Source organism: Artibeus jamaicensis, unplaced genomic scaffold (assembly GCF_021234435.1).
Source record: "Artibeus jamaicensis isolate MK-2021 breed Jamaican fruit bat unplaced genomic scaffold, CSHL_Jam_final scaffold_537, whole genome shotgun sequence".
Lineage (NCBI taxonomy): Eukaryota > Metazoa > Chordata > Mammalia > Chiroptera > Phyllostomidae > Artibeus > Artibeus jamaicensis.
The window spans coordinates 35,889,084-36,031,820 of record NW_026522047.1 but is presented as its reverse complement, the minus strand read 5'-3'; the positions used below and the strand labels follow the sequence as shown (position 1 = coordinate 36,031,820).

Genomic DNA, 142,737 nt, shown 5'->3' with positions numbered 1-142,737 from the left:
CACGTCATGGCATGCATCAGAACGTCATTCATTTCATCACTGAATGGTGTTCCATTGTGTGGTATAGACACACATCCTCGTTTGTCCCTACGTCTGTCCATCAAGGGGCATGTAGTTGCACTTTTTATTATGTAAATGCCATTGTGAATGTCTGTGTAGATAATTGGGTTTAGAAGCTCAGTTATTTCTTATTGTTCAGTTTGACAAACAGTCCTTAAACTCTCTTAATTTAGTCTCAGTTATCATGAAGGAACAGAAATTATCTTTTTTCCTTCCATGAGAAGGGAAGAAGTGTTTGATTTGAGTGACCCTTCAACTCTTCCAGTTTTTTTACTAAGTTCCTTGGGTGGCCTTGAAATTGGGACCCTTTGCAGGGATTGTTCTAGAATGGCTACAGAGTTTATAAATCTATAAATGCACCCCTAGGGGAACCACAGAGAAATATAAAACAATGATTCCTCTGAGTTACATGGATGATTCTTACTCACTGACATCTTTGCATTCTAATTAAGACCAAAATAGAGTCGCCCTTTCTATCAAAACACTTTCTATCTGGTGTACATCTTGGGATCCGGATGACTCCTTGTTTTGCTATAAAAAGCTGTTTTTTCTGTTGGGAGAACGGGTTTTTGTGGTTAATTTAGAAATGACCTGAAAAAGGTTATTAAGCCACAAATTTAGGTTCTACCAGCACCTGGTATCAGCATAGCTGAGGGTTGTTTGAAGCTAATCATATGTTTCCACAAACAGCATCCTATTCAAGTTATTCATAGTGCTTAGGGTGCTATAAAGGATGTTGTGATGGCTCATCTATAAGGTGAGCCCCTCTAAAGGATACTTTTGAAAAAAATTTTGCCTTATGTTGGGACATTGTGTGATGTATTTTCTATTGGTAAACTTGTTTGAAGTCCTCAGGGGAAAAAGTTCTCTTTTTTGATTTGTTAACAAAGGATAATTTAAAATTTTCATTTTGACTAGTTCTTTAAAAATTGCCCTGGCTGGTGTGGCTCAGTGGGTTGAGCACCAGCCCGTGAACTGAAAGGTCACCAGTTCAATTCCCAGTCAGGGCACATGCCTGGGTTGTGAGCCAGATCCCCAGTTGAGCGCATGTGAGAAACAGCCAATTGATGTTTTGCTCACAAATAGATGTTTCTCTCTTTCTCTCCCTTCTTCTCTCTCTAAAAATAAATGATTAAAATTTAAAAAAATAATGTCATTCGAATATACCATTATTTGCAACACCATTCTTTTTATGTTCTACTAAGAAAGAAAATCTTTTTAATTTAAGTCAATGGTTTCACACTACTTAGAATTTTTATTTTATGCCTTATGGAAGGACTTATTTAGACTTTAGTAGACATGGGTTTTTATCACTTTAGCATACATAAAAAGAAATACTCAGATGCTTGTTTGGTATAATACCCAAATCCTCAGATCTGACTTTTCTGAGCCACTTTTTATTTCACATGTTTCTTTTTATTCTACCCATTGTTATTCTCTGTGTTGATAAGGATGTTGGTGATAGAGCATTTCTTAAAAGAATTAATAGAAACCAAAAATTAACCCTGATCAGTGTGGCTCAGTTAGTTGGAGCACTGACCCACAAAGCAAAAGGTCACTGGTTCAGTTCCCAGTCAGGCCACATGCCTGGGTTGGACCATACCACATGCAGGTATGGTCCCTGGTCCCAAGTGCCTGGTTGGTGTGTATATGGAGGCAGCCAATCAATATTTCTCCCCATCTCTTTCTCCCTTACCCTCTTTCTAAAAATAAAATCTTTAAAAAATTATTTTAATTTTTTAAGATTGTGTTTATTTATTTTTAGAGAGAGGGGAAAAAAGGGAGAAAGAGGGGGAGAGAAACATCAATGTGTGGTTTCCTCTTGCACACCCTCAACCAGGGACCTGGCCCACAACCCAAGCATGTGCCCTGACTGGGAATTGAACCAGCGACCTTTGGATTCACAGACCCACACTCAATCCACTGAGCTATATCAGCCAGGTACATAAAACCTAAAAAGCAGCATTCAGCACATTCATATTAAAGCAAAACTGGTTGTCTTGCTGAGGACTTTATAAAGACTAATGTTGGATTTCTGTTCAGTGAAATAACTAGAACATATATATTGTAAAAGTTTGAAAATTCTTAGTTTTCTCCTTAAGATATAGAGTTGTTTGGGGTGGGGGAAATTTGCCAGCTATTTGTCATATGCTTTGGAACTAATTTTTCACTGTTTACTATATTCTGGAAATGAACTACTGTGCTGGCAGATTCATTCAGCATTGAAACAGATGGGATTGTGTCTGAAGGGGAGAAATGAATGATTTTTAAGAATCTTTCTGTTTTAATAAAATATTCACAATCTGTCCCTGTTAATATTGAATTTTGATCATGTGGCAGTTCATATGATTGTGCGGAAACTGTTTTCAACACTTCTGTTCAGTAAGGAGAATTTATGGTTCCTTGGAAAATTCTTTAGCACTAATAGACAATGTGCATTGTTTTATGTTTTAATACTTTTGTAAATGCTTCTGTTTTACCTTCATTTTCACAACATATATTAGAGAACCTAAAATTACCCATAATTTATTAAAAAGTGTCACTCATACCTCTCCTATACCCAATAGAAAATTTGAAACACCAGTTTTGGTGTTTTTCCCTCTTTCACCTAGGAGATGCACACACTCGCATTCTTGCTTCCTTTTCTTCACTCTGTTCAAGTGTGTGTAAGATGTTGTTATCAGCTCTAGTGAGGGTTAATGCATATTTTACTAGATCCCAACCTTTTAAAACATTTTCCACTAAAGTATAACATAATAGGTACACACATTTTTGTGTACAGATGGGTTCGTTTTGAAGATATGTACACCTGTGCAACCACCCTTTAGGATCAAGATATACAATATGTGTCAGCTGCTAGGACCTCTGTGCCCCCTTCCAGTCACTACCCAACCTGTCCTACAGGTAACCAACCCTCGCTTCTAACACTGTAGATAAGTTTTGCTGTTTTGAAATTACATATGATTAAATCAGAGTCCTCTTTTGGGGACATGGCTTCTTTGGCTCAACATCATATTTGTGAGCTTCATCTATGTGGTTGTGAGCAGCCATAGTTTGTTCATTTCCCTGCCGATTAGCATTCCAGTGAATGACAAAGCCAACATTTTTTTAAAGTCCATATTAATTTTGGTGAACATCTGGGTTGTTTCCAGTTTGGTGCTATTATGAATAGGGGTGCCATGAGCTTTTTTTTACACATCTTTTGTTGAATATAAGTTTGCATTTTTGTTGATTAAAGACTCAGAGTCTACAGCCTGTGCTGGCTCACGGTGTAAGTTCAGTGTTAGTATATCCTACCTAACACTCACCGAAGTGGCTGGGGCACCTCCTTAGACCCTGGCAAGGATGAAAGGCACTTGACGTTTGCTGGTGTGGGCATAGGGAGTCCACAGTTTGTTTTTTTCCTATAGTGTTCGATTGCACTACAGTGGTTATTTCCTAAAAACTTTCTCTCTTGTTAGGTTGCCTCTTTCTTGGTTATTTAGCTAGAGAGCACAGAGTTCAGGGACCTTCCCCTGCCATCAACAATCTGTTATTCCAGATTGCCAGCTTCTCCGGCACCCACCTGGGATGTATGAGGCAGAAAGAATATCTGGAGAACTCATCATTGTTTTTCTTCAAGTCCTGCCTTCTGCCCTGCCAGTCTGCCGTCTTGTCTTCACCTTTTAGTGTCTTTTTATATTTGTTTTCTATATCCAGGGGTTTTAGTACTTAGAGGGAGAGTTAGGGAAACAAGTCCTTTCTGTCTTCCTGGACATCTTGGACTGTTTTTTAAAGAATTAAAAACTCACCCCCTTCCACATCCTTTCCCACATCACAGGTGTTAATGTGTAGTGTAAAACAAACAAACAAAAAATCCCACCAAAATAATATGGAATAGCAAGACTCAACTACAGTTGGATCTAGAAAAATCACATTTTAAGTATAAAGACGCAAATAAGTTAAAAGAAAAAGAGTGATACACAGAAAAACCTCATAGAACATGGAAAGAAGTCCAGCCAGGTTGCAGGATAAAAGGTCAGTGTATAGGAATCAGTTGCTCTTCTATATGCTGGCAATGAGCATGCCAAGATCAAAATTTATGCTAGAACAGCATCTTAATAGATGCAGAAAAAGCATTTAAACCCAACGTTCTTTCTTCATAAAACTTTTCAATAATTAGAAACAGACAGGAACTTTCTCAACCTGATAAATGACGTATACTATTCCACACTGTACTGGAGGTTCTTATAGGGAACTGTTCCATGCAGCATGGGAATGTAGCCCAGCTCCCACTCGGAAAAGCCAGTGGAAGGCATGGTCTGGCACACAGGTGCCAGGCCCATGGGTAGGTTCTCCAGTGGGGAATCAGGCCTGCATCGTTCCCAGGCTGCTATGAGACTTGCTTTGCTAAAACTTCCTCACCCTGAATTGAGGCAGCAAACATTTACTGCATATCTTTAAAGTGACTTCCTAAAATCTATGCTCAACCTCCCAAGGATGAGTGTAATCAGTTCAATCACTTTTCCCTTTGCATTTGCAAATATCCTTCTTCTGTGGTGTGATTAGAAACATCCTCTCCTTTGTTTTCTGTAAAAGAACCACCTAAAGTGAACCTGTGCATAGTAAATGAGGACCATCCTTGATGTAATGTGCCCAGAAAAGCAATAAAAGCCTGTCTGGGCAAGGGTCGAGGCCCGCCCTCTCTCTCTCACTCAGAGAGTGGCCATTCCATCCCTTTTTCTCCACAGGACTTCTGTAGTCCGTGTGAATTTTTCTCTCGCAGCCACAACACACAGACCCTGTGGGCTAGGGTCCCCATCAGGTTCTGGCCAATGCAATAAAAGTACAAAAAAGAATAAAAGATATCTAGATTAGCAGACAATATGATGGGCTATGTAAAAAATTGTATAGAATGCAAAAGTAGCTTCTATTGCTAAATAAGTAATTTTAGCAAGGTTGCAGGATATGAGATTAATCAAGCTGCCTCCCTGGCCCCTCTGCTCCTAGTCTCACCTTCCTCTACTAAATGTTTTGAGCTGATAAATACACTAAGCCTCTGCCATACCCCTGGTCAGAACTCATCAGCTGACTTCTCACTGCCTGAAGCATAAAACATACTATCATTTGCATATGAGACCCTCCGTGTTTCAGCTCCTGCCTACTATCCAGCCTCATTTTTCCCCACTGACTGCCTTGCATTCATCTCAAGATATGCTGACCAAGTTGTTTCCAAACATTTCCTGTTCTTCTGCCTCAGAATCTTTATATTGACGTTTCCTTTTCCTGAAGCATCTTCCCCTACATTGCCATTCTTCTTCCATTATTAATAGTTTCTGCTTAGTCTTCTGCATCAATGCTTCATTGATTTTCCAAGAAATTCATGAATGTATTTATTTTTTTAAGATTTTATTTATTTATTTAGAGAGAGTGGAAGGGAGGGAGGAAGAGATGGAGAGAAACAATGACTCGTTGCCTCTTGCACATGCCCCCAACTGGGGACCTGGCCCATAACCCAGGCATGCGCCCTCAGTGGGAATCAAACTGGTGACCTTTCAATTCACAAGCCAATACTCAGTCCACTGAGCCACACCACCCGGGGCAATGAGTGTGTTTATTAACTAATTTATTTATGACTGAAGGTACATGGAGTTCATTACAGCCTTGGATCATTCCAACCTGATTCTGTGGCTTCCACCATATTCCTGCACAGATCCAGGATATCAGTATGGGATTATCAGGCATTTTATCAAACACTCAGGGAGATCCCAGAATGGTAGAACGGTGAATTGGCAACCCTATCTACCTTAATTGTTCCCTTGGCAAGGGCCTTTGCTGGGTGCTGGGGTCCTATACTAAGTAAAAAATAGTCCGTCTCCTAAGTGGCTGCGTCTAGTGCAGAGAAATAGAAAAATATATAAAAGCAATTACAATACACTATGATAGATGCTAAATAAAAAAATATCATCTGCTTTATGGGGAAGAGCTCATGGTTTTGTGGTGAGGAACGGCCCAGGGAGAGTTTGGTCAGAGTGTTTCCCTGAGGAGGTGAAACCTGAGTACTCATCCTCTGTATAACCACCTGAATTTTTAGCACCTCCAATTGGACAAGCAAAGTGCATCTCACACTCGACTTGTCCACAATAGATCTCTTGCTACTGTGCGGAAATTTTGTGAAGGAATTTGAAATGGGCAAAGATTATGAGCACACTCTTCTGGATTATCTGTGTCTGTCATTATTTTTCAGTTATTTCACAACTGTAACTTAACCAAAAGTAATCAAAATGATTCTTGTTCATAGAAATGCAAATGAATTTTGTGTGATGGAGGAACAACTAATCCCCTCTCTAAGAAGCAAGTTTTACATCTATTAACAAATTTAGGTTGGCACTCTTCATTGAGTGAACGTGTGTTTTATATGTTGACTTCTTTGAGTCACCTGTAACATCTTATTCCCTCATTCATTAGTGAGTTAAATACAACCTTAGTTTATTTTATGCTCTTATGAGGGTCATGATTTAACCCATTTCAAAGAAAATCTTTTAAGTGTTGGGAATCATCCTCTGAGCCTGCCCGTGGACCCACTTGGCACAGCAAGGTAAACTGTGAGGCCAGGGAAGGGCACCTTGTTTCCGACAGGGCCCAGACACGAGTCTTCCGGATTTCTGGGACAAGTGCGGGCAGCCACAGGACTTTAACGCTGCTGAATTTCTGTTTCCCTAGTTTATTTTTCTCCCTCTACGGATTGTGTGTTTTGTTTTTATTTCTGGTTCCCAAGGCTGTTTCCCGGGGGTAGCAGCAATGAGAAAATTTTGTGTTATGGGTTATTTAAATGTATTCTCCATTGAGTGAAAGACAACAGAGAATCTGGTTAGTTTATCTTTTGTTGTTTTTTCCAGTTGGTCTCTTTTTAGCTCAAGTCACATGAGAATTCTGTGACCACTGGGAAGAACAGCTCTTTAATATCCTATACAAGGTTAACTCATGACTCTTGCATTTCTGCAATTTGTTCTTGACTTGTAGATGAAATTGTGGAAACAAAAAAAAAATCTTATAAACTCTCTATGTGTCTGTTGTTGCATGAGTGCGATATGTTTATCTATCTCTAGAAAGTATTAATACATTAGATTACAATGTCCCTTAACTTAATGGAGCTCTCTTCTCATTGGCTTTAGAGATCAGTAAGCTCTTGTATAAATTGAATATTCCCGCGATCCCAGAAAATAAGGAATTTTAACATCTAATACCAATTCAGAAACATTTTACAATCCAAGTTTGTATAAGTAAAATTAATCTTGGGCAAATGAGAGTAATTTAACCAAGCTGACTTTGAACAACAGCATGTCACTTCCCTTATGTGTCAGTGTGTAACACAAGCACACATTTTCTTTTACTTACTTAATTTTTCCCAAGTATTGATAGGCTTAGTAATCAAATTAACTAATACCTAATGTTACATAAAATTTAGTATTACTAAATATGTAAATTTATGTTCAACTAAATTCAGTCATTATTCTGACACATTTTCTTTCCATGCTAATTATGATTTTGTGGCTGGAAGGTAACTTTCAAGATTTTAAGGTTATCTAAAACCTTGGACTGATATTGTGGGGTTAGTAAGTGGGAAATCATGGGATACCTAGATAATGTCTAAATATTGTAGAATACAAAAACGCTAATTATGAATATAATTTTAGGTTTATACACTATTGCTTCTTATTTGTATGCTGTGAAGAGGCTCTGTCTTGGGTCATGTGAATGACGGAGGTCATTTTTTGGCCACTTTAAGATGTAAAAGGAGGTGTGTGGCTGTAGAATGTTCTGTTCTGTGGGGTCATGAGCTTTGCTACGCTGCTGAAATGTCTGTGTACGACAGACAGTTCTCCCTTATCCACTCCCCCGGTTTTCACTGTGAAATAGAAGGAAGTCACATGGGTTAAAGCCATGCAGTTAACATGATGCTGGGAGCTGTACAGGAGAAATGGTGACAGAATTTTTCAAGGAAAGAGCATCCCCCCTGGCCCCCAAAGCAGTGATTCTCCCACATTTTGGGAGCTCCTGCAGGCCCCGCAACAGGAACGGCCCTCCCACGCTGCCCCATTTCCCATTTCCCTCTCGGGCACTTACTTTCCCCAGGTACTTCTCTAATCCCATCTTGGCATCCGGTGCTCAAAGGGCCCACAGTGGCATGGGCCCTTCTCCCTACACACTGTCATTGTCCTTACATCTGCCCCTCTCGCCCACTGGACCAGGAACTCTCTGATGGCTGAGTGTGCTCAGTCCAACCCAAACATCTGTGTGTGCTACTGAACTAGGTGTCAGGAAAACAAGCCTGCATATGCAAGTTGTGTCTGAGGGTATTTGAAAGGATTGCTTTGAGAAAGGCAGGAAACAGTATTGTGAAAGCACAGTGCCCGGAGGGGAGCAAAGTTTGTAAGTGTCACTTCTTTTGAAGTCTGGACACTCACCAGCCTCCCAGGATCCCAAAGTGGTATTTCACTTTTACCTCTCAAGGAACCTGATATGGCCAGGATGAAAAAGACAGACCCAGAGCCCAGGTGGGCGGGGGTGGGGGGCAGTGGCCGCAGAGACCGGAGACATTTGTTTCTGCCTGACCTCAGGGACAGGTTGCCTTTGTGTGCTCTTATATGTGCAGCTCCCTGGAAACAAGTGAGTCTGGTTACCAGTTCACAGAGAGCTTTTGTCCTACGCCACGTGCTGACACCCTATCCACCTCCAATGGTTGGAAACAGCAAACTTGTACTTCATGCTGCAGGAGTCAAGGTACCAGGATCCCTAAGAAAAGTGGAGAAACCTGCTCCCCCTCCCATAGCTTCCAGCATGGTGCACAGCCCAGGCTGCATCAGGTCATGGCCCAAAGCATTCGGCAACCAGAAGACTGGATTGCAGCCTTCGCCCTGTCATTTGTGACCTATAACCGAGCGAGTCACTTACGCAACCTGAGCTGCCTTTTATCGTCTGTCAACTCTCGTGGCCCCTGGAGAGTAGCCACCTAAGAAATGGTGGTTGAATATGAGAGTAGAAGTGTATCACTGAGGATTACACAAATGTTACCTTTGTGAAACAATGAATAAGACTTGCAGTCGGAAGTAAGGAGAAACCTGCAAAATCAGAGTTTTGGTAATTGGAAATCAGGTTGACACAAGTAATCCAAAGTTATGTAAAACCTCCCCAAATGAGTAGTTGCTCCGCTGGAACCGCTCAGATATTGCTGAAGCACCTGGGCAGGTTTGGCCAGGTCCGCTTTTGCAGCCATCAGTAATGACTGCACACCTCTTGTCTCTGTGTGGGTTCTTTTGAGGCTGGAGCAAATCTGAGTCCTCTGCAATCCAGATGGTGGCTCACAGGAACCGTTTTCAGGGACGAGGTTTAGATACAGGATGAGTTCACAGAATGAAAGGAATTCCTTTTCCAGCATACTGTCCACAACTTTAAAAATGCTCAGCCCAAAGAAAACGCAGTGACTCCTGAGACACAATGGAGCATTCACCATGTCCTGGCACCTCTCTACCTCTGTCCACCAACACAAACATTCCCAACCACCACAACACAGGTACAGAAAGCCTTGCAGCTACTTTCTTAGTCCATGGCTGTATTAGTTACCTACTGATGTGAAAAAAAAAACTTAGTGGCTTAAAACAACACACGTTAATTATCTCATAGTTTCTATGAATCAGGAGTCCGGGTAGAACTCTTAAGAAATCCTAAGTGTCCTCTGCTTAGAGTCTCACAGGAAGTAATCGCAGTGTCACCAGGGCTGGGATCTCATACAGAAGCTTGACTGGGGAGTGGTCAGCTTCTAAGCTCCCTCAGGTCCCTCGCAGAATTTATGTTCCTGTGGTTCTGTCACTGAGGGTCCTCGCTTTTTGTGTGGTGTTGGCTGGAGTTCGCCCTCAACCCCTAGAGGCCACTCCAAGCTCCTCGAATCTTCCAGAATTTTCTTGCCACATATGTTTTCCCAACATGTCCACTCATTTCATCTAGCCAGCAAAGACAATCCCTAGAGTGAGTCTACTAGCGAGACGTAACCTAATCCAGGAAGTGACATTCCATCACCTTTGCCATATTCTGTTGGTTAGAGGTAAGGCCTTGCTTACACCCAGGGAAAGGAGATTTCCCAAAGAAATTAAGATCACAGGGCAGGGATTGTGGGACTGCCCTAAGAGCCTGTCTATCACAATGGCCAAGTCTGACAGTTGCCCAGCAATCTCAAGGTCATGAGCAGAATTCATCATGGTGTGTTAAATTTATTTATCAAGACCCCAAAGAAAAGAGGCGCTTCCCATTTCCTGCCAAAGCCTTTCATGAGTTATGTTCTTGGGTCCCTCCTGGATACTTCCCTGGCTGGGTGATTATGTCAGGATCACCTGAAAATGCTGCGCTGGCACCCGACCCCCCATTTGGGGGTCTGGCACCCTTCCTTCGTCCCATAGGCCATCTCTGAGAGAGAGAGTGCTTCCCATCTTCCCTGTCGTCTCATGGTTTAACCGTGGTTGACACCTCTCCCTGCCCCACTCCCCTTCCTCCAGGGTCCCAGAGGCTTTTTGCCAGCTTCTCACCCAATCCTCCAAGTGGCTTTCCCATCCTCTGACTCTGTCTGGGCATTAGCCCGGTCTAGATGGACACAGAACCCAACCTCAGCTATATGCTACATGCTACACTTTTCAGGGTAGAAGGCTTGGGCTTTTATCAGATTCTCAGAGGGTCTCCTTTTACCCCAAAACCTAAGGAACCATGGTGTTAGGAGATTCTCACCTATATATTTAGAAGAACATGCAAGACATCTTGTGTTTGGGGGCATGGGCTGGCTTCTTCTCCCACCCTCTGCCCAGGGCACCAGACCTGAGCTGGGCAGTACTCCATAGCCCCTGCTGTGACCAGCCTGGAAAGCAGAGGGGTGGCGCGACGTGCCGGGAGCAGTTCCCAGGCCCCACGTAGCTTATCAGCCACTCCACCCCTACCTTGAAGCTGAGATCTGGAGAGCTGATAGCACCCTCCTCTCCTGCCCGAGTCAACCCTGTGGGGGACTGTGAAGCTGGCAGCAGCTCCTACAGATGGGTGTGTACTACATGCGTTCAGCAGGTGTTATGGGCCTTCAACTCCACAGGCCGTCATCAGCCCCCGCCAAGGCCAAGCGGCGGTAATTGAGGACAGAGGGTCCAAAGGCAGCATCTTCTCTCTGTCTGACGTGCTCTGGAATCTGTTGTTAAATAGATCCATCATTCTTCAAATCTTGTCCCCATGCACATTTGGTCTCACTTGGTAGGAACCCTTGTGGGAAATTATGTTCCCAAAGCCTTGTGCAGCATTAGCACCTGGGCAAGAAACTGCAAACCTTGATGGACTATGACGGGGGTAGGCTGCAAGATTGGATGGCGATCAGCTGAGCGTTGGCAGGCTCAGGAATTTTATGTGATGTCAGAGCCACAGAACCTCCGATGCTGGGCAAGCTCGAGTCACAGGATGGAGAGATGCGAGGACTCCATGCCAGGGTTCCTACTGTGCCCCACCAGGAGAAAGGAGTGAGTTCCACGTGTGGTGAAGGCTAAAAAGGCATCTGACAAAAGCGCAGACTGTGTATTCTGGAAAGCACATCAGGCGGATGGGCAAGTTACCACAGGAACTGTGGGGGAAACTTTGTGCACAAGTCCCCCCGTCCGCCACAGATGAAAATAAAACTACCAAAATATGATCTGCCTGGGGAGGGGAGGTCAAATCTCAAGGGAGAAAGACCAAGAAGCCCTTCCTCAACAGCTTTTATTAGGTTCAAAACACACAGGAATACAGGTAAAGCTCATCAGTCAATGTCAGGTGGCAAGGATCAAACAGTAGATAACACTTCAAAGAAATTTGAGGGCTTAATCTGATTCAGTATCTCTCAGGTAAGGGGATTGCAAAAACTTTGGGAGATACACTCATTTCCTGCTGGGACCCTTATCATATGAATGAAAGCACTCTTAGCAAAGCAGGCTTCATAGGACTTTATGAATTATTTCTTATGCCTGATCACCCTGAAACCCGCTCTAGCCAGCAAAGGGCTGCACCACCCTCCCCATCATAGGTTTTTAGGCTGAAGTGGATTAGGGCCAGAAAGGGCTTCTCCCAGACAGAAATGGGGACTCAGGCTATGTCAGAATAGCCAGGAGGCAAGAGTCCATCACCTCCTCTTTGCAGCAGCCTTTTGAGTCCTTCTTTGAGGGCCTCCCAAGAGATCGTGTCTGGTTTAGGTTGCACCACCCCCGAGGGGTCTTACCCATCGTTGACTAACTGACCAAGTGTTGGGGGCAGAGATGGATGAAGCAGAAACCAAGCTCCTGCCAGGGAGATAAGCTTTGTCTCCTTAGTGGCTCACAGTCCGAAGGTTGCTCATTCAGCCTTATCCATGGGGGGCGGTTACAACTCCTGAAACCAGGCAGAGCAGTTCCCAAAAGCACATCAGGCGGATGGGCAAGTTACCACAGGAATGATTTATGGGAAAATCATACCAAAGATCTCAGAGACCTGAGAGGCCCTGACTTCTCAGTCTCTGTGAAACTAATTTCATAAGAGAGAAAGAGGCCACTCTGATTGTTCTTGGCAAGTGAGACCAAACGACTAGGTTGAACTGGGTGGCACCAGTCTGAACTGTATGGAGATAATTGCAATGGGTGTGATTCAGTTCCCTGGGGTCAGATGGAACAGGCAGAGTCCCAGGGAGTGGAGGTCAATGGGTCCCCACCTCTAAACCCGGCACCAGTCTGTGCCTTTTGTGGATGGCTCTGCCTGCAAATGTGCCAGTGAGCAGAACAGGTGAGCAGCGACTGGCCCCTGGCATTGGCAGGTCCTGGTCCGTGGGGACAGGTTTAGAAGCAGGGGCTGCAGGAACCCTGAGGCATGCACCTCCACCTGTTACTGTGTCCGATCTCATGGTAAGTTGCACCACACAGAGAACATTCTCCTGGGCCTCAGGTCAGGGTACAGAGGTGCCAGAGTAATGAACAATTCTGGCAGAGAAAGAGAGAAGCCAGAGCTCGCCATTCCCCGTCAGAGGCTACAATCCTGGAGGAGGGCAAAAGCAGGCCGGGTACCCTCGTGGTGACATGGGGAGGGCTTGGGAGCCCAGCTCCGAATTCAAACCCCCTCCAGGTCACCTTAAACCCCTAATGGTTTCCCTCTGGATCACACTTGCCTGCTCGTAGTCTCCCCAGGCCATTCGTATGACTTCCACTGCTGCCATCTGTCTTTGCCACGAGGACAGATGGCATCATTAGAATGTGTTGGAAAGAGAGTCCCGAAGGGAAGCTTAAGAATCTCCACTGGGGGGGCTGGGAACGCGACACAAATGTGCAGCGACGATGATGCTCACCACCCTGGGGACACTTGGGGCCAGCATGCTGCCTCCTCGTCAGCTGCCAGCTCCTGTGCTTCCACAAGTGGTAGCCCCTCTCTCATTGCCTCTGTATACCACAGCTGGAAACGGTGGGGAGAAACTGGTACCAGCCTGAGCCGGGAAGCCACACCCCCACAGAGAACCCCACCAGATCCTTAGGAGAAGGACAACTAGCTGGAGAAAGCTGGGGAGTTCTAACTTGTGATTCCTCTTTTTCTCAGGCTGTTAGGAATAGTATTTACATGAAAAACAAACCAAAAAAAATTGTTTGAAGAGCTGCCAATATTTTGTTCATAGGAAGATGCAATGTGATGAAGCATGATTGATACCTGGTTAGGTTTCTCTCACAGAGAGAAACTTCTGGAGCAGGGACTTGACCACGCCCTGCAGGGGTCCACGTGTCCTGAGTGTGGCTTTCCGGGAGGGCTACAGAACTGTGAGGAGTTGGCTGGCCTGAGATGAGCTGGCTCCCGATTATCTCCTTGTGTCTGGAGTGAATATTCCAAGGTCTCAACTCTTGTGCACAGTAGTCAGAAGGCTGGACTCTGTGTCTGATGGGCGCAGGCAGAACTGAGGCAGCGGAGTGAGAGGACCTGCCAGCCGAGGACCACCTCCTGCTGAGGGGCATCACTAGTTCTCCTGACCATTAAGTCTGACTCCATCTAGGCTGTCGTAACAGACCATGCTAAACTGGGTGGCTTAAACAACAGACATTTGTTTCTTACAGTTCTGGAGGCTAGAAATCCAAGATCAAGGTGCCAGCAGATCCTGTGTCTGGTGAGAGCTCGTTTCCTGGTTCGTAGACCCATTGTGTCCTCATGAAGCAGAGGGCGAGGAGCTCTCCGGGGCTCTTCTACAAGGACATGGGTCTCAGCCTTAAGGGCTCCACTCTCATGACCTAATCACCTCCTAGGGCCCCACCTCCGAATACCATCATGTTTTCAGCTAGGCTTTCAACATATGAAATTGGGGGAACATAAACATTCGTCCATAGCACCTTAGCTGACCCAGCCTCCGGGGGGAAACCCCAGTGATTGGCTGGGTTGCATTTCTGCACATTCTTTCTCCTCTCCTGCCTTGCTGCTCAAAGGGAGGTCCACTGGCTGCAGCACCATCACCTCAGAGTGTGTCAGGAATGCACACTCTCAGGCCCTGCCCCAGACCTGCTGAGTCAGAATTAACAAGATCCCAGATGCTGTGCGTGCACTTCAGAGTTTTTGAGAAGCGCCGCTCTTCCACGCGCTGAGTTAGTGATGTGTGGGGAAGCATGGTCTTGGGAGGAAAAACATGGCCAAGGGGGCCACACAACTCTAGTTTCAAATCCTGACTCCATTACTTCCCATATAGGACCCACCGCAAGTTACTCACCTTCTCTGAGCCTCAGCTTCTCTGAGGCTTGCAAGAGGAGTCCCTGAGTCTTTGTCTGTCGGACAAAAAGCTTGGCAAATGGGTCTGGGGTCTGGCCTGTGCAGGATCACCAAATGAAAGATCTTCCATGGAGACCATGGAAAGCCCAGTGTAAAGGTGAAACTGCCCCCTCAGCGTCCCCAGTGGGACTGTTTGCGCAGGAAAATGCTTAGCTGGGTTGGCCTGAGGGCTTGAGCTAAGTTTCAAGTGAGATAAGACCTAAAAAAGTCAATGGTCAGTGGCAGGCCAAGGTGAACCCTGCCAGAAAAAGTTACTATTCTGAGGAGGTCATATGGCTGTTATGTAACCTTGAATTGGGGCATTTCAGCTTCTCCATCAGCAGCTGGGAGTTTCTAAGACCCATTTGTCCAGAGTTAGAGCCTCTTGTAAAGGATACGTGACAAGTGTCACGCCCACCCCTGCCCTCCATCCGCTCGGTTCCCACACCTTCCTAAGTAAACTTTAAGTGTCTGCCGCATCCCTTCAACGGTGCTTGTTTCTCTATGGGGGATGACCGTTACGTGGTGGTTGATATTTGCCCGTGTTTTTTTCACCTGCCTCCCCCTTTCTCCCTCCTCGCAGCCCCTGGCAACCACCAATCTTTCTGTCTCTGTGAAGTTGACTACTCTAGTAACCTCCTGCAAGGCTCTGATGGGCTTATTTCATTTAGCATAATGTCATCAAGGTTCATGCGTGTTCTAATATGTGACAAGATTGCCTTCATTTTTAGGGCTGAATAATACTCCATTGTGTGTATATACCACACCTTATTTATCCATCCCTCCTCTCAGTAGATACCTGGCTGGCTTCCATGCTGTAGTTATTATGAATAACGCTACTATTGCTACAGAGAGATCTGTTCGGATCCCTGGGGAGAAATAGGCAGGGGCCGTAGGAGGAGTTTGCCGAGGCGATGGTAAGCGCTCTGGAACGGAATTGGCTGAGAAGCTGAGTGCCTCCAGAGCTCATGGAAATAAAACAAGGGCAGGCTCTCGGGCTCTCCCTGGCTCTCTTACTCCTGGACGCCTGGATGATCATGCTGCAGCTGCCCGCGTTTCCCAGCAGACGGTATTTTGGATGGGAAGGAACTCCCGGCGTAGCTTTAGGATCGGGCCGGCCTGGCAAAGAGCGGCAGGGCTTCTTCGAGGGTCCTAGAGGGGCCAGGCTCCACGGCGGAAGCCTGCCATTCTTCCAAAATTGTGTAGCTTTTGTATCTTACGTTGTTTTAGTTTGTAAACTAACCCCGTAGAAATAAGATAATTAGGAAACAATAGGGGGACTGATAGGAGAACTCAGGTACTAAAGGGTTCAGCTTTAATTGATAGGCCTAAGTGACTAGTCCACGTAGAAGCTGTTATTCCAAAATCGTGAAGCTTTTGAATAAAGATTCCTTTCCTTATCACCAGACCTTTGCCTCTAGAAGTTTGCCCAGAGGGTGGCGGTGGACAGTGGGACTCCAGATGCTGTTTGGCAACACTGTGAACAGGGCTGTATAAATGCCTGTTTGAGTGCCTCTTTTCTTAGAGATATCTCCTGACCAGTTTAGAGACTCATTTTATATGTGAAAAACCTGGGTCCCAGAGAGGGGAAACTGTTGAAACTAGAACTTTACTCCCAGACCAGTATGTAGTTTTTCTAATATGCTACTTTTTCACAGTGTTTTTTATTTATATTAAAATTAATGCTAGCTCTGGGACTAAAAATACCATGGTACGGACACATGGAAATGAGGAAGTTGGACATGTGGTTTCCACCCCAGAGCTGCCTTCACTTTAGCGGCTCGCACACTCCCAGCAATGCCGCTCCGCTGGCTGGAAGGGGCTGGAAGTTCACTGTTATCTCCCAATATTGCTTCTTTGGGGGAAGGCCCTCCCATTTCAAGGAGGGCACATCCTCATAGACCGCACCTTTGTCATAGGGATGCCATGTGACCAAATACAATGGCCCAATCACCTTGGCAACACTGGTGTTCAATAAGGTCGGTAATGGGTTGATTTCTATCCCCCCAAATTATTCACATGTTGGAGTCCTAATCCCCATTACCTCAGAATGTGGTCATCACCTCACATCCTAACAGTGGTCGGCTATGCTCTGTCTTCACGCCCTCGCCCCAAAGTAGGTCCTCACCTCTCAGCCACCTGACCCAGGAGCGGAAGGTCACCAACAGCCCCTGGTCATGCTCATTTAGGGGAGAAATGTCATTCTACTGATAAGGAGACCAGAAACATTGTTCCCACTTGTCTGAGGAACATTCTAGACCAGGCCTGGGACTGGAGGGAGGCAAACCAGGCATTCTTTTCAGGCACAGAATTTAAGGAGGTACCACAGAAAACTCAGCAATCAAGATGACCTCACCATTAACAGGAAGCTAAACAACAAAACAAACAAGCAAGCAAAATAAAAACAACGACACTGAAATCAAGAACAGGGGGACAGCGACCGGAGGGGAGAGGGGAGGGAATTTCAGGGGAAAAAGGGGAGGGATTTACAGGAACAAGTATAAAGGACACAGGGACAACAACTAAGGGGGGTGGAAAGGGGAGGGAGGTGGGGGCAGGGGGGTGGGCTGGGAAGGGAGTAAAAGAAAGAATACTGTAGTTGAAAAATAATTTAAAAAATAAATTAATTAATTTAAAAAAACAAAGATAAACAATATTTTAATGCAATATTTTAAAAACTGTGGTAAAGATATACATGACATAAAATTTACCATTTTAATGAGTCTAAGGGAATTAAGTAAATTTCACATCGTTGTGCAGTCATCACCACCGTCCATCTGCATAACTGTTTCATCTTCCCAAACTAAAACTCTCTGCCCATGAAACTTCCCATTTCCTCTTCCGCTCGGCCCCAGCAACCACCCTTCTAAGTTGTCTTCGTGAATTTACTATGCAAACAACCTCGTAAGTGAAATCATACGGTATTTGTCTTTTCTTTTTTTAAGATTTTATTTATTTATTTTTACGGAAAGGAGAAGGGAAGGAGAAAGAGAGGGAGAGAAACATTAATGTGTGGTTGCCTCCCATTCACCCCAGCACTGAGGGCCTGGCCTGCAACCCCAGCATGTGCCCTGACTGGGAATCGAACTAGAGACCCTTCGCTTTGCAGTCCGTTGCTCAATCCACTGAGCTACAGCAGCCGAGACAGTATTTGTCTTTTCATTTCTGGCTTATTTCATGTAGTCCAATGTCCTCAAGTCACACCCATGCTGTAGCCAGTGTCAGGATTTCCTTTCTTTTTAAGGCTGAAGAATACTCATTTGTATGGACGTACCACATTGTGTTTATTCTATATGGATGTACCACATTGTGTTTATCCTGCATCTTTCAGTGAGTCGCTTCCACCACTGAGTTGCTTCCACCTTTTGGCTATTGGAAAGAGTACTCCTGTGAATATGGGTGTACAAACACCCAAGTCCCTGCTTTCAGTTCTTTTGACTTTACACCCAAAAGTGGAATTGCTGGATCATATGGTAGTTCTATTATTTTTTTGAGGAATCACCATATTGTTTTCCATAGCAGCTGTACCATTTCACTTTCCTACCAGCAATACACAAATTTCAATCTCTCTACATCCTCTCCAACACTTCTTACATTCTGACTATCCATGATAGACATTCTAGTGAATGTGAAGTGGTACCTCACTGTGGTTTTCATTTGCAGTTCCCTAGTAATTAGTGCTATGGAGCATCATTTCACATACTTGTTGGCCACTTGTGTGTCTCTTTCGAAAAATGTCTATCCAAGTCCTTTGTTCATTTTTTGAGTTATTTGGTTTGTTGTTGTTGTTGTTATTGAGTTTGGGAGCTCTTGATATATCCTGGGTGTTAATTTTTCACATATATTTAATTTGCAGATATTTTGGCCCATTCTCCTCTCCTTTTTACTCCATTGATAGTGTCCTTTGATGCACCAAAGTTTTTCATTTTGATGAAGTCTAAATTTATTTTATTTTGTTATCTGTGGTTTTGGTGTCACGATCAAGACATCATCACCAAATGCAGAGTCACCAAGCTTTCAAAAATATCAAAATTAATGCCCCCAAAAGTATGAGAACAAACTACCAAAATCTAAACAAGGCAGGATCTGATCTGCACTTGCATGACTCGCCTTGTTCACCTCACCCTGTTCTCAGCCCCACGGAATCCTGTCTTTACTTCAGATTTTCATGTTTTGTTCACATGGGATTTGGGAGGCACTCACTTTGATCTTTTAAAATGTTGCATTAAAATATGGGTCATCTTGATGACTGAGGTTTTGGATGCTCTCCCAAAATTTTACACCTAGAGAGAGTTCCTCTTTCTCCTCCCCAGTGCCACCCCTGCTGTGAAGAGAGGCGGCAGCTAGCCAACTTTCTCTAGGGCCACACCAGGGCCTGTTCTTTACACTGGGCCAGTTCTCCTTAAGACCAGGTGGGGCAAGCTGGAACCCACATCTGCAGAGAAGACCAAACTCAATTGTTGATGCTAAGAGAAATTTACTTGTGACAAATTTCATCTACCAAGTAGCAACATGATGAAGAAGTTGTTGAAAGAGTTTGCTGTCATTCCCTAAGTCAAATTGTGGCTCAGGCAAGCAAAGGTATCATCTAGCAAGTGATAGCTAACCAAAAAAAACAAAACAAAACAAAGCAAAACAGAAATCAATACATGATTTAGAAAGTACTAGAGTGATTTGATGATTTATTTACACAATGATTTATGTCACTTGATAGACCATTGTAGTGTCCATATAATTCAGTTTATTTGGATAGGAAATAGAATATATTTTGCTGATTTAATTTGCATATGATTTACATTACCATTCCTGCTGTTAAAAATTTTCAAATCACAGCTGCACAGGGAGCTCATTACAAGGAGGAGAGGCCGGAGCTGAGTTTCAACTGTTAAGTTCGGAGAGAGGCTTCAATTATGTGTTGCACGTGAACATGAGCAAAGGCACGTGAAAGAGCCTGATGCATCGGGCTCATTAGACAGCCAAGCGTGGGCAGGGAAAGAGTACTTGTTTCAGCGGGACTTCTGGCCAAGATGGAGGCATAGGTGGAAACACTGTACCTCCTCGCACAACCAAGTTTAAAGACAACAAAGTTTTAGTAACAAAAATGCAGCCAAAACACAGAAAATTTGAGAGGCTCCCAGGCTCACAGAGAGTTTGTTGGAGAGACCCACAGAGTCTTGGAGGGTGCGCAGGCCCACACACCCAGGAGCCGGCGCCAGGGGGGCCCGGTTTGCTTGCGGGAAGCAGCAGAAGGGACCAAAATCTGAGAGAGAGTGGAACAAATGCCATTGCCCCTCTCTGACTCCACCCCCACATACAGCATCACAAACCAGAGATTGGGTCACCCCGCCCTGTTGAACACCTAAGGCTCCGTCCCTCATACGTAACAGGCACAAACAGACCAAAACATTATGACTCAAGAACAGCTCAGAGCCCCAGAGCCAATAATTCTAAGTGACCAAGAGATAGCCAACCTATCTGATGAACAGTTCAAAACACTGGAGATCAGGACGCTCACAGAACTGGCTGATTTTAGTCACAAATTTAGGAACAAATGAAGGCTAAACTAATTGAAATGAAGGGAAATGCACAGGAAACCAATAGTGATGGAAAGGAAACTGGGATTCAGATCAAGGGAGTGGACCAGAAGGAAGAAAAAAATGACCAAATAGAAAAAGATGAAGAAACAAGAATTCAAAAAAATGAGGAGAGGCTTAGGAACCTCCAAGACATCTTTAAATGTCCTGACATCTAAATTATAGGGTCATCGGAAGGGGAAGAGGAACAGCCACGAGTGGAAAACTTATTTGAACAAATAATAAAGGAGAACTTCCCCAATCTGGCAAAGGCAATAGACTTCCAGGAAGTCCAGGAAGCTCACAGAGTCCCAAAGAAGTTGGACCCAAGAAGGAACACACTAAGGCACATCATAATTATATTAGCCAAGATTAAAATTAAGGAGATAATCCTAGAAGCAGCAAGAGATAAAGAGACAGTAACCTACAAAGGAGCTCCTATCAGACTGTCAGCTGATTTCTCAAAAGAGACCTTACAGGCAAGAAGGGGCTGGAAAGAAGTATTTCAAGTCATGAAAGACAAGAACCTACATCCAAGATTGCTCTATCCAGCAAAGCTTTCATTTAGAATGGAAGGACAGATAAAGTGCTTCTCGGATAAGGTCAAATTCAAGGAGTTCATCATCACCAAGCCCTTATTATATGAAATGTTAAGAAGACTTATCTAAGAAAAAGAAGATAAAAAATATGAACAGTGAAAGGACAGTAAACGCACAGTTATTAACAACCACACCTAAAATAAAAGCAAACTAAGAGGACAGCTAGATCAGGAGCAGAACCATAGAAATGAAGATCACATGGAGGGTTAGCAACAGGGGAGTGGGAGAAGGAGAGATGGGGAGAAGGTACAGAGAATAAGTAGCATAGATGGTAGGTAGAAAATAGATAAGGGGGAGGGCAAGAATAGTATGGGAAATATATAATCTAAAGAACTTGTGACACATGAACATAAACGAAAGGGAGGGGAGTGGTGGGGGAGGAGTGGACATAAACAAAAGGGTGGAAAGGAATTAAGCGGGAAATAGGACAACTGTAATGGCACAATCAATAAAATATATCTAAAATAAATAAATAAATAATTTAATTAATTTAAAAAAAAGAGTACTCGTTTCAGTCATTCATTCAACAAATATCTGTAAGATACCTACTGTGTGTTAGGCACTGTTTTAACTGCTAGGGATACTACAGAAAGATAAAAATACTAAGATTTCATGTTTCATGGACCTTACACCATGGGGGAAGACATAATCAGGTACAGAGCGATTTTGTAAAAATCGAACAATTTTGGTGTCTGAAAATTATACAAATCTCTGCCACTAGGGGGCACCCCAGTGACAGATTGGTTGACGCAATTGCAAAAAGCACTTCACAGGTCGGTGTTTGCCGAACCTGATGGTGACACCGCTGACGACAGTTGCTCTGGGTGCCAGGGTGCACCTGTAGGGAGCCACGTGTGTCTGAGGAAGTGAAGAATCACGTTTGTGCCACCCCTTCTGCTCCACAAGTGTTGCACATAAACCACATATAATGGGAGTATTAATCCTTCATGTTATGACGTGAAGAAAGTTTAGGGGTGTATGAGAATGACATAGGAGTACGTCAAAACTTTAAAAAGGATTGAGACGCACAAATCCAAGGGGTGTCCATCCAGTCCTTCATGTGTCTGCCTCTTGGTCCCCGAGTCTGTCATCTGGGAAAACAGGAATCGCTGCCTCTTCCCTTCCCCTGCCCTCTGGACGAAGGAAGGGAGCGGCGCTCGTCCCAGAGTGCCCCTCCTGACAGCACCCTCTCTCACAGAGAACTGCTTGTGATTTGAGGTATACGTGCTAAGGTGTGAAAGAGGTCTTTTCAAACTCCTCAGGAAAGACCAAGGGAGACCTGTCTTGTCCTGGGACCGTCCTTGCGTGACCTGTCAGATTTAGCAGTTATGTCCAAACAACCCAAAACTCAAAGATGGCATTATCAGTTCTCAAGTAGCCTGGAGACTGACAACTCTACACAGAACTTCACTATGTTAAATTAAATTATGACAGGGTACTCCAACTAGAGATTTTGGTTTTCGAGTGGTGAAAATAGCATCTGAATTTTTAATTTTCCAACAAACATGCAAAATGATGACAATTAGAAATGCTAAGGAAATGTAAATATCAAGAATATCAAGGGCTGGTCCTGCCTGGTGTGGCTCAGTTGGTCAGATATCATCCTGCAAAGTGAAAGATTGTTGGTTCAATTCCCAGTCAGGGCACACGCCTGGGTTGTGGGTTTGGTCCCCAGTCAGGGCACGTACAAGAGGCAACTGATAGATGTTTCTTTCTCACACTGATGTTTCTCTTCCTCTCTTTCACCCACCCTTACCCGCTCTCTAAAAGGCAATAAATTTTTTTAATTTTTTGGAAAAAAAGAGTATCAAGGTATAAATTATTGGTGTTGCTGAACTATTCAACAAAAACCTACATGTGAAGAGATTTCTCTATTTTTCCAGCAGGGGGCACTTTAGGATTGCCTAAACACAATCAATCGGTCTATGAGAAGTCTGAAAATACCATTTATTTAGAGGGGGAAGAACTTCAAAGATTTGTTTTCTTAGGCCTCCTGCTCTCCCTTGCGCTGGAGAGAAGAACGAGGCTGCAGAAAGAAGGCACTGAGAAGTGCCAGAATGAGGAGCAAGAAGGCCACGGGCTTTGCCAGCTCTGCACCAACTAGACAGTGACCTTGGCTGGCCACTCCAGCTCTTGGACCTGCTTCTTTGTAGTAGGAAAAAATCATACTCTGATTGCTAAAGCCCTCTGACTCTGACAGCATATGCTATGTGTCACCTCAGCAGCTTGGGGTCAATATGAGGCCATGGCTCCCTTCATATTTTATATGATTTAAATCTGAGCCTCATTTTATAGTGGCAGGTCTGTCTATCTCCTCTCCTCCTTCCCTGAGACTCATCACGATCCCTGGCTGCACGGTGCACTCTGCTTTGCCCCTTGCAGTGGAGGCTGTCACCTGCCTGCAGCCGGGGCCCCTGGTGTCACTGTCCCGCATATCTGTGTTAGCATTCCTCCTCCCCGTGCAGGAGTCAGGCATCCCAGCATAAGAAGTGCTTCTGAGTTGCTTTACTAGCTCTGAACCTGTAAAGGAGTTGAGATCTCCTCCTTCTGAAAGCTGCTTGGCCCAGACCCAATTAGTCTACTTTGCCTAGCAATCACAGCAGGGGTGCGGGGGTGGTCTTTGCCAAGGCCAGGGGGAACAGTTGTTGACTTGCCCTTCATTTACTTTCCTGTAAGGGATCATCACTCCAGCGAGTTCTCCCAGGGAGACACACTGTCTCCTTTCCTAGACATAAAAGTAGCTGGACACTTTTAACAAAAGTGCAGGAGGAGGCCTACCAAGGGCAGGGCAGAAGGAATGAGCAGGCCCTGAGACCCAGCGGCTTTGCGCCAGCTGGCTTGGGATTCACACAGAATGTGGGGTGACTGGCGGTCCTGTGGCTGCTAGGCTTTGGGTCTTCTCCTGCCCCCTGAGTCTCTGACGCAGAATCTGTGACTTCTGGGTCCTGTTCTAAGAGCTGAGCAGGATATTATTAAAAAGGTGGTGGGGTATACTTTCTCTGATTTGATGCCAACTCTGCACTTAAAGAAAAAACCAACTCACAGCGACCAGAGGGGAGAGTGGAGGGAATTTCAGGGGGAAAAGGGGAAGGATTTACAGGAACTAGTATAAAGGACACATGGACAAAAACTAAGGGGTTGGAAATGGGAGCGAGGTGGGGAGGACTGGGGGGTGGGCTGGGATGGGAGTAAAAGACAGAAAACTGTACTTGAAAAGTAGTTTTTAAAAAAAACAACTCCTCTCCCTTTTGCTCTTTCTTGCACCTCCGTCTTTCTTGGCTTCCTCCTCCGTTCCTGTCTCCTTCCTCTCCCGCCTTCTGTTTTCTGCTCTGGGGTTGAGGGGAGCAGAGCCAGGGCAGCCGGCAGGAATGCCGTGCCTTTTATTAAAAGACTCAGGTGCTGTGACAGACCTCTGGTGGCCACAATAGGGGCAGCGGGACGTCTGGCTTAGGAAGTGTCTCATCTCAGCAGAAGCATCCAACCCTCTGTGTGGCCCAGCCTTGGGTCTAGCAGCAGTCGGATCGGGCCAGCGTCTCTGCGGGCGAAGGTCGCTCTCCTACGTGATTCATGCTGTTCTCCATCGGCAAAGAGGCTTGCGTGTGTTCCCCGAAAGGATTTGCACATTTAAAGCATATGAAAAGTAGAAAGGAAGAAATTAAAAATAGTGATATAAGTTCTCTTTCCTTCTCACACGCACTGCATCATCTTGGACACTCCCAGGTGCCCATCACAGTCTGCTGGCCTAGGTGTCCCTAGGGCCACAGGCCGACGAGGTTCTGCAGGCTGCTCTGGGTGAGGCGGGGAAGAGCCGCAGGTGGTCATTAGTGTCCTGTTGATGAACACTCCCATTCTCCCCCGCTCCTGGGCACATGGCCGGCGTGCACTTCCTTAGCCTTGGAGGTTCAGATTGACTATGTGACTTCTTTTGGCCAAAGACATGTGCGTAGAAGTGACAGAAGTCACTTCCAGGTGGATGCTTTAAGATTAAGGGGTAGAGGGAGAGGAGGATTAAAGAGGAAAAGCGAGTGTCTTAGTCTGCTCAGGCTGCCACGAGGTTCCACAGACTAGGGGCTCCAATAGCAGATGCATTTTCTCACACTTCTGGGGAGTGGATGTCCGACATCAAGGTGTCAGCTGGGCCGGTTTCTCCCAGGGTCTCCCTCCTTGGCTTCTCCCTGTGTCTTCACTTGTTCTCTCCTCTGTGTGTGTCTATGTCCTAATCTATTCTTAGAAGGACATCGTTCATACCAGATTAGGGCCCACCCACGTGACTTTATTCTACCTTACCTCCTTCGAGGACCAATCTCTGAAGTCACATTCTGAAATACTGGGGGCTAGAGCTTCAAGATACAAATTTTGAAGGGACACAATTCTGTCCATGACAGTGAGTGAAGCTGTTATTTCCCAGCAGCGGTGGCAGGCACAGGAGCAGACAAGGGGCAGACAGGACATCTTGATGTCCTGAGAGTCACCCACTTAGGTGCCGCAGGAGGCTCTAAGAGGCGCCTGCTGAGTTTGCTGGAATCCAGGTGGTTTCAGCATGAGTTCTGTGAGTCACCGCTTCCCACATCCACTTCCCTGATTCTTCAGATTGTTCTGTAGACCCCTAACCCCCTGTGACAGATTCTTCCCCTCTTAGAACACTGAAAGCCACTTCTGCTTTCTGGAACTGATACTGACCTGATGCAGGTGGGGCAGGATTGAGAGTGTTTGTCCTCTGTTGCCCCAGATGTGGCACCCCTTCCAGGCAGAGAGTCTGAGTACAGTGGGTGGGGTCCCTCCCTTCGGTGCCTGGCCAGCCATCCTGGGGAAGCTGGCTCGTCTTTTTCTAACACAGAGTCAACTTTGGAACTCTGGGTGCTCTTTGGAAAGTTGTCCTTTCCTAGTGCTTTGGTTGTCCCTGTGTGAGAAGCAGGTGAGGGAAAAAGCATTCTCGGGGTTGGCTTGAAACGGTGTAGGAAATCTACTACAGTCAGGCAAATCGGGACCACACCCTGGGGATCAGTCCCTGGGGAATTTCCACACCCTCCCGCTGCCTGTCCCTGCTGGTCCCGGGAGTGTCCACAGAGAACTTATCTCTGCCGGGAGCAGTGGATGACTGCTTTCCAGAGCCCGCAAACGTTGGAGGTTTCTCTTCCTGAATCAATTTCCTTTGGAGACCGCCTAGCTGTCTCCATCGCTGTTTGCTTTGAGCCAGTGAGAGGGTATTTAAAAATAGCCAAGTCTGAAAGCTTCCGTGTGCCTGAGTGGTTCCCATCAGATAGGGTCTCCGGTCGTGCTAGGCCTGTTTGTGCTGGCAGGCCCCCTCTGCCTCACCACTGGCTTCTCCTCCAGCCCACCCACCACACCCTTCTTCCCCAGGCAGCAAGACCACAGGCTTCAGGCTCCGACACAGAGAATCAGGAAGGGGCGATGCTTCTGCCCCTGCTGAGAAGCCCAAGAGGATGTTGTCAACAGAGTTCGAAACCCCCATTTTATTTCATTTTTTTACTTATTGATTTTAGAAAGGGATGGAGAGAGAGAGAGAAGGAGAAACATCTATTTTTGTCGTTCTGCTTATTTTTGCATTTGTTGGTTGCTTCCTGTATGAGCCCTAACCAGAGACGGAACCCACAACCTTAGCGTATCCGGACATCATTCCCACCAACTGAGCTACCCAGCCGGGGCCAAACCCCCATGTCAGATAAGATAGATAAGATCTGCATAGGCTCCAAGGCTGCAGTTTTGACTGACGTCACCAGTCCAGGAGGCATGCACTTAGCTGGGGCCACGGGGCAGCTAATGTAGCGTCAGCTAACAGAGTGTCTCTGAAGAAGCAGCCGCGCCCTCCCGGATCTGTTGCGTTCATTCTCCCCACACTCTGATCACCACCTTCTACACAGTGCCCTTTTCTCCACCAGTACCCTCACCCCAGCAATTCCCCGATGCCTCTGGGACCTCCATCCAGGGATCCCACCACTAGCCCTACTGTCACCCCAGCCCCATGTCCCTATGTCCCCTCTTCCCCCGTTACTTGGTTTGGGTTCCTTGGTCCAACACTATGACTGCTCCTTTGCAGACACTTCAGCCCCTGCCTTCCCCGCCTTCAGCGTACCTGCCTGGAACCTCCCCCCTCTGCTGTCTGCCTGGCCTGTGTCTGCACTGGGACAGCGAGCTAGGGCTGGAGAGGAAAATCGCTCCGCCACATTCACGGGGTGGGCTTCACAGGGGGGACCACAAGCCTCAAGTGGGCAGCCAACACCGGAGGAGGAGGATTCAATTACCTTTTCCTAAGAAATTAGCATATTCATTTTCTGAGATAATTATCACAGACTTCTTTCTCTTCAAACCTCTGACATTCCACCTGCTCCAGTCACTCTCCTAGTTGATGGAGGAAATAAGAAGGATCCTTTTATATCAAACTGATTGGAAACACTGGGCTCTCTTTGCTCCCTCCATTTCTTCCCCTCCCATTTTCTCCTCGATCTACACAACTGGACATCTGTGCTCGCCCCTGTAATAAGTGACTAAATAGCTCCTGTTTGCCTAGAGCGTTGTTTATCTCTGTCTGCTTCTTCCTCGATTTCTCAGCATCATTTGGTATTGATGACTCTCCATGAAACATTATCTTTAAGGCTCCCGGGTGCCCCCTTCATCTGGATTTTCTTCTACTTGGCCAGCTCTTCTTTCTAAGTCTCCTGACTATGACTCCTTCTCTATCAGGTCTCAAGAAAGGCCCTGGGATGCTTTCCTTAGCCCCCTTTTCTTACGTTTACATTCTCTTTACAGAGTTTATCCAGGTATGGTGCTTTTAATAGTATCCAAATACCCAAAGCTGGATTCCCAAATTTATGTCTCCAACATTGGCCTTTCCCTGAAGTCCATGCCTTACATCCAAGCAGCCACTCGCCCCCGACTTGGATGTGTAATCAACATTTAAATATAACACGGCTGAGACAGAACTACTGATGCTGCCCACCTACCCCTGGTCACGGCCCCCTCACACTTTCTCCGTCTCAGTGAACGGCAGCCCCTCTCCATCCAGCTGCTGTTTCCTTCGTATTCCACATCAGGTTCTCAGGGGCTCCTGTGGACTTTCCCTCCAAAACGTGTCCCAAAGTGAATCCCAAATGAGAGCATTTGTCGCCCCGCCCACAGCCGCTGTCTGGGTCCCAGTCACTGCCACATCTACTGTAACTGCTTCCTAATTCTTCTGCACTCCCCTTTGCCCCACTCCCCCTTACTTTCAACATAGATCTTGCTAACATTTAAATCAGATCATGTAGCACTTCCCTGCTCAAAAACCTTGAAAACATTTCTTGTGCAACCCAAATAAAATGCAGGCTCCTCACTGACAACATGAGGCTGACGCGATCCGCAGCTCACCTCCCGCTACGGCTCCGCACTCCAGCTGCCTGGCAGACCACTGGCTCCCCCAACGCTCCCGCCTCCGGCCTCAGAATCTGCTCCCTGTTTTTCTACCCAGAACCCTCTCTTTCCTCACTTTGCACGGTGGCCTTTGCAGCCGAAGTAGCACCTTCTCAGAGAAGCCTGCCCTGACCATGCAGTAAAGCAGCCCCTCCCACCCGATGACGCCGACATTTTATCTTCTCTGTGGCACTTAAAAAATTAATTTACCTGGAGGCCAAACTCAAGGACTTTCCCTTTGAGGTGAAAAAGTGTATGTGTGGTCCCATGGGGGTGGAAAGGCCCAGTGGCTTCTTGAGTGCCCTTCGAACCACACGGCCAGCGGTACCTGCTCCACCCCTCACCCCCTAACCCGTACTGGGCACACTTTTCAGGGAGTGACAGATCTAGTCACTCATGGTCTTGTCGTAGGCAGGTGACATAATCATAAGGGTCTACAGAGAACTTCTTTTCAGCTGTTCTTGTCACAAAGTGGGATTGTAATGTGTGTGGACCTCCAGGATAGGCCTCTCCTGAGACCCCTGGGATGAGAGCAATTCCAGCAGTAGCCCCCCCACCCAGTCTGTCCTTCGGAAGGTTTCTCGAAGGTCTGTGGGCTGCCTGTGTCAGTCTCCAGGGGTGTCTGTTAAAAACAGGTTCCTAGGCCCCATGCCAGAGGTGAACAGCTGCGCCCCTGCGGTGGAGCCCAGGGATTTTCCCGGGAATGTGTGTCGGCAACAGGCGCCCCAGGCGATCCTCATCCATGTTCATTCAGAGGACTGCTACTTCCAGGAGGCTGAGAAAGTCCAAGGCACAAGTGCCCAGAGCATGGCAATGCTGAGCACCACGCTTCCACAACGGAATTGTGCCTGGACATGTAATCCTGTGGTTCCACTGTCCAGGCATTGCCATGAGCCGGACCCAAATGCTCTGGACTCCACCAGCCACCTTCGGGAGGGACCACGGTGGGAGAGCTCGGCGCCGGCCTTGGTGAAGTCCAGGATGATGGCTGCACCTTTTAGTTCCACACCTTGAGCTCACTAGGCTCACACTGGCAAGCCCACGGGCAGCCCCTTGGAGGGAGGCGCCATAGAGGGAGAAGAGTGACTGGGGTGAACCTTTCTCTCCATTCACTGGCTGACTGCTCAAATCTTTCCTTCCTTTCTCTCTCTCTTTCATTCTTTTTTTTTTTTTTTTTAGGTAATTGCTCGGCCCTGTGCTGCAATAGAAACAATTTAAAAGGAAGTAAATTTCTCCTATTGAGATAAGTATCTTCTTTTGAAATACTTTTATTTCACTTTTTCTAACATCAGTATAGAAACCAATAATTGTAAAAAATAAAATTAGCAATTGCCCATCAATTGTGTAATAGCACTTGGTATTGCTAGGAGGAGGAGTCCTGGGGCCGGCTCTCCGGGCCTCTGTGACTACGGTGGGGCCCATAAAGGCATCAGACATCGCTACACACGGAAGTGTCAATGGAGACTTTGAGACTGACACCCAGGGGTCCTTGGGGAGGGCAGGGAGACAGGTAGTGAGTAAATCTGAGGACAGTGTAGTATACACGTGGTAAGCCATAAGGTTGTTCTGGGAGCTGGCATCTCTTGCCCCACACAGAGCAGGGACTTTACAAGCTGAACTGACTTGGGTAATTATTTGTGATGACTTGTGGAGACAAAAGAAGTAACAGACACCGGACAGCGAGTAGGAGAACACACCTGTCTTTCCCCCTCAACCTCTCTTCTCTGATCCCCTCCTCGTTCTCCTTCTTCCTTATCTCAAAATAAAGTTCTCTAAGCAAAATAGCTATTTCACCTATTCGGAAAAAAAAAAAAGTGTGCCTTGAACTCAGTTTACTCTCACAAAACTAAAAAAAAAAAAAAAAAAAAGGCGGGGGGAAAAGTAAGCATTAAGCTAACTGAGCAACTAAATTGCCCAGCTGACTCCAATTCAATTGGGTTGATGAAATTCAACTAAATCATTCAACTGTAGTTGATTCCAACTTTTTTTGTTACTGAGATGACTGATTTCTAGAAAGAAGCAAAATCAGGTTGGCCTTTTTTCCCCCTGAATATGGAATGAGCTTTCCTATGTACGTGTACATGTGTGTGTGTCTGCGGCGGGTGTGGTGAGCGTGCGTAGGCCCCCCTGACACCACATGATCTCGGGGTCTGGAAGAAGGCTGGCAGGAACGCTTGCCTCCGTGAGCCCTGGCAGTGCTTGTACGGATTCCTAAGGTGAGAAATCACCAAGCAGAGAAAATCCCCCATTTCCAGCCCCCGAGGGGGCTGGCCTTCCTCCGAGGTCTCCATAAATGAGTGCTCTGGGGCTCAGCCCTCTGTCACTGCTCAGCGTTGGGCCAAAACAAACTTGGCCTTGTGGTTAAAACTTCTTTGAAGGGAGCATACCCCCTCCAGCTCTTTGAAATCACAAGGAACAGACCAACTTATTTTCTGTCAAACTAGAGACTATTCATTTGCATCTTTCCACTCCCAGGCCATAGGAAAAAAAAACACCTTTTCCCAGTGTGGGTCCTGGGGTGTGTTTGTGTGTGTGTGTTTGTGCGCACGTGCACACACACATGGGCCCCGGGGAGGTTATATGGGAAGACGAAACAGGCACGCCAGGGCAGCAGGACACTTTACCTTGACGATTGATGATTGGTAATGTGTGTTCTGTGGGTCTGCTGTCCAGACATTGCTCCGAGTGAGACCCAAATATTCTGAATTGCAAAATGGGAGGTGCTAGTCAGGACCGAATGAGGTGGAGAGTAGAGGCTGGCAGTTTGTAGAGTTTGGCAAAGCATTTAGGACCATCTTTGGAGTTCAAGTTCATTGATATGGGATCTGTCCGGGCATTATCAATAATGATTTAACACATCAATATTCTATGGCCACTAAGGAGCTGTGTAGCTGGAGGGAAGTCATTCTCTTTTTCCTTGGCCTCACTGTACTTCTTTGTGAAGGAGAGGCCTCGACCAACTGAATGACACCAAAGGTCAGAGACTCCCAGCTGGCGGGAACACGGACTCGTGGCCCTCTCCCAGGCTAACTTCCCTAACCCGATCAGGCCGCAGTCCTCACCTTCTTGATCCTCATGCTTGGCATTAGGAAGAACCTTTTAAAATAAAATCCTGAACCTCTATACTTTACCTACCCATCTGGCTTTGCCATTAGGACAAAAATCAAACAGTTATCAACAGGTTAGTGACAGATTAGTAACAGTCTGATTCAGTTAAAATTAGTCATTTAAACTAGGCACAGAATCTCGGAAGAGCTCAGGGCAAGCGTCTGGGCTCCCTCGAGTTTTTCTGGGGAGGGCAATAAGGTGACGTAGGTGGCATTGTCAGAATCCACCGGGAGGCCTTGGCTGGCCCCGGGGAGAATTCAGTTACGGGAAACTCACTGACAGAGCTGCCTGGTCAGGCACCAGTGGTCTCCTAGGCACTCCCCCAGGGAGGTGGGGCGATGGCAAAGGGACTGACTCTTTGGAGGTTGGGACTGGTGCTTGTGGCCAGGCAGGCAACAGGGGCTTCTGTGCTTGCTCCGCCGAAATGACTCTGGCACAACATGGATACAACTTACATTGCATCCTTTTGGTTTTCATCCTCTGGTGGGTCCCTGTCAAGGTTGTTGAGTCACCTATTTAAGGGAGAATTCGAGCCGGTACTTAAAGGACAGCCACAGCGAGGTGGGCACATCTGACACATCTAGTCACCTCTCCCTGGTGGCTCAGGGCCTGTGGGGAAGCCTTTGGCAAGAATCACGGCTTTGGGGCCCCCCATTTGGGATCCCAGGTCTCATAGCACCAGTGATTCCATGAAACAAGAATATGGGTCACTGAGGGGAGGACTGAGATGTGACATGCTGGCAACCCAGGTCTCATTGGACATCTGGGTGGAGTGGCCCTTCTGCAAGACTCTTTGGGTATTAGGTGAGAACTGGTCATGGGGATGTTGGGCTCTGAAACTGGGGCGATCACCTGCTGACAGATCCTGGGGGTCCAGGGTTCACCGGTCTCAGGGAAGTCCTGCCTGTGGGGTAACTCGGCCTCAACCCCCTTCTCATCCCTCCTCCCTGCCTCCAAAACCCCCAGTTCTGGCTCCTCTGTCCAGTTCCGGGGCTTCTCAGCAGAGGGAGAACCTCCGGGAGTTGATGTTCATCTTGGTGACTCCGATGAGTTTGAGTGGCGTCGAGAGACTGAAGGACGAGGCCAGCGGGGAGTCGCAGAAGAGGTCTGACAGCTCGTCGCGCTCCTCCAGCTCATAGGTGGCATCATTGAGCATCCTCCTGTGGAGGTCGCAGGTCTGCTCGATCTTCAGCTTGTTGATGTCACTGCGCAGACGCATGAGCTGTCTGGCTAGCTGCTGGTCCTGTAGCCGCATCTCCATCTGGAAGGGAGGAGGGGACATCAGCAATAAGCCAGGGCACTGGCTGCTAATAGGAGACCTAAGTCACGGTATACATCATCAGTTGGTCCACTTGGAGATATGAGCACGTTCCCAGTTCAGAGAAGTGAGAGGGCACACATAGTGAGCTGACGAATGAGGACATGCTTGCTAAACAGTACTTAGTGCTAAGTTAGAGGCTATGTCTGAATCCTTCCAGAAGAAGTGCATGTCAGTCCTGGCTTAATGGTATTTCCAGCCCATTCTTATTGCTTACAGATATGTACAGATGCAGTTGGAGTATAAAGAAATGCATGGGAATGACAAATAGCAAGTTCAGGAGCACGGTTACCTCTGGGCAGGAAGGAGAGAATGTGATTAGAGAAGGTACACCAGGGCTTCAACATGTGTTGGTAGTGTTTCACACCTCATGTCGGGTGGTGGGTGTGCTGTTATATTATTCTTGAGACATTTTAGAATGTCTGCAATATTTCTTAGTAAAGTTTCCAAAGAGTGAAACATAAATATACACTAAATTTATACTCAGTTCTGTGCTTAGGGACCTAGGTGGAGGTTCGTAATATTTCTAGTGCATCAGCGTTTTCTGTTAGGGAGGATGTGATAATAACTTCTCACCTGGCCTAGCAGGTGCCGTTTCTGTAACTTGTCTGCGTGCTAACCTTGTTGGAACTGTGCAGCCAGTCCTGAGGCACCAGCAGGATGGCTGAAGTGTTTTGCAAGTTCCGGGGAGTTTCAGTGACTTGCTCAGTTCCACACTGTGCGGCGGCAGAGGTGGGGCTGGAGCTCACGGGCCATCCAGGCTCCTAGTGCAGAGCGTTCCCCATTAGCGACCCTCTGTCACTAAGGTCACAGCTGCTCCTGCTTGACACAGGATCTGACTCCTTCTCACCCTTTGCTCTGCCTGTGTTTGCAAGTGGTTATTGCTTTAGTGTTTCTGTGCCTTTTTTGCATCTCAGCTGTGTCATTCACCTGCTGCTTGGAGTCAAACCAATGGAGAAAATCAACCGTGAGGCCCAGAGGGGCCTTCCCTGTGGTTACGTAAATAAATCCAAATGCTCTCACTTTTCCCACACTTTTGAGATTTGAAATCAAGTGCATTGCAGTGTAGAAAAATAAACGACTTCACCAGTGAGCATTTCATTTTTTCCCCTCTTTCACTTTCATGTACTTTTATAGATCTCTTCCAATGATAGATGAGAAAAATCAAGGCAGAAAGTTTTATCTGGTGATAGCAAAGTATTTAATGGAAGAGTTGGGATTAGAGTTTATAGCCTCCACTTCAATCTTCAGACATGACAACCTAAGTTTATTGACAGCAGGAATCTGTGCTCTAGATGAGCACCAAACTGATGATGGCAGGCTTGCCACCAGGCCGCTGGCCATTCATCCGTTTGTCTGGGGGCCCTCTCCCTGCCTGGAACTGCACTGGGTGCCGCCTAAACCCTCTGACGGAGAGAAACAAGTTTGTGTGAAAGACGGGGCCAGCTCACACACATTGTTTTATTTGGTAAGGTCTTCTGGGGGCTTTACTCAAATCACTCCTCTTTGGCAGTGTTTAATTTAAAGATAGATCTCCTTGAAAAGCTAGGAACTCTATGATTTATATTTGAACTTTGGCCTCAGGAATTGGATCTTTGGTCTGAAAAGATCCTTTAGAGTGGGTGACTTTCAAGTTGAGCATGTGTCTGGGGATATCTGCGAGATGCAGCCTGCCAGTGGGTGCTTGTTGGGGAGAAGGGGCCATTTTTCTATGGCCGATAGATCTGGTCAAAGGTCAGAGGACAATGCAGGGTTTAAAACCCATCAGAGTCAACTGAGCAGAGAGGTGATAGTAAGACATGTGCCCAGCTTCCTTTGACTGGACAAGGGCCACCTGGGTGGAGCCACCTCACGTACTCATGCAGCTTGGATGCACTTGTCTCTGCACCAGAGGAAGGATAGAAAGAAAACCACACTTGCAACAAACAGGGCTGGAGACTGGCCACTCTGCTCTCCTCTGCTCCAGCATGAGAAGGGGCCTGATTCTGAAGGCTCCTCCAGGTAAGTGTCCCAGCCGAGGAGTCTCTTAGAATGTATATTCTGTTATGACCCCTGAACATAAATCAACTATTTCATTTGATGCTCAAAGAAAGTGTTTTTTCTAACACTGCAAGAAAAAATAGCAATGTTAGCCCTGTCCTCATCCACTCAGCAGACACATGGGGGTTTTCCAAGGGTGACTTTACACCTTAAACACTTACTGAGTCTCCACTTAAGAGGTAACCCGACTATAAGCATGCAGAATAAAGTTCCTACCACCTCCCAAGAAGCCTAAGCAAAAGACAAAAGGCTAGGAGGCCTTTCTATTTTCCTGGGAACTTTTTCAACTGTGGTTAAATACATATAACATAAAACTTGCCATCTTAGCCATTTTCAAGTGTACGGTTCAGGGGCATTGATTGCACTTACATTGTTATGTGACTGTCGCCGTCATCCAGCTCCAAAACACTTTTCATCTTGTAAAACTGACACCCCGTCCCCATTAACCAACCGCCTCGCGTTCCCCCTCCTTCCAGCCCCTGCTCCAGGTAAGTCTGTATGAATTTGACTGCTTTAGGGATCTCATGTGAGTCAAATCTATTGTATTGGTCCTAAGTGGTTAATTCCATTTAGTACTGTGTCCTCACGGCTCATGCAACTGAGAGGCTTTTTATAAAGTAAGCGTGTTCAGGAAGTTATAGTTGAATGCATGTCTTTGCCGACCCTGTGCAGAGGACAGGGGTTTCCGACGGTGGTCATGGAGAGCCAAGTCTGGGGGTGGACCACTCCTGCCTTTTCCTCTCCTTTCCGCATGGAGACACTTGGACAGTGCTGCCTTCTGCCAAATCATGTCACAGGCAGTTTCCATACTTTATTTATGGCGTCTTCCCACAGCTGTGGAGGAGAGGTTGTTTTGATCTGCTTCGTGGTTGGAGAGGCCAACTCGGAGAAGTTAAGGAGCTGTGCACAGTGGCACTAAGGTCACAAGGGGGCCATCAGAGCCCAGAGCTGTGGGCTGTCCATGACTTCTGTCCACCTGGAGCGGGCTGAGTCCCAGAGGCAGCAGACATGGGAAATCCATTGCTCTGGGGTTAGAATCTAGGTTCGGGCTAAACCTTACTCCTCAGCAACCATGTACCTTTGGGCAAGTTGCTAACGTTCCTTGAATTTCTGTCTCTACATCTACAGAAAAGGCATAATGCTTATTCCAAGAACTTTGAGAGAAGCAAAACTAGGTGGTAAGTAACATGCCAAGTAAGCTGAACACCAGTCAGATAAAGGTAAGTGGTTCACAGCTTAAGTCTTTTCTTCCCAGACCAAGGTGCAGGATATGGCAACCAGCCAGGGCCTCCCAGTTTTAAGACTTTATTTTTAAAAACCTGAGAAGCCAGCCCCAGTGACTCAACTCTCAGCGTGGATTCAGCGCGTTCCCTGGCAGAGGTTCAACAGCAGGACGTGCCGACTTCTAATCCCCTCCCCGGGATAAGGGTGCTGGTTGGATTCTCAGAGGTGCAGCCCGTAGGTAATGCCAGCAGTCCTGTAATTAGGGTATCGAGCTTGGTGAGAGGGGAGGCAATGTCAGTGTATCACTGACAGCACACAGGGCTGGCTCCCCTCAGCGGAGAAAGCACGTGAAGGGGTGGGGGGGTGGGGGGCAGGGGCGGCACAGAGGACCAGTGGCCTCTTGCGATAACTGTGTTTTGGTGGTCTCTGCTGGGCTGTAGCCAACTCAGGTTTGTGTCCTTCTCAGGCTGCTTCTTCAGATATAAGGTGAATCCCCCAGGGCAGGATTAAGTAGTTAAAGGCAGTAATTACACTGTTCTGCAACAGGATACATCCTTGGCTTGGCTTGGTGGCTGAGGGGGATGGTGGTGAGAGGCTGGGGAGAGAGGAGACACCCAGGAGGGGGCCCAGCAAGGAAATTCAGAGGATAGGCTGATCCAGTCTGAGTGTGTAAGGGGTTTGCTGTGAGGTCTCTTTAGTCCAGTCTCGTGGGTCACTAGTGATTTCCTGGGGCGTTAGGAGAGGGGCTCTTCTGCCTCTGAGCAGGGTGAAATAAAGACAAAGCCTGCAGTAAAATGATGTGGATTACATATGGTGGTTCCTCAATAAATTAAACATAGAATTACCAGAGGATCCAGCAACTCCACTTCCGGGTATGCACCCAAAAGAACTGAAAGCAGGGACTCGGGCAGGTACTTGCACACCCTTGTTCACAGCAGCACTACTCACAGCTGCTGCTAAAAGGTGGAAGCAACCCAAGTGTTCACTGATGGATGACTGGATACACAATATGTGGTATGTCCATATAAATAAATATTATTCAGCCATAAAAAGAAAGAAAATTCTGACACATGCTACAACATGGATGAACCTTGAGGACAATATATAAATTTAAAAATTCAGACTTCCGGCCAAGATGGAGGTGTAGGTGGAAACACTGTGCCTCCTCACACAACCAAGTTTAAAGACAAGAAAGTTTTAGTAACAAAAACACAACCAAAACAGAGAAATTGAACTGTACGGAAATCTGACAACAATGAACCATTCAGCCAAACCGGTAAGAGGAGCAGGGCTGGTGGCTGGCGGAGCGGGGTTCCGCAGGAAAAAACGGCCTGACCGACCCAGGAGTGCAGGCAGCGGTTGGCAGATCCCAGGTGTGGGGTGGCAACAGGTGGACCCAGTGGGGGTGCAAGGAGGCTGGCTGACCACGGTCACACATTCACACTCAGATAAACCAGGCAAAGAAGTGAGCAGTGAGACAGACCACTCAGGCTAGGGCCCCAGTGATGGGAATTAAAGCCTAAAAGCACCAATTGGAAAAACTTTCAGGGTTGAGGTGCCAGGAGAAGCTCCCAGGCTCACAGAAGAGTTTGTTGGAGAGACCCACAGGGTCCTGGAGGGTGCACAGGCCCACACACTCGGGAGCCAGAACCAGGGGGGCTTGGTTTGCTTGCAAGAAGCAGTAGAGGGGACCAAAATCCAAAAGAGAACAGAACAGACACCTCTCTGACCCTGCCCCCACATACAGCATCACAAACCAGAGACTAGGTGGCCCTGCCCTGGTGAACACCTAAGGCTCCGCCCCTCATACATAACAGATGTGACCAGACCAAAACATTATGGCTCAAACAAAACAGATCAAAGCCCCAGAGCCAATACTTCTAAGTGACCAAGAGATAGCCAACCTATCAGATGCACAGTTCAAAACACTGGTGATCAGGATGCTCACAGAACTGGCTGATTTTAGTCACAAATTAGAGGAACAAATGAAGATTAAACTAATTGAAATGAAGGGAAATGCACAGAAAACCAATAGTGATGGAAAGGAAACTGGGATTCAAATCAAGGGAGTGGACCAGAAGGAAGAAAAAAAATGACCAAATAGAAAAAAATGAAGAAACAAGAATTCAAAAAATGAGGAGAGGCTTAGGAACCTCCAGGACATCTTTAAAATTTCCAACATCCAAATTATAGGGGTAGCAGAAGGGGAAGAGGAACAGCCATGAGTGGAAAACTTATTTGAACAAATAATAAAGGAGAATTTCCCCAATCTTGCAAAGGAAATAGACTTCCAGGAAATCCAGGAAGCTCAGAGAGTCCCAAAGAAGTTGGACCCAAGAAGGAACACACCAAGGCACATCATAATCATATTAGCCAAGATTAAAATGAAGGAGAGAATCCTAGAAGCAGCAAGAGATAAGGGGACAGTCAACTACAAAGGAATTCTCATCAGACTGTCAGCTGATTTCTCAAAAGAGACCTTACAGGCAAGAAGGGGCTGGAAAGAAGTATTCCAAGTCATGAAATCCAAAGACCTACAACCAAGATTTCTCTATCCAGTGACGCTTTCATTTAGAATGGAAGGGCAGATAAAGTGCTTCTCAGATAAGGTCAAATTCAAGGAGTTCATCATCACCAAGCCCTTATTATATGAAATGTTAAAGGGGCTCATCTAAGAAAAAGAAGATAAAAACATGAACAGTGAGAGGACAGCAAACTCACAGTTATCAACAACCATACCTAAAACAAAAGCAAACTAAGAGGACAGCTAGATCAGGAGTGGACCACAGAAATGGAGATCACATGGAGGGTTAGCAACAGGGGAATGAGAGGAGAGATGGGGAGAAGATACAGAGAATAAGTAGCATAGAAGGTAGGTAGAAAATAGACAGGGGGAGGGCAAGAATAGTAGAGGAAATATATAATCTAAAGCACTTGTGACACATGGACATGAACTAAATGGGGGAATGGTGTGGGAGGGGATATGCAGGGTGGAGGGGAATGAAGGGGGGAATGGGACAACTGTAATGACATAATCAATAAAATATATTTAAAAAATAAAGAAAAAATCCGTACACAAAATGACAAATGCTACACAATCCACTTACATGAAGTACCTACAGCAGCAGTCAAATTCATAGAGACAGAGGAGAGGATGGAGGTTGCCAGGGGCCAGGGAGAGGGGGATGGACATAGCGTTTCAGTCTGGGGAGATGAAAAGGTTCTGGAGGTGGATGGTGGCCACCGTTGCACAACACTGAGAATGCACTTAATGAACTGTGCACTTAAAAGGGTTGACATGGTAAATTTTATGTCTCATATATATTACTGCAACTAAAAACAAGAAAAGCCATAAACCGACCTGGTTTGCCCAGGACCTTCCTGGTTTTTGCCCCCAAAGTCCCATAGCCTGGAAACCTCCGTGGCCCTGGGCCAACAGGAGTGGTTGGTCATCCTGCCTGCAGCAAGTGTGGCTGCAAGTGCCAGCAGCCGGGGACCGTCCTGGCCAGCTGGACGCATGGACTGTGTGATGCAGTCTTTAACTTGCACAGCAGTGGGTGCTGACCAAATCCCCCTCAGACTGAGGGGCCAAGAGGCTGACAGCCTCTCTGGATGCATTAGAGGCTTGGGGGCCACAGAGGGAAGGAGAGCATTTTGTTCTTTGGGAACAGCCCCTCAAGCATTTGGAAGAAGCAGCATTTTTGTGGAAATCTGGAGAATTTGCTTCCTTTCCCAGCACCCCTTGCCCACTTCCTACTCAGTCACTCTGCCTGAAAGACTACCTCACCTCTTGGCATCGTAGAGAAGCAAACACCTTTATTCCTAGTGGCCAATGGGAGCTACTCGAATGCTTTCTTGGATCTGATATCCATAGGTCTAAAGTGTCCTAAAGATTTTAGGAGATTAAAAAGACAAGAAAGGACAGAAATATCAGACTGTCAGCAGCAGAAGCAATTCTTCAACCCAGTACAGCTTCTGCTTCCTGAAACCGGTGCAAATGTGCGGATCATCATCACTCAGATCTGCCTCTTTCCAACAAAAGGCGTTCATGCAACCCTATTCATGATCTGCTTTGTCTCTATCCGCTAGTCCTTTGTCTTCTGGAGAATTATGCACTTTTGTTTTTGAAAGCCTCTGTTCTCTCAGTTTGGAAAAACAAGAAGGGAGTGACAATAGCTTGACACATGGTCCTGAGCAAATCTGAAAGCACAGTGGGGGCAGAGATTTCTGAATGCATCTCTAAGGCCTGCCCCAGAGAAATCCCAGCACCCCGGGGGCCAACCCGAGGTGAATGAATAGGCCGGGTTGGAGAGCATGGTAATTAGCACAGATCTGGGCAGACAGAAACCGATGGCAAGGTGATCTAGGGCATTTAGTTTAATCCCTATTTCTAAGGTTTCTACCTAAGCTGTCCCAGCCCGACAGCTGCAATTAGCCCCTGATTGATGTTGGAGAGAGACTGGGAATAGACTCCAGGCCATTTTCTCAGCCACGCATAAGGGAACAGAACATTCTCTGTTCTCTTACGAGATTTAATTCTTGAAGCTTGAAGAGACTGTGTAACCTGTCCTGAAATGTCCAGCTTATTCTTTCAATCAGTGCTGTGTAGGAATGTGTTTAGAAGCCTGGATAAAATATTATGCATTACCTGACCTTGGGCTTGGCCTCTGAGAAAGAGCCAGAATAATGCTGTTAAGAAAGAAGGTGAGTGCGGGTCTTTGAAGTGTGCTGCTAGATGGTGATTTAGATTCTGGGGAAAATGTAACATTTTCCACCCCACACCTAAAAACCAGACTGAGCTTGTGAATTTATTCCCAGGGGAAGCTGTTGGCTCCGGGGAGAGTGGGCACCTGTTCTCGAAGGTCTGCACTCCAGAGGGAGCAGACCACCGCCCCCGGCACGCAGGGGCCGTGCATGCAGCTGCCACGAGCACTGTAGCTGCTGGTCTCCCAGCCAAGGCAGGTGCCAGGCTGGTTCTGGGTTCCTATAACAGAGACCCTAGAAAGTTCCCTCGGCCCTTCCACCGCGTGAGGACACAGTGAGAAGCCTGTGACCCAGAAGAGGGCCCTCTCCTGCTCCTGCTGGGGCCCTGACCCTGGACTCACAGCCTCCAGGCTGGAGCATGAGCAGTCGGAAGGGACCAGACACAGTCCTAGGTCGGCCCCTAATGAGATGAGTGGCTCTGGGCAGGTGATGTGACTCCTTTATGGAAAGAGGATGCTGACCCCCTTCCCTGACCTCATAACACTGCTTCCTGGAATGAGGGGGGCCTAGACACTGTACACAGAAAGAAACTGTGTGCCCAAAGGCGAGAGTGGGAAAGACGGGCTCCGGTTAGCATGCCCACTGCCACCTCTCATCTGCACTGAGGCCCCGGTCACGCTCTCCTCCTCGCTTCCTGCAATGGGCAAGTCTCTCCCCTTCTTCAAATCTTTCAAAGGTACAACCAGCTCTCCTGCTGCCCTGCTCTCTCCAGCCTCAACTCCCCCATGCGGAGCCCCTTGGCCCCCCACAGCAGCCACACTGGGTCTTCGTCCCTGCCCTGGAACCACTCCCTTCCACCCCATCATCCTTCAGGTCCTGCTCAGCCTTCACCGTCACCTCCCCATCTCTGCAGGCTGGTGGCACATCCCACCGCAGGCAACTCCTACCGCAGCACCTACTCGTGCCATTGACTGTGTCAGCCTGCAGGGAGGGTGCGGCAGTGTTAGCATCTCCGTCATCAACTGGCTCATCCTGTGTCACAGAGCTCGTGATGCCAAAGCACTACAGGATTAAAAATGGGGGCAGGGGACCCCCCCAGGTATGGATATCCTTCACTGGGACATGAGAAGGTCCAGGCTCATCTGTGTGGACCTTCCCCAACTTGCTGACCCCTGCCCAGGACAGCAAGTGGGGGCCATCTGGAACCGGCAGCCAGTCCCAGGACTGTGCCACTCAGGCCAGGCTGCTGGAGTGGGGCCCACAGCATGGCTATCCCCACTGGGCCCTCAGACAGACCACAGGAAAGGCTGGCCCCCTCGCCTCTCTAAACCAACATGCCCTTCGAGAAGATGGAGAGGAGAGGCCCCAGGTGGGAACTGCCTCCCTGCTCTTCCCGGGGCTCCTGGCAGTGCCTCCTGAGCTCCTGCCTGTAGGAAGTGCCACCTGGCGCAGGCAGGATTTCACTTCATTGAGCGGTTGACCGGAGCTCGGCTTTGGCCAGAGCAGTTGTCAAATGGGAATGCAGGTGGCGAGGTGCCCTGGCATCCTGAGAGAGCCCTCAGGAGAGCTCTGACGCACCAGGGTTGGGGCTTCTAGACTTTTCTTGAGTTCTGGGCTTCCCTGCTTGGAAACTAGTGGAGTGGGAGCTTCACGTCTGGTGCTGGGTGAAGAACAGATGGTCTGGGCTTCACCTGCTGTGGAGCGTGGGGGGCGGGGGGGGGTGCTCATAGCAACCTACAGGACTGGGGCAAACTCAGAACCCATTTCAGGGGTGGGGCCTCTGCGACCTTGAGGGAAACTCTGGTTTCCCTCAAGTGCCAGAGTTAGGGGACACATCAAAGCTGTGTGCACACCCCCCACCCCCTCCCCCGGCAACACCACACACCCTGGGTGCTCAGGAAGGTCTCTGGAACTGCCAGGTGCTGCGAAACGTGGCCAGCGCTGACTGTGGGGTGGCGTGCGTGTGAGACTGGGAGGGCCGTGGGGTGGAGGGGCTGGGCTGGAGCCCGTGAACAGCAGTCCTACGGGCCCTCACAGGGTCTCTGCACATCTCCCGCCCTCACTGAAAACTGAGGGTTGATCATCCCTTTGGTTGCTTCCTGCTCAAGGATTTGATGGCTGGGCTCATAATTCTAACTGGCACCAGGGTAGGGTGGAGGGTAATGAAGGGGGGGAACAAAACAACTGTAATGGCATAATCAATAAAAATAAATTAATTAATTAAAAAATATAGAATTAGCGCTATCAGAAAGGGGAGGCTTTGCCCGTCTGTCACAGGTGCTGGTGGGCTGCCTGCCCTGGGTGGGAGCTGGAAGGGGAGATTCTTGACTCGCCCGGGACCCGCCTTCTTCCCTGGCTCTTGAGCGGCCTTCTGGCCACGACTCGTGGCTCCTGAGTGCCAGGCTCTCAGTGCACACTTGGAAACCGTCTCCATGCCATCAAGGACTGAACCATCTTGCGTGGGCCTCTCTGGGACCTTCCCCTGGCTTGTGTCCCCTCCCTGGCTGCGTCTGGCTCAGGCTCGCACCCAGGGACATGACCATCACCCACTGGGCAGTGCTCAGTTTTTCAGACCCTGGCAGCTGCCCAGGAGGGGAAAGGGAATGTCCACAAGCTTATAAAACAATACACCCCTGAGAAAGGAATTGTCCAGCCACAGAGAACACCTCAGGCTTGGACTGTCCCTTCTGAACCTATCTGCTGCCAGACCTGGACTTTGTTTTATAATAATGAGCACCCTTCTTTGCAAATAGCCCCTGCAACATCTGGGAGAAGCACCATTTTCGTAGAAATCTGGAGAATTTGCAGAGAAATAGGGGACTTCTTGGAAAGAGGGCAACATTGAGTAACCTTTGGAGAGTAACAGCCCAAAGTTCTAGAAATTGAGAGGACATGTTGAATGAGCACAAAACTTCATGAAATGCAAAGTGTATTCCCACCCATTTGATCACAGGAGTGACTGGCTGTGTAGCAGCCATTCAGGCAGGGGCTCTGAGGTCCGGCAGATCTGGGTTCAAATTGCCGCTCCGCTGGTTGGCCTTGGGCAAGTTACTTCACCTCAGTTTTTTCTTCTGTACAATGGGGATAGTGGCAGTGCCCATTAAGTGCTGTAATGCGTACCGATGAGCATAACCTGGTACCTGACTGTTCCGGGAGCTCAGCAGGCACTCAGTGCCCCTCTCCAGCTGCCTCCAGGTCCCTCCACAACACCCTGCCAGGCAGGTACTCATTACCCCCGTTCCACAGTGACAAAACCCAGGGCTAGACTAACTAGTTTCCCAGAGTCTCACCGCTGCGATGCGGTCGAGCCTGACTGGAAGTCTAATCTAGTTGGAAAGCTTGCGCTCTTCCCACTCTGCCTGTGACCAGGTAATGGGCCGGCGGCCTGAGAGCCCCCGGCAGGCGCCCGTCACCCTCCTGACACCACTCGTGGCACGGAGCCCGCGTTTCCACGGAGAGCAGGGGAGGGGCTGAATTCTAACAAACGTCCCGGTGCCTCATCCCCACTACGAATTACACACTGGCTGTTGTTTAGTTTTTAGACCAGGAGAATGGCCGTCAGAGGAACTGGGTTTTAATTTATTTTAATCACACCAGAGAATATGTTTACTGATTTCAGAGAGAAAGAGGAGGGGGGTGGCAAGAGAGAGGGAAGGAAACATCTATGTGAGAGACAAACATTAACGGGTTGCCATACATACCCTGACCGAGAATTGAACGTACACCCTTTTGGTGTGCGGGATGGTGCTCCAACCAACTGAGCCACCCAGCCAGACCTGGGCCTTAGCTATTACAGGAGAAATAAGGAGAAGCTTAATGCCAGTTATACGTAAAGCTGTGGATTTGGTTGCTGAGGAAGTTGGGGGTTTGTGTGTTTCCCTTCAGTTAGTGTCAAAGTCCACTGTGCCTGGCACATGGTGACCACTCACCGTGGGCCTCAGCTCCCCCGGGCATTTTGGAACTATGTTTATTGTACCTCTGGTATAGCTCCTGTCACACGTGTCACTGTGCTCACTCGTCTGTCTCCTCCACAAAGCAGGGAACCGGTAAAGACAGGAACCCTGTCTCCTTCGCCTGGCCTCCGTCCACACCAGCGCCTAGACCCAGGCACTTGGGGAACGTGGGTTGTCCTGACTAGACAGGGACCTGGACCAGAGGGCCCCCGCCTGCCTCTCACAGCCCGGGCCTGCCTCGCACTGTTATTCCCGTTGAATATGGCCACCAGGCCTCTTCCCCTTCCCCGCCCCTCTCCTTTGCACTGTGAGACAGCCAAGAAAAGGAAAAGAGGTAAGACCACCCGATTCTTAGTCCTCTTCCTCTCACTGGTCGACAGTCCCCACATCATCAACTGTCACACTGAGTCAGGAGCTTCTGAGGATCACAGGCCTCATTTTTCTTACGTGATTCTGGGAGAATCTAGGATCAGAATCTTTGTTTTAACAAGAGACCCTCGTCATCTGCGTGCACACTGGAGTCTGGGAGCCACTGCTCTGAGAGATGCTCCACCCCCCCGCAGGGACCGCCTCTCCAGCCTCGCCTCCTGCCTCTCTCCCCAAAGCTCCTGACTCCCAGGCATGAAGGCTGAGTTCAAGCTCTGGCTCTGCCACTTACTAGCCGTATAACTCTAGGCGGGTCCTCTGATTGCTGTGAGCCTCGATTTGCTCCTCTGTAAGACGGGGACAGTCACTGCAGTGGCACCGGTTTGTTGTGAGAACCGAAGAGGTGATGGAGTGAGGGCGGACTCCCTCGTTCCATCTTGTGTCTCCCTTTGCCCACACCTCCATATTCTGTTGACTGCTGATGACTCTGTGAATTTACATTTTTAGGAATCACACAGCAAAGACCTTGCAATCAAATCAAATGTCCTTGAAAGATACTATGTGGTATGGTGCCTAAGAAGAGCATAGGTGATCCAACCAGAGGGGCCACTGTTTGAATTTCTCCTCTCTCACTCATTGCTACATTCCTCCCTGGGCCTCAAGTTCTTCTTTAGTAAAATGTGGGTAACAGGAAGGTGAGGTGACAATCAGAAGAGGTAAGCAACGCATCAATGTACCTAGCACACGGTGAGCACTCAATTAGTGACAAATCTCTTAGTATTATTACTCTAATTACCCACCCATGGACACACAGAGAAGTAGAGGGGGGGGTGGGAACACTGCAAATATAAAGCATTAGTAATAATGCTGATGTTCCCTGTACTTATTTAGGACAACCTTTGGCAGCCGAGTTAGTCCTGGCAATGAACGCCCCTCTCTCCACCTGTGGGTAACTCTACCCGTTACCCATGGTTGTCCTGGACCCGTCTCACCTTCCTCATCTCAGCCGGTGTACTCCGGCCAGGCACCTTGTTCTGCTTGGCCAGAAAAGTGAGCGTGGCCTGCAGGTTCACACCTAGGTTGACTCTTAAAGTACCTGGTGAGCTTTAAAAACTACTGCTGCCAAGGACTCACCCCCTGACCTCAGATGTTCATTTGGTCTGGGGTGTGGTCTGGGGTGTGGGAAGTTTCAGAAATTTCGGGGTGATCCCCGTATGTGGCCTGGGTTGAGAGGCACCTCTCTCACCTACAGAGTGAGGAGGACATGCTCTAGAGAACTCCCCAGTGGCTCACACACAGGGGATTCCACTCTGACCTCGGCCGAAAAGGGGAGCACAGGGGGATGCTCACTTAGGAAGAAGTAAAAGCCTCTGGTCCCAAAAGCAACAGAACCTCAGATGAACCTTCAACAAACAAACTGAATCCTTGATTAATGGAAATATTTTTTGTTCCTCTTTGTGAAAATAAATGAAAGCAGTTCATCCTCAGGAATCTAAAGGGCAGCATCCAGGGTCTGTCCTAGCTGCCAAGAGTCCACCTCCCCTCCCCTCTTACACCCTCCTGAGTGCCCAGCGGTGGTGCAATGTCTGGTAACACAGCGAGAAGCCACAGGTGCCCCGTCTTTTATGCAAACCAAGTTATACCCCAGTTACTAAAGACAGACACAGTAGAATGATGTTTTTTAAGAAGCAGTCTCAATGACAAAGATTAAAACCAAAAAAATGATTTCCAATTAATCAGATGCCCGAGTCTCTGAACACCCCCTACCCCAGTCCCAGTTATTTATTTCAACTCACGGGGAACTCCAGGCCCTGATGGGGAGGTATTTTTTAGGATTATGCAGAACAAACCAAACAGGCCTCTGCCTACGAGGTTGACTCAGAAGTTCCCAGTGGTTCTGGGAGGCAGTTGGCCCTTGATGACTTGCTCACCTGGGGTGAGAGTGGCCTGACTGGGCAGGTGTGACCTGGGCCACAGGTGACAGGGTGGGTGGGGAGGGTTAGCATCACACCTCTGCTGAGCTCTGGCGGGCTCTGCTGAGAAGCCACTGGGCCTGGGACCAGAGATTCTCCCTGGGCGAAGGGCACACAGCTCTGTGCGCCCACCACCTTTGGGAGCCTGCTGTGCCTGTGGGCAGAAAAAAGGTTGAACTGCTGGCCCCAGCTCCCAAACCCATGCTTGTCACTTGCACACAGTTTACCTAGATGCTGCCGAGCCCTGATATCCAGGCTGAGCCTCAGGCTCAGCCCGAAGCCTTCACCGCAGGCCTGCCCAGCCACACTGGCCTCTGTGCGGCTCTGTGTGCACCACTCAGTGTCAGCAGAGCGCTGCTGGGCTGAGCCTGTGCTGCTTCCAGCGGCCCCGCCACAGCTCTGTGCCCTGATGGCTCTGCCCTGAGCTCACCCCGCTGTCCAGCAAAACACTACAAGGACAGGGACAGCTCCACTTGCTGAATGAATGGTCACAGGAGCCAGGTGGCAGTGTTGGTTCAGAGAGAAGAGGGGCAGTCCTTCTCCAGGACCCTCCGGCCAGGGATGAGAGTAGGAGACTGTGCTGTCGGGGGTGGCACTGGGAAAGGCTGGGGACACCTTTCCCGGGCTCGGGTTCTCATGGGCAACACTTGGCTTCAGAAGTACCTGCCATTAGGGGCTTATCGATGCACGGATGTCATGCAACCACATAGCAGTGAAGTCAGCTCCTGACTTCATAGAAAGATGACAGATTGCAGTTGGGAGAGGCAGAGATGGGGGCAGAAACAGAGAGAGACAGGCACAGAAATACACACAGAGAACAGCATTTTCTCGGGAGATCCTTGGAGGGGCAGCCACTCACCAGTTCCTTCCTGAGCCAGGCTATGGCTTCGTCGATGTTTTCAAAGCCCTCCAGCTTGCCTGTGGGCCGGGTCCCGTCGTCCTGGCTGGCACTGTCATGAGGCGGGGGATGCTGCCTGGGCTCTCTCGGTGGGGAGGGCTCTTCCTCCCCGCGTGCCCCCTGCTCAGCAGCTGCCCTGGGGAAGGGCCATGCCTGCTCCTCCAGCCTGGCCTGCCATTCTAGGTAGGAGGGCCTGCGGGTCTCCAGCCTCAGTTTCTCAGTGAGGGCTTTCAGGCTCCGGAGGTGGTCATCAGGAGGTGGGGCAGCCCCTGCCAGCCCCTCTTCTTCTTCCACTTGGATCTGGGGTACAGACATTCTAGAGTCTGCAGAAGCCGTCAGACATGGGAGGTGGTGGAGGTGATAAGGGAGTCCCAGCGGGTTAGGCAAGGTTGGTGCCCGCTCTGGAGTGATGTCACCCAGCTGGGGCCAAGGCTCCTAAGGGCATCGCTGGGATGTGAGCAGCTCCCGGAGCCAAGAGGGACTGGGGATGAGCCGCACAGAGCACCCTCCGGAGCCACTGTCGAGCTGCTCTTTCCGGAGTTTAAGATTCTTTCCAAAATCCTGTGGGCGCCATGCTTCGCAAAAGGCAGGAACAGACAAGCGTTAGCAGGAATCTTTGGGGGCAGCTTTGCCAAGAAGATCTATCAGTCCCGGAGATGCAGACGGATCAGAGATGGGTGGGGAAGCAGCTCCTCCTCGTGGGGAAGGGCAGGTGGCGAGAAGCCAGAAGCCGCTGGCCAGTAAGGGCCCTGCAAGAAGGGTGAGAACGGTGTCAGCAGAGGGTGTGAACAAGGCCTGTGTGCTCCTGGGCTCCCCGGGAGGGGACACTGAGGCTCAGAGAGGCTCACTGACAAGGCTGCTAATTGCTACTTCAGGACTAGAAGTGAGACAGAGAAGTGAATAATAAATCAATACTTTGTACAGCGTTTCACGATTTATGAAATGATTCCATCTTTATAATCTCATAATCCTCACTACAAGTATAATTATTTGCTTTTGTCCCCATTTCACATGTGAGACACCTGAGTCTCTGACTCACCCAAGAGCTCCAAGCAATTAGCAAGCATGAGGCCAGGTCATTTGATTCTGAGGACTCAGGCCTCTCTGAGAGGCAGCCGCCTGTGGGTCCCCATGCAGAACACAGGTGTGCCGCTGGGTCCACTGACCCCGCCCACCACAGCACCTGTCCTCGGGCCCCAGCTCTCCAGGCCAGTCTTACAGCACACTCTCAGCTTCTTCCTCCAAGAACAACACCTTACCTCACCTCTTCAGAGGAGGAAGCAAATAAACCAGCAGCCAACGAAGAGCCGACGGCACTCATGGTCAATTGTTATACCAAGTGACTCACCATTCTAGGAAGGTGGTTATCACATTCATGCCCACACTGCAGTGCCTCCTGGGCAAGGGCTTCTGCTCTCTCATCTGATTCAGCCTCCTGGCCTCTGGGAGAAGGCTGAGCCAAGGGGCTTGCCCGATAAAGTTGGGGCCCAGGGTAGAGAAGTAACTCACAGTTAGAGTTTGGCCCCGGCCCCCCAACCTCCATGTCCTTGCATCCACAGGGTCCCTCAGAGCAGGATCATTTGATCTGGCCTATGGAGAGAAGTTCTTGGCTTTCAGGGTGTTTTAAAAATCTGGGCTGAGGGCAAGCTGTGAAAAGGAAGGAAGTGGTGTGGAGCAACGTCCAAGCTAAAGCTTACTTGAAAAAAACAAGACATTCACAGCCTGGAGAGGATGCCACCCTCGGTGTGAAAAGGACAGGAAGGAAGAGAGATTTTTATTGACTTGTATGTGCCTAAAAAGATCTCTGCAAAGAGGAAAACTGGAACTAAGAGTCGCGAGTGCTCATCTGGGGTGATGGGGACTTGGCATTGGGTGACGGTGGGCAGGCAGAGGAGGAGGCAGAACTGGTGGGGTGGGGGGCAAAATCAAAATACAGGCTGGGCCGCCCGGGGAGCCTTCTCTCCAAACATGGTTTCTCTCCAGTGAGGGCATGGAGATGCTCAAGAAGAGCAGAGCTTGCTGTCTGTCCCAGACATTCCTGCAACTCCCACTGTGGTACAGTCTGACCAGAGGAAGATTGACCGCCCGCCCCCATGCTCTGGTGCCGTCTGCTTTGGGGCACCCCCGAGGAATGACGAGGGATATCCCGCCCCACCTGATGGCAGAGAAACCCCGATTTCACCTCCAGCCATGCAGGTGAGGATCCCCTGCCTGGTGAAGTTCCCAAGGGATTTCCACAAATGTGGATTATTGCAGGGCCACGCTCCTGGAGGCTGTAATCCAGTGCACCTGGGTGGACTCAGGGGTCAGCATATCATTAAAGATCCCCGGGGTGTCCAAGTGAGACATCAGGACTGAGAACCACTGGTCTTGGGATATGAACCTTAGACGTGGAGTCAGACGGCCTTAGCTGTAGGAGTTGTCAGGCTAATTTAGCCTCAGTTTACTCGCCTGTCAAACAGGGCCATAATACCAGACTCTTAGGCTTGGGGCATTGGCAGGACTAAGGTTGGCCCGGGCGCTCTGTAGGCTTAGCATGCTCCCAAATGGTGGAGTGTTGGCATGGATGTCTTTCTGTGCATCTCGCGGTCACATGGGTGTCTTTAGAATCTTTCCTAATCTAAAGACTGGTTAACAATTTTCTTGGGCCCCTTCCAGGCACCTCTACCTCTTCGTGGGGGTGCCAGCATCTGTTTTGAGTGTGCCTCCGGGTGGCTTTACCCCACGGGGCTCCTTCCCACTGACACGGGAGCTGTGATTATTTCCAGCAAAGCTTTTCAGAGAGGATGTAATGGCAGACAACCATGAGCAGATGAAACTGATGGGAAGTGCCATGTCCCTTCCATCTCTGCCAGCTGCACATCCACCCAAAAGGGCAGGACCACCTACAGCCAGAGCAAGAACCTGTTAGAGAAAGGTCTCCCTTTGGGGCGGACGACAGCCATGACTGGATCACTTTATGTGGCTGCCTCCTCGGGAAGGGGGAGGTTATTTTAATGAGCGGTTTCTAAGTCAATTTGGAGGTCTGTGAAGATGGTGTCAGGGTGACTTGGAGGCATGGACAGAGCACCAGTGAGCTGTGAGTCAGCTACTGGTGATCCTTTAATCAACAGAGCTTTGGGGATGTATAAGAGCATCCATGTTCACATGGCTGCTCCTCCCAGTAGCCCCGGGCAGCAGGAGGGGTCACCCCATTTCACAGGTGGAAAGATCAAGGCTGGGAGGGTCAAAGGGACCTGCCCATGGCCACAGGCAGGTGCACAGAGTGGGACTTAGGCACAGAGTCTTCAGACTCTGGTCAGCTCTTTCCACTCCAGAAGGTGTGGGCCCTTGGGTTGGGCCCTTGGTTCAGACCCCTGGGGCACCCTGTCTCTGATCGTGGGCTCAGTGCATTGTGACCACTCTGCTGCTGCATGATCTTCTGAGAAGCAGGGGGTCACCAGGACTGGCTATGTCATTTGCCAGGCTCAGTGCAAAAGGAGAATGCAGGGCTCCTTGTTAAAAGAAAGGAACTAAGGATTTCAAGATGGCAACAGCAGAGTGTTAAGCCCAGTTCAGGGCCCCACAGGACTGCCTGGGTCCCTCACTCGTGAAGCTGCCCCCTGGGGGTAAAATTACGGACTTAATGGGTCGTTGTGAGGAGGATTAAAGTAACAGATAGAGAGCCCTTAAAAGAAAAAAAACAAAAACAAATAGAGAGCCCTTAATGTTGTGCCTGCTCCACTTTTAAAAAATATACCTTTAAAGTCACACTGTAAAAAATGTTCTGTATTTTCTTTATAATAATATTCTATATAACTTTATTAACCATCGCCCCAATATATTTAATTTTTAAAATATTATTTTTAGATGGTAAGAATTGTCAGTGCTGTGCATAAGTCACTGTACCAGCCGGCCCTCTGCTGCACTGAGCAGCCGTCCTGTCCGGCCCTGGCCTGCTGGGCGGCCTGTGCCCACCTCCGTACCCTACCGTCCTGCTCAGAGAGCCAGCTGAGAGAGGAAGCTGGTTACCTCACCTTCCCCAGATTTTCAGGACTCAGGTGCATTTGCATCCTGCCAGAATACGAGGTCTGCCATGGGAAGGAAGAAAAAAGCCCAGCCTGTAAAACCACCGCACTAGACCCCACTCCCTTCCCTCCCTGCCTACATCTGAGACACGCCTGCTCCTGGCCCAGGGTCCCAGGTGACCCAGGTTTGACTGTGGTATCCACGTGGCTAGAGCAAGGGCTGGGGCGACTTTCTTTACGCCTAACCCAACTTCTTCCTACTCCGGGGAGCACACTGTCTCTCGCTCTGGGCTTTGCAAAGGTGGAGAGCCTGAGGAGGAAAGCCAGACCTGGGGCTGGGTGTCCGGAAAAACAAGGTCGGGCCGTAACCCCACCAGGCCGAGGTGAGCCCCGCCAGGCAGTTCTCCACCCCAACCCCTGCAACCAGCCTTCGGGGCTTGTCAGCCTTTGTGCCTCAGGGACACGCCAGCTCCAGGGGACCTAATCTGCACACAGGGACTGCTGTTCAAATGCCTGGCTCACTCCGGACCGTGGAACACGGTGGTGGCTGGGAAGGGAGGAGGCTGTGCCAGCCATGAGCTCATTCCTCTGGCTGCTGGAGGGGACATGTGGGTGCAGCTCAGTCATTCAGTCAGCACCCCAGCTCATGATGACCTAATCTGTCCACCTGGACAACTTTCAAACCCACTTCCTAGATGGGTTCCGAGGGCAGGGGATGATGCAGGGGGCTGCCGACTCTCTCTCTCTCTCTCTGGTAAAGGTGGCATAAGCTCATTCGCTGGCCACACTCAGAGTCCCTGTCACCCTAAGGCTTCCAGAGGAAGTAGAAAGCCGCCCCCCCTCTGGTTGGATCTGTGGCCTCATGCCTGCTCTTTCCAGTCGTAGGTTCTTTCCTAGGACCATTTCATTCCTTTTCCCCAATACACAGTCTTTCCAACACTCTCGTCCCACTGAATTCCATGCTCTCTCATGTCCTGTGACTTTGTACAAGCTGTTCCCGAAGCCTGCAATGCCTTTCCCTCCCTTCTACGCCTCAGTTCTCAGGAATCTCCTCCTTCGGGAAGTTTTCCCTGACTTGCCCGAGCTGTGTGTGCCTGGGATGCAGCGAGAGCACAGCAGAGAAACAGTGATGTCATCGCAGCAAAGTTAGCCAGTGCTTACTCAGGGCAAACCACGCCAGGCACCATGCGAAGAGTCTCACGTGTACTAGCACACTTACTCCCCACAACAGCCGCATGAGTATTATCATTCTCTCCACTGTACAGGTGAGGAGACTGAGGCACAGAATGATTGGGTAGCTTGCCCAAGGTCATAGGACTAAGTGGTAAGGCTAGGATTTGAACCCCTGAAGCCTGGCTCCAGCCTGGCTTATAACCACTAGGCTAGCTAGCCCTTTCAAGCCCTAGCATTTCTATCAGGGACTTTCTTGATGGTGTCCTCTATGCAAACTGAGCTCCATGAGGGTGAGAACCAGGCTTTATGTCCTGAAACCTCCAGTACTTAGTGCCATGCTGCTCTCTCTAAATGTTCATGGGCTAAATGAGCAAATAGAACAAATCCCCCCCCCCACACACACACACACACAGAGCTGTGGCCCGCACTGATGCAAGTCTGAGCCGGGCTGGACAGGCTCAGAGAGGCAGCGCAGACCTGGACTTCCTGGGATGGCACCTTCACCACCGCTCTCAAAAGACCTGACTTGACCTCACAGGCTGTCAGGCCCAGGGAGACGGGAGTGGCCTCACCCTGCATCAAGTGCCAGGACCAGGAGCTGCCACGCAGAGAGGGCAATTCAGTGTCACAGGTACAGCTGGACACCTCCTCCCTGTTCAGCACTGTGTGGTAATTCCCACTCAGCATCTCTTCCTTCCTTCTGGGAAGAGCATTTTTTTTCCTGTGGGGAACCCCTTTACATGCTTCCTGGGGACTGACAGTCTCCCTCTTGCCTCAGGGCAGCCACATGACTCAAGCTGAGCCAATCAGAGCCTCCCAGGTTTCTGTGCCAGCCTGGGCAGAAGCCGCGTGTTCCATGCTGGCCTGGGGCTGTGGCTCGCTGGCAGGCTCACCAGGGTCTGCCTGACCAGAAAGGCAAGCGAATGAGATAGTTAGAGGTCTTCAGGCATGCCCTGTTGGGAGCCGTCCCACTTGACCTTGACTGTATAGCTTATACATCCTCTGTTGCTTAAGCTTCTTTGGAAAAAATGGATTTTGACATTTGCAACCCACATAAACATGTGTTGGACAAAGAATATAGAATAACATGGGGGATACTTGTTGATATTTGGTTTTTGTTTGTTTGCCATTTGCTGTTTTTAGGGAGCTCCCCGTTTTGTGCGGAACAGCAGACGGGCTGGGCACCGCTCCTCTGAAGCCAGAGGATCATGTCCTCCCTTCTCCTCGGCCACCAGGTGCCTGGCAACCAGGTACAAACATGCAACTTGAGCTTGACCAATCAGATGCCCAGGTGCAGGCCTCTAAATCTGGTGTGTGAGGCCAGAATGGAGGGACAAGTGGGGTTCATTGTGGCCATGTCCAGCCCTGGAGGCAGATATGACATGCAGGGGAGGTGGAATTAGCTAAGCCATCCCCCTGGTAAAGGACTGTCAGAGGGTTTGATGCTGTGATATAGTAAGAAATATATATTTGGTCTCCATCAGACCTGCAACAGAACCCTAAAACCCTTTCAGTCTTCTAGGTGATGAGATGGATACAAGTACTTCCTGTGGTAATGTCTGCTTTTGGTCCCCAGCTCTAGAGATAGCTCGAGTGATAAAAATGAAAGGAGCATCTTTGTTACTCACAGCAGGGCCCTCTCAACCCCACCCGAGTTTCTACTGATGAGCTGGCTTTCAGAAAGCCCCTCGAGATGGGGGCCAGTGGCCAGGGGATCTACCCATGTGATTAGAGAGTTGGAACTTTCAACCCCACTTCCAATGTCTGGGAGGGGACAGGAGCTAGAGGTTGAGTTAAAGAGCAATGGCCAATGATTTCATCAGTCATGCCTATATAATGAAGTCTCCAAGAAAACCCTAACTAAAGGGGTTCAGAGAGCTTCCAGGCTGGTGAAAACACGGGGTGCTTGGAGGGCAGCATGCCTGGAGAGGGCATGGGAGCCCTGCCCCCCTTCCTTCCCCACACCTGTCCTAGGCACCGCTTCACTTGGCCAGTGAATACGAGGTAGTGTTTCCCAAGTTGTCTGAGCCATTCTCACAAACTAACCTGAATCTGAGGAGGGGGCTGTGGGCAATTCCTGATTTATAGCCAGTCATTCTGAAATACAGGTGACGACATGGAGCTTGCAATTGGTGTGTGGAGTGGGGGACAGTGTTGTGGGACTGAGCCCTTAACCAGCAGAATCTGATGCTAGCTTCAGGTAGACAGTGTCAAACTGAGTTACATCACAGGACACCCAGTTGGTGGTTGCGGAGAACTGAGAATTGTTTGGTGTGGGAAATTCGCACATGTGGTATCAGAAGTGTTCTGGGGACAGTACGGGTAAAAACCTAGTACCCTCCGAGCTGATCTCAGACGGACCCTTTCATTTCCAGGGCCTCTCGCCTCTGTTTTCCAAGCTGCGCCCGGTTCTGCCTGTTTTCTCCCTGGGGTCTTCACCTCCTGCCAGTTGTGCGAACGCCTTACAGTAACATTATTTTTTGTTGCTCACAACCAACAGCCCTGGCTGACATGAGGGGGGATGTACAATTCATTTGGGAAGGCAAAATGTATAACTGAGGGCTAAGCAGTGGCATAACAATGTCACTTCCCTCCCTACGTTTCCATGCGTCCCTTGGAGGGGGGGGCTGATGCCACCTCCAGTGAGAACCATAGGGTGGGTCCTCAGTGAAGAGGACAATAGTCAAGAAGCTTTTCACTGAGAGTCCATCTGCATTCATAGTTGACATGTTTCCAAACTTACACTCTACTACAGGCACCGCTGGGCGGGGGGATAGCAACAATTTCCATAGGTGTGAATTTATACTTAACACTCTTCCTCCTAGTGGAAGCGCCGCCCATGGGTCCTTGTGCATAAACTGGCACGCTCTGCTTTCAGGCTTGGTGACACATTCAGCATGCTCAACAGAGGAGCCACAGACGGCTGCACGCAGACTGTGAGGCCCTGCCTGCCAGCCCTGGCGTCCCGCAGCAGAGCAGCGGGTAGCAGGAAATGGTAGGGACATGAGCGCTGGAAGGGACACTTAAAATATCACTCCCCACTCTGGCCTGCCTTGCTGAGGAAATTCAGATCCTGCAGGATCCTTTACCACAGTGAAGCTTCATTGTAGAAATGTCCCCACAGGAGACAGACCGTAGCAGGGGAACCCACTTCTGGGGGACAGTGCCTCTGGCCCTGTAACTACTGCTGAGCCTTCTGCCACCTCCGCACATTCAGCTTCTCCTTCTGTGGGCTGCCCTCCTCCTGAAACAGTTCACAGGGCGCACTCCTAAAAGCCAGCACCTCTGTTGAGCATGTTGCACATGCCACCAAGCCTAAAACCCTCACTAGACAGAGTCACTCCCTGAGGTCAGGAGTGGCTTCAGGACAGCCAGCACCTTCCCCATCCGCAGCCACTGCGTGGGAGGGGCAGGGGGCAGGGGGCTGCAGAGAAGGGGGCTGAAGCACCTACTCTGGCTTCCAGCCTCAGTCAGGCCTGGCGCACCCCCCACCTCCCAGCAGAGCTGCCTGTTCCCATTTTCTACCTGAGACCAAAGCAGGGCCCGCAGGCTGCAACTGAGAGGGGGTCGGAGGCTGATGGGGCTGCCACCAGAGGGGGACCCCAGGTCCCCAGGCTGTAGACCTGCATTCTGAGCCTGGGCCACCTGTAGCGGAAGCTGTCAGACTTTGGGGCAGTCACTCTGCCTCACCTGCATGGATCTCTGCCCCTCTGTTTTCCCTAAGATTTCTTTATTTACTTACTTATTTACTTAATTACAGTATTTGTTTATTTTTAGAGGGGAAAAGAGGGAGAAAGAGAAGAAGAGGAACATCAATGTGAAAGAGAAACATGAATCGGTTGCCTCTTGTATCAGCCATGGCTGGGACGGAACTGGCAACCCAGGCACGTACTGTGACTGGGAATCAAACCAGCAACCTTTCACTTTGTGGGACGATGCCCAACCCACTGAGCCGCACCAGTCAGGGCTCTGCCTCTCTTTCAAAAATGGGGTTGATGCAGTGTCTGCCCTGCAGAGTCACAGTGAGGATGAAATGTGAGAGTGAGGGGAAGGGCTTGGGGGACTGTAATGTTTATAAACTGAAAGAGACTCAGGGCTCAGGCCACACCGCCAGAACCTTTTTCTTTCCTTATCTAAAGCAGATAATCCCTTTCTCTCCGCAGGTGGATGTGAGGTCAGTAGGTCTGGGACTGGACACGGAGCTGTGACTAGGCAGGCTTTTTGGTCTGGGCATCCTCGTGAACCCTGATGCTCATCTAAAAGAGGGAGCTCGGGGCCAGGACTCCAGACTGATCTCCGGCAGCGCCTGAGGGAGCCTGGGAAACCCTGTGTGTGCTCTGCAGACTTGCAGGAGAACTAATGGCAAGGGCTGAGAAACGGGGGGACAGAGGCCTGCGTCCCCACAGAGCTGCCCATAGGAGCCAGGGAGCTTTCAGGAGCTGCCAGAAATTGTGTTTTCTCTCCTCATCAGAGGTTGCCATGGTGACCGAAGCAGGAGGAGACACCCGCTGGTCTGGCTCTACATAGATCATCCATCCTGGCTCATCTTTATTCCAGGTCTTGGTCAGAGCTGGTACTGGGAGCATCTGAGATGGGGAAATGGCATCCTCCAGAGACCAGACCCTTGGCTCCTATTACATGTGCATGATGGGAGGAAACTGCGTCGGGACTGTGCGTGCATGTGTATAGGAGAGGTGGGCAGGGGTGGTTACACTGTTGCATGTGTGTTCCGATGTACAGGGGGGATGCTGGTAAGGGAAGTGGGGTGGTATCAAGGGCGCATGTGACAGCGGGGTCTTTCTCAGATGCACCCTTGAACTACACCTTAGAGGAGAGCATGCTGCAGGGGCTGTGAGCTTCCCACACAGGAGAACCCTCCACAGTCCACTTTCTGGAGGCTATGCGTTTGCTTCCTAGATTGTTCTGCCTGTCTTCCCAGCAGCAAACCAGAATCCAGCCATTTCTTCTAAGAGTCTGAGGCTATGTTCCCTGACCTTAGCCTTGGCTCTATCACCTGACTTCTCCCTGATGTCACGCCCACTTCACTCATGTTCGCTCAGACAGAGGGATAGAGGCCTGATGTCACCACCTTTTACACAGAGGCCAGATGTTGACTTGTTTGCTTGTTTATGGCGTCTCACTCACCAGCATGTAAGCTTCCTGAGAGCAGTGACCTTCTCCTATTTACTGCAATGACCCTAGCACTCAGAACAGTGCCTGGCACATAGTAGGTGCTCAGTAAACTTGTCGACTGAATGAGTGAGTGATTGAATGGATCAGTGGATGAATGAATGATGGGGAACTTTCTGGGCAGTCTCTTTCATCCCTTTGTTTGTCATTAGCCCGTCTGGGAACTCCCTGCTCCTCACAGATTCTAAAGGTCTGCTTTAGGGCTCAACTGAGGGCTTGTCTCCTCCCCTCAGCCCTCAAGGACACCCCCCCCTTCTAGGCCATTCTTTGACTGAATTCTGGCACTGGTTTCTGCTATGCTCACAGCACACTGGCCTGTATGACCTTGAACTCTGAGAGCGTCCTGTCTCCTTAACAAGACATCAAGCTCCTCAATGGGAATAGCATTACTTTCTCTTTGGTGTCCTGAGCACAGGGCTCTGCAAACAGCAGATGTCCAACAAATGCTGAAGGCTGCAATGCCGTGAATCAGGGAGCAAATTCTGGCCTGAGTATTTCACACCTCCAGTAGTTTCCTGCCCAGCACACCTCCTGCAGGTTCATGGGTAAGACTTTCAAGGTCAAGATGTTGTTAGTGAGTCTGAATTAGAGGATGGGGGTTGTTTGGGAAGCCGGTCTCAACTCTGTTCTATGCTTTCCCCACAACCTCACGGTTGAATTTGGCTAAGCCTTCCAGCCTGGTGCACCACCTCTTTTTATAGTCCTTGTTCTTTCTGAGTGGAACTGATCACTTCCTTCCCTCACAAAATTTTTTAGCACTTGTCTATACCAGTCTTAGGTACTGACCACTCGTCTTCTTGAATGGTATGACATGGTAACGTTTCCGATGTGCCTGTCAGGTGGTCAGCCGTGTCTTTGCTCAGCACCCCTCCTGTGAGACCCCAGAGGGCACCACCTGTCTCCAGTTCTTTCCCACACAACTCACAGCTGCTTGCTCGACATAACCAGTTCAACTTTAATGTATGTTTTCTGTATAAGTGAATAAAATAAATACATAAATGGTCGTTGCGTCTCTGTCTGAACAGAGTGACCAATAAAACTTCTCAGCATCAAGAGGAGGAGGGGGAGAGAATCCTTACCCAGTGCTACTATGTGCCAGGCCCTGTGCAAATGTCCAGCTGAACCCTCGACCCCGATGTAGGACTAGTCTTATCCCTTCTTTGCAGGCCACAGGCAGGCAAGCGAAGGAGCCACCATTTCAGCCCAACTCCACTGTTGTGACCGTGCCTGCAAGTGGCTTCACACGTAATGAAGTAACAGGAACACAGACCTTATAGACATTCAGTATTTTAAAGCCCAGGGTCTCTAGGAATCCCAGGAGCAGATGATAACATTTAAATATTCTGATGGCACCGATTTGTTTTCCGTGAAAGTCACCTGGGAAGGCGTGGAGGCTCAAGCACCTAGAGGGAAGTGCCTCCCTGCTGGCGGAGCTGCCGGAGCTGCCCAGCCTGAGGGTCCGCCCTCTCCCAGGCTGCAGCCCTCCTGGGAGGGCAGGGCCTGGCTGCGAGGAGACCAACCTAAGGGACGTTCTGCCACTCCCGGATGTGAAACCCTTCTGGGGACGTGAGCAAAGTGCCTTCTACAAGGCAGAACTCATTTGATTTGTCCACTTTGCTTCTGTTGGTGCAGGGGGAGGGGTGGGGAGAGGGGGGCAAGCTGACTCCCAGCCAGGCTGAGGGGTGGCTGTGGTGCCTAGACCTGAGGCTGCCAGGATGAGGGGGGCAGGGGATGAGCAGGTGGGTGTGAGGCCCAGGCCAGGACCAGAAGGGGTCAGGGAGGCCTGGAGGCCTGTGCTCCTCGCTGCTCCCCTTGACTCTCCTGCTCCCGGCAGCCCCAGGTGCCCTTTCACCCAGGGTCCTGGCACCACTGCTGGGAGAGGAGAGTGAGACACCCACTGTGGACACGGAGCCTAGGGCAGGAGAGAAAAGGGCCCTGGCCTGGGAGTCAGGGGCCCTGACCCACTCCGAGTGACTATCGCGACTCACTTCCCCTCTCAGTCTCCTGCTTCTCTCCCTCAGAAATGCAACTTGATGCAATGGCCTTTACATTTCCTTGTACCCCAACATGCACAGAGTCTAAACCACAGCAGCCTACGGGGCTGTCACCAGGTCACGAGGCCACAGCCGCAGGGAGCAGAGGCAGAAGAGCCGACTTACCCGGGTGCACCTCTCAGCGCAGGGCAGTCTGCAATGTCCTGTGCTACACCTCAGTGTGTTACCCAAAGCTTCTGCTTCCACACCTGGAATAACAAGGGCCCTCACAGACATTTTGAAATCACACTGCAGTTTACAAATTTTTTTCCCCCCACACACGATGGCCTGGGCCAGAGAGACCTTCCTGAGACTTACACCATGGAACAACCGCAAACCAGAGAAGTCGCCAGACTTGCCCCGGTCACACGGTACTGTCAGTGGGTGGGCTGGCTGGGATTGGTCTTGATTCCAGGCTGAGCTTCTGTTTTCTAAAATACAGGGAAACCTTGCTTTGTCTTGCTGAGATATCGTGAGGCAAGAATCTATAAAAATACTTGTTAAGACCTTTGCAAATTCAGAGTGATCGGTCTGTGCTGAATAATTGATGGGCTCACTCCTGGATGCTTTGAGCAGACTCACAGGCCTCTGTCATAGGCTGGGACTGTGGAGACCTTTCCTATCATTTTGCCCAGTGAAGGAATTTGCCGAGAAAATCACCAAGAAAGAGTTGCGCTTCCCTATTGGGAGGGGCAGACCCTGGTTCCTGGGAGCCATAGATCTAATTTATTGCCTCACTGAAAGGAGAGGAGAAAGTGCAGGGCTGCTACAGGGAGGGGCTTCTGGGCCGCCACCGTGTCCCTTCCAAGGCTGCAAGGCCCTGGGAAAGGGCTGCTCCTCTCTGACAGGCAGGGAGAAAGGTGCCTGGGAATCTGAGAGTCTGGAGGGGAGGCGCAGGATTAGCCATGGGAAAGACAGAATCTGAAGCAGAGATTTTCCTCCATGAAAACGCCTGACAAGGCAGAGACGCCCAGGGAGGGCTGAGGTCACCTGTGGCCACCCCAGCCAACGGCTGCATGTGACCACAGAAATTTTCTGGCCAAGGCCATGGCAGCAGGGATTAGGTGCCAGAGAGTAGAGACAGAGTGGCCTTTAAGGCAATTTGTAGAGATCAAAGTAGAACAGTCTGACCAGTGTCTGGCTATGAGAAGCTATGAGAACAGGGAACATATCACAGCTGACTGAAACTCAGGGTACCACTCACAGCCGAAGACGTGCATCCTCCCCCTGCGAGGTGCGGCCCCACAAAGTGGCCCCGAACTGGCATTGGTTCAGCCCTCCGAACGAGGTGGACTCAGGACTATCCAAATCCATGAGGTCATCGGCTCTAACTTCAAATGAGCAGAATCAACAAACTCCAGCTCAAGTGGGATTTGTTCTGATGACTGGATTTCCATCTTCCTCTGCATTGCAAGTTCCAAAACCCGAACGGTGTCACAGGGATTTCCTAGGGAGTTTCATGGTGTGCTCCATATTGATGTGAGTCCCTTCGCTTTCATACTTCGTCTGGACCCACTGACCTCCCAGGGGGTGGAAGGGCTTTTAGAGTTTCCCTTTGTGTGGTCAGGGGCCTTCCTAATGACTCTGGGGTGGGGAGGTAAGGGTGGTTCCAGAGTGGCCTCAGCCTGGCTAGCAACATGTGGTGCTGCCTGCAACGGACCCAAGGTGCAGAATGCGCCCTACCCTGGGGCTTGGAGGAGACATTTGGCTCAGGCACTACACAGGCAGAACAGAAAACAGGATGTGTGACCTCAGTCCACACTCGTGTCAACTTGAGCTGAACTTAACTGGGCTTCTGAGCTACCTGCACTCACACCTAACAGAGGGAAGGAATTGGGAGCAGGAGAAAGAAATGGGGCAGGCTAGGGATGGGGCGGTACTGGGCAGGGTGATAGCCAGCTAATTCTATGAACTCAGCTCATCGATTTAACCTGTAGCCCTCAGGTTCCTCATCCACAAAATGGGGATCATGATGGAACCTACCTCAAAGTCTTGGAAGGATCCAATGAGATAGACTTGGAGGGAGTGTATGCAGATTCTTAGTTTGGCCTCTAGTAAAACTCACCCTCTTGCCATGACAGCACTTGGCTGGACTTCTCCTGGGCCTATCAAAAGGGGGGACGGCCGCCGATCCATTCCAGTTTGCTCGAGCTGTGTGCTCCAGAATGTGCGAAACATCATTTTTTTATCAGCCCAGCAATCTGGGCCTCACAAATTGTCTTTCTCATCTGGCACCTTGGCCAGACTCCATGCTCCTTGAAGGCAGGGCTGTTGTCTTGTGTTTCCTTGGGAGGACATCTGTTACTGATCATGGTCTGAGACATTCTCTGTGGTATTGTTTGGCTAGTTGCAACGAGTGGCATTTCAGAAGTGTGCGTTCAAATCGGGCCTCACCACACCTGGCTGGCAGCCTCAGGCAGAATCCTCACTCCGGAGGAGCAATGGCAAGCACTTCGGCTGTCTTTCTGTCTGCTCAACACTAGGCATTTGGTAGTTAGCAGAGTAAACATTACAAACACATTCTCCTTGGTGAAAGCAGAGGTATTCAGGATATGAGTGTTGGCCAAATGAATTTCGAGATGCACTTGACTCTTATGAGAGCCGGTGAAAGAATGCAGTGAGACCTCAAGAGAGGTGCGGTCAGGGCAGCTAGAGACACAGATGGCTGCAACCGGCCCAGAGAACAAGCTGTGTGATGGTTGCCGGGCCCATTTACAAATAAATAGTTGCTCGAAAATTATCTACACGTGTGGCAGAATGTGGTCGGAGGCCTGCTTTTATTCAACCTGATAATGAGGTCTGCCTTCACTCCCTCAAAGTTTTCAGTGGCTGCTGTCAAATAAATAGGCCAAACAGCAAACAACAAAACCTGAGATTTATGACCAGTTGGACTTAGGTTAGTTTGCAGTACGGTGATGCCTCCAGGGTGTAGCCCATGGAAATGCTCTTTGGAGAGGGGGGTAGTATCATGTTTAACTTGGTGGTGGTCAGGGGCACCAGGGCCCTCAGTGGTCTCCAGTCCAGGATCCCGATCCCGAGCCCTCCTGGGGACTCATCCCCCGAGCCTTCCCCAGCTGGCCCTCTGGGGCTGAAGTGCCAGGTCACACTCACAGGCCCTGCTGGTTTTCTGGAATGAGGAAATGCTGCTCAGTCTTCAAGAAACCCTGAAACTGTGGCTACGATGGAGATCACTGTCTGGGCCCATTGCGTACCTAGAAAATCAGCTCTGCCCTCTGAGGTCCTACAGGGCAAGCCCTAAGAGGAAGTCTTTGGGGACCTATTACCAGCTCCCACATTTGGGTCAGAATATTGGAGGAGAATTTCTGGCCTTATTGGAAATGTTGCCTTGGAAAAAGGGGGGCTCAGTCTGCACCCTGGGGGAAGCTGAACTTCCATGCCTTCCTTGGGTTCTGTGAAGGCTGCTGGGCAGGGACCCAGGTATGAGGAGGCCCCTGAAACTGGAGAGCTCACTACCCCTTACCTCTGGAGACAAAAGAGCCCTTCCTTGATGGGTGGTGCCCACTGGGAGATGGGCTGCTGCTCACAGCACACCCTTCTCTACGGAGTTTCTCACGGGTGAGCACTGTTGCAGGGTGGGGTGGGGAGGTCAGGTGGCATTCCAAAGGAAAGAAGTTGGGCACAGGGCAGTGCAAGCCTCTAAGTTCTCCTCTTGCCCACCTTATTTCTCCCTTTTTTCCCTCCCTCTCCAGAGAGAAGTTATGTGCACACAGGGACAGGATGAAGGTCAGAGAGGGAAGTGCTGGGCTTTTCCAGGGCCACTGTCCTAACCATGGAGAAGCTGGTATCTGTAACCTTCCCAACTCTTACTGGCAACTTGACCCTCAGTGGCAGCTCAAACTCTGCAGGCGGATTGCAAAGTTAGCCAGGCCTACATGCCACCCCTTCTAAACCCCTTTTCTGCCCCCAGTCTCACCCTGCTCCCAGGCCCACTGCTCTCAGGTAGCACATCCTCACCCCTTCAAGGGCTGCTTCAGAATTTGCCTCGCCTTCCTTACCCCTCTCCCCTATCCAAACCCCAGGTGACATGTGCCTTTTGAGAGCCATCCTGATTAATCCTAAAGGATTTCCAATTCACGAGAACTTCCCCAGCCCTAGTCTGTAAACCAGGGAGTGAGCTGCTCAGACGATCATTCATCTTACACCTCTGCAAGTAACTCAACATCCCAGCCAAGCAAAGAGCCATTAGCAGGGGATGGTGGGAATTCCAGATGCTGTTGTAGAGCCAAGAGAGGTCCCCCTAGCAAAATTTGCCTAGAGAAAGCCACCAGAGTGTGTAAGCAGCCTAACAAGCAGGTTCTTCCTCATTGATCTGGGGCTCTGTGGATCCATCTCGGGAAATACTTAGGCACTGCCTTAATTTACTTCCCAACCAGAGTTCCTCTCGGAGGGAGGCTGAGCTGGTGAGTATGGAAGCCAGACTGATAATTCAGTGGAAATCCATGCATGTAATTGGGAGAACAAGATGAGATGAGAACAAGTGCATGGAAAATTGGGGGTCTTTGGATAGGCAAGGGGGAAGAGAGGGAGAGAAAGGACCCTGCTCTCCGCTTTCAGGCCAGTGGACTAAAGCAAGCTAGGCCCAATTACAGAGACTTTCCAACTTTTGCTGCAAAAAACAAAAATGGTTTTCCTGGCTCCACAGGTTCTCTTGAGATGGCAAAGGACCTTCCCAGGTTATAAGAGGAGCCAGTCACGCAGCTCTGGGTGAGACTGGTTTCTTCCCCACTCTGGGTCTCTCTCCTTGGATCTTCTAAAGCAGCCATCCTCTGAGAGCACTGTCTTAGGAGTCAGGCATGTGAGGCTGAATCTGTCTGCTCTTTCACCAGCCATATGAGCTGCGCCAAGTTACTAAATCTCTTGGAGCTGATCAGCAAAATGGGGATATTATGTCCTCCAGAAGGGCAATTGTGAAGATAAAATGACCAGCAGATGTGAAGGCTTCTCAAGCAGTGCCTGGTTGGTAAATGCACTCAAGACAGAAGAGCTGTCATTTTTTTCCACTCCAAATGCAGCTTGTGGCTGCTTGGACAAGCTCCTTAACAGTGTACTGGCAGCGGCTCCCATCCTGTGGATGTGGTCAGGCTGGGGGCGCCCTGGCCACCTCTCCTCTCCCAGGACCTTGCCTAGCACTGTCCACTCTTGATCTGGGCAGCAGGACTGTCTATCAGAAGGGAAGCTGCTTCAGAGCCTCACCCCCTTGGGCACTATCGGTAGCCCTACTGATGGGGACCTGGGCGCATTCCACGTGGGACTCACCAGGAATGGCTGGGAGTTCCTGGAAATCAACCTGCCTTCTCAGGAGAAACCATACAATACGGGGAATGAAAACCAGATACAAGCAATAGGGTTTGGTTTTGCTTTTTTAAAGCAGAACATCCTACCTGACTTGGTGGACCAACATACCTGCCCACCTTCCAGGGACCACAGAACTTCCTGCCCTCTCCTAGTGACCCAACCTCATGGCTGATCTACTCATTCCTGAGGGCCCTTCCAGCTGTGCACTTCCCCGAATCACTTGAGCCTCAGCCCTACCGAGCACCCTTGGGCCCAAGTGCCCTCAGTCACTTCTCCTGAGTTACAAATGCCATCCTTGGGGCAGGAACTTCCGTGTTACTGAGTCTGAAGTAGACAGAAAGGACAGGATGGACTTGCAGATGACCCCCGGTCTGGGAATAGACCTAGAAAGACTGAATGGGGCTCCCCCCTCTGAGACCTGGTACCCCAATTCTCCACCCAGATCTTAACCTGGAAGGGGCTAGCTGAGACATGGGCCATGGTGTCCAGCCACGTGTCCCACGCCCCCACCCCCCAGGGAAGAGCCCCAGGAGTGGGGTGTCCACTCCAGGGTGCTCTGAAATGGGAGCTCCCGAAGACCCAGGCAGGCTGCTCCTTGCCACTGCCCGCCCAGGAGACCTGCGCGCCTGAGCCCCCTCCCCAGCCAGCATCGCCCGCAACAGCCGCATCACCACCAGTCCGATTCCCAGCGCAGAAAACCTCCCGCCCCTGCCGCAAACCCACCTTCCAGGGTGCTCAGAGGCTCCTTCCCGGGGTGTCACCAAGGTCCCCGCCTCCTCCACAGGACACGAGCTCCCCGTTCCGCAGCTTCTAGCCCCGGCCTCGGGGTCTAAGCCGGCTGCTGCCTCCTCTCTCGTGCTCCCGTGAATTCTCAGCACTATTCTTTTTTTAAGGGACTTTTTTTTTTTTTTTTTTTGCGTTGCGTCAGGACGGTTGCCTGGCGACAGCAGAGCTATTCCGCCGCCAGCCCTTTCAGCCGCGAACCCCTCCAGCCTCTCATTCATGCCTCTCCTCCCGCGGCTCCGGGACCTGGACTCGCCGGTCCGGCAGACGCGCTCCGGGTCCTAACGCCCGGCTAGTTGCATGTTCCCGGACCCCGATCCCAGCGGCCGCCCAGCCACACGCATTTGCCAAACCCTAGACTAAACCGAACCCAAGTATCTTTTTCCTTTTAAATGCGAAACCAAAGCAGTTTCCCCATAAACATGGCAACGTGGCTTTGCCACTGTCAGCAATTTGCTTACGTGGAGGGGGCAGAAGAACCCTCTTCAGGCGTCGCCAAACCCAGAGCTTACACTCCACACCCACAAGTGGCTTGACTTCAGACTACCAGCAGCAACTCCCATTACCCAGTGCCTAAAGTGTGTCCCACTGTCAGAGCGACTCAGCTGGCACAGGGGGTCGTCTCCAGGTTACAGATGAGGAAACTGAGACTCAGAGTGGCTAAGGAGAAACCAGAAGTGAAGCAGAAAGCAGATGTTCTTCCGGCTCTGTCTCCCAGACCAGCTGGGAGTAGTTGGAGGGACCTGCCCCAAAGCATGTGTTTCTCCCACAAACCACGAGGGTGCCTCATGGCATAAAATACTATGTGCTCTGTCAACCACTAGAGATGGTTACAGTCTAAATCTAGCTGCTGCTCCACCAGAGCCTAGAGCTCCAGGCGCCTAAGACACACACAGGACAGCAGCCAGGGCTGCCCCATCTTGGCCTTTAGAATCAATCCTGACTGCAGACACGGGTCTCCAGTCCAGCTCCCTGGGCTCCACCTTCTCCCTGGACCCCAGGTCCCAGGGTGGATTACTGGAAGTTGGCCTCATTCTCAGGGCAGCCTGAGACATGGTCAAGTGCCTTTCCTAGATGCTTTGGGTTGGCAGGTCCCTCAAAGTTATCCAATCTGCCATGCTCACAGTAGCACTGGGTGTGCAGCACAGGTGTCCTTACCTCCACGGACAGAAGCACACGCTTGAACAAGAAGCTGCAAAGTGACTTGACCCCAGGCTCAGTAGGAAGTGGCTAATCTTATTTTCTGTAGGGACTGGGTACCAAGATTCTTGTGCTGCCCCCTGGCGCCTGTGTCCTTCACTTCATCTGCCCATGCAGCCCTTCACCCACTTCCTTCTTTGCCCCCTTCACTAGCACCTCTGGTAATGGACTTAGTGTAAAGAGACATCCTGCTAATGTGGGCACCTCTTCACGCTAACACGTTAATGCTTCTCGGCTAGCAAGTGTACTTAAACAGGGGTCTTTGGGGGAGTCACAGTATTCACTCAACCTCTTGATTCCAGCTCCTAAATATCGACCCCATCCTCCCCTTCTTCCATCCCTTCTGCCTCTGCCCAGGCCCAAGTCACCATCGGGTTGGCCCACCTCCAGCAACAGCCTCTTGTGGATGCCCAGCACCCACTCTTGGCTCCCCACCTGCCTCCCCCTGAGCCGGTTACTCCTTCAGCCAGAGCAAACTCTTCAAAATGGAAATCCAGTCCTGGCTTGTCGGCACATAAAGCCCTCTACCAGCTCCCATTCTTCCCAGGATTAAACCCCGGGTGTGGCTGACCGGGCCTACATGGTCCAGCTCTGTCCACCTCTTGGGCCTCGCCTTGTGCTGATGCTCAGCTTTCCAGACAGACGCTCTTCCAGGGCCTTTTATACACCTGCTCCTCCTCAGGGCTGGCTGCACTTTTGCCTCCTGAGAGGACCCAGGTTACATGTCCTTGCAGCCTCACCTCCCTCTCCCTCACGAACCAGCTGTTGTTTTATCTTTATTTGCGTGGTCACTTGATTAGTATAGATCCTTCCAGGGGCTGTAGACTCTGGATGGCAGGAACCATGTTTGCAGGTTGAACGCTCTGTCCAGACTTGGGGACTGGGCATCCTCCTGTAAAATGTAAAAAAAAGAGCATTTTACATTTCTTTCATAGACTTGCATTAATTCCCTATGCTTTCTACAATGAATAGTTTCTGTAACTAGCAACTTAAAGAAACACTACCACAAAGAAAAGATGGCCCCATGGTTGGGGTGCCTGGTATCTCCTGCTTTGTATGGAGCTGCCTTTTATGTATGCGTCTGGGTAGGACCCCAGTGATGGGTGGGGGGATCCCCATGACCCAGAGCAGCAAGGCCACCTGGGGACTCTTCCGCTCGAGTTGGCCGTTTGGACCAGGGGACACTAGGCCAAGCCTGTGAGTCTGGACTTGGCAACAACACACTGACTTTAGAGCCGCCTTTTAAATCAGTCCTGGTCAAACTGATCCACTTTGACTTTTAAGACATAAGATCAAATGTTGTGTGCGATGGCCGACCCGGGGGTCTGGACCTCCTTAGTGAGTGCATGTCTCTGCAGGCAGCCCCCTCACTGTTGTTAGCACAGCACTTTACAGGTTACAGAGTGGTTTCCCTTCCAGAGGTCCCAAGATGAGTGAGACATCGTCTGTTTTGGACCTATAGAAATCCTGTGAAATAAGGGAGTCAAGAAACATTTTCCCTTTCTTACCTACGAGGACTCCAAGCTTGGGGGGACTCGGGGGCTTACTCAAAGTCACACACCTGGTAGTGGCAGGGTGCTGGGACTGTCCAACTCTGAGTCTAAGGCACTTGAGACTGGACCACGCTGACCCTGCTGTCCCTCCAAGCAATGGGCAGGGCAGCCTCAGTAACCACAGTGGTCTTGACCCCAGCATGGTGGGCAGAGATGGCCTGATTAATAAGGTGACATTTGAGCAAAGACTTGAAGATGTGGGAGTTGGTCATGAGGTATCTGGGGGAAGGGTGTCCTAGGCAGAGGGAACAGCCAGTGCAAAACACACCTGCCACAATCAAGGGAGAGTGAGGGGCCTCGCTGGGGTGCAGTGAGCAGGGGAGCGAGGAGAACTATGGGAGATGATGCCAGAGGTGACAGGGTGGGTGCCAGGGCACATCCCACACACCCAGGAGACCGTTGTAAGGATTCGTCTTTCCCCCGAAGGAGCACAGAGAAGGCACCACAGCTGAGTGGGGTCTCTGCCTTCTTGGCACACCCACAGCACAAAACACTCTCTAAATTAGTCTTACCTGTTCCCACTGGAGTCTTTACCTTACTCAAGGGCAAACGCCACTGTCTAAGGCTCCTGGGTATCCTCCATGGTGATTCAAATGTGGACCTATTGATTGAATGAGAGAAGAAAGGAACAAATTTCTGTTTGGCTCCGTTGTATGGAGGACAGGAAGATGGTCCCCCCTCCCCTGCTCCAGGAAGCAATTACAGCTCACAGTCCTGGGCCGGAGTTCACTAGCTTCTACCCTCTGCCTTCTAGAGGGATTTTTCTATCCGGGGGACCAGCATTTCAAGAGGATCCACAAAATGTTTGTCATTTAGTATCGATGCTGATATCAGGAATGGCTTTCCTTTGCCCTTATTATCACAGGGGTGGGAGTCAGGTGGAGGTACTGAATCATAGGAGATTCCCATTGTATAGGGAGCCCATTAGTTCAATGAGCAGTGTGCGTGGCTTGCCCTGTGCTACCTGATGCTAGGCATGGGGACACTGTACCTACAGCTTATCAGAGTAGGAAAGATAATGTAAGAAGCAGCCACCTTAGAACTGGAGGTGGGGAGGGGCAGCTGCCATCTGAGCCCAGATGCGGAAGATGAGTGGGAGCTGGCTAGGAGAGTGGTGGGGAGGCCTGAGGTACATACATCGTGGCAAGAGAAGAAATAGCATTTGCAACGGCATGTTGAAGACAGAGAGGGATTCAGTGTGTCTGAGGAGAAGAGTGTGAGAGAGTGTGATGGGCCAAGGTAAGGTCTGTGGACATGACCCTGAAGGTGAAGGGTTAAGAAGGGAGCCTGCCAGGGCTTTTATAACTCAGAGAATCTGGGGGCACAAGGCAGTAGGCAAGGAGACCAATCAAGAGAATGTATCCATTCCACCAGTGGTGGGAGGCAAGGGAAGTCCGGACCCATAGCAAGACATGGCTCACGGCATGTCCCAGCTGCCGGCGGTCAGTGGGAAAAGCAGCACTGGGAAGGGGAGCAGCAGGGGATTCACGGGCAGACAGACCTAGGTCTGAGTCCTGACTCTTCCGGTTACTGGTGTGTGCCTGTGAGAAGTAACTCAAGTTTTCTGAGCTGCAGCGACTTCATCTATAAAATAGAAATAATTTTAATAATACTGTTCATATACAAGAGAGAACCCCTCAAGAAAGGAAATTATCTTCTGGAGGGTGGGCCTCCTATAGTACAGGCTTCCCCCACTATGTGAGTGTTCTAGGAACCCATCTGTATCAGTGTACCAGCTGGCATTGTTGTGAGAGGCTGCGTCAGCTTCAGCGAATTTTTTTTAAGACCCTTTCAATGTGTTTGCCCATCGTGATGGGTGATACATGAGTGCCTCTGCTATACCACACTGAGTGTTTAGCAGTTTTTGACCAACAAACAGCATGACATGCCTGCTCTCCCTATTTGCCAATCTCACCCTAAGTGACTTCATTTTTGTTTTCCAGGATGAAAAAAGTCCTCAAAGGAGAACGTTTTGCTGATGTGGCTTGAGGTGAAACAAAAATCGGCAGAAGCACTAAAAGGCATAAAAATCAATGAGTTCAAAAACTGTTTAGAGCAGTGGAAAAAAGGTCTCGACAGGTGTTTACATCAAATGGAGAGTACTTCGAAGGTGATTGAAGTTTAAACATGTACAAGTAAGTACAGTTTTTTATCAATGAATTCCTTTTGGGGGGCTCCTCCCCTCATACATAGGTAAAGAGACCTGCCTTGGACCCTATGCTTCAGAAAGCCCAGCTCTGGGCTTATTAAGGGAGGGTGGCTGTGGGGCCGGGGGACCTGTCCACCCACAGCTACATCCTTCTCTTCTACTCCAGGCTCCAACAATCAGGACTCAGAAATTTTTTGGCCAAATGGCCCACATTCAGGCCCATACTGGCCTCTTTCCTGATCTGTGGAGGGTGGGGTAAAGGTTGGACTCTCGGTCTAGGGTGGTCCTGCCTCAGCACAAGGGTCCTCAGGTGGGAATAGAAAGAAGGAGGGCCACTGTTAGGGCTGAGGCCTCACATCCCCCACCCTGCATGGGCCAGGGTCCAAGGATGCAGATTTATAACCTGCCTTTGAGGTTGTTATAAAGGTTATGTGTTAAGGCAAAAGGAAAGAACCAACATTGTCTAACAGTTTGTCAGCTTGGTTTACAACACTCAAATATTTAGACACGTGGCCTGTGGGCCTCCGTGTGTTCATTTGCTTAGACCTGTCCAGTGTTAGGGGTGGGCCTGATTCTGGGCCTGCCTGGCTGGTTTGTTTAAGAGGCAAAGACACTCCGTGCTGCACACAGACACGAGCCGTTGTCATTGGAATCACTCTCCTCTTCATCGTGGCATCTCGGCACCTGCTGCAGTTTGCTCTCGTATCTTGTGGATGCCTGTGGGAATCGTCATCCAGACCAGAATGTCCAGGTCCAGACCCACCCCATCCCTGTGACCACCGGAAGGAGGTCTCCTAGGGCATGTACGTGTGAAGGAAGTCGGAAATGATGCCACTAATGACTGCAGTGGCGCAGTCCTGATGGGTGAGGCAGAGGCTTCTAGGTTGTTCTAAGCACCATCTCACCCAAGGAGCCAGGCTCCTCTGAACGATGGGAAGAGCCCTGGGTAGGACACGGGAGACCCAGGTTCTAGACCAGGCTCTGTTACTAATTAGACCTTCATTGAATCACTTTCCCTGTTGGATGGTTTTCTCATCGCTGACACAAGGAAGTCAAGCTCTGGCATCTTCTGATCCACGATTCCGTGATACTGCCCCCCACCCCCACCCCACTGAATAGAATCTTTCATTCTGGGCAGTGGCAGAAGGCAGGGCAGGAAACTGCAAAGTGGGAGGGTCTGGAAGATACTGAATCTCTGGGGTAGCAAGAGGTCAAGGCCAGCTGGACAGAGTGAGTCTGGTGAGCTTGTCACAAGGCTGGGATGAGAAGGTGCAAGTGAGACGCTTGGAACAAGGCTGTACCCCCTATCCTTGGGGAGAGTCTGCTTATTCTCTGCCCTGCTTTAACTTTAGTGAGTGGTGGGGGTGGAAGGGGAGGTGGTCCTAGACTTGAAAGTAGGAGGAGGAAGTCTAGGGCCTCCAACAGAACTCTGCTAGTGATGGAAGCAAACCCAGAGAAGCCCATTGCTTCACAAACTCAACAGTGCTCCTAGTGGCTGAGCCAACAGCTGCTGCTAACGAGTTTATTCTTTTCATTTCGACCAGCCAATCTGGGATGATACTTTAGGGTGTCAAGAGGGGAAATTGTCACAAACAGGAATGAAGTTGAACTTAATTATTCTATCACTAAGGAACCTAAACCATAATCATGGGCTTTAGGGGCGGGATCAAGGCTAAGTCACAGAAGATAACGAGCGCTTGTCATTCATCCCACAGAGCACTGGGAAAAGATTCTAGGGGAAGCTGGTCTGCAGATCCTTGTATTCAGCCCCTTTCTAGGAACTCTACTGCAAGTACGCAACTCCCTAACTGGAAGCAGAATCTTCCTTATACTTAGCTGCTCTCCTAAAATCAACTCAACCCGACCTCCACTGATGTTAAAAACAAATGGGATACACACTTTCTCCCCCATCCCATCCTGATCAATGATCAAGGTGGGGAGGAAATACCAGTAACTTGAACAACACGAGGGTCAGGGGCACTGGCTCTCCTCTCAGTCAAAAACCTGAGTGTGACTTTTGATTCATCCAAAACTTAATGTTAATATCCTGCTGTTGACTGGAAGCCTTACTGATAACGAACAGTTGATTAATGCATGTTTTGTATGTTTGTGTATTATACACTGTATTCTTACAATAAAATGAGCTTAAAGAAAAGAAAATCATAAGGAGGATAAAATACATTTACAGTATTTATTGGGAAAAAAACCCACCTATAAGTGCACCCGTGCAGTTCAAACTCGTTCAAAGGTCAACTGTGTTCTTACACTACACAGTTCAGGTTTCTGAAAGTTTGGGTCTGTCCCTGGCTCTGTCCTTGTTATGAGGCTTGTTTGGGCAAATATCTAACCCTCCTGAGTGTCAGTTTTCTCACCCACACACCTACCACTCTGCATTGTTGTGAGGATTAGAATGAATGCCTACATAATGCCTGAAATAATGTTTGGCACCGAGCAGGCACCGATAAATGTTTCTTATCGTGTCTGTGAGCCAACTGAGTCTTCGATTGTGCACCACCCGAAACGGAGCGTGCCTGTACCTCATTCTAGTCTAATGCATGGTGTGAGAAGATATTAAGCAATCAAGCTGGCAGGATTTCCAAAGATCTCAGCTGCCTTATTTGTCTTCTTTGAACATGAGGTAGCTCTGCTGGGAATCTGACACCGGGAAAACAGGATGGAGCACGGAGCAGACAAACATGCCCCGTGGCTCGGCCACAGGTTTCAGGCACAGACTCAGGGCACGTCCCAGCAGGGATGCAGCCAGCCACTTCGGCAGGGTCGGCTACCATTCAACTGACTAACATCTTATGACTATGACTGTTTCTGGTTCACAGAGAGAACTGGCAGCAGACAGGGAGAGAAAAATAAATACAGGCACACAGAGGGACCTGTCGAATGCACTCTGGGATGAGAGAAACCAAGGGGCAGACAACAGAGTGATGAATGCACAGCGAAATTGCGTCGGCAGGACCCCCGATGAATCACTTTCGGGTTAATGTTTCCTGATCAGGTCAACGTGTTTAGCAAGCAGCATCCCCTTGTTACAAATGGTAGTTGGGGGTGATGCCATAGGCTCATGAGAAGGAAAGAGAGAGGGAGGGAGAGGGAGGGAGGAGGGAGGAAGAAAGTGAGGGGAGAAGAAGGAGGAGTAGAAGGAGGAGAGAAAGAAAAGAGAAGGGAAGAAAATTGTTCACAATGGGTGCTATGGTTTGAATGTGTCCCCCCCAAATTCATATCTTGAAATCCTCACCCCCACAGGGTGCTCTTAGGAGGCAAGGCCTTTGGGAGTTGATTAGGTCTTGAGACTGAAGCCCACATGAGTGGAATCAGTGTCCTTATAAAGAGCTCCCGTACAGCCCCCTCTCCCCTTCTGCCACGTGAGGGCACATGGAGTAGGCACCAGCTATGAACCGGGAAGCAGGCTCCAACCAGACACAAAGTCTGCTGGTGCCTTGATCTTGGACTCCAGCCTTCAGCACTGTGAGCAATAAACTTCTGCTGTGTGTATACCATCCAGACTGTAGTATTTGGTTAGAGCAGCCCCAGTGGACTAAGACAGTGGGACTAGGACGTTCTTCTCTGGTGTCCTAGTGTCCTGGAGCCCAGAGCCTCTGACGTGAACAGGAAGTGACCAGAAAGAACTAATAGCCTGACTCTTCCTGCTGCCCAGTCATGAAGGCCTTGGTCCATGCAGCCCTGGGCAGCCTACCTGTTGCAGGAAGAGCCAGGTCAGCCCTGGGCTAAGAGTTCTGCAGCCAAACCGCTCCTGTGGCAAACCCCCACCTCAGGGCGGCCTCATCGCACCTTCTCTCTGTAGGATCCACTCTCTCCTCCTTGGACCTGACCTCAGTTTTCTGAGCTGGGGGCACTTCTTCATCTTTACAAGTTAGGGCTTATGGTACTGAAGGGGTTAAAATATCTTTGGAGTTTTCCAGTTGGGAAAAATGACCTGTTGGCAGTTGGGAGGGAACAGCTCCTTAGAATGTATAAAATCCGCTCAACTTTACCCCATCCTCAACTGACCTTTCTTACCCTGAAGTCCAGCCATGCAAACTACTCAGGCCTGTGGGATCTCAGAGTATAAGAGAAATCAGATGGAGGCAAAAAGAAGTCAGGCAGAGGCTGAGTTTAAATACAGTTAAGACCCAAACATCACAGTCCTTCTGAACTGTGTTTTTACAAAAGGCTTTTTGCCATCAGGAGAATCATCGATTTTTGAAACCCATTCACATTCAACACGACCACACAATACACTCAGCACCTGCAAAATACTAGGTTCCAGGCCAGATTATTGTTCTTGTGTGATCTGACTTACATGTTGGAAACAGTAGAGAAATGTTTAATACATGTGGTCAAGTGTACCTATTTGCAGGTCCTGGAACACATAGATCCTCTAATCTTTCCCTAAGTATATGAATTCTATTTCCCTCTCCCTTCCCCCCAATATCTACCCCTCTAACTAAAATTGGTGCCCTCATCCAGGCTTCCCTGTCACCAGGGGCAAAGCGCAACCCTAACACTCCACCCTGATGTCACCAATCTCTTGTTCGTCTCTGCTAATAGATTCCAAGGCCTGTAAGGTCAGGGATGGCATCTCACTCACTTTATTCCTGGAAATGTTGCTAGTGCCCCACACTAACCCAGCTATGTATGCACCAGGGAACAAAAGAAGGGCTGAATGAGCACACCTTCTTACAAACCCTTGTGCTCAGTGTTTTCTGCTAAACAATGAATGGAAGGGGAGCAAGTTGAACCTAGGATCCCAGGAATGTTCTGGATGGGCAGCTGGCGATGGGGTCGGAGGGTTGAGGGCTCAGTCATTGGTTCTCCCGTCCTAGGAAGGAGCTTGATGGGGCTCCCTTAGTTCACCCACGATGTGATCTGGCCACCACCGGTCCTCCCGCACTGACTTCACAGAAAGACAGAAAGGATCTCTCCCCATTATTAACAGGCCCGTGTGATTGGGTCCTCTTTTCTAAGGTGATAAAAAGGGTAGTTGATTACTCACTTCACTTTCTTTTTCAGCAAGGGACAAACTTCATGTGCTTTCTGCTGATGAAGAGGCTGAGGCGAGAGAGGGTCTCTTCCCCCAGAGCCTCCACAACTGGCTGCCAGTCTAGGACTTCTTCCCCCTCCAGCCCTGAGCTGGGGAGTGAGGCGCATTAAAATGCTTTCCATTCATTAAATGCCACTTGGGGAAATTCCACTACTTGCCCCACCTTCCCCCAAGGCCCAGGCAGCTGAGGTGTTTGCACCTGGATGTCTGGAATGCGTGTGCACCCAGTGGGGGCAGAACAAGCGGGGGTGGGGTGGGTCTTAGGACATTTCTTAGCCTTGAGTTCATTTCTGTGGCTGGTGGGTCCCTTCTGATGGCTTGAGCAAGGCGGTGAGAATTTAGCCCCCGCCCTGGCTGTAGGCCCTTCATAGGCTAGACACTCTCCCGTGAGTCCTGTTTGGGGAACCATTTGGGCTAGAGTGGGGGCCAGGGTCTGGGCAGGGCTTGTCTGTGGGAAATTACCTGAGCGAAGAGGGAGGGGGCTGGGAGGCTAAAGCTGTAGGGGCGGGCGGGCCGCCTGGGAGGTCTGAGACGTGGAGGGGTGAGGTACAAAAGGCCAAGGCGGCCCCAGGTCCTCTCACTGCTGACTCTGGGCCTGGCGCTGCCGGACCCTGGCCTGCGTGCTCATCACGGAGCCCGGTTCCTGGCATTGTCCCAGAACAAAGGTTTTGGTGCCTTCAGCGTTGGTTTTTGGTCCCATTTCTTTGCAGATATGGTACATTTGAAAAATAAAAAAAATCAACTGGTTTAAAAAGAAAAGGATAATCATTCATATTCATCACCCATAATGAACTTTTATTAATATTCAGTATATTTGCTTCTAAGTTTTCTCACACTGTATATTGTCTTAAAAAGTATAACTAACTCCAAGTAAATTGATTCTTCTTTTAAAATGATTAGGTATTACAGGTAAAGCTAAGTCCCTCTGACCAGCCCCTGCCGCTCACCCCTCCCCAGAAATAATCGCTGCTGTGAGTTTAGAATGTATTTTCCTTAGTGATGGTTTCACTTTCATGCACATGAGTATATGAAACGCATGCACACACACGTTTCATTTTGTTCGTTTGTATTTTTTTCCTAGTGGCATAACCCTGCACGTGTGACTTTGCAATTTGCCTTTTCCTCCCCAGTGGGTGCTTGATGTTGATTCACATGAATCTGGGCCTCTTCAAAGACCCTTCCCGATTGACACTTTCACTGTTCCAGTCACATGGTACTGTGTCATCCTCGTCTACCTGTGCTTCTCCGGCGTGGGTTCCTGGAGGTGATGTTGACAGGCCTTTTCCCTTTTTCTAGATTTCCCTCCTCCTAGTGAGGCAGCCACTTACATCTCAACCAGTAGGACCTGTTGGCCCACTAACCAAGCCCAGTGGAGAGGACTTCACGGCAGGCTTGGGCCTACTCTCCTCATTCCTGGCTTTCCTACTCTTATTCTCCCCTTTGACTCATTTCCCCACATCTACTTAAAAATGTTTTATTTAAATGTCTTGTAGATGTGAATCGTTTTAGTGTAACAACAGTCCTTTTGGAACAAGGTAGTGAAGCAATCTGTAAAGGAGAGTACTTCAGGTAGTGGGGGAGCTCTTCCAGGCCTGATCCGTGAGGCCTCCCCCCATCCCGCTGGAGAGAATTCTCCAGGTCCCAGTCCTTGTAGCCACTGGGCTACCCTAGCCCCAAGCCCAGCCCTGGCCTATTTCCTCATGCTCTTGGGGCTTGGTCTGTGTCCCACTGAGTGACTAGGACCCTCCTGGGCACTCAGCTCTGAAAGAGCTTCCATTGACTCTGCCTTGACTTACCAGTGGGAGCTCCAGCTGGCGCCCCCCAGGGGGCCTGGAGAGGGCCTTGGGCTGCCAAGCTGCAGGCATTGCTGACCTCTCTTTAAGTGATTGAGAAGGTCTGATTTGTGGCAGCTCGGCCTTCAGGGTTTGAAGCTCCCAGGACATCTGCTCTCAACTGAAACCGGTCATTAGTGGGATTGTGGAATGCAAGTCTGGGAAGAGTTTTCTAAGAGGCCAAGTGTTGGAGAAAAGGAGGCCCGGACTGCGGGTCAGGAGACCTGGCAGTTAGTCCTGGTGTTGCTGCTCGCCAGCTTGCAGCCTTGAGCAAATCCTTCTCTTAACCCTGTCCAATGGGGACAATATGACCCAGTGAAAGTTTTTTCCATCATTCAAGTAACTATGACTGGGCGCTTTCAATGTGCTAAGCACTGTTTGAGGGGCTGGAGACAGAGTGATGTTGGACAGGAGCAATAAAACCTCTTTTGTGGAGGCTACCTTCATTCTAGTGAGCAAAGACAGGGAGTAATGTTCAAATTAACCAACCAACAAGGTAACTTGAGCTACTATTAAGTACCATCAAGAAAATAAAATTAGGTAACTAAAGGGAGATTCCTGAGGAGAAGGCCATTGTCTAGGCCCATGATGCCTTATAATGGGGTGATAGTACTGGGTGTGGACGTAAATAGGAAGCTTAGTGTCCTCAGCAGATTGTGAAGGCAGCTGGGGACAGACTCTCCGGGTATCTATCCATTGGGCTCAGCATATAGAGAACATTCCACCCAACAGCAATCATTGGGGGGAGTGGTCAGGGGGTAGGGACAGAGCAGCTCTGGCCCTGGGCACAGCTAGTTCTCAAGGCAGGGAGCACAGCAGTGGTTCATCGGAGTGTGGGAGAGGGCATAGCCATGGCTTCTTTGGGTGGGGGGCACAGTAGCATGGGCTCTGGCAGCTCTGTTAGCTGGGGCAGTGTCTGCGAACACTGTGGGAGTCATCCGTGGTGAAACCTTCTGGGTGTCTACAGCAGCTGCTGGGGTCCTCCTGATCTCCTTTCCTCATGTAGGAAGGTCATACTGATGGGGTCCCTCTTGGCACCTAGCTGTGCCAACGGGCTGAGGTGATCCAGGTAAGACACTCCCTCTGCTTCTCTGGGCAGCCTCTCCTAGTTTTCTTTTCTTGTTTTTGGGTGTTTTTTTTTTTTTTGCAAGTTCTTCATTGCATTCCAAAGCTCTTCTAGAGCTATTTTCATCTGTTTGTTGTTCTTTATTCATTATTTTTGTTTTTGTCTTTTTGTGGGTGGGGGGAGGAACAAGCATCAGGACCTCCTAGTGTGCTAACTTGCTGAGATCACTTTTCCTCTTTACTTTTGAACTACATCTTCAATCCATCACAATGTACTTTAAATGAATACTGACTTTGGTGAAAAAAGAAACTTTGCTCCATTTCTCTTGCTTCTCTGTGTTATGACTGTCAAATGTATTTATGTGTTATAACCTTACAGTGTGATATTATAATTTGTGCTTTGAACAATCATATGTTTTTTAAAAGTTAAGAGAAGACAAGATAATATACTTATGTTATTATATATAGTTTTATTTATCTACATCGTTGCCATTCCCAGTGCTTTTTATTCCTTTCTGTGAACTGGTTGCCATCTGGCATCATTTTCCATCAGTCAGAAGGACTTCCTTCAGTTTTTCTTGTACTGTAAGTCAGATAGAAACAAATTCTCTCCAGTTTTGTTTAACTGGAAAAGTATTTATATCAACTCCATTTTTTTCAAGGATAGTTTTATTGGATAGTGAATTCTTAGGTGATAGTTCTTTTGTTCTTTTAGCATTTGAATACATCATTCTACAGCCTTCCATCACTATTGTTTCCGATGAGATATCAACCGTTAATCGTATTGTTGCCATAAATATGTTGCATTATTTTTTTCTCTTGCTGCTTGCAAGATTATATCTTTTCTTTGATTTTCAACATTTGGCCCTTGATGTCAAAGTGTGGTTCTCTTTGTGCTTATGTTATACTGGGTTCATGCAGTTTCATGCCTGTCCTGGTTGGTTTTGGCTGTTGTAGCAAAATAGCATAGATGGGTGGCTTACAAACAACAGAGATTATTTCCCACTGTTCTGGAGACTGGGAAGTCCAAGGTCAAGGTGCCAGCAGACTTGGTGTCTGGTGAGGAACTGCTTCATCGATGGCTATCTTTTTGCTTTAACCTCACATGGTAGAAGGGAGGAAGAAACTCTCTCAGGACTGTTTTATAATGGTACTAACACTAATTCTTTTCCAGATAAATAAAACTGAGAGATTGTATTTCTTTCCAACTTACATGAGGCTTCACACTTATGACCTAATCTCTACTCTAAGGTTCTTCCTTCTAATATAATCACTTTGGGACTTAGGTTTCAGCATATGAGTTTGGGGGAGGACACAACATTCAGACCACAACGCTGACTCTTGAAATCAGTGTTATTCACAAACACTGGAGAATTTTCAATTAGTTTCTCCTCAAATAATTTTTCTATGCCTTTTTTGCTCTCTGCTCCTTTGGGACTCCTATTACATTTATTTTGAACATTTTACACTGTATGGCCTTAACTTTTATTGCTGTATCTTCAAATTCACAGCTTCTTCTTCTGCCATCTCAAATCTGCTGTTGAACATATCTATCGAATTTTTAATGTTAGTGTTTGTAGTTTGCAGCTCTAGAAATTCCATTTGATTCCTTTTATAAGTTCCATTTCTCTCTTGAGGTTCCCTTTCTGTTGATTCACTGTTAACATTAATTGTTATAATTCTTTAAGCATATTTTCCTTTTATTCCTTGAACCAAACTGTAGGGGTGACTTTCCTCACAAGTCCCCCCGGCTGCCACGGATGAGAGTAAATATGACTAAGACATGATGTGATCTGCTTAGGGAGGAGAAGCGGCCATTTTCCCAGAGGAAAAAGGCCATGAGCAGTGGCCTGTTTCTCTGAGGAGAAAAAGGCCTCGAGCCCCCTCCTCCAGGGCCTTTTATTGGGTTCTAATACACAGGAATAGACAGGATCCAACAGTAGATAACATTTCAAAGAAATCTGAGGGCTTAGTATTAGTCAAAGTCTGTCAGAAAAAAAGTTTTAGGGTTTCCTGCTCGAACCCTTAACATATGAATAAAAGCACTCTTAGCAGAACAGATTTCACAGGTTTATCAGGAAGTCTTTGTGATGCCAGATTTTTTCCCCAGGACATAGCTCTAGCAAGGTAAGGAGCTACACCTCTCCCCAACAAGTATTCAGGCTTAAGGGGATTAGAGCCAGGAAGCGCTTCTCCCAGAGAACATAGGGACTCAGGCTATGTCAAAGCCAGGGGGTGAGTCCATTGCTCCCTCTTTGTTGCAGCCCCCTGAGTCCTTCTATTATGGCCTCCCAAGTGATCGAGTCTGGCTTAGGTTGCCCCCTGCTGTGAGGGATCTTACTCATCATTGACTTCCGACCAAGCTTTGAGGGCAGGGAGAGGAAACTGAGGCTGTGTTTGCTACCAGAGACAAGCTTTGTTTCCTGTGGCTCACATTCCAAAGGTCATCTCTCACCCTTAGCCACAAGGGGTAGAGATACAATTCCTAGAACCAGGCAGAGCGGTCTACAACACCAAACTATAACAGTTCAGAGTCAGCATCTATTGGCTTTTTTTTTTCTGGTCACAGTTTTCTGTTTCTTTGCATGTCTAGTAATTTCTGGTTAAAAACTGGACAGTGTAGTGTAACCCTGATTTCTGATTTATTTTCCTGAAAGTGTTTGGTTGGTTGTTTTAGGAACTTATATGCATTTGAACTGCAGTGTTGGTCTCCTCCATTACATGTAGCCACTGAAGTCACTGTGTAGTTTTTATTTTTAGTATTTTACTTTATTTTTTAGTCTGACTCTCTAAAGGTGTCCCCTGTTTTTGCATTGTTTAATGGTCAGACAATCATTTAGACAGAGGTTACGTTCAGGCACCTTGAACATACAAACCTCCCACTTTCTGTTACCCAAGCTGTTTTTAGTTGGAGTGACAAATTCACATCTACAGGAAGTCCTCAGGTCTCCCCTGACGTCCAACTTCTGCTGCACCACCAGGTCTCCCTGGTTCATGCATATTCTAGCAGTCAGTCAGGGATGTGTGGGGAGTTTATAATATTCGCCTTTTCATGGCTGTCTAACTTCCAGGATTTCCCCCATCACATTTTGGGGTGATCTACCCACTCTGAACAGAGGTTATAACTATTAAGAGGCTAAACCAATAAAGCTGCAGATTTTCACTTCCTGCCTAAAACTGATTCCTTGACTGCTGACTTATAAAACTGTAGGTTTTCATTTCCCCATCCCAGACCAAATCTGTCACCTCCATCTGAGAAAGCTGCTGGTTTTCACTAATACTCTTAAAAAAACATGCTCACTGTTCCCACCTATAAAGCTGTGATTCTTGTTACCCAAGGGATTGAGGGAGGGGGAGGAGGTGTAGCTCCCCTAAGCAAGAAGATCACAGACTCATGACCATTTGGATGCAGTAGCAGTTTTTAAAGATTAAATGCTTTTCAATTTGTTGTGTGCCTTTGGTCATTTTTCAGTGTCCCGAAATGGTTGGTTTTGTCAAGTTTGTCTAATTTCATACTTGTTTTCTTCGGAAGGAAATTGCCCAACCTCTCACACCACTGTTCCTGAAGTGAATCTTGGACTGGATTATTTTAATGTTTCTTCCACTCAAATATTCTACTGCCCACAACTTTTGGCCTGAATCAGAAATGTACTGGTGTTCAGAGGCTGGTGAAGACACAAGGAAGCAGAGCTCTGAATTTTGCATAAGTTACCTCAAATGTTACAAAAATAAATGATAAAGCCAGTGAAGCTGAACACTGAACTGGGGGTTTCAGAGCCTGGGTGGAGGCTTAGTGTAGCCCTGTGAGGTCTCTCTGTGAGGTTCCCCAACAGAAGTGTCTAAAAAGGACTCCCCTAGCCTCACATATCCCATCTTGGTGCCTCGCATCCTCTTCTCTGGCTCTTTCCCCCGCCTCCCATCAGCCAGTCTCATGGATGCTGTGACTCCATCAGAGCTGAAACGGCTGAAATTAACTTTCACTTCAACTTAGACACCTGAAACCCAAGAGCAAGGTCATTTCCTTGTTCTTTTCTGAGTGACTGAGGGAATCATTTTTAGGTTTTTCTTTTTCCAACCCCCCTCTGGAGATACACAGAAAGGTGAAGTTTCTTTTTGCCAGACCACAATAAGCCAGCTAATGTGAAACCTCCCTCCCTGCAAACTGAACTCTCACATCCCCTCACACTCTGACCTTAATTAAATAGATGAGCCAGAGTCAGAGGAAAAAGGGATTTTTCCCTTATGAATGTGGATTTTTCTGCTTCCCACTATATTCTTGGTATCCTCAGGTCCTAGTATGTAAAAGTTGTCTAGAAGTCACTTGTTTAGTCTCCACTGATAAAAACAGCAGATATAATTAGGCAACATCACTGGATCCTTGTTCAGAAAAAGGTTCAATCAAGTTAGGCATCTGCCTCTAAGCGTTTGCAGGATTCTTAGTCACAAATCAAGTTCAAAGCCATCTCCTTGGTAACTTCCCCCAATAGTCCTGATGGAGTTATTGCTCCTGCCTCTGGTTAAACACTGTGCTTTGTGGAGGCTTCTGTGGCTGCACTTAGACCATAACCATCATAACTGTTACTTATATCTCTACCCCCAGCTGGGTATGTGCTTATCACAGACTGTCCCAGAATTTCTTGTGCTAATTGCCTTGGTATAGCAGGACTGAATAATCCTATCTCAAATCGGTAAAATTTAAATTATAAGTTTAAGCAGTTCAAGAGTCTCTCAACTTGTATTTAATGCTTAGGTCACACTCTCAGGTGTCAGGAGATGAAGACTGTAAAAAATTAGTAGCTACAATTCACTGAGCACAGCCAGCTCTGGACACTGCTCTGGGCCCTTTGCTGCCAAGAGCAGAAGAGGACAAAGCTGTTTTACAGATCAGATTTGGGACTTCGATTAGGCACATCACAGTATCTACCAGTCCTTTGGAGCTTACTAAGTTCTAAATACTATAATAAACACTTTCCCTGCATTGATCTATTTATTTTCACAAAAATCTCTCAGGGAAATGAAGCAAAATTTTCCAAGGAGACTTAGAACCCAAGAACTCTATGTTGCTATGAACATCTGTCAAAAGGCACTTGTTTTTTTTTAAACCAGGAACTCACAGTGAAATATTGTCTTAGTCCTAAAATCCAAGGAAAGAAATCCCATGGGGAAACTGAGATTGTGGATTGTGGTCTCAGGCCAGAGGTAGAAGCAGGTCTATTTGAACTCCATCCCCCCAATCTCCCCAGACATAAAGGCAGGAGAGGAGCCCACCCACTGGCTCTCTTTGGTACATGTATCAGAAAGCAATGACCCCCCAAATTTTTAATTTAATTTAAAAAAAAAGAAAGTGGGTAACTGGTGGCTCACCTGTCTGGCTGGACCAGCAAGTCTCCTGAGGTCATCTGAGCAACGTTGCTGGTCCCATTGGTCCCTCAGCTGGTGGAGTCCAGGACAGCTCCTCTCCGCTCTAGATTGTAAGGCCCTTCCTCTGTGGCCTCCTTCAGTCTCTTCCCCTCTGAGTTTTCATAGCCAAGTGAAGCAACACTTTGAACAGGCTCTGAGAGCAGAATCAACGGCTGGCTAGAGTGCTATAAAATAACAAACAAACAAAAACAGATACTAGCTATTGAGAGCTAATTCTGTGCCCTTCTCTCACACCCATGCTATCACTTGTGCTCACAGTATCTCGCAGGCCAGGTATTATCAACAGCATTTGGAAAGCCAAACCAACAAGACTGAGATACTGGAAAGAGGCCCTGGCTCACACAGAAGGCACCAGGCAGTGGATCCCAAGGTTTTTTTGCTGTACTGCAGACAAATGCTGCAAAGCAAAATACCTGATAGAGTTAGCTTGAAGGTTTACTAACTCTGCCAGGCTCATGTAGGAAAAACACCACCCGTGTTGGTAAACCAAACCCCCCTGAGAAAACTTTCTGGTGGCACAGGGTATTCTGACCAATGTGGCCAGGGCCAGAGAAAGACCAGCTGCTCATGGGCTGCTCTGGGGCAGCAGTGCCCATTGGACCCAGGGAACCCATGGAAGCTTTCAAAGCTTGGGAGGGGCGGGGCTCTTCGGGAGGGGTGGGGCTCCTGGGGGGCAGCTGGTGCAGCTCTGACCACAGACTGGAGATCCTGCCACCTCTGCCTGGTGCTTGCGGTGGGCAGGAAGCCACGAGCTACATGAACTGATTGAGAGAGCTGAGATGGGCTTTTCCTTTAGGATTGCATCAGCAGTTGCTGGTTACAAGTAGGAGGCCACCATACCACGAGGATGCTGGGATTTGAAGAGCTATGGTGAAAAGCCACTGAGTGTTGCCAAGGTAAGACTGCATGTTCTGCCTTCTAGGCCATCGCCTTTCCTTAAACTGTGCAAAGAGTGCTGTAAGGCCCGTAGCTGGGAAAGCAGTCAGGAACGTTGCTATGGATGTTATAGACAGAAAGAGAAGACATTAATATGCTCTGAGCCACAGCTACGAATAGATTGTCCTATCATTGGTTCATTTCAGTTTTAGAGAGGTTGTTTTTTCTTTAATTATATTTAATTGATTGTGCTATTATAGTTGTCCTGATTTTCCCCCTTTATCCCCCTCCACCCAGCACCCCCCACTCCCTCAGGCAATCCCCCTACCATTGTTCATGTTTGTGGGTCGTATGTGTAAGTTCTTTGGCCTCTCCATTGCCTTTGCTGTACTTTCCATCCCCATGGCTGTTCTGTGACTACCAATTTGTACTTCTTAATCCCCTCACTTCTTCATCCATTCTCCCATACCCCCTCTGCCAACCATCTGGTAACAAACTTCTTTTTCCTTGCTGCTTTTAAGAGTCTCTCTTTATCTGAAACATTTGGCATTTTAATTATGATGTATCTTGGAGTGGGCCTCTTTGCATCCGTCGTGTTTGGGACTTTCTGTGCTTCCTGGACTTACCTGTCTATTTCCTTCACCAAATTAGGGGAGATTTTTCCCACTATTTCTTCAGATGGATTCCCAGTTTCTTGCTCTGCCTCTTCTCCTACTGGCACCTATGATGTGCCGTGACTGTTGGACCTCTTGAAGTTGTCCCAGAGGCTGCTTATACTATCCTCATTTTTTTTATTCTTTTTTCTTCTTGCTGTTCTGTAAGATTTGCTTGGGGTTTCTGTTTGTTTGTTTAAGTTTTTTGTTTTTTTTTTTTTTTTTTTGCTTCCCTATGATCCAAAGCATTGATTTGATTCTCAGCTTCATCCACTCTACTGTTCTTTCCCTGGGAATTGTTCTTTATTTCAGTTAGTGAATCCGTCATTTCTTACTGGACCTTCTTTATGCTGTTGAGGTCCTCACTAAGTTCCTTGAGCATCCTTATAACCAGTGTTTTGAACCCTGCATCTGATAGGTTGCTTATCTCCATTTCATTTAGCTCTTTTTCTAGAGTTTTGATCTGTTCTTTCATTTGGGCCATGTTTCTTTGTCTCCTCATTTTGGCAGCCTCCCTGTGTTTGTTTCTATGTATTAGGTAGAGCTGTTTTGACTCTGTGTCTTGGTAGTATGGCCTAATGTAGTGAATGTGCTATAGGGTCCAGTGGCATATCTTCCCCTATCACCCAAGCTGGGTACTCACGGTGGGCCCTTTGTGCGGGCTCAGTACACTGTCCTTTTGTAGTTGGTCCTTGGTTGCTGTTGGCAGATCGATGGGAGGGATGTACCCAGGCCGGTCAGCTTCAAGGATTGACTGTGATTACGTGCCACCAACTTCCACCCTCTGTGGAGGACCAGCTGTTTAGGGGCAGGGTGGTGGTACTCCTACATGGTCTGTAGCTCTCCACTGGGTATACTGGCCCTGGGAACTTCCCAGGTGGTACAGGCCAAGATCAGCCTCCATCTGTGTTTTGCCTGGGGCACCCAGTCTGAGCTGTAAAGCAATCTGAGGTGGCTGCAACTTGTGCTGGGTTTAGAGATTCCCAAGCAAAGCCAAGTTGTGATTCTAATCTGTCTCTGTGAGTGCTGGGTCTGGGCTCACTGAAGCCAGCTCTTTCTTAGTTGATAGGATTTAGGAAGTTGTGAAGCCTGCCTCAAGACTAGTCATTCCTATGAAAAATCACCTTGGGTGGGACCATAAGGTGGGTGGGGCAGAGTCTCTGTGGATCTCCAAGGTAGGTCAAACAGTGATAGCCAGGTTGATAGAGCCTCAGATATGGCACCAGCCTACGGGCTGTGTGGGGGGAGGGCTTATCAAAGGGACCATGGCCTCTGCTCGCCCTGATGCCAGACACTCAGTTTCTCCCTGTTTACCACTGGTGCTTTTCAAGCTGCTACCTTAGTGCTGGAGCTCAGAAAGAGTGAGTCTGAGTAAGTGAGTCTGTGTGGGTGTTCTTTAAGAGGAACTGCTTAAGGCTCCAGCAGTTTCTCCCACTGACTCAATCCCCACTGGTTTTTGTAGCCAGAAGTTGTGGGGACTTACCTTCCTGGCACTGGAACCCTGGGCTGGGGGATGGGCCTGGTATGGGGCTGGGACTCTTTGCTCCTGGGATATCCCTTCCTAATTTTTATCCACCCAGACCAGCTCTTCTGTGTCTGTGCCCTTCCTACCAGTCTAGATAGGTGTGGTTTCCTTAACTCTGTAGTTGTCATACTTCAGTTCAACTCGATTTTGGGATTGTCAAGACTTCCATTCAGCTTAACTTCTGATGTTCCTAAGTGATAGTTGTTTTGTATCTTAGTTGTAATTTTGATGTGGTTGTGCAAAGAGGCAAACCATGTCTGCCTGTGCTACCATGTTGTAGTGAATGTTCTCTTTTGACTTGTGAAGTTTATCCATTCAAGGTAGATCCCGCTATAGAGGAAGACAGACAAATCTGTGGGCTGGGAATATGGCTGGGCACACACATACCAGCCAGGGGGGCTCCAAAAGTTATTCAGCCTCTTGATGACAGAGGGTATTGCTAGCTACAGGGCAGAGCTGACAGAGGCTAGCTGTGATACATGGGAGTGTCTGGCTCAAGGTAAATGATGGGTTGTTGCTTTTGTTTCATTTTGTTTGTTTTTGAAAATGTTTTTCATTTTTCAGGTATTCAGGGGCAGAGTGATGGAATAGGTTTAATGGTGATCTTTTTGTTTAAGAGATCTATTTGTCCATCTGTGGAAAGGAAAGGACAATTGGTAGCATATTTGTATTTTTTTAAATTCTAGGGCTTTGACAACTTTTCCAGTCATTTTCTACCTGGCCACTGCTTTTACCCTCAACTCTCCACATTGCCAAGCAACTAAACAATTGCTATATCATTGTGCTTCCATAGTTATAGGGGAGAATTCTGCATAATATATATGGAGATACTCCTCTTTCCCGGATGGGAGCTGGATCCCTCTCCCCTTGAGTGAGGACTGGACATGCAGGTGGAAAGGGAAAAGCAGAAACTCCACAGTGGAGAATCCTGGCAGATAAAATACTTCACCTCTGTGCTATTCCTTCCCCAAATGCATTAACCCCAGTCTAGTCATGAAAAACATCGGACAAACCCAAATTGAGGGACAGCCTACAGGCCGTTTGACCTTCAAATTTGTCAAGGTCGTGAAAAATGAGGAAAGCTGGGCAAATGGTCCTACGTCAGAGACATGACAACTAAATCCAGAATTTACACCCTGGACTGAACTGAATCCTGGAACAACAACAGCAACAAAAAATCATTAGTGACAAACAGGTGAAACTTAAAGAAAGCCTAGTATTTTAATTGATAGTATTGTACCAATGTGAATTTCTTAGTTCCGGCAACTGCCTCATGGCGAGGTGAGATGTTAATACTAGGGGGAGCTGAGTAAAGGCTATACGCCAAGTCTCTATACTATCTTTGTAATTTTTTCATAAACCTAAAGTCACTCTAAATTAAAGCGTGAAAAAAAATTTATACGTATCTGACCTTAGAGCAGAAGTGATCAAAATCCAAGTATGCTTGGGAAAACGTGTCCACAGCTCAGGGGTCCGTGCTAAGTGTCTGAATGTTCTAGAACCTAGACGACCTTCTGCATTTTTTACCATTCTCTCTCCCAACCCCCATCTTATTCCAAGAAAGCCCTAACTTTCCCTCCCTTGATGATGTTTCTCATTGGTCATTTATTTTCTCATTCAGCGCGCATTTTTTTGAGACCTCTCTCTGTGTCATGGATTCTAGAGTCAAGCACCCCATCCTTTATCGGCCCAGCAGAGCTCACTAGGCTGGATCACACCCTCAGGCCTCCAAGTGCATGCCCAGTACCCAACCCTGACCCCTCCCCGGCTAGGAAGCAGAAGGCCAATAATTGAGGCAAGTGGGGGCCTAACCCTGCATAGACTACCTGGTGGAATCTGCTGTCCTCTGGGCTCAGTCCCCGCCGTGGAGTTTGTGTCCAGCCGAGCACTGTGAGCTGTGCTGAAAAACAATGTCCCCTGACTAAAGCTGTGGCCTTAGGGACCTGGAATGGAACCCAAGGGCCAGTTCCTGCTTGAGTGACCACTGGTCCTTGGAGCCCACTCTGCTGCCCTAGAAGCTGCCGCAGCCAGATGAGGCCAGCATCCTTGCTTGTGAGGTTCAGGTGTGCGGGGAGGTGAGGAGGAAGCAGAGAAGCCTGACATCCTACTCACACTCCCCTCCGCCCCCAGCCCCAGACACAGCAGAGCAGGTGTGCCCTTATTCAAAGGTGAAGTTTGAAACAGATTACAGACACGTTTCGGAAGCAGGAGAGAAACAAGAAAGAATTACGAAGCTACAGGAAGACAGCACTTAGATGAAAATCACGACCCTTAGATGAAGATCAAAACTAATCAGATCAAAACTGATTACCACTGGGCCTAAACTACCGTTCCTGTCGCATCTCCCGCTCCCCACGCTGCCAGCCCAGAAGCTTGGACAGCACCAGCCACCCGCTGCTTCTGAATGCAGCAGCCCGTGCCCCACCGCCCCCTCTACCTAGGGTCCCCTCCACCCGGGGTCCCCTCCCCACATTCTCACCCAGGCAAGTCCCATTCACTCTAGTTCTCAGGATTAGCACCAATGTCTTCTCTTCTGTCACCAGTGCCCAAGTCTATCCCTGTGTCCCCGAAAACCTGCCGCGCATGCTCAGGGCTCTTTGTTTTCAGACCTGCTGCCCCTTGGACCAGAGCTGCTCCAGGACGGGGATCAGGTCCTCCCTCCATTCTCCTCTGGGTCCCATCACCCAGACAGTGTCTGGCACGGGGTGGGCACCCTACAAAATGGTTCTTGACTGAAAGAAACTAAGACAAGACCTCAAATGCAAGTGAATGAGGAAAGAAGTTTAAAGGAGCAAAGGCATATAAGATTCAGTGATCACCCTTAGCCACAGTGAGCTGCTGGAGCCCTTGCAGAAGGGTGTCACCAGGCCTCTGGCATGATCTGCTCCCTGCAAGGCCATGTGGGCCAGAGGAAGGTGCTGGGTCTTGGGGCCTGCCAGTCCCACATGAGGACCTGGCTCTGCCTCTTGCCATGTGGGGGAGTGTGAGTGACCTGCTCTCTATGAAATGGGCATGGTCGCATCCAGCTCCAAGCTCCGATGTGAGAACTAAATTGAGCAAGATGATCAGAGCATGTGACCTGAGACATAGGACAGGATCGGCCTGGGCACTGTGATTCCCGAGTGACCTCTGCTCCCTGTGGGCCACGATGTGGTTCACGCTTTCTCACAAAGGGCTGATGCTTCCAAAGTCATGGAGGTTCTCTCGGGTGTCTTGACATCTCTGGCCTCGGCACACCTTGGTGCCTGGGCTGCCAGGCCAGCACTCAGTTGAGGCCAGCAAGACACTAGAGGCACAAATTGAAGAAGGTCCTGACCCTCAGTGTCACTCAAGTGCAGGGAATGTTCGTGTATGTGCACGAGGTACCTACAAGGGTGGGAGATGGTCTGTACTTAATGAATTATGTCAGGGGTTCTGACCTCTGGCCCAGGGACCCCTGGTGAGTTGCATGGGCCCTGTGAGCCCTCTGAACTTGTATGAAGCTTTTGAGGACATGCACATCTTTAGCAAAGAATGTTTATGGCTTTCATCAGATTCCCAAAACGACTCACCAATCCCAAAGTATTTGGAATATTTACCAAGTCCAATATTTACCAAGGATGGTTTAATGTCATCTCTCAGTGTGTTGTGGATACAAGAAAGGGGAAAGAACTTGGCCATAGGAGTAAAACAAGGCAGCCATGCCTGAGAAGTCATGTAGCATAAAGGTCGGACACCCAGCCCTGGGACCAGAGGGCCTGAGTTCAAGTTCCAGTCCTGCCACTTCCTGGGCAAACCACCCAATGTCTTTATGAAATACCAATAGTTAAACCTCACTCTATACTGAAAGCCTTTCCTACCTCAGGTGGGTTACTCATACCCTCAGGTTTGGTTTCTTTAGTTGTTGATGACAGCACATTGCAGGGTTATAAGAACTAAAGCCCTGATTCTTAGGTGAGTAGAAACTAAAGAGTCCACAGTATTTCCACCTAGATTCTACTCAGTCCTCCCTGTGAGAATCAGCCAGTGGAGTCCTTGTGATTTGAAAAGGCACAGGCCACATCATAACTTCTGTGACATTTTTATGCACAATATTTATTTTGAAATCTCAAACAAGAGAGTGTGATTTTTAAGTTTCTCGAAAGTGGAAATGAGTTTAATAAGATTGAGAAACCTGAATCAGGCTGTGTTGGGCATGGCCAGTGTATGCAGCTGGTCAGTGTGAGAGACGTACTTCTGGACCCTGGTGCTCAGGTGTTCAGGCAACCACGTTCCAGAACCCGGCTGTGGCACCCTTTCTTGACTTTCTGACCTCAATGCTCAAGAGCAAAGCCCAGGGCTCCGGGGCCAGACAGCCTGGGTCTCCTCTCCCAGCTTCTCTCGGATGCCCTTCTCCCGGCAGGTGGGCCCTGCAGTCCAGCCCCTGAGGACCCTGGTGCCCATCACATCTCAGAGCTTTTGCCAAACCCTCCTCTTTGCCTAAAACGCCTGTCTCTGTGGGGAGCGCTCCAGTGTCTGCTTGAAAGTCCGGTGCCAAAGTCTCACCCTGCCAAGTTTTCCTGTAGCTGTTCCTCCCGTTCTGGCCTGGCCACCACCAGGCATGACGTATGTCTTCTCCTGCTGGGCCTGGAGGCAGCTGAAGTAGAACAGGGTTTGAACTTCATGCCATGTGGACACGGCTCTCCACCCCGGCTCCGCATTTACACCCGGTTGTGTCACCAGTTCCCAGTCACATAACCAGAGAGCAGAGTGCTTTCCTGAGCCCACACAGACCACCGGAGGCCAACTTGACCCTCGGGTCAGGCCTCCTCGAGCCTCGTCTCTGCCTGTCCAGCCACACACCAGGAGGCGTGCCTCTTGAATCTGCCCTTAAGTTCTCCCACCTAAACTTGGCAAACCTAAGGGGACAACAACGCAATGCTGAATTTGTCTCCTTGCTTTATTCCTTTCATCTTCCCAAGGTCTCGCATATTCTTGGGACACTCAGGAATATGTATTTGGTTCATTCGTCATTTAAAAAATAATGTACTGTTTTTGAGAACAGTGATGCTACGGAGACCTTTGAAATTGTTGACAACAATACCAGCTTCCTGGAAGGGAGGAGAGTGGGTTGAGCGAGTTTCGCGTGAATGTGTCCCCACCTCTGGAAGACCACCTGGTGGGCTCAGGGAGGTTGCAGCAGAGAGCAGATCCCTGCAGGGCGGGTAGGACTCTCCGTCCACAAATAGGACCTCTAGTCTGAACATCTCAGTTTGTGCTGTGTAGTGGCGGATAACCCCAGAGAGCTGAGAGTGCACCCCTTTCTCCGGGGCTCGGTCCTTGGGGGACTGGGGAGCTCAGAACGTTCAGGGTGACCCACTTGGCCTTCATCATCGATCTGCATAAGCTGTTGCGAGGATGTCTCGTTCCAGCCTCTGCCCTGGGTCAAGCCCTCTCTCAGGATGTCCGGGCCACATCGTGGGTTCAGGAACCAGCATGCACTCCTGTGCCACTCTGGGCCACAGGATTGTCAGTGAGACCCCAGCCCTCGTGTGCCCAGGCTGACTCATGGCATTTCTCTCAGTGGGTCTGTGTTGTCTGGTCTAACCCAAGGAAGTTCTCTTGTCTCTACTTTCTGCCTCCCTGTGGCTATGGCTTGAATGGGAATGAGGAACAAAACAGCAAACTGATAAAAGTAAGAACATCCATTAATACCTCTAAAGACAGGTGTGTGCTCTACCTGCTGACAGAAACAGAGTGTCAGCAACACTGGGTTCATTGCTTTGGTAATTTTCCCAACAGAATACAGACAGGGTCTTTATTTACAAACTGTGTCATCAGAGTTGGGGAGCTGGGGGAGCACCTGCAGAATAGGGGGAGGGAAGGGGCAATGGGGCAGGAGCAGGATTAGGGAGGGAGGACGGTGCAGTTGGGGGAGGAATAACAGGGGGATTATGAAAGAAGGAAGTAGAATGTCCTGCTTTCCTGCCTATGTCAGACTCTGCCCCCAGGAATGACCCTAGATCTAGGGTTGGACTATCTGGATGATGTCGAGATGCAGGTGGGTACCCATAGGTCCTGCTGGAGACAGGGGTCTGTCCCTACCCCAGAGGAGGGCAAGTGTAGCCCCTCTTGGAGAAGGGACGCTCCCCTCATCCTTGCTGCTGAGAGCTGTCAGAGGAAGGACAGTGTCTCTAAAGGAACTTGAAAGGGACAAAAGCCTGGTGACCCCAGTGCAGTTAAAATGTCCAGCTTGGGAGACTGGCAAGCACTTAGAATTTAGGAGTGGCTCAGCAGCAAATTCCAGTGGTTAGACCTCTGGGTTTGGAGGAACACAGGGTCCATGTGGAGACAAAGCTGAGAGGGTGCAGGCATCACCCTGGCCCGGGAGCGTACGTGGCTTTAGTAAGACAAGACAGTCCTCACATTAGAACAGGAGCAGGAGCCTGGAACTGGGAGGGAAATAAACTAGGAGCGCTGGGAAGAGAGTGCCCAGGAGCACGAGGCCATGCCAAGCTAGTCTGTTCCCCTTGCCGTCTTAGCTAGGTGACTTCCTCTCTCTGGGCTTTGTGTATCAACCCTGTCAAGCAAGGGAGTAGATTAGATGGTCTCTGAGCATTCTATCCAGTCAGCCCCTTGGTGGGTCTACTTTCGACAAAAGGCATATGGTCAAATCTGGAATAGCTGTCAGTACTTGAGTGCCAAAAAGTGTGCCAGGTGCTTTGTGCACATGAGTTCATGTGACTTCCCACCACAGCCTTGTGATGTCACTGGGAACCCAAACAGGGCTCCAGCCTGGAAGGCCAGCACCCAGACGCAGACTCAGGTCTATGTGGCTCCCAAACCAGTGCTCTTGCCTCTCCATTAGTTGGTATATTAATTGCTCACTGTGTGCAGAGCACCGATCAGAGCACAGGAAGGCAAGGGAAGGTTGTCACCCAGGACGTGCTTTGAAATCATCCCCAACCTGCAGGCATAAGCACAGTGACTGGGTGGAAATGGAAAGCTAGGGATGGAGGCACTCAAGATGTGTTCACACGGCATCTGGGAAACCTCTACCCAAAAGAGCTTCTACCTGCACGTGGCATGATCTCACCTGCAAAAATGACTTCCTAGTCCTAGGCAGGGCCAGTGCATGCCAACTTCCCTTACCCTGTTGTGGTGGGCATCACCCCTGAGTACCCACTAGCTTAGGCCTCCTTGCTGTCGCCTTTCACTTCCCCATTGCTCCCACATCTGTGAACCCTTTGGGATCGGTCATCTCCTGAATTCTCCCTGCCTCATGGTCTCCTGGCCCTGGAATTGTCCGTCATTGGTCATTACTTGTGACCCATGTGGAAGCCAGACCGCTGCTAGACCCTGCAGGTGCAGAAACAAGAGTTGCTATGAAGTCAGGCATGTACATCCATCCTTCCCACCCCACTGGGTCTGTGACACAGCTGTCACTCAGGTCCTGCCATACTCTTTGGTGGGGCCATCAGACAAGGGAGCCACTCTCTCAGGGCCAGAAGAGCCTCGGTGGAGGAACTGAAGGAAGAGGCGTTCCACAGGAATCAGGGCAGCCCCGCGTCTGTTGAGCACTTTGGGAAGGAAGTGTAGTGTGTGCAGGATGCGGCCAACCGCTTCTCTGCCTGTTCACACCCCACACATGCAGGTGCCAGAGCCCACAGCTGAGAGTGAGCGGGTCAGGGGCTTGGCCTGGGGGGAGTGAGCCAGGCTTTGAGGTCAGAGCTGCAATACCACCTGGGCTGCTTTTACTTAGGGGGCTCTGTACTTAATGACAGGCGTGCTGACTTATGACCCTTAGAAAGGTCAAATGGCTGATGGATGAAGCTGCCGCCCCTCCTATAGGTTACACTACAGGAAGGTTTTCGTCGATCTTCTCCAGGTGGCTGTGATGAGCATACCTAACCTCCCAGCACCCATGGGGACCCCGTGAACCCCCTGGATCTGTTTCCAGGATCAGCGAATGGCAGTTGTCCTACCAGGACTGGGTCTGTGGCCCTGGACAATTCATTTACTTCTGACTCTGTGTGTCAACCTATTGTGGATGGTGTGAATCTGAAACTCAGAGGCTCACATAGATCTCGACCTGAAATTCCTTGTGCTGTTTGCAAGAGGCAGTCTCCCCATCAGCCCAGACTCGGATGCTTGTTGCTGAGACCCTAAACTGTGCAGGGCCTGCTGGGAACCTGGGCAGCCGCTGAGAACAGTGAAGGCACTCTCACTGTGGGTCTGCAGGGCTCCGACCACCTCTATGAGGCCTGGGCTGCCTTATCGTGGGCAGAGCGAAGATGCAGGCTGCTGAGAGGCAGGGGATGGGCCACAGCCATTTGGAAGAACAGGCTCATTTTGTACAGATTTATCACTGATCTCCTTACTTTAAAACTGTAGAAATCATATAATACCCAAACAATTTTCTTGAAAACAGATACAAGCCATTAATAATTCCACCAAGCTCACGTTTTCTACCAAAGAGCTGCTTGTCTTGGTTCATACGATGCACTTTTTCAATGCTGGAATCATGAAAGATTGATGACTTCAGATTCTGCTTTTTTCTTTGTTTTCTCCAGCACAGCCCAGGCATCTTTCCCACAGCTACATGTCTTCACAGCGACCGTTCTGGAGGCCGCAATAATATTTTGCTGTGTTAAACTCTATTTCACCATTTCAGCAAGACATTCAGTCACTTCCCTTTTTTAAACATTAGAAAGGACTATGATTAAAAACAAAGGAACAGGTAGCTTTCAAAGACGTTCTGAACATCAGGATGCAGCTGAAGCCTATGCCTTCCTGATCTCTTCATGGAACGACAATGACAGAGAGAGAATTGCTCCTTTTGGGGATGGGATGGGGTGGACTTGAATTTCCTGGTGCTGGTGGCCTGAGTTTTCTATCTCTTCTCATCTAGTTCCCTTGTTGTCGGCAATCCTGTGAGCTGGCCAGGGTTACTGATGTGGTCTTTGGCCAGAGAACAGACTTTCCTCTCCATGAAATGAAATGACTCATAAGAAAACAAAACCCAAGGGTTTGGCCTCATTTGTCCCAAAGTCTAAACCAAGGTTCTTAATCAGAGGTCCCTGAATCATTGTGGGTGGGGGAGGGGTCCTGAAACTGTGCTCACAATTTGACATGTATGTGCATGAATGTATTTACTCAGGATATTGTCTGTAAATGCACCAGATTCCCAAAGCAGGCTGTGGGCAAAAAAATATTTTGAAAAGAAAAACAAACCACATCTCTCTCTCTCTTCCTTTCTTTTTTTCCCTCTCTCTCCCTTCCTCTCTCTTGGTCTGTCTTCTCCTCCCCAACTCTCTTTTGGGAGTCTTGAATTAAAATGAAAGAATCCTAAAGATATGTGTCTACCTACAGAGTCCCAGTCCTGACTTGGGGAACATACTATCCCCAACTTAAAGGTGAGGACACTGAGGCTCAGAAGGGCACACAGCTAGCATGTGGGGAACCTTGGACTTGAACACAAGTCTGCCTCACTGCCCAGTCTCTGTGTGTAAACCCATTGCGCTAAAGTACCTTTTTGTAAGAGAGTCACTTTTATTTTTACTTCTTTAACCAAAGATCATTGCTAATGTGTTAACGAGATTCTGGCACGATTAAGGCCATCCCGGGTTCTTAACTAAAGGAGACGTTTTGGCATTTTGTAAAGCCTCGCATTGCTCTCCAAGGAGCCAGGCTGACACAGAAATATTTGTGGTTGGCCAACTGTTCTTTCCTGCTACAAGCATTAGCCACAGGAGGTAAACTGTGTTTATCAAACTGAAATGTTATCATTCAAGGCTTAAAGAGACTAAGTGACTTTGAAATTCAAGAGACCAAACCTAACAGTCCCAGGTGGGAGACTTCAACCCACAATTCCCTAAGCACTGTTGGGCCTTCTTAAACATATGTTTTTATTAATAACAAACTGTTTGGCACCAGTAAGTGTCTTTGGCTTCCTATATGTGTTTGATTTCCTTCTCTCTTAGTAATCCTTTCCTAAATCTCTAAACTCCCTGCTGCTGCATACCTGGAGGCCAAGAAGATAAGGCATAATTCAATTTCTTCTCTCCTGGTTTCCTCAGGAACCTCTGCTAAATTAACCACTCATTACTACTGAAAATTGGCAGCCTTTCAAGAGGAAAGACTTTCTGAAATACATGAAATAAACGTGCAATAGCATAATAAATTTTAATTTCATCTTGGTCCTCTTAGACGTAATACATTAAACATTAGATCAGTGTGCCTTGTTGGCCTCAAAGTTTTGACTGAAGAACAATAATCAGGGTATAGATTTGGTTTGGGTAATCAGGATAATCTGGCTTGGTATGAATGACATCTTTATACCATTGCCTTAGTAAATTCATCTGTTTACTCTCTATGACAGTGGGTTATTGAGGAGATATTTATGTTTAGGCCTCCCCCAATTGATTGATTAATTGATCCACTTATTCATTTGTTTATTCAGAAGAAAAAGATTTACTGAAAATCAAATGTTTCGAATGCTGAGATGGGCCCTGAAGATAAAAGGATTAAAAATTCAAATAGCTCCTTCCCTTGAGGCACTCAGGAGGAGTCTAATTGAGAAGCCGGACTTTTAACAGAGGCCCAAGGTACTATGACTGGTGGTGTTAGAATTGCTGGGGGCCAGAGGAGCGGGGGACTTCATGGATCCGGGTTGGCAGGAAAGGCTCCCCAGGGCTGATGAGGCCTGAACTACATCTCCATGCAGACTGGTTCTTTCCTCAGACCTAAGTACGCCACCCAAGAAAACGATGTTAGGTATTTCTTTAGCTCTCTTCCAAAATTTATTATCATTCTTAAGATAGTCTAATCAACACCGTCATTAGCCTGTGAAAATCCTCGCCCTGCCCACTGCACTGTACCGGGCCTCTGGCGGGCCTGGCGAGCCCTTGGGCATGCGCAGACCGTGTGGAGGGCGGGTGGCTCTGCACTTTTTAGTTTTGTAATTTTGGTCTCAACAGAGATTTGTATATGTCACTTTATAAACTATAAATTACTTAAATGATTTTATTTGATCTTTTTCAGAAAAGCAGGAAACATTTCTAGCTCTATTTTATAGATAAAGCAACTGAGGCTCAAAGAGATTGACAAATCTTGCTCCAAATCATTCAGGCTCCTAAATAAATAAATACAATTGTTTCCTCGTGGTTCAAGGTTACTGCTATAATATAACACTGTGCCGTGCTATAATAATAACTGACATTTATTGGGTGTTATTATCTGGTAAGGTACCATTCTAAGTGTTTCATATACATCATCTGATTCAATACAACATCATTCAGAAACTTCTTTTCATAAAAGATTTTTGGCCTTTTTGCCTTGCCTCATCTAATAGATAAATTCAGATTATTCATTTTCAAGGTGTCCAGGCAACATAACATGATTATCTTTCTAAAAAATTATTCAACAAGTCTGAAGCAAGTCTCTCTCAACAAATACATTCTTTTTTTGCTCTGAATAGAATATTTATTCTCTTGCTTTATCGCAATCGACCTAGTCCCTCACCTCTATGCCCACAGCCTGGCTTATCCTGGCTGAGACTGCTGATGACCCCGTGTGGTCAGCTCAGTAACCAGGGCTCTCAAACGTGAAACTGCATGCCCTGGGTTGGGAGGTGGAGATGGCAAAGGCTGGAGAATGAGGCAGAGGGGGGCAGAGATGCTCACGGGCTTTGAAGAAGCAGAGAGAAAGTTGAGAGGGGAAGAGAACCAGAGCTTCATTCCTAATAGGATCTCCATGGCACTGCCTCAGGCAGGACCTACTCCCTGTCTCATCCCCATGTCCATCCTCATTTTTTGCAGCTGTGGGCACAGCCCAGGTTACCACCTACACCCTCCTACTCCTGTATGCCCCCATAAATCTCTGGTGGCATCATGGGCCCACCAAATGGTATGGTGGGGGGGGGGGTCACATGGAGTTCATTCACCCAAAGGCCACGGCTTATATATGAGGAGACAGAAGCAATGAAATGAAGTGACTCACCCAAAGTTGCATTGTGAATAATCCAGTGATGTCCTTCAGACATTACGAGAGGCTGAAGTGCCTTCTGAATGGCTCAGAACAGGTTGGGAGCATTTATAAAACTCCATGTTATTTAAACCTGGTCAGCTGGCAGACCAGGCATTGCAGATTGTATAATAAGACCCTGTATGAACAAGACTGTGGATAACCAGAGCAGCCCACTCCCTGGCCCAGCTGGGTTTCAGAGTTCACCATAACTCGGAGAAGTCTGTGCCTTGGAGAGTACTTAAGTCATCCTGTCTTTGTAAGGACAATATTTGGGATTTTTTAATAGGTCACAGGGGCTGTGGTATTTTATTATATGAGACCAAATAAAATTTGTAATAACTATCCGGGAGAATTAAAAGCAGGGCCTCAGAAAGAAAGATATACACATTTTCATAGGGGCTTTTTTCATAATGGCCACAGTTGAATGAATAAATAATGGATAAACAAATTATTGCATACATCTATAATGGAATATTATTCAGCTGTAAAAGAAGAAGAAAATTTGAACACATGCCGCACGTAGATGAACCTTGAGGACATTATGCTAAATGTCACAAGCCAGTCACAAAATGACGAATTCTGAAAGATTCCACTTGCGTGGAGTGTCTGTAATAGTCTCTTCATAGAGACAGAAAGTGGAATGGTGGTTGCCAGAGGGTGGCGGGGTGGAAAATGAATTTTTCTTTAATGGGCACAGAGTTTCAATTTTGCAAACCAAAAATGTTCAAGAGATTGGTTGCACAACAGCGTGAAGATACTTAACATTACTAAATTGTGCATGGAAACAATTAAGATGGTAAATTTTATGTTAAGTGCGTTTTACCATGGTGTAATTTTTTAAATTTTATTGTTGACATGATTACAGCTATCCTCATTTATCATAGTGTAGTTTTTTTAAAAGAAATAGAATAGAACAGGAGATATTTAAGTTGGTTGCTTATGGAAGGGTAAGAAATGTTTTGTGAAACTTTTTTTCATGGTGCGGGTGTGCCTATGTGCACCCAGGTCTGTTCTATGGTGTGATGCACAGTGTATTTCTTACTGATGATCATACTAAAAAAAAAGAAGGAGAATTTTGGCAAACACTGCAGTGGATGGTCTCAGACCACACAGCACAGCTGGACCTCCCCCTGCTTGTGGCGCAGAGAGCGCTGCTGGGAAGAAGGCTGCTGTCACTCTATTGTTGTCACTTCCCAAGGGACCTGCTTCCTGACCCACTCAGGAAGCACTTGTTAATGTCCATTGAGAGAAAGAGAACCTAGAAGTTCTTGTACATTCTCTAGCTTCATCTATTTTCCCAAGAATACTCCATGGATGCAGGAGAGAAGGAAATAACAAGTATGTAGCACACTCCATGGAAGGGAAGGAAGGAGGGAAGAGGAGGGAGAGAGGGAGGAAGGGAGAAGGGAAAGAAAGAAGGACCGAAGCAGGTGGGAGTAAGGATGGAGGTGGTCTAGATCTCTCGGACTTGCAGATTTTGTATAAATCCTCTGTAACCTCAGGAAGCTGAGAGCCTCCTTGGAAGCCTCCTCAGGGCTTCGACAGGAGTCTGGAAATCTGTAGGCTTGTCTGCAGACACAGCAGGGAAAAGCAACCCCCACTGCTGGGCCATCAGGAGGGCACACCAGGCGGCATCCTGGGGGACTTGCGGCTGGGAACTGCCCTGCAGCCGTGGGCAGATGCAGACAGTCTTTCTGAGACAATTGTCGCTGTGGCAGGAACCTAATAAAAGTGAAAGTGCGGGTGTGTGTTTAATGAAGCAGCTACCGTTAACACCTGATTTATAACTTCTGTGAGGTGCTGCACATAAAGTGCCTGAGCTCCTCACTGCAGCTCCCAGATAAGGAGCCTGAGCTCCGTGAAGATGAGGCAGAGCCCTGACTTCAATACACTCATTGTGCTTTACAATCCCTGCTCTTCCTGCGACCCTGGGAAAAGTGGTAACGATAGTTCTGGGCCATGGACTAAAATGACGGTGGGTCTTCATCCTGACTCATCATTAATAACCCTGAAGCTTAGTACCCTGCTGAACTTCCCAGGGCTGCTGCAAGGACCGAATCTGATGATGCATGCAGTTGCCACTACAGACGGTAATTCAGATGGATGCCATATTAGAAGAGGAGCCATCGTCCATTCATTCAAAAGTACCTGAGTACTTTTACTGCAGGCACTGGAGTTACATCCAAGGACAAAACAAAGTCTGTCCTTCCTGGGCTCACTTAGCAGTGGGAGAAGACAGGTGCTAAACCAATGAGTAAATCTATAGTGTCAGATGGGAATCAGGACTGTGGAGTAAAAGAAATCAGAGTGAAGAGCCCGAGATGGGTGGGTCTGTGTTGTTGTGAAAGGCCAGGAAAGGCCCCTCTGCTGATCAGGTGGTATTTGAGTGGAGGCCTGGAGGAGACGAAAGAGCCGCAGTATCCGAGGGAGAATTTCTGGGCAGAGGAAGAGCCCGTGCAAATGCCCTGAGGTGGGAGTGTGTTTGCTTGTGTTAGGCCCAGTAAGGAAACCGCATGCTGGGGGCAGAGTGGCAGGAGGGAGAGTGGTAGGAGATGGGAGGGGAGAGAGGGTGCGGGCCAAGCCTAAGGACTTTGGATTTTCTGTGTGTGTCTGCGTGGTAAAATACACATAATGTACAGTTCACCAATTTAAGTGTACACTTCAGTGGCATTAAGTACATTCACATTGTTGTGCAGCGGTCACCACTGTCTATTTCCGAAACTTGACCTTTCCCAACGGAAACTCGGCCCCCATTGGTGCTGGGCTGAATTGTGCTCCTCCCCCTACCCCACCCCCTCATTCATAAGTTGAAGTCCTAACCCCTGATACTTCAGAAGGTGACAGTATTTGGAAATAGTCTTTCGAGAAGCAATTGAGTTAAAATGAGGTCATTATTTTACAATTCGATCTGACTGTGGTCTTACAAGAAGAGGAGGTGAAGGTGCAGGCAGACGCAGAGGGAAGACCACGGCAGATGCCGGAGGAAGATGGCCATCTGTGAGCCAAGGACAATGGCCTCAGAGGAAACCAGCCCTTCCAACACCTTAGTCTTGGACTTCTAGCCTCCCAAACTGTGAGAAAACAAACTTTTGTTGTTTAAACCACTCAGTCTGTGGTATTTATCATGGCAGCCTGAGTAAGTGAACACGTCATTAAACACTAACCCCCCCCCCCCCGTTCTCCCTCCTCCAGCCCCTGGCGACCACCATTCTACTGCCTGTTTCTATGGATCTGACTGTTGTAGATACATCGCATGAATGAAATCATATGCTATTTGTCCTTCATGCCCGAGAGCTTTTACTTAGCATAATGCCTTTAAGGGCACCATGTTGCAGCATGTGACACAATGCCCTTCCTTCCTAAAGATGAATACTGTCGTATTGCATGGATGCGCCACATTTTGCTTATCCATTCATCCATCGATGGATGCTTGGGTTGCTCCCACCTTTTGGCAGTTGTGAATTGTGCTATTATGAGTATCGGTGTACAAATATCTGTGCAGATGGAGTTGCTGGATCATGTGACTCTTCTGTTTAGTGTCTGGGGAACTTCCTTCCACCCAGGCCTCTGGATTTTACACTGAGTGCTGGCATAGGGCCGTTGGGGGTTCTGGGTTGGGGAGTGTCATGATCTGACCAATATTTCCCAGGATTATAACTGGCTGCCTTGCTGGAAGTCGGCTGGTGGGAGGGCAGATAAAGGAGCAGAAAGAGCAGGGAGGAAGCTGCTACAAGAATCCCAGCTTTGACCGGTATGGCAGCAGCTGCTGCGACAGCGGGGAGGTGGCCCAGTTCTGGATGTATGTTGAAGGCGCAGCTGACAGGTTTAGTGATGGTTTGTTTGTGAGAAGTAGGAGGAAAAGTGCAAGGAACTAGAAGGTGCAGTACTGTTTGCAGAGGTGGGGGAAGCCTTGAGACTGGCAGGTTTGGGAACAGACCAGGGACTTGTTCTGGCCATTTGAAGTCTGAGCTGTTTACTAAGTATCTGAGGGGCGGTATTGGTTGTGATGTCAACCGGTTCTCTGAGTCCTACCAGCCCCTTTCTCGGCTCTTTTCCCATGTGAGTTTCACAGGAGCCCCAGCCTTCAAGCACGTGAGACCTTTCAGACGCAGCTAGGCTTCCAAGGGCTTCCCACTTGTGCAAGTTACGCCTTATGCTCTGTGCCTCAGCTGCTCTCTGAGTCCTATTGAGAGAGGGCTTTTCCTGAGCATGTGGGAGTAAAAAAAAAAAAAAAACAGCCACCAATTAAGAAAGCAGTTAAGCTCAACAACATAATTACCTTAATTCCAATAATATAAACTAGCTACTAATTTAAAACTGGACTAATGTATTATTAAATAGAAGTAATACTGTTAACATGAGTAACAAGAATAACTTCTCCCTGCATGAACTTATATCAGAATGAATGAATCACTGATAGTTTACAACAAAATAACCTCAACCCAACAACAAAACACTTATCAAACAAGTTGATAACCCAACGCAGGCGTGCATACGGGCAAAGGTTAAATGATGTTAAAGGAACTGGTGGGGGCAGGAGATGGTGGTCCAGCTCCTGCAGACCTCACACTTCTCCGGCTGAGCCCGCTGCTGTGAGGCCAGTGCCCACCTGTGCTGCGGTCCGAGCTCCTGGCCCTGTTACACAGTGGGGTGCTACTCCCCAAGGCCCCCAAAACAGGACCCTGAGTCCAGGGCCCCTTTCAGAGCTGAGAGTGACTTCTAGGGAAGTACACTTCCCAGCAGCAGCCTGGGTAGCCCAGCCCTGTGCTGGCAGATGTGAGAGGGCTCCAGGAGGAGTCAGTAAAAAGATGTGAGAGCAGAGCACCCTCAGGTGGCTGGTCATCAGTGAGTGCCATAGAGGCTGGCCTTACAGAAGGGGAAACTGAGGCTGGGAGGGGGAGGGAATGCACAGGGTCCACAGCCCGGTTGACTCAGGTCCACAATCCAGTCCTCATTGTTGTGGGAAGGTGGCAGCCTCCCGAGCCCCACCCGGAGCAGCCCCACCCGGAGCAGCCCCCTGGCCTCACACAGGCATTGGGAGCCCTTTATGTTAACAAGGCACAGACTTTCAAACTGAGGCTTCGGCTGAGGCTGTAGATGGTGGACACCCCTGGCAGAGCTTGGCTGCCCAGATGAAACCCCCACTTGCAGTTTTTAAAGCCTGACCTGTCCAAACCCTGCTGGATACTGAGCTCTGATTCCAAACACAGACATCCCATAGCAGAGGGGTGAGGTGCAGTAGAAGATTGTACTTCTTCAGGAGGATTGAGGAGCATCTCTTTCTCCTATACAGACAGCCCCCCACCCACAGCTAAAGGTCACTGTCATTCTGTCATTGCCATGTCATCATTTCTGTCCACTCTCCCCATTACTACTGAAAACACCCTCACCCTGCTACCTCTCACCCCACCTCCTGCATTGCTCTCCTGCCTAGTGACCTGCTTCCGGGCTCACACCCCACAATCTTCTCCACACAGCAGCCTCAGGGACCTTTTTAAAAAAGGTAAGTCACTCCTGCTTAGAACCACCGATGGTTTAACATGGCATTTGGAAGGAAAGTCTAACTTCTATTTCTGTCTCTGTTTGTCCTCACCTCCCTGCTGCCTCCCTGTCCTCTCCTCTCAAGCCCGCTGACCAACCCTCTGGCTCCTAGAAGGTGCCCAGTGTGTGTCCTCCTTAGGCCCTTCCCCCGCTGTTCGCCCTGCCCTTCCAGACCTTCACCCGCTTGTCATTCTGACCCCAACTTATAAATCTCACCACCTGGGAGAGGCCTTCCCTCCTCACCTGAATAACCCAGTGCCTCTGTGCTCACTCTCTCACACCGCCCTCTGTTTTCTTCCCAGTGCTGACCCCTTTTGGAAATTGTTAGACATTTGCTTTGTTTATTTGTTCTCTGGCTGCCCCTCCACTCACTGCTGTGTTCACTAGATTTGGGCTGCAGTACTGGAACCTGGTCTGTCTCGATCCCCACCGTCTGCCCAGCATTCACCCCCGCCCCAGCCTGGCCCAGGTCTGTCTGTGCTCAAAGCTCTCTGTTGCGGGGAGAAGGGGCCCCTCAAAGGAAGGAGGAAGCTGCTTAGCCCCAGCCTGTATACTCAGGGGCCACGCTACCATCAGGAGGGGCTCAGGCACAGCTGCTGGTGGCCCGCATTGTCACAGTCTTTCTGGAAAGCAGTTTGTCAGTTCGGGTCAGGAATCCTGAAGCAGTTCTGTGGTACTGGTCCAAAGCAACTTTCCTTCAGAGAGCCTAAGCAAGGGGGGGAAATATGAAATGCAGGCAGCAATTTATACAGAAATAATAGACAATATTGCGTGTGTGGCTATACACACATATATAGGAGAGACGCTTTTAAATGTGTTCATTGTAAGTTCAAATGACATAAAAGGACCTGTGATATAGTTTTTTAAAAGCGTGTGTACAATCATAATAGCTAGTAGGCATTTAGAGGCTATTGTGCCAGGCACCAAGTACGTGCCATGGACTTGACTTATACTTTGTAATTCTCCCAACAACCCGTGAGGCAGTCATTAGTATTTTACTGACCGGGAAAATGAGACTTGAAGAGATCAAGGAAGTTGACAAATGTGCCATAGTTTATAAAGTGTAAAACTAGGATTTAAATCCACTTTAAACCATGCTTCATACTGATTTCAGCTCTGTAGAAAAGTTTAAATGTTCATATCTTCCCCTACCCCACAAAATAAAATTAAGAAGTAATATACCAAAATATTAGCAGAGGTGGACTCCAGGGATTACAAACATTTTTCTTAAAAACTTTCTATATTGAAATTTTTTCTATAGTGACTACATATTTTCAAAGTTTTGAGTTTTATTAAAAAATAAGTTGTTACCCAAAAAACCGCAAATGAATAAATATAAAAACTAGAAGAACTAGGGTATCTATGTAGCAAAGTGAACAAATCTCAAAACACAATTTCAGGGAAAAAAGAAAAGCAAGTTGAGAAAGGGTATCGCCTTCTGAAGCCACTTTGCAAAGCATACAAAGCAAGAGTATATATTGCTAATGGCTTTCTATACATGTCATAAATGCAAAAACTCACACATGGCCATGACAGCCAGTAACTTCAAGGTCATGATTCCTTCTGGAGATAAAGAGAGGAGAATATAACACTGAAGCTTCAGCTGTGTCCGTGACACAAAAAGAGAGGAAGGAAGAGAAAGAGAACTGAGTAAGTGCGACAAAACATTAGTACCTGATATTAGTGTCGTTACATTAGTTTCTGTGCTCTTACACTATAAGATATTCATAATTGACAGTAAAAAAAAATTTGAACTAGTTTTATATTTCTATAAACTTGGGGTGGGGGAGAAATTTCTAAGTATGAACATCAAAGACAAAGATTGGTGAGAAAGATTAAAAAATTATCTTGATGAAAACCTCTGTGTATAATAAATGGCATAAACAATGCTAAAAAGCAAAAGATAAATTGAAAAAAATATTTACAATATACAGGACAGGTTAGTGCACAAAATACATACATAAATCGTACAAAGAGGTCCTAAATGTCACTAAGACAATGACAAACCTCAATGTAAAAAGGAGCAGGGGGCCTGGGCAACTACTTTGTCACATGAGAAATGCAAGTGGCCGATAAATATATAATAAACATTAATGGCAAACGAAATGAAAACTGTGCTGTGTATCACCCTTCATGCAGCAGATTGGCAAGATCTCTTTAAAACTTGGTAGAAATCCTCGGTGAAGACCGAGGAGACAGGCGTTCTCCATCGCTGCGAGAACGTGAGTCAGTGCCCCACGCTGGGAACCAGGTTAGCGTCACAGATCAGGATCCTTAACAATGTGCAGCTTCTTTGACTTTGTAATTCCACTTATAGACAGATAGCTTAAAAAATATTGGAGCAACAACTAAATACATATTTTACAAGGATGTTTATTACAGGTTTCTTAAGACTAGTCAAAGGTCGAAAATAACTTATTTGACCTATTGTGGTTAAATAAATTAGTATTAAGTCTTTGCAACAGCAATAATAACATTTTGCTTCTAAAACTGAATTTACTTATATAATGTACACTGTACTGTTTACTCAAATAACTACAGCACAATCTGTGTAAATAGCTTGGCCCCCTTTTTTTAAGTGGATATGCATATATTAAAAACTCTGGAAATTCATCACTGAAGAGCACCTTTCCATTCATGATGAAATTGCAAGTCATTTTTAGTTTTTTCTTTGCATTGATCTGACTTTTGGCATGCGTGTATTATTCACGTAACAAAAGTTAGGTTACAATGTAAAAATAGCTTTTTAAATAAATTAATGAGTATAAAAATGATAACTATTATCATGGAAGGTGCAGGGAGATGCGTACTCAGGTACTGCTGTGTGAAATTCCTAGGGACAATTTACAAAACCCATCAGCAGACTTAAACAGGGTGTACTCTTGGGCCTAGCAATTGCACTTCTAGGATTTCCAACCTCAGCCAGGATTAATGGGGGACAGGATGAGCAAGGGTAACATACACAAGCAAAGGATATCTTTGCCACATTATTTTTCGGTACTAAAAATGAAATAACTTGGGTGTGTAACAAAGCAATGGGTAAAATTAATTTGGTGCAGCCTTTTGATAATGCGCCCCCAGCCTGACTCAACGCTGCAGGCAAAACAGGTGACGGGGAGATGGCCACGGTGCACTCCTCTGAAGCAGGTCACAAAACAGGATGTAGACAACGATCCCTGTTGTGCTTTTTTTAAAAATGGCAATGGAAAGTTACACACCAGGTTGTTAATGGGGGTTTTCTCTGGATGATGGGGTTGTAGGTAATTTTTATCTTCCTCTCTACTTTCCGCACTTCCTGCAACAAAAGCAAATCACATGCGTGAGGAGGAAAGTATATTTAATGGGATTCGTGAAGGGGGCGGAGCCCTCCAAGGGCAGCCTGGACATGAAAAGGCAGGCGCTCTGTCATCCGCTCATCCTTTCTAATGCTGCTCCTGGGCACACAGCCCATAACTGCAGGGACGGGGGGAATTGCCTATTTTCTTTTATTTAACTTCACGTTTTAAAATGGCATTTAAAGGTATTACGTATTTAAGTGTATTGCCTTGTGTTTAATCCAAACTTCACAGAGGTATTGTGAAGCAAATATAGAAAGTCCTCCAACCCTCTGCTTGTGAATTGCGCTCTCCAAAAGCAGCTTTGTTAGTGGTTTCATTTATATCGAGGGCTTCCACGCATTGCTTTCTATTTGCAAGTACATTTGTACAGTCCTTTTTATTCATTTTTACACAGTCGGAATCGTAGTATTCAAAGCCTTCTGCAATTTACCCTCACTGAATGATAATGTATTCTGAACATTTTTCTTTGTTAGATTTTTTCATTCCTTTACTAATTTACACAGTGGGGCAAAAGTAGGTTTATAGTTGTGAGTATGTGAAACAGAGTTTATTCCTGTATTATTATTTATTAATTATTTTCTGAATGAACAACTGTAAACCTACTTTAGCCCCAACCCTGTATTTATCTACCCTTTTATTTACTGACTTAGGGTTTATTATTACATTAGTTATAGATTAATGTAGTTTCTTAAAGTGTGGACAGCCCCAAATGCTTCAAACAGAAAAATAAGTTTGCTTCCCCTACCAACACCCCAGAAAGAAGCAATGATAATAGTTTGTTTTTTTTTCAAAATCTCCCTTTTGTTACCTTTATAATTTTAAAGAATACTAACACTTTTATTTTAAATATATCTCTGGGATAATAGATTTGCCCTCTGAAAAATGCAGAATTCACTTCCTTACTTTCCTTCTACCTTACCCTCTCCTCTCTCCCCTAAGTTTTTATCAATTTTTTATCCTATTAGTGCTTGACTTTATAATATAAAATAATATAGTTAACCATTTATATCTTAGTTTTTTAATCTTAGACAGTATATTGACCCTCTACACACACTTTTCAACTTCACATGTTACTTTTCTGTTCTATTATTATTTTTACATATAATACATTTATTATATTATATGCTCCTAACATTTATATTCTGTTCTGTGCCCATGTTAATTTTACTGTACTTCACACTTGAAATGGAAAAGTCTCAAGTTTTATGCTTAAAGACAAATTAAGTGATTGGTCAAAAAAGTTGTGTTATTTCATCCTAAGTTAAATTGGGGGAATTGCGTTCAGTTTCTTATTCCAAAACCTCAAAAAAGAAAAAGGTTGTACGAAAGAATCCCTTTCCCTTCTTTAGTGCACATAGTTCAAATCTTTTGTTTTTGTTGCTACATTTTCTACATCCATGTACATCGGTCCCTTTTGGGCTCTTCAGCTAGCATTACAGAAAGGAAAAAAGCATTAATTTTTCTTGTATGTGGTTGTCTAGTTGTTCCACCTCCACTGGTTGAAGAGACTTTTCTTTCTCCATTGAATTGCCTTTGCTCTTTGTCAAAAATGATTTGACTGTATCTTTGTGGGTCTATTTCTGGGCTCTCTGTTCTGTTTCATTGATCTATTTATCTATTGTTTCTTGATTACTGTAGCTTCATGGGAAGTAAGTTTTAGAGTCAGGAGGTGTCAGTTCTCTGATTTGGCTCTTCTCCTCTAATTTTCTATTGACTATCCTGGGCTTTTTGCCTCTCTAAACAAACTTTTTCATCCGTTTCTTGATAGCCACAAAATAACTTATTGGATTTTGATTGGGATTACATCAAATCTATCGATCAGGTAGGTGAGAACTAACATCTTAACAATGTTGAGAATTCCTATAATCACATGAAATATTCCTCCATTTATTTAGGTTTCCTTTGATTGCTTTCATCAGAGTTTTGTGGTTTTTCTAATATAAATCTTATACATATTTTGTTAGATTTATGCCTCGGAGTTAATTTTTTTGGTGCTCATGTAAATGTGTTGTGTTTTTAATTCCAAATTCCAATTGTTTATTGGTGGTATATAAGAAAGCAACTGACATTTGTGTATTTTGACTTAAAAACCTACAATCTTTCTATAATCACATATTAGTTACAGGACGTTTGTTGTTGATTTTCTGGGATTTTCCAAATAGACAGTCATCTTATCTGTGAATAAAGATAATTTATTTCCTCCTTCCCAATCTGTATATCGTTTATTTCCACTTCTTGTCTTATTTCATTAGCTCACACTTCTATTATGATACTGAGTAACAGTGGTGAGAGTGGACATCCTTGCCTGTCCGATATTCTTAGCCATTCAATGTTCTTTTCTAGGATGTATTTTGACTGCATATTTCAGGTCATTAATGTGAACCTCAGCCATAGCCTATTTATTTTATTATAATTTTAATTTGCACTCCTTTTTAAAAATTATTCTCCTTTCACAGCAATTTATTCCTTTTAAATTTATATAATCTTCTTTTTCTTAGATAGGTCCCTTTAACATTTCATATAATAAGGGCTTGGTGATGATGAACTCCTTGAATTTGATCTTATCTGAGAAGCACTTTATCTGTCCTTCCATTCTAAATGAAAGCTTTGCTGGATAGAGTAATCTCGGATGTAGGTCTTTGGATTTCATGACTTGGAATACCTCTTTTCAGGCAGGCAAGACGGGCTGGTCCCTTCTTGCCTGCAAGGTCTCTTTTGAGAAATCAGCTGACAGTCTGATGGGAACTCCTTTGGAGGTGACTGTCCCCTTAGCTCTTGGTACTTCTAGGATTCTCTCTTTCATTTTAATCTTGGCTAATGTAATTATGATGTGCCTTGGTGTGTTCCTTCTTGGGTCCAATTTCTTTGGGGCTCTCTGAGCTTCCTGGATTTCCTGGAAGTCTATTGCCTTTGCCAGATTGGGGAAATTCTCCTTTATTATTTGTTCAAATAAGAAAAAGAAGATAAAAAAGATGAACAGTGAAAGGACAGCAAACTCACAGTTATCAACAACCACACCTAAAACAAAAGCAAATTAAGAGGACAGCTAGATCAGGAGTGAACCATAGAAATGAAGATCACATGGAGGGTTAGCAACAGGGGAGTGGGAGAAGGAGAAGGGGGGAGAAGGTACAGAAAATAAGTAGCATAGACAGTAGATAGAAAATAGATGGGGGGAGGGTAAGAATAGTAGGGGAAATATAGACTCTAAAGAACTTGAGACACTTGTTCATGAACTAAAGGGGGGGAATGGTGGGGGAGGAGTGTGCAGGGTGGAGGGGAATGGAGGGGGGAAATAGAACAAATGTAATGGCATAATCAATAAAATAAAAAAATAAAAATAAAAAAGTAAATTTATATAATCTTTAGTATCTGAAGATACTAAATAGAGGTTTTTCTTAAAAGTTATTTTCTATACTCTATCTATGCTTTCTCTTGAATTATTCTTTGTTTATTTTGAGTCATGTATTTATTTGTTATTTACTTATTTATTTTCTCCGGATTCTTCTGACACATAATTGACTGTTTATATTTATGGATAAAAGACTACACTGTTCTGAATTTACAGTTGATACAGGTTTTCTCTGCAGTTGTGTAGAACTATTTCCCCACAGGCCCCTTCCTTAAATGGAAGGACAGACTGTGCATTTTGTGTAAGATGTGTGGGCTCTTCGTGAGGGGTAAGAAAGAGGTAAGAAGGCAACCAGACTGGCTTTCTTAAAAAGTGAGGCAAAGTCTAATGCTGGTGGTAATGCCCGGCACCAATTATCCTGTCAGCTGCTATGGTTGCCCGTGGTCATCATGATAGTGGCTATACCCAGATTTGTGAAGTTGTTACCTGGTAGTATGTTTAAGTCCTTTCTAGCCAAAAAAAAATGCTATTTTTATGAAGCATTCACTGTATGCCAGCCTCTTATATACACTATCTGTATTCCTTATAATAATTATGCAAGGTAAGCATGTCATTTCCATTACGCAGATGAATAAACAGAGGCCTGCTTTGAGTAAATCACACTATCTTTTTCAAACAGCTATCAGACACCAAAGCCAAGTTTGAACACATTTCTTTGACTTCCCAAAGGCAAGACCTGCCTCTCTCATCCACTGTGCCTCACGCTCTGCTACTGAGTCAAGCCTCTCGTCCTAAGGTGTCTCCCTGGGTGATATTTTCAACCCTTGAGCGCATTCCTTAGGGATTTTGTGACAAACTTCTTGTTCTACTAGTTTTTCTCTTTATTTTTACATCTTCTAGAATTCTAAAGAGCAAGATTTTTATGTCTGTGTAAAAATTACTGTAACGCATTGACTTGAAGAGGCTGTAGACAGAGCCCTGCAGCAAGCGAGCCACTGCAGGCCCTGCTCAATGCGAGGCTCAGCCGCTGTGTACCGGCAGGACTCAGTAAGGGGCTCCCTCAGACCAGTCTGGTCCTGGGACAGCAAGGCCATCCAGAATGAGAATTACAACAGTAACTATAAATAAATGAAAAACTTGGAAATCTCTGAGACCCTCATTCTGTTCTAAAATCTTGCTATAAACCACTTTTACTCACTTATCATTTATACATCATTTTCTAACCAGTTTCACATTCCTCGCAGATATCATCACAAGTGTTTTATTTTTCATTACTTCACTTACTTTGGAACAGAGTAGAATCAGCCAGACTTCGAAGACAGATAGAACTGATGTTCAAGTAACGGTCTGTGACTCACTGTATGCACTTGAGCAAGCCCTTAAACCTGGCTGGGCCCCGAGTTCTTCATCTGTAAAATGGGAAGGAACACATCTGCGGTTGAGTCTAGATGTACACTACGTACAGCACGTAGCTTAGTGTCTAGGCTGGAATCTGAAGGACTGCTGGGCTGCTAGGTGCTGTGCTAGTCATTAGCATTCCTGTTCTCATGTGAGTGACAAATCCTGCAACGACAGTTGATTTAGTTAATTTTAAATCTCCGTGTCTCTCGCTGAACGTCAGTGTCTCTAGATCTACTCAATAATCACAGTTAACGCCCAGTGCCAAGGGCCTGAGACCTTTTTCTTTCTCACTTTTTCTGTCTTTAACCTTTTCCAGTTCATGTTTAGTAAAATAGAGCCAGCTTTTTCCGCCCAAATGTCGTCCCCCCCCCATACCTGCTAGAGGTGCTTTCTTCCCTCTGGTCACAAATCCTTTCTCTGGGTTGTGTTTACTAAACATTCAAGAAGCGGCTCAGAAGGATTGAACGATGGAGACAGAGCCTTTTTAAAGAAACTCAAGTCTTGAAGGGAAGTGTGTCAGGGAGGATCGCCTGTGAGCCTCAGTGGGAGAGAGCAAGGCTCTGCAGTCAGAGACGTGACTTAAATCCCTGCTCTACGCCCGTTTTGTACCCTCGGTCTTCAGGTCTTCAGTCTCTTGTCTGAGGATGAGGACGGGGATGATGATTTTATTTAGCTCATGGTGTCATTCTGGGGCTCCTAAGATTCCATAAGTGAAAATACTATGTGACCTGGCAGGTATCAGAGAGCCGCCATCATTGTTATTATGGAAAGGGATGTTATCTCCCCCATGTCAAAAAATTATACAAAAATACAGGGTACGACACAAATAATGCCCCCTTTTTATAACATAAAAATCTTTATTGCAAAATCATAAGCATATAATCCTATAACGTAACAAAACACATTCAAGCACACCACATGGCATTTTAGGTGAAATGTTCCCAATGCTGTCCATCTCATGTGAGACATTCATGTGTCTTACCACATGCAATGGCGTTACTTCTGCTAGACCCTGTATATTAATGTGTAAGGAATGTTTGTGAGGAGGACAGAAAACATTCATTTCATTTAAAGACAAGAGGATCGCTGGCAGAAAAACCACAAGCATTATTTATGAGGAACTCACATGGAGAAATTACCCAAGGTCAGCAGGACGGTCTTTTGATCCTTTTTTACAAGTCATACTTCAGAAATGCAGACAAATAAAAGAAAGGATCTTTGTAAAATAGGGTACGTGAACCCGTCTGCATCAGCATCTGTAGCAGGTACTTGTGAAAAATACAGACCCTGGAGCCCCACCCTGGCCCTGCTGGGGCTGAACCTCAGGGGTCTGCAAACTCCTAGTTGGCTGTAATGCAAACAGAGCTTTGAGAACTTTTGTGCTAAGAAGTCAGAACCGACTCCATTAGGAAGTAGTATACTTGTGATTTAATTTTTTGTTTAGTTTTTGAAAATGAAAGCAATGCAAGAAATTTTAGAAACTGCAAAGTAGATTGAAGTTCATATTTCCATCAATATGAAATACAACAGTAGCTGTATTTATATTTTTGCACATCAGCAGCATGTTTTAATCAGCCCTATTGTGGGTTTTTTTAATATAAATTTACATGATGTCTCCAATTAAAGAAATGTTATTCGCAGCTAGTAATTATCACAAGAATTTAAATATCAACACAGTGCCACTTTCCCACACTATAGTCTAACAAATTTCAAGCTCCTCAATGTCAGCAGCAGCAAATGCTGGTGACTCAGGAACGCGTGTCTCCATTTTACTTAAGACAACTTCACAAGAGTGCGGCCTTCCTTCCTGAAGTTTTGTGCTGCACCCTCAAACTTTTTACCACCTAAAAAATCTCTTTATCAGCTTTACCACTGTGGGGAGTAACTTTCCACTGCGGAAATATTTGCACTTGAGAAAATCAAAATAGCCACATGTGTGTCTCCTCCTCGCTGTGCCTAAGTTGCACCAATGTTGACTAAGGGCACGCACAAGTCACAGATCATCACTGCCAGCTAGCCTCTTGCCAGGGCGCCGCGCGTACACAGAGGCCTTCCATATCCAGCCAAAAGTTACAGCTCTGTATCAGGTCCTGTGCTAGTCCTGGGCAGATATACCACCATTGTTTAGAAGTATAGCACAAGGCATTAACTGCAGTTTTTAAAATAATTCTGATGTATACTCAACAATCCAGCCAATGGAAAAACTTTTTCTGACCAGGTTTCCTGTTTCCATGTCTTTTGGAAATCATTATTTCTCTATATCCAAATATTACCTGACCCTGATGAAATTATGCACAATGTTTTTTCTGGTGGTCTCTCTTTCTCATCCTTTATCTGCTCCCAATTAGCAAACGTGGCAGGAACGATGGCATTGGAGCACCAGTGTTTAGTAACCCAAACGGAACCATTAGTGGAAAGGCTGGTGAGATGCTTTTCAATGGCAGAATCGGCCTGGCAGCACCTGAACTCAGGTCTGCCTTAGCTTCACTACAGTGGTGCAGCAGACAGTGTGCCGACTATGTGGCAGCATGTGAAACATCCCAATAGCATATGACATGGAGCACATGTCACCCCCATAAGACATCCCTACACGAAAAAGGTGAACCTGAATCATGGGGCCGATAGAGTTAACGATATATGCAAGGAATGGGGAAACAAGTTAGGAACAAGTTAGGAATAGGAAACAAGGACAGGAGCAAGTTATGCAGCATCACAAGGGAGCACTATCCAGAATGCAGAACAGTCTGTAGGACCACCAACCTGGTCTTCACTAACCGATGCCATGAAACAAACAATGAGACAGAAAGACAAAACAGTCATATGTCAAGTATGAAGTTTGTTTGAGTCCTAATTAGAAAAAACCAATGGCGAGAAGCCATTTTATGAGACAATTGGGGGAATTTGATTATGGACTGGATTTTAGATAACCCAAAAAGGAAAGGTAGAAAATCCCTGTGAATCCCAGGTCCCCTTGGAGCATCAGGCAGCTCTGGGGAAGGAAAGTGTCCCCCAAGTTCATGTGAGCATCCTCTAGTTGGTACCTACCTAGTGCCCTCTGTGCTCCTGTCCTTTCCCACCCCCATCTTGCCTGGTTCACACGACAACCATGTGAATAATGTATTAGAGGCTGTTGGTCCTCGACCTCTATAAAACCTACGTATTTGCTCATTATGTGTCAATATCTTGAAACATTCTTCATGTGTTAAGGAAGAATTAACTCCAGCACATCAGCTGGTGAAGAAACATTGGCAACCATCACAGGGGACTGCCACCACTTGCCAAAAGCTCGGTCTTGGCAAGACAACCATTTCCATCTGGGTAGTAGTGTTTGTGCAAGTGTTTTAATATTTTGGTGCAGTTTTCCTTAACTTTACACAAATAGTCAGATAGTCATTGGAATTATGCCCATAATCATGGGTAAGTACGTAATTGAAAGATGCCTGTGAAAGGCTGAAAATAGACTGTGAGGCTTCGCCAGACAGGGAAGATGTAATTGAGAATTTTACAACATGACTGAATTCTGCAGAAACAGAACTGCCCCTCCCGCCCAAACAAGAAAGTCCACCGTTGGCCTGTTTTCAGCATTCCGCCCTGCGCTTCCTTCAGGCAGGTTCCAGGTGTGAAAAGAGCAACGGTTTCATGCCGCCCCTTCTTACAGGTAAGGAGACCGAGACTCTGAGAGATTCAGTGATGTGCCCAAGTTCACACAGCCAATACGTGGCTTGCTATGGGTCCCAGTTCCTCAGATCACCCACCACCCTCACTGGACCAGGGAGGAGGGGGACGGCTGTCTGCATCTCTGCCCAAAATTCCAGGGTGGCGCTCATCCTCAGATTGTCTTGCCCCAGCTGCTCCACCAGAGGTTTCTCTCCTGGAGGAGAGGGTTTTGAGGCAGGTGTCAGCCCAGTCAAAAAGAAAAAAGAGCATCTGACCCTGAACCTGGACTGTGAGCCAAAGGCCACCATCTACCTGCTTTGGGCAGCAAGCTTGGGCAATACCGGGACAGGGAGCACCCCCCAGCTCCTGGCTCTGCTACCTTCATTGAGGCCTTCCATGGCAAGCCACCTTGCCACTCTATCTTCAGCTATAAAATGAGGATAATTAACCTATTATTGCTATCATGACTACCATATAAGTCATGTATGTCAAGGCTTTTCAACCTGTGAAATGCTAAACAACTGTAAATGAAGAGTTTCTAGTTTCTCTATTTTTACTTGTTGCCTCCACCACAACCCCTGTCTTGTTGGGCTGTGTTTCAGGCTTCAAGCCTCTGCCCTGGGGCCAACATTGACTTCCCCACTCTGGTCAAAGTCTCACAGGGGGTCTAATCCAATCTAAAGAAACAGACAGAAGTCCCCTCCCCCACCTTCTAGACCTCTTGCTAGCCTCCCTACCACACATGTGTGTGCATAAACACAGCATGCAAGTACACACGAGTGCAGGCACATGTTTGCTCTGCCATGAGCACATACACGGGCGCACATGTGTGCACTCACACATACATACAAACTCACACCCTTCTCCCATCCATTTTTCACCTCCAAAGTGGAGGCCAGGGTCTTCAGTCCAGCAAAGCCACCTGAAGCCACCTGGAACCTGCGTGTGTCACCCTTGACTTTTGCACGGACTTCTGCCATTTCCTGGCTCCACCCAGCCTAAAACGGCTAAAATATCACAGTGGGGTGTCTCTAGTCATCACCTGGCCTTCTTAGTAATTCTAGTCTCCAGTCAGAACCGTTGGGGTGGGGGGACCTATAGAGAACCTATTTATAAAACCTGTGAAAAAATCATTTGTGTATACACGACTAAGGAGTTGGAAGGCAAAGAATTGTAACCAGCAGGTGATTTAATGTTAAGCACTTTCATCTTTGTCAAGTTATTTAAATGTTCAATTATGTTGTTTAGGTGGACATGAATGTTTGCCCAGGACATTTGTAATTGTGGCAATGTGACTGGATGAAGAGGGCTGGTCGTTGGGCAGGGGCAGAAGCAGGAGTCCAAGTTGGGAAAATTCTAGAAACTGCTGCTGGCTCACCCTTCATTGAATCAGGAGATTGGAGAGGTCAGGAAAGCCCTGAGCCTCAGGCTGCCCTCACCGCTCGCTTGGTAGCCATTCTTAAGAGCTGGGGCTGGCCCCGACTCCAGACCTTTCGCCCCCTCTGTTGCTGGGCAAGTCATTCACATTCTATTTTTATGTTTCTGCTTATTATGGCCCTGGCCACATAGCTCAGTTGGTTAGAGTGTCATCCCAGTATGCTGAGGTTGCCAGTTCCATCCCCAGTCAGAGCATACACAAGAATCAACCAATGAATGCGTAAATAAGTAGAACAACAAACTGATGTTTCTCTCTCTCTCTCCGAAATCAATAAAAGATTAAAGAATACAAAATAAAAATAAATACTCGCTATTAAAGAATTCCAAGTACTAAAAAATTATTTAAAAGAAGATAAAAGTCACATGAAGATAAACATTACTCATTTCTTCAGAAATATCTTTCTGGAGCACTGCTTTGCATTAACGTCCACCCACTCCCCTACACCACACTTTTTTTTAACTTCCTATTTTTCTGGAAGGGAGACTTCGACCTCTTTTTTTCTATCTGGACCTCCTCCGCCAATAACCAAAGTGAACAACTTGGTGTTCACCCTCCCAAACTGCCCTTCATGTGATATAAAAGCACAAGCAGATGCCTATGCAGGGCTTTCTTTCCTCATTCCTCACTGTTGCTAAACCTGGAGTGATTGCGTGGTCCTGTCTGCATCCCGCTTTTCTCCTTGAAGGCATGTTGTAGAAAACTCTCTCAGCTTCTCTGGTGAAAATCTAGCACATTGTTTTAAATAGTTGTATTATATTTTTTAGACTTTTGGAGTGCCAATTTATTCAACAACTCTCTAATTAGTGAGCGATTAAAACTTTTTTTCCTTTTTGGTGCTACAACCTTCACTGCAATTAACATTTTGATATCTCATACGTTCCTATGTAATGACGCTTTATTACTGTGAGATTCCTGTAAAGTGGGATTATAAATCAAAAGGCAGGTACAATTCTTCATTTTAATAGAACTTGAAAGATTGTTTTCTAAAAGGTCGGCAATATTTCATATTTTATTTGTTCAGGAAATATTTATTAAGCTCTGACACCATGCCAAGCACTGTTTTAGCAACTAGAATTCAACAACGAACAAAACAAACATCCCGGACCTCATGGGGGTTTCATCCTGGAAATGGAGTGGAGGGGGGCCGACAATATGATGAAAACTTTAATAAATACTTTTGTCCCAGAAATGTCGGAAGACACATCTTCCTTTTCTTTGCTGGCAACAATTGGCATTACCACTCTTTTCATTTTTCTCCAATTTATAGATGTACTGTGATATTTTATGATCTTAATTTGCATTTTCTAATCTGTAAGGAATTCTATCATTTTTTACATGTTCATTTAGCTATTTGGGCTTGTGTTGGATGAACTGCCGATTTACAATCACGCACCTTTCTGCTGGCGGATTGCACACCAGACCCACACTTCTTGTCAGTGTCCACGGGCTCCGTGGGTATTACAAGTAGATGTTTATCTGCTGTCTATTTGGCCAATCTTCCCCCCATCTATTGCTTACCTACTGACTTCATGACGGTTTCTTTCATCATGTAATACGTTTAATATTTACCAATCTGTCTTTTTGTTATGACTGTGTTTTTTTGTTCTCTCTTCTGCCTATTCTATCTTTGTCCATTCTTATCTCCAAACTCTGGGTCATGTGAATTGTTTTCTAAATTTTCTTCCAATTAATTTTTTTTATGTTTGTAATTATTTTTCAATATATTACAAACATCTGAAATTTATCTTTTAACATGGTATAAATTAGGGGTCCAATTGTATAACCATTATCCTAATAGTATTTATTAAAACAAAGCCTCAATTCTCTACTGCATTAAAAGGCCACATTTTACAGTTCCCATATGTACTGGAATCTGTTTGCCTGCTTATTTATTGTTCTGCTCCGCTGGTTATCTGTCTATTCATATTCCAGTCTCATGCTGTTTTGATGACAGTCTTCTTTTTCATAATTTAAAAGTTATTCAGTCATAGAAATCTTCAGATCATTTTATCCAATTAAAAATTGTAATTTGTATTAAAAGTACACATTTAATTTATATTAGGAATAAGAAAGATGTCATAATCAAGAAACGAAAGAGAATGAAATAATTATAAGACAATACTGTGTAGAAGTTTATGGAAACAAACTGGAAATGTGGAGGAAAGCAAAGATCTTCTGTAGGTCACATAAGTCATCAAAATGGTACAAGGAGGGAAAAAAGTGGGAACAGACAATACTGGGATTTATCTGAACAGACACACTTCTGTGGAAGAAATTAGAAATGGATTTAATGGCCTACTGTTCATAGGGCCATTTACAGGGCACAGATGACTTACCGGCCAAGTTCTATCTAGCCTTTAAAAGGCAGATAGTTCCAATGTTGTGAAACTATTCAACACCAAAGAAAAAAAGACAGAGGTCTCCCTGTTATATGTTATGAAGCCAGCATCATCATAATGCTAACACACCTCATAGACAAATCCCACTTGGGAATGTAGAGTCTAATTTGAAATAAAATAGTTGCAAAAAAGGTCCATCCATGAATCAAAAAGACTAATGTACAATAACCAGCTTTTATTCCAAAATGCAAGAATGTTTTGATACCAGAAAATTTATCAATGTAATTTATTACATCAACAAATGAAAAAAAAACTGCCATATAAATGGATACCAAATAGGCACCTGGTAAAACCTAGTAGTAATTTCCAATGAAAACCCATGATCCCTTATTTAAAATTCTGATACCCAAGAAAGACAAATATCATATGATCTCACTCATATGTGGAATCTAATGAACAAACTGAACCAACAAGGAAAATAGGGACAGGCTCATAGATGGAGAGCAAGCTGACAGCTAGTGGAAGGGTTAGGGGTGCAGAGATTGAGTAAAATAGAAAAAGGGCTCATGGACATGCACAAAGTGTGGTGATTGTTAGGGAGTGGAGGGTGTAAGGGGACTAAAAGGTAAGGTAAAAAATAAACAAAAAAGATTTTAAAAAAACAAAAGAAAAAAATCTGACACCCAAAAATCTCTGAACACTAAAATGTTTACCTGTAATTTTGGCATTATATTTCATCTGATGTCAAAGTTGATCTGAACTGACATAAAAAAAAACTACCTAAATACAGAAAGTATTATTTTTAAGTAAATGTATAGTATTACACATTCTGTATGCAAAGCATACTCAAAAAATACTTAATGGATTCTTTGTTACTGTGGCTCTGTCCTATATTCAAAAGTATTATAGTCTTTCCTGTTTTCAAGTTGAGTTTGAGGAGAAATAATATGAGGCATGTGCCTTCAATTCTCTGGAAAAAGAGAAACATTACTGTGTTTCATTGAATCTAAGACACCATTCCTTGGAAGGTGAGCGTTTATTTTATATATCACTAAAAGAAGAAAAAATGCTGCTCATTACAATATGAACCATCATCGACTGTAAAACATATTCCGGTTTCAGAGAGACCGAAATATGAAACAGGTGCATCTCAGAGTCGATGAAACACAGTGCAGACGTCCAAAGGCCATCAGGAATCCACCACTGGCCACATGGCCTGTCCAATGAGAGCAGGAACTCCGTCTCCTCTGTAAATGTCGGCGTCTTGGGGAGGGGCCGGGTGTGAGGTGCAGTCCGGTGGTCTGGATCAGCCAGGGCTCCAAAGCTGGCTCTGTATTGGTTAGTTGTTTGATTGTGAACCAGCTACTTAATGCCTCAAACCACAGGGCTGCGAGAGCAGGAATATCGATTCACAGTTATTTCAGAGAGTTGAAAGGGTGATACAAAAGAGGGCTTGTGACATTCCTGGTGGAGGATGAGCCCCACCTACATGGCAGCCCCTGGAAGGAGGGTGGTGGTGATCGTGGCCATAAATCTAGGGTCTTCCCACATCTGTCATCCGTGATTTTACCCATGAAAAATCTTGACCATATTTCTCTCACCTCTAAAGAAGATTCCCCAGTATTATTCGAAAAGCTGCAATGGGCCTTAGGTCCCTGGGCTACCGATGCACCCTAAATTGATAACGTCCAATCTGAGTCTCTGAGTTAGACAGAACCTCAGACATGCCCTAACAGGAGTCAAGAGAGAAAATGTGACTTTCCCGAGTGATGTGGTCAGGGCAAATGACAACTAAAACCTAGACCACTAGACACACCGGTCAGACTCTCTGTAGGTGCCAAGGCTCCTGTCCCCAGGGGGCTGGAGTTCACTCCAGCAGTTTCTGGCAGTTTCCCCAGACCAGCCGATCTCCGAGTCCTAAGCCAGTCATTTCTCTCCAGGCCACTTCTTCCTGCTCTGGGGAAGAGCAGTGGCCCGTTTTTCTGGGGAAAAACGATGGATGCAAACTTAACCCACCCACCCCCTTCTGACTTCCTGTCTGACTTTGACCTTCACTGTCCTCCACTTCCACCCCAATGTTCTAATTGGCCACTCAGAAGGAATTTGGGGGAGCTCTTCCGTACGGGGGCCCTGAAGACCTGACATCGCCAATCTGCTGTGTGCTCTCTGACAGGATGGGAGTGGTGAGCAGCAAAAAGCAGGTCAAGGAGAAGGGTAAGGGCCCGTGGAGCCCTGTGAAGGACAGCACCCAGAGCAGAGAGGCCCCTCCACTGCCGCCCCTGGTGAGTGATCGCTGTTCCCAGCTGGAGAGGGAGGAGGGAGAGTACGAAGCATGTGGGGCTCCCTGGGCCATGCTGCCTGTCTCCAGCCAGCCCCAGAACCATTATCTTGACAACCCAGAGCTTCCACAGATAGGGTCTCTCCAGTGTCACCCCAGCTCACATGGGTGTGGCAGTACCATAGACTCTTTAACATCCAGAATGCTGAAGTGTTAATCTGTTAGCTGTATCTTCAAAGCAGGTTTCTTAACTCCCCTTAGCCTCAGTTTTCCCACCTGTAAAATGGGTAAAATGAAAGTGCTCTTTCTGATAGGGAGGTAACCGTATGCCATGTAGATACAAGTGTGCAAGGCTATAATGTATTGCCTTTTGCACAGGACTGGCCATGGTAAGCTCCCAATGAGTCTTAGTCAGTTTTCAGCCGGCAAGGGCAGCCTTGAAGAGAAAGAGAAATCAAAGAGATCGGCTTGAGGAAAGGGTGTGCTGGAGAAGATTCTAGGGCATTCAGCAACATTTGCAGCCCCCAACCCTATCCAGAAGCTTCTGGATCATTGTCCCCTTCCTGGTGCATCAGCATTCCAAAGAGCTTACTCCTCTGGGGCGAGGCATCCCAAGAGGGGAGGGTGCCTATGCTCACCTCCCCCGCCGGCCCTCCTGTGTTCACGGGGCCTACCTCACAGTTCTGGTTTGTTTAGGAAGCAGTTAGCACCCTTTGATGCTACTGGTTCCCAACGAGGCATTTTTAGAGGATTGTTTGCGTCTCCCTTGCCTGGCCACCTACCTCCTTCTGGTTCGGGGCAATCGGAAGCCATGTCTCGACCCCTCTCTCCTGCCCTCTCTTCCCCAACAGCCCGCCCAGCTAGTCATCACTTCATTCCAGCTGTGACTTAAGAGGGTGGTGGCTGCTACTCCCATTTCTGAGATAAACCAGGCATCTTATCTGCGTCCCCACTGAGTGCAGGGTTTGGCACGGGGCAATAAAATGTTTGTTAAATAAGTGAATAATCAAAGGGCCGTGGGTTAATTATTGAGTCATCTGATTGACTAGATCAAACTTAAATTGAGTCATTTCTTCAAAGTTATGTGCTAATTAGTAGAGCCTGCATTGTTTTTAACTTTTAAAGAGTCACAAAATACATATTATTTATGGAGGAAAAATGGTAAGTACTCATTATCCTCCCGGTAAATGACACCAGAGTTAGTGTTGCCGAGCTCCTGCCTGCAGACATTTTTTCTGTGTGTTATTTACGTATTGAAATTTTCAGTGGAGCCATACTGTACATACCCTTTTGTGACATGCTACTCCAAAACTATCTAATAGGTATGGAATAGAGGAAGATTTCCTCTAACACGTATGTCGGGTTGGAAGAAGGAGGATGAAATGAACCCCTAGTGCAGCCCCTCCCACCTGCAGAAGTAGGAAGTGACCCGTCCCGCTGAAGGTCTCTCCTGTCCCCCAAGTCTGCCCCCTCAGGGCCCATTATTCTGAATGTGCTTATCATTCCTTGGCTTTGCTCTTTTTGTATTGTTCCATAGGCGTATATTCCTAAGCGCTATGTAGTTTAATTTTGCATATTGTGAACTTTAAATCAAATGCAGCGAAAGGCAGGCATTCTTCTGACTCTTGGGTTCTAGATCTACTTGGGTTTTTCACTGTGAGCTTCATCCGTGTGGACGCATGTAGCGATAGCTCATTAACTGCCACAGCTGTGTAGGACTTCATTGCCCTAATTTATCTCTTCTTTGGTCATTGGTAATAGAGGTGATTTCTGTGCTTGACTAATGTTTATGTAATTAGTATGTACTACTATGTATTTCTGCTGGGAGTGGTCTTGTGCTTGTTTTCTGCTATACATATGCAAAAGTTTCTCCACAGAGTATATACCTAGGGATACATAGGTTGAGTTTTAGGGAAATAGGTTTTTAAATAATTTTTCTTGAGAACAAAGGCCCTTTTGCAACTTCATCACTTAATGACAGAGCCAGGATTTTAAGCCAGGTGATCAGGCACTTCCCCCACCCCCAGCCCCCATTCCACAGCTGCCTCTTGCCGAGTTGGGGCATCCCTACCTGCATACCCCTCCTCTAAATGTGCATGTGGTCTGGGCAAAGATGGCAGGTGCTCCAGGGGCTGTTCAAGAGGCACTGGTACCTGGGGAATAGAAGTCACCTGTGCGTTTGTAGCGGGCACACAGTCTGCCTGTGCCAACTCACAGCAGGCCCTGCCCAGGCTGCAGGGCACTGAACTAATGCTGAGGCCATGTATTTTCGCTCCAGGTTGTGTTTAACCACCTGGCTCCTGTACCTCCCGACACACACCCAGATCAAGGTAAGAAGGGGCCTCTTTGGAAGCTGAGGCTCGGCAGGCCAACCCTCCAGGCCCAGACTGGGAGGGCTGGGGAGGCTGCGGGAGAAGCAGGTAGACCTGGGGCCAGCTCTGTCCCAGCTTCACCTGCCCTTGGGGGCCCCTCCAGCAGCCGGGCACCAATTCCTTTAGTGTACCTGAGCCTGGGTGGGTATTTCTTTAAAGACTTTACAAACTATAAATGAGCACAAAAAGACAAGAGTTACAGTGAATACGAACAGCATCATTAAGCCCAGGCTTTCAAAGATCTTGCTCCCAACTTCAAAGGGTGAGGACCTATGGTTCTACGTCCTCCCTCCCAGTCCTCAGTCTTGTTCCTCATGGTCATTGCTCCCTTTCTGAGGCCCTCTGCTGACCTTCTTACCACCCATGCCACCTTCCCTCGCCCCCAGGCTCCATTTGCACTTCAGTGGGCAGGACTGTGGAGGTGACAGAGCAACTGACCTTGGCCTTCCTGGGTCAGGGGCTCAGGCCTCAGGAGGGAGTGGCTCAGAGGGTGGTGGCCAAATTCTGAATTGGCATGCAGGAGAGCAGAACACCCTGCATCCTCGTAGCTCCCTTCCACACACCACCAGGAAGGCCAGACTCCATGAGCCAGGGCCTCCATCACTAATTCACCCACAGGGAGGCACTGACACCTCACCTGGTGTTGCTTATCCTGTTGGAGATTCCAATTAATTAGCATCAGGAGCCATTCTTCACTTCCTGACAGGGGGTTCATAGCTCCAGGAAGGAAGCCCAGAGGAAGGAAATAAACAAACTACTTTTGGCACAAGAATTTGAATCTCAAAACCAGAAGGGCCTCTGTCATCTGTTCCACCCCCCTCTTCCCACTGAGAAAAGGTGACTAGCTCAAGGTCACACCAAGCATTCATGACAAAGCTGAGTCATCCACTCCCAGGGAGCTAGGTGGTCTCCAGGTGACCTTTTCCAGGCAGGTCTCTGCTCCCCAGAGCAGTGCAGAAAGCCCTTATTGCCGGCAGTGGTCGCTTGAACAGTACCATGCCAAGCTGTAGAACCCTCTCTCCACCTCCACTCTAGGGACCCTTAGCGAGCAGGGGCACTGACAGCCGGAAGCGCCGTGATGGGGCCCTGGACATGGCCACAGGTCTCAGTTACACTGGCCATGTCCCAAGACCACTGCTCTGTTTAAGATAGAGTCTGAAAGGGACAGGTGAGGAAGGGGTAGAGAGAAGCTCATATGCCTCCAGGAGGCAAGGAATCAGCCAACTGCGGTTTCCAAATTTAGGTCTGCTGATCTCCCAGACCTCCGGCCATCAACTCCCTCACACAGCAGCCCCATCTAGGCCTTAGGGTTTCTATGTGGGGTCTAGAAGGGGAGATCCGATGGGCTCAGAGGGGCAGTATGTCCTTGTTCCCAGGGTCAAGGTCAGGAGGTCAGTCCACCAGATAGAAATTTCTTCTGCATCAGCGAGTGAGAAGGCTCACTCTGGCTTCCCTCTGTCCTTGCCTTTTCCTAACCCTCTTAATAGCCAGAAGATGGCTCATGGCACAGGCTTAGCTTGGCCTGTACCATCAGCCCAGTGGGCCCGAGTGGTGGCCATCTCTCCCTTGTTCCCTCTAGAAGAGCACTTTGTGGTGGCACTTTATGACTACGTGGCAGTGAATGACCGTGACCTGCAGATGCTGAAAGGGGAGAAGCTGCAGATCCTCAAAGAGTAAGTTCCAGAATGCCGCCTCGCGGTCAGGGGTCTCTGCAGCTCTGTGTCACAGCAGCAGGACCCCCGCCCGTCCACGCAGCTACCTCTCTCCTCCCCACCGTGCTCTCTCTGACTGCCTCCGCAATATTTGCTCCCTTGCCCAGCCCCGAGCCAGGTTACCCCGCATTTTCCGTATTGACCCAAGCATCTTCCTTCCACCTGCCTTCCCAAACTCTTTCTGGCGAGGTGGGTTCTTACTCTGCTCTCAAAATCCTACTCTTCTTGTTTGACTCTGGGTGGTGGGCACACAGTGCAACATCCAGCTCTTGTATCACAGAAATGTATCATTGGAACCTATATGATCCTATGAACCAATATCACCCCAGTAAATTTAATTTTAAAAATCTTACTCTTCCTTCAAAGCCCACCGCCAATGGCACCTCCTTCGTGCAGGTCCTCCTGACACCCACGGCACCCACTAGCCACCCTGTCACAGCTTTGTGCCGGAGTCAGTTGTGTCCATGTTTGTCCTTCTTGCCAGATGAGATCCCCATGGGATTCAGCTTATAAAATCCACTGTAGTTTACTCCCACTGTCGCTTCCCGGAAACTCCTCCAGAATCTGCTCTCAGATCCAGGGCACCTGGATTGTCCCGTAGAGTCCTGAGGGCCCGCTTTGTTCTCGAATTCTACAATGACCTTGAACTAAAAGCATGAAGACCCTGACCTTTTGACTATCTGTGGGCTTCCCCGTTCCTCCCCCCTTTCGTTTTTCTGGCTTTCCTGCCCAGTCCCCATTTGCTCACTACATTCTGAAGGTGTCCATCAGTCAGGAGGAAGGCTACTCACTATTGGCCAGGGGCCCCAGTGGGTTGATCAGGCTGTCTGGACAAAGCATCCCCGGGGGGCTGTGCCATCCCTTTCTCCCCCAGACCAGGAGTACCCGTGAGTTAGAAATAGCCCTGATAGCCCTTGAGTCACGGAGCAACTTGCTTTAGTTTGCTCTCATCTGCCAGACCGTCTGCCTCGGTGAACCCTCTGCCTGGCAGGGATGAGACCACAATGTGGAGGGCTGTGAGCTGCCCCGGAGAGAGGCCTGTGTGAGCCAGCACCTCATTTTTGTTTTTCCCTTCTGCCCTTAGATCTGGAGACTGGTGGTTGGCCAAGTCTCTCATCACGGGACGAGAAGGCTACGTGCCCAGCAACTTTGTGGCCCGAGTAGAGACCCTGGAAATAGAAAAGTAGGTGGACAGAGGGAAGGGCTGTTAAAGCAGAGGCACGCTCACTGCTTCTGCTCCGCGGGCTGCCGTGCAGGGCGGCCAGTCAGCGGCTAAAGATGTGAGCCCAGCGTGGAGGGGCAGGAAAGGGGCAGGGAGCTGGAGCTCCTGGGGAAGACTTGTCTGCTGTCCCGGACAACGTTTCAATCTCTGTGTGATACGAGGGAGTCACTCCTCTGTGAGCACCCCGCTCTTCCCATCTGTCAAATGGGAACTGTCCCTTGCCTGGCTTCTCTGAGCAGAAATGTCCCTGATATCCTGTAGCTGCACAAGCAAACAAAGAAGCGCTATGATCAGCCCTCACTCCTCCAGCGCCTCCAGTGGGCAGGACTCAGGGGCTCGGACATGGGGGGGCAGGGCTCCCAGGATGGCGGCCTCATTCAGAACTGGCTTATAGAGCAGCAGCCTTCTCATAACCCAGTTCCAAACAGCACCAGGAAGGTCTGCCACAGGCCTTGGCCATCTATTCGCTCCCACACAAGGCACTGAGCAAACAGGCTCCGAGGCCTGGGGAAGCTATAAAATGAGTAAGTTGTGGCTCCTCCCTGAAGGAACTCAGAGTCTGTCAAACTGAGTAGCAAAGTGCAGGAACCAGGTTCGTGGCCTCAGCTGGTGTCCCTCATGTAAAATGGTAGTAGCTCTTGGGAGGGGTCCTTGCCTGGCCCTTCCCTCATTGTGTCCTTCCCTGGAACAGCAAGCAGGACCAAGGGACACTTCCACACTGACCAGTCCAGGCTCAGGGGCACGTGGTGGAATGGTGCTCTGAGACTGTCCTTCAGAATCCTGACCCCAAGGAAGACATGCTCCGAGAGTCGGTGGGTGGGTGCCTTCTCCCACAGTGAAATCATCAAAGGCACCCAAATAACGTTCCTGTTTCATTTCAAGAAAACGGAGTCCAGAAGTGGGAAGAAAAGGGAGCACAGACACGAAGAGACATTTCATGGGTCAAAGGTTAACTTGGTTCAAGGTTAACTTGGGGCAGGAACACGTATTATATTTCTTGGGGACAGAGGGACAGCTTAGGAGGGAGGTTTGGATAAGAACACTCTGAGGAGCACGGGCGCTCTCTGAGGCCCGCCTGCGCTTGTGCTTTTCCAGGTGGTTCTTTAGGTCGATCAGCCGGAAAGACGCAGAGAGGAAGCTTCTGGCTCCAGTCAATAACGTGGGCTCCTTTCTTATTAGAGAGAGTGAAACCAGCAAAGGTAGGTGTGGGCAGCCGCCAGTGCAGTGGGGAGGGAGTGCCAGCGCCTATGTGGCAGAATATTTTATGTTATTTTTCAAAGATTTTATGTACTTATTTTTTTGAGAGAGGGGAAGTAAGGGAGAAAGAGAGGGAGAGAAGCATCAATATGTGGTTGCCTCTTACGCACCCCCAACTTGGTACCTGGCCCACAGCCCAGGCATGTGCCCGGACTTGGAATCGAACCAGTGACCCTTTGGTTTGCATACTGGCACTCAATTCACTGAGCTGCACCAGCTGGGGCTGTAGAATATTTTAATAAACACATGTAGAAACAGAGACACCAGTATAAGGGAACCCCTTGTACCCAAGGCCCAGCTTCAACAATGTTCGACTCAGCCCATCCCATTTCATGTACATCCTCGCCCACACTTACTATTTTGAAGCGAATCCCAAATATCATGTCATTTCGCCCTGGAAATGATGTTTTTATCATTGCCTATGGCTAAGGTGCCCTCTGGAGGGAAAGGAACGCCCAACCTCAATGCAGAGGAGGAAGGGGTTCTCTAAGGGTGGGGGTCCCTCCTCCTACGGTGCCCACCACGGGAAGCGAGGCCAAGATGGGCACTGGCCGGAGGGAGCTGGGGCTGCAGGGTGGCCAGGCAGCATCACCCCTGACACCTGCAGCCACACACACATCTATGCACATGCTCCTCAGAACTCCGAAGCAAGACCCTCTGTCTGCGTCTGGAGGCCACGTCTGGTGGCTGCGAGGCAGGGGAGGAACACAGAAGCAGAGCGAGTGCATTCCGGCCCCTATGGCCTCCAGGCTGTCTCTTAGCTTCTCAAGCCTCACTGTGTTGACATCCATGCGAGGCCCCCCAGTTTCCCAGTCCAAAAGCAGGTGGTCTTGCTTGTGCCAAGAAAGCTACCTCTGAGCCCCCAGAGACTGTACATGCCCAGCATAGTTGGGAGACAGGGCAGGGGGGTCCAGATTTTGTGAACCTGAAGCTAATAGGACTCGGAGGTCCCCTTTGAGAAAAATACCAAATTGTAAAGAAAGATATAGAGACAGGCCCTTGGATGAGCCTGGGCAAGTGAGGGCCGTGAATTATGAGTTTGGGCAGAGGCTCTGTTGGAAGAGAGTGGGTCTCCTTGCTTCCCACTGAGGAAATGGGGAGAAAAACCCTTTTCCTCACTCCAGTGGTGTGAGGATGAATGAGCTCACTAGAGCCACTCTTCAGGTCCTTCAATACTGGGGCAAAGTTGCACCGACCCGGCGCGAGGGAGGGGAGACAGTTTGCAGCATGCAGCTGGGGCTGGGGTGGCAGGCGTGGTGTGGGCTGCGGCCCTCGCACCGCACCCCGGTGGGGCGCACGGCGTCTCGGCATCCTTTTTTAAGTACGTGATGAGAAAGGACGTTAAAGGAGATGGGAGAGGAGAAGGGGTTTGAGATAGAGTGGTGGTCTGAGCGGAAAGGAGGGATGTCTATATAAACAGCACATCCGAAAATCAAGCGTCCACACCCAGAAAAAGAGGTGTCCGAGCCTGACACCTAGCGGGGGAGGGTGGTACTGCTCGCCGTAGGCGCGCCCTCTGGCAGGAGCCTTGGGTTCCCAAGCCTGCCAATTAAGGAGCAGGGTGACCTGGGGCAAATGACATCTGCTTTTTGGGCCTCAGCTTTCTGGTCTTCCAAATAAGAGTGAGGCCATGGAACCCAGAGAGCGGGACAGAGGCGTTTTATGAAAACATCAAGTTTATGGGAGGAAGTTTCTCCACTGAGAACTCATGCCTCCTTAACTTGCTCTTATGTCCCGGAGTCCGCTATCTCTCATCTGCAGGGAAACACGAACAGAGATGGCAAAGCACACAGACGTGTGAATGAACGGGAACAGAGGTCCTGGGAAATAGCTGGCTGTGCCTCCTCCCAGGACAGGGGTGCGTGTGGTTGGGCTTCGGTGCTGCATGTGGGAGTAGACAGCGTTTTTAAGCCAGAATGAGTGAGTGAATCAATCACTGAGCCTTTCGGTCCCTCCAACAGCTCTACATTTCTCAATATTCCATGGCAAAAGGTCCCTGGTAACCGGGTGCCCGGTGGGGGGAGGGGAGGGACGTCATGATTCCTAAGAGACTGTCCTTCCTTTTCCAAAGGCCCCAGGTTCCCTGGCGGAGTTTTGGGAGACTCTGGGAGGAACATCAGGAGCAGGGTCAGATGGAGTGCACAGGGAAGCTTCCAGGGGGTCGGGGTTGAGATGAAGGAAAAGACAGCTCATGGCCGTGGTCAAAATGGAGAGCAGACTGCAGCGAGCTTTTCTCCGCGGCATTGAAATGAAGCCCCAGTCCTAGCCTGCTTCTCCCCCTGTGTGCCTTAGCTCTCATGCAGGTGTCTTTATCAACCCTCCAGGTGCCTTCTCCCTGTCTGTGAAGGACTCGACCACCCAGGGGGAAGTGATCAAACACTACAAGATCCGCTCCCTGGATGAAGGAGGCTATTACATCTCCCCCCGCATCACCTTCCCCACCCTCCAGGCTCTGGTGCAGCACTACTCTAGTAAGAGGGGGCCTCTGGTGGGGTGGGGGCTTGTGCCGGAGCAGCCCTGGTATCTCTCTGTCGCTAAGATCTTAAGACTGAGAATCATTGGTGCTACCCTGGAGTTGGCAACTGTCGCCATAGTGATTCAGTCTGTGTACCTAATCTCTTCTACTGGATCAGCATTCAAGCACCTGGAGAGTAACAAGTACTTTCAGTGGTAGACAGAGCAGGTTACTGCTTTATGCCATGCTTTACGCAAAGCAGATGAAAAGATCTGAGTGGGTGTGTATGTGCCCATGTGTATACATGTACTTGGGGGGGCTAGCAAGAAGGGGTGGGGGCACAGCTGGGAAAGGGGCCAGTCCGGCTGTGCTGGTAACCTCCAGCCCCATCTCCTCTTTTCTAATGCAGAGAAAGGGGATGGTTTATGCCACAAGCTAACCCACCCCTGTGTGAGCCTGGCTCCCCAGAACTCCTGGGCCCAGGATGAATGGGAAATCCCCCGCCAGTCTCTCAAGCTGGTCAGGAAACTTGGGTCCGGGCAGTTTGGTGAAGTCTGGATGGGTGAGTATGTGCCATGCGCCCTGAAGCACAGAAGTCTCAGGATTTGCACAACGCATCCTGCTTCCCCCAGAAAGGCTTGTGGGGAGAAGGGACAGAAACTATGATACCCATTTCACAGATGAGATGATGGAGGGATAGAACATTGTCCCTCAACTTCCTGAGGGAGGCTGAGACAGGCTGGCAACTGGCAAGATAAGCTGGGACATCCATCACCCGCAGGAGCTGTGCATTCCAGCCCTGGGCCTCTTCCTGGGCGGGTAGCTCCGCCTCAGTCCCCCACCCCCAGCACAGGAATGGCTCCTGGAAGCTTATGTAGATAATGGGTAAGGGATCACCTCCAGAAGCCTCTGCTGAATGGCTTCTTCTTTCTCTCCCTGACTCCATCCCCTGTCCTGCCTCAGGTTATTACAAAAACAACATGAAGGTGGCCATCAAGACCTTGAAGGAGGGGACTATGTCTCCGGAGGCCTTCCTGGGCGAGGCCAACCTGATGAAAACTCTCCAGCATGAAAGGCTGGTTCGTCTCTATGCTGTAGTCACCAAGGAGCCCATCTACATCGTGACCGAGTACATGGCCAGAGGTGGTGCCCCATGGGGGCCTGTGTTCCTCAGACAGAGGCTGGGAGGGGCAGGGGAAAGGGACAGGCTTAGGGGCTGAGAAGGCAGAGGCCCATCTGCGGCTGTGGGTCTGCCTGGCCAGGGGGCCTGTGCAGGGCATCGCTGGGCCATGGGCTGGATGGAGTGGCCAACGTCCTGTGCACCTAGGGTGTCCCACATGCATGGGGTGGGAGGGGAGGAAGGTGAGAAGCAAGACGGGTCAGTGTTTTCACAGAGCTGTGTCCTCCGTTCTGGAGCACTTGGAGTATGTCTTCTGTGCCCGGCACTGTTTGATGCCTGCTGGGGAGGACAGAGCAAAACAAGCTGAAAGAGGAGTAGACTGGGCATCCAGAGATGGCTCAGTCCTAGGTCTACCACTTACCAGCCCACAGGACCTTTCACAACTGTATGAACGTTTTAGCACACCGTGAAAAGAGATTATGTGAGATGGCCTCTGAGGTCCACACCATGGCCAAGTTCTTGTGGGGCAGTGGGCCTGGGGTCCAGCCTTGGCCTTTGACATCCTTCTCCCCCATCCCATGATGCTGACCACACACTGCTTCCTGCAGGATTCGAAGGTTCCCTTGGAAGCCATGCTAATACAGTTCCTTAAATGTCACCATGAAGGGGGCCCCACACTGGGGCTGGGGACCCAATGGCTTCCCTGCTCAGCTCTTAGCCACACCTCAAGTGAGTGTCCCTCCCAGCTTTAGATGCCACAGAGGACCCTCATGTGTCCCCTGCACCAAATACAGGGGACAACTTTCTCCATTCTGGTGCTCAGAGGCACAATCTCTACCAACAGTGGGTGAAAAAGGCAAGAATGCTATGCCAGGGATGAGCACTAAACTTAGAGTCAGAGAGCAGGTTCTGCTCCGAGCAAACTGGCTTGTGACCCTGAATGTGGCTGAAACCTAACTTCCTGTGAGGTGCTGGGAGCATATCAGCTGCCTCCTGGGGTGCTGTGGGGATCAAGGCTGGAATTCTGTAAAGAAGAACTTTCTGCAGCTGTGGGTGGACTTCTCTGTGGACAAGGGATTGAGCAGAGCACCACCTGCCTCTGGCCCCAGGCAGGGAGCAGCCCACACCTGGAGGAGGTTGGCATCTCCAGGGAGGGGGCAAGGCCAGGACAGGGGCTTTTGAAGAAGTGTGGCTGCAACATCTCTTTCCTTAGGATGTTTGCTGGATTTCTTGAAGACGGATGAAGGTAGCCGATTGTCTCTTTCAAGACTGATTGACATGTCAGCCCAGGTTTGTGAGCTTCCATGCACAGTGGGGCCTGGGCACCAGTGGCCGAGGCCCCTATGTCTCTGCTCCCAGCCCTGTGGCTTAACAGAATCAAGTATTCAGAGGTTGTATTTATCTGATTCAGGCTGGGCTGTGAAAGACAGGAAACCCAAAGTAATAACAACTTAATGTGTAAACATCCAAAGGTGGGGAGTCTGGGGTGGTAGGTAGGTCTGCCCCTCAAAGCACAGGGACCCAGGTTTTTTTCACCTGCTGGGTGTCTTAGCATACCATGTGAGTGCCCAAGGGGGCTGCTCACACTACACCATCTTGTCCTCTTCTCAGTCAGCAGGAAGAAGTAAAAAGGTTGAAAGTCCACCCTCCTCCCTAGAGACATGTCCCTGAGGCCACCCACTACACTTGCTCTTACATCCTCCTGACCACAGCATCTCCTGGCCACACCTAGCTGCAAGGGAGCTTGGGAAATGTAGTCCTTATTTTGGGCAGCCATGATGAGATGAGGTGGGTTCTATCAATAGGGAAGAGAGGGAGGACAGATGGTGGTGTGGAAAACCCAGAGAGTTTGCATGAATTCCATCTAACGTGGTAGGCAAGGGTTTTGTGGTGACCTCATTTCTTCCTCAGATGGTGCTCACAAATGCCTTCTGTAAGAGGTGAGATAATGGAGAGGGGGATCTGTCCTCCCTAGAGATTTTAGCTGAGGCCTCTAGCTGACAGGAAACCCACCTGGTGGCTCCAAGTGTGTGGCTGTTAAAATTGGAACTCTCAGCAGAAAATCTGTGGTCAGCCTGTGAGACATAAACCCACGCACACATCCGGCTACAGAAAGGAAACCTCCCTTCACCCCACGGTGCCCCTCCCCACCTCACTGGCCTTATCTGCAATTAGCATCAGTGCAGGGACTGAGGTCGCCACACCCCTTTTGCACAGATGGCTTTGAGGAGGCTGGTGGGATGGTCTCGGAAAATTAGCACTGGTAACCGGTTTCAAACCACGTAAGAGTGATAAACCTGTGAACTCCGTTCTTTCTTTTCCTCCTTTCACTCTCCCAGTCTTGTATTCAGTCCAAGGGTAAATCTTGGGTCACCCAGGGGTCTGGAAAGACACCTCAGTTTATATGTAGGTGTGGTCAAGATGCTGAGGGCTAAGAAACCAAAAATCAGAACCTCCTAGATGGTCAGTTTCTAAACCATGCTCTGGTCATGTTAGCACCTCGCCATGTCTGCACACACTCACTCACACACACCCGCACTCACACTGCACATCCTTCTGGGTGCTCCTTTTCCTGCTCTACAGGACAAAATGCAAAGCTCCCCTCCAACCACAATGTGGGGTGTCCTGCTTTGCAGGCATGTGGCAGCTTCCTGATGACCTGTGAGCCTTTGCCTCTCTTCCCAGAATGCCTTGGACTCTCTTCCACCTGGAAGAGTCCTAGTCGATGTTCATGACCCAAGTCAAGTTCTCCTGGACAGAAAAGTGCTAGAGAGCACCTGGCTCACGTGTTCTTGTTAGCACCATGCGTGGTAGATTTTTCTCCTTGAAAGCAGATCTGGGTTCTACTCAACCCCTTTTTTTTCTTTGGTATTTCTAGTAATGCTTAATGCATATCTTTAAATGGGATTAGTACTGCTAAGTGCTGTCCAGAATAAGATATTTGGTACTTAGCTTTGTAGTCCCCACAGAATCATACCAGTAAATGTGTATTGATGGAATGATTTAGCAAAAGAATGAATGAATGAATGAATCCATGAATAAGCCAATACAAATGGAAACAGATGAGAGGTGAGATCAATCCCAGTGCCGACTTCCTGCCACCACAGGTCTGAGTCGACAAACTGGCCTTCTAGTCTCTGCCTCAGGTTCTTGTCTATCAGTGCGAGGCAGAGAATAGAGCCTGAGTGAGCTTCCTTGGCCAAAGGGCGCATGAGCGGGACAAACAGCTGTTCCAGGCCCGGGGCTGGTGATGAGAAACAGACACGGAGTCTCCTCTCCTTTTCCTGCCTCTGTTCCATCGGGAGCTGCCCTGTTCCCCGAGGGCCTGCCATGGAGCAGTGCTGGCTTATGTTCTCTGCCATGTGCCTCATTTAACACTCACCTCAGCTCCATGCCCCAGAGACCCCCCTTCCTCATGTTCCAGCCAGCCCAGTGACGTTCCAAGGAGCTTAAGCAACAAGCCAGGGGCCAATGACTCCAAACCCAGCACCCAGCTCCAAAACAGTGCTTCCAACTGGCCAAGGAGATGAAACCCTTTTCTTCCCCTCACCTTCCCCTCTGTCTCCTGCCCCCTCCTTTTCTTCTCCTCCCCTGTCAAGAGGTCTCCCTTTCTCTTGCCTTCAATCTGCTGTCTTTCTCCCCTGCAGACACTTGGGAGGAGAGGAGGATGGGTGAGGGGTACAGGTAGCCCCTAGCTCTGATGTCTCTGCCTTTCTGGGATTTGAGGGAACAGGGGGGTACAGCTTATTCAGCTGGGGAGCAGCTGAAGCCCTCTTTCTACTCCATCAAAAATACACTCTTCTCTAGTAGCAAACCTCCCCTGCCATGCACCTACCAAACACACACACACACACACACACACACACACACACAGCATCCCTCCCCCTCCCAGACTGTGGGAGGATGAAGGCTGTAGACAGGGTGGTGGTGAGGGTGAGCCGGGTCCTTCCTCTCCCCCATAGGGCTGTGTAGGGGATGCTGGATGGGCTCAGTCCTAGCATAGAGGTCCCCACACCACCCTTCCCTGTGTGACATGTTCCCTCAGATTGCCGAAGGAATGGCGTATATTGAGAAAATGAATTCAATCCACCGAGACCTCAGGGCAGCCAACATCCTGGTGTCTGAGACTTTGGGCTGCAAAATCGGTGACTTTGGCTTGGCCCGGATCATCGACAATGAATACACTGCCCAAGAGGGTGAGCAAAGACTCCCAATCCAGGGAGAACTTGTGCCCTACCTTCCCCAACCGCCAAACCCCCTTGCACTTGTTCTTGTCACCACGGGGCAGAGCCCTGTGCCTGAAGGTCAGAGCGCTGCGGTGTTTCCGTAATTCCGGCCTTACCCTTGGGCAGATCAGCATTTCCCTAACTGTGCTCAGCAGACGCTAGTGCCCCCTGAGGAATGCTGGTGAGGAGGTGGGTTTGGAGATGCTGCAGACTCCACCCACGCCCCCTGGGTGGTTTCCCACACACACCATCATCTTTTCAACTTGCCCATGAACTTCCCAGGAACTAGGGTTCCGAAGGACACACTGTAGGAAACATGGCTCTGAAGCGTGAGCAACAGAACCTTGGACCTGAACTAGGTTTCCGCAGAGCCCTTGGGCTTACTCTGTCGTTGTAACTGAAGTAAAGATCCTCTTTGCAAGAGGAATCGAAGTGGTCAACACATTTATCAAGCGAGCTGGCAAGCCATCTCAGCTGAGCATATTAATCAGTGGATGCAGAGAGGGATCTATATGGCTGGTCCTGGGAGGGAACTGCAGGCCCGCTGGGGGGCCAGGAAAGCCAGGCGAGGTGGGAGCGAATCAGGTGGCAGCAAATCAGGTGCCGAGTGGCGCCATCGGCTCTGAGTGCTGACTGGCCTGCAGCTGGGCCTCGTGGGGCAGCAGGTTTTGAGTTCCCTCCTCACAGTGACCCTCAGAAGCACCAAAGCCACGTGTCATCATTTCCATTTGGCAGGAAAGGATTAACTGAGGCAGGCACAAGTTCAGGTGACTTGCCCACGACCATGAGTCCCTGTTCTCAGCAAGGCCAGGTCCGGTGGAAAGGGCCACCTCTGTCCAGATGTCTGCACACACGCCGGGTCCTGTGGCCTAGCGGCTGTCCGTGACTTCCTGGACGAATCCGTCATGCAGGGCAGGCCAAGCCCTGAAAAGGGTGGTGGGGTGAGGGGAGCAGGAAGCAGGGGGTGGGCATGGGCACGGGGGCAGTCAGTCATGGCCTCATGGAGCCAACCATGATTTTTCCCGCAGGGGCCAAGTTCCCCATCAAGTGGACCGCCCCAGAGGCCATCCATTTTGGGGTGTTCACCATCAAAGCGGACGTCTGGTCGTTTGGCATCCTCCTGATGGAAATCGTCACTTATGGGCGGGTGCCCTACCCAGGTACCCAGTTTCGTCCTACAGTGACGCTTGGGTTCCCTGCTGCCCTGGGATGGCCATGATGGCAGACATCCCACCCTGGTGCCCAGGGGCTTCCCAGAGATGTGTCCGAGTGAAGTCTGGATGGTGGGGATGGAAACCCAGGCACACCAGTCTGCGGGCAGAGTTCTCCCCCTTCCTCAACATAGCTCTCGTCAACAGGGCCTTGCTCCCTTCCTCCAGCAGGGGTCAATCAGCCCCCAGACCTGGAATTACCTGAAGGTCAGGGTCTGAATTCGTTTACTCCCCATTGGTCTGTCCTCAGTTCAGACCAGGCTGTCCCTCCCTTGGCCTTACACCTTGGGTGTACTCCCCAAAGCCTCACCTTGACTGTAAACCTCCAGCCCCCGGCCCCACTTAGAAGGCCCTGGGCAGCTGAGTAGTCTCTCCTAGTGGGGGGGTGCATTTTTCTGGAGCACCTTCCAGTGAGGGGTGGGTTCAGGCTGTGTGCCAGGCAAGCCCAGGTAAGATAGATGGGGTCCCGCCCATGAAGGAATTGCTGGCACTAAGGAGGAAATCTACAGCCTCGTGTCCGGAGGTTCTCCAGGAAACGAAAAGTAAGCAAAGGTGTGTGTAGAGGTGGTTCCAGGCCGGCAGCCAGGTCACCTCTGAGGAGGGAGATGGTGGTCAGCGCCTCACTGGCCCCCTGCGGCCCCTCAGCCTCGCTCTGCGTGCCCCTGCCTCCAGGAATGAGCAACCCCGAGGTCATCCGCAACCTGGAGCGGGGCTACCGCATGCCGCGCCCGGACTGCTGTCCCCCGGAGCTGTACCACGACGTCATCGCCGAGTGCTGGCGGAGCCGGCCCGAAGAGCGGCCCACCTTCGAGTTCCTGCAGTCGGTGCTCGAGGACTTCCACACGGCCACCGAGCAGCAGTACGAGCTGCAGCCCTAGCCCGGCGCCGGAACGCGTCAGCGCCGCGGGGCTCCCGGGCCCAGCATCGCAGCTCCGGAATGCTGTGCACCTGGGGCCCGACCTGCAAAACCGACGAGGCCTGTTCATGTCGCAGCTCTAATTCCAGCAGGGTACAGGCTGGAAAGGCTGGGAGGGATGGTACGCCCTTTATTTCGATGAGGAAACTGGAGACAGCCTGGTGGTTGGTCCAGAGCGCGGGTTCCCAGCGGGATCCAATTGCGGTCCCACTCCTCTCTGGCTTGTGTCCTTGGGCAAGTTACTTGGCCTCTCGGACCCTCGGCTTCCTCCTTTGTACAACAGGAGAAGTGATAGTACCTACCTCCTCATAGCACACAAGATCTTCAGTGTTTGTCATATGAGGCTCCCCTGTGCTGGCACAGGTGGCCGGGAGTGCCTTGCTCCCACCTGCGTGCACCGCCTGCCACCTGAGGCTCCCCTTCACCCACCCCAGAAGCAGAACCGGGTCCTCCCACAAGTTGGCTTGGAAAAGCATCCACCCGCTTGGGCTCTGGGAGGGGGGATCCTTGATGTAGACTGAGCTCCAGGACTTTGGGATTTTTCTGTAATAAAGTCACGAGCTCTGACTTCTCCGTGTCGTTACTGGTGACAGACCTGATCACTGCACCCATGACGTGCATGGACGCGTGAGTGGCTCCGCTAGGGACTCGAGAATGACAGTGGGTTTCCGGTGGAGACCAAGTACCCAGATCTAGAACACCTGCGTAGACCAACAGTCACTGCCTCTGAGCAGAGCCGGCAGGTGGCGCCCTAACCTCACAAATCCGCGGCCTCCAGACCAGAGTCCCGGGATCCGCGGTTCAGCAGGAGCCGGACTGACTCCGGGCGCCGCCGAGCTTGCTGGAGATTCCGCCACACGCACAACGAACAAGCGCTGTGGACTCCGAGTCCCAGACACACCCGGCGCGTGAACAGTGAGCAGATGGCGATGGAATGCTAATTCCAAGGAACATTCAAGGCTCCGCGCTGCTCACGGAGGCTCCGCATTTGTCGTGGTGTTTGTTTGTTTGTTTGTTTGTTTATCTTTTACGAATAGCCCTCAAGAAAAATATATATTTTCTTGAGCAGTTGCAGAACAATAAGCAGAAAGTACAGGGAAACCCGTTTACCCTTCGCCCCTGCCTCCTCATTCCCCCTATTACTAACATCTTGAAAAAGTATGGTACATTCGTTACAAATGATTAGCCAATTCTAACAGATCATTGTTGACTAAATTCACAGCTTCCATGAAGACTCACTCTGTGTGTTGTGTGTACTCTCCCATGGGTTTGGACTAGTGCGTAATGACATGTCGTCACCGTCACACGGTCACACAGAATAGTCTCAGTGCCCTCCAGGTCCCTTGGGCTCAACCTATTCACCCCACCCCCACCCCCTCTGGGCCTATGACCACCAACCTGCCACGTAGAGACTCCTCTGGTCCTGTGACAACCCAAGGAGGTCATGTCTATTGCCATCCCATGAACAGAGGCAGAAACTGAGGCACAAAGCGCTTACCTGATGTTCCCAAGGTCACGCCACTCATTAGTGGCAGCAGAGTAGGTGGCGGTGCTGGGCTGGGAGAACCTCACTAGAGAGGTCACCTCTGCATAGGAACAGAGGCGACTGAGCAAAGAGCAACACGTGCCTCTAGGGTGCTGGCTAGTTTTAGACTCTGTTCCCACAGTCGCAGCCTCCCTGAGAAAGAGAGAGGGAGGGGTCACCATTATTATGAAGCCTCTACTCTTTTCCTTAAATGAGGAAACTGGCAGAGACTCCACACCACCGGTGTGGCCCAAAGGCTGGACCATGGACTTGAACCTGTTCTTTGACTTCAGCCGCTCCGTAAGTGCTGTGTAGAGAGCACAGCATTCGCAAAGTCGAGGGGTCTGCAAAGGTGGGTGGGGAAGGCTCCCCGAGCAGTTCCCAAGTGGATCCTGGGGGTGGGCTGGGGGGTGTGGTCCCACTGGGCCTTGGACAGATCTCCCCCAGGATGCCCAGGATGCTGGCGGTAGGGGGCCCTGGAGGGCTCTGGCAAATTGCCTTAGACCTGCCCCTAGAACTGAGAGCTTTGGGGGGAGGTGGCTGTTAAGTCTCCCAGAAAAAAATAACTTCACTCAGCCTCCCCCAACCCCCAGGGGCTTAGCACCCACATTCTGTCTCCCTAGAATCTCTAGGAATTGGAGCTGCCTGGCCTGGAACCCGGGGCCAGGGGGTGTGGCTGGTGCAAGCTAAGCTGGAATGCAGGACACCACGGAGCCCGCTGAACCTATAGCGGGTGGGTGCATCGGACAGACACGAATCTGAGTAGGGGTGCTCAGGGATGAGAAGGGCCCTGAGAGGACCAATGGGTGCCTTCGGAGGTGGGACTTGGAAAGGACCTATCTGTAAGGTGTGGAATGAGTCCCTCTTCTCGGTTTTGCAGCCCACACCTCAGGCCTGAGCACCACCTCCCAGCCTCCCGAGGCCTCTCTGAAGTGGGCCCTGGCTGTCCAGGAGCTGGAAGGCCTGGGGCTGGCTTGCCACCTCTCCGGACCCCACCACCTTCCCGTGAAGGTGCAGGGAGTCACCCAGTGCTTGGCCACCCTCACTGTTCATGGAGCTCAGGTCAGCTGTTTTAAAACACAGGTGACTAGACCTCTCAGTCTGAGATGCTGATCCTGCAGGTCTAAGGCAGGATCTGGAAGCTTCATCATTGCTAAGCACCCTACGTGATTCCAGGTGTATACCCTTGGTTCTCAATCCCGGATGCACGTAGAATCACTGTGGGGTGGAAGTGGAGTGGGGCAGGGGGGTGGGGGGAGGGTAGTGGGGGGGGCGCACATTAAAAACACCGGAGCCAGGATTCCAAGTGGGGCCTGGCCATCGGCACACTGTAAATGTCCCCAGCTGGCTCTTGTTCACCAAGGACAGGGAACCACTGAGCTGGTTGTGTGGGGCTTGGGAGCGCCAAGCAGGGCTGGCTACAAGTAACCGGGGACCTGTCTGACTCCTGGGATTGCAAGACCAGCTCATCCCTGTGGCTCTTTCCCCTTCTGGTAGACAAGTGACAGCCTGCAGAAACTGGAAAGGAAATCTGGCGTGTTCTTGATGACACGTTGTCAGGC

At 48.5% G+C, this 142,737-nt stretch overlaps 2 protein-coding genes across 11 annotated transcripts; one reads left to right on the top strand and one right to left on the bottom strand.

Annotated features, from left to right (window-relative positions):
- Positions 1-30,272: 30,272 nt before the first annotated feature.
- Positions 30,273-85,358, bottom strand: FAM167A (family with sequence similarity 167 member A). 10 transcript variants are annotated; one of them, XM_053658553.1, is made up of 6 exons: positions 85,190-85,358; positions 84,720-84,940; positions 69,766-69,854; positions 66,441-68,592; positions 47,960-48,747; positions 30,273-32,783 (listed from the first exon to the last, which is right to left on the bottom strand). In XM_053658553.1, the coding sequence occupies exons 5-6, from the start codon at positions 48,311-48,313 to the stop codon at positions 32,520-32,522; spliced, it is 618 nt and encodes a 205-aa protein (XP_053514528.1). In that variant the 5' UTR covers positions 48,314-48,747; positions 66,441-68,592; positions 69,766-69,854; positions 84,720-84,940; positions 85,190-85,358; the 3' UTR covers positions 30,273-32,519. The 10 variants fall into 10 exon arrangements, with proteins under 10 accessions (XP_053514528.1, XP_053514527.1, XP_053514529.1 ...); XM_053658552.1 differs by lacking the exon at positions 85,190-85,358 and adding an exon at positions 60,528-60,610 and having other exon boundaries at positions 84,720-85,179; XM_053658554.1 differs by lacking the exon at positions 85,190-85,358 and adding an exon at positions 85,033-85,179.
- Positions 85,359-85,488: 130 nt separating this feature from the next.
- Positions 85,489-140,217, top strand: BLK (BLK proto-oncogene, Src family tyrosine kinase). The gene is made up of 13 exons (XM_037145428.2): positions 85,489-85,672; positions 123,055-123,163; positions 125,438-125,489; positions 127,111-127,204; positions 128,328-128,426; positions 129,561-129,664; positions 132,047-132,193; positions 132,587-132,739; positions 133,141-133,320; positions 134,511-134,587; positions 137,343-137,493; positions 138,552-138,683; positions 139,407-140,217. Exons 2-13 carry the CDS (start codon positions 123,056-123,058, stop codon positions 139,610-139,612), a joined length of 1,503 nt encoding a protein of 500 aa, XP_037001323.2. The 5' UTR covers positions 85,489-85,672; position 123,055; the 3' UTR covers positions 139,613-140,217.
- Positions 140,218-142,737: the final 2,520 nt, after the last annotated feature.

Excerpts from the sequence above, each read along its gene's own strand:
- FAM167A (XM_053658553.1), bottom strand. The coding sequence starts at position 48,313 with ATGTCTGTACCCCAGATCCAAGTGGAAGAAGAAGAGGGGCTGGCAGGG. Across the intron at positions 32,784-47,959 it reads CCTGGCTCAGGAAGGAACTG|ATGGAGATGCGGCTACAGGA; the intron begins GTGAGTGGCTGC and ends CCTCCCTTCCAG.
- BLK (XM_037145428.2), top strand. The coding sequence starts at position 123,056 with ATGGGAGTGGTGAGCAGCAAAAAGCAGGTCAAGGAGAAGGGTAAGGGC. Across the intron at positions 132,194-132,586 it reads TCTGGTGCAGCACTACTCTA|AGAAAGGGGATGGTTTATGC; the intron begins GTAAGAGGGGGC and ends TTTCTAATGCAG. Across the intron at positions 137,494-138,551 it reads TGAATACACTGCCCAAGAGG|GGGCCAAGTTCCCCATCAAG; the intron begins GTGAGCAAAGAC and ends TTTTTCCCGCAG.